The sequence below is a fragment of the Hemicordylus capensis genome, chromosome 1 (assembly GCF_027244095.1).
Source record: "Hemicordylus capensis ecotype Gifberg chromosome 1, rHemCap1.1.pri, whole genome shotgun sequence".
Taxonomy (NCBI): Eukaryota; Metazoa; Chordata; class Lepidosauria; order Squamata; family Cordylidae; genus Hemicordylus; species Hemicordylus capensis.
The window spans coordinates 249,010,411-249,153,800 of record NC_069657.1 but is presented as its reverse complement, the minus strand read 5'-3'; the positions used below and the strand labels follow the sequence as shown (position 1 = coordinate 249,153,800).

Below are 143,390 nucleotides of genomic sequence, written 5' to 3'. Positions count from 1 at the left end.
AGAGCCAAATTGAAAGAAAACTAGCCTCGCGCCTTCCCCATGCTGGGATACCTAAGTAGACTACCAAAGTTAACTCGCAACAGTTAACTCTCCATTCAAGGTCTCTCTGCATGATTGACCCTCCTTTGGTTTAACCTCCCCTCCACAGATGCCTCAAACCAGCTAAAAACCAATAACCTCAGTGGGAAGTCAGACAAAGCTCCGCAAATGCACATTCCCTCTTTAGGCTAGAGCGGGCAATAGGAACTCAGAGATATATCCATTAAAACGCTGATTAGTCAACTGGGTGTTTCCAAGCCAAAAGAGTTCCCATGTTTGCATACCCAATCGCTCCATTTGCATTAACCTATTCACACATTGAGGCGAGTCTCAGGATCTGTGAGACCCGCCGGAGGGGGTTCTGCGGGGAGAGTGGGTTTAGATCAAGGCAGCAGCCTGGGCAGCCAGATCGGCTGCCCACACGACTGCCAGCTCCATCATGGAGCCAGCGGGGGCTGCGAGGATCGGGGGCTGCACAGCCTCCAGAAGTTCCAGCAGCCCTGTGCGAGTACGAGGGGTATGCTGGAGACCCCTGAGCCCGGGAGGCTGCTTGCAGCCTCCCAACCAAGGATCTCCTTGTGTGTTGTAGCATGGACCTGCGCCGTGGCAATACACAATCAGGAAGCCTGAGTTAGCAGAGTACTCGCTCTGCTAACCTGGGCTAAGGGGAGGGCTACTTTGGCGGGCTAGCCACCAGGGAACCACCAAGCTCGCCTATGAGTCCACTGGTTCTCACGATGACTGGAAAGCGGGCTAAGCTCCCTTAGCCCACTTTCCAGTGATCGTGAGAACACCCTCATTATGTTGTAGCTCAGTACAACAGACAAACAATGGGATCTTTTGAGATCCCCCAGAACTGCCCTAGTCAAGAAAGAGAGTCAATTGGAATGTCCCCCCAGGACACGTTTTGGGTTTTATCTGCCCCTGGATTCTTGAGCCAGTGTGCTCCCCTTGGTCTCCAGTGGTACCCACTTGGTTACCATCTCATGGAGTCACCCGTTACTTGGACGCTGCAGCAGACACTTGCTATATCACTTAGCTGTGTTCTGCTCTGCAGATCACCCTTGCTTCCAGGACCTAGACTGACTCCCTTGTCAGATCCAATCTGCACAGCCCTCCTCGCTACCACCAGGAGCTGGCTTCACGAGAACAGACACCCCTTGGATTCATCACTGCTAACTCCCTTGATTCTTCACTCCTACTTGCTGCTCCCTGATCCATCCCCGAGAAAAGAGGTCCTTTGATCGCTCCCAAGCCATGAGGGTCCACCCATTACTGAAGGACGAAAAAAGGTTCTGTGATAACTGCTGCACCCTAACCTGAGCTCCCTCTATCCCTGCCTGTATGGCCCCAGGAGCCCCAATCTGGTGGGGTTCGTGGTTTATTTTGTATATATTTTTTAATATTTTAGCCTGTTTCAATGCAATGGATAGGAGTCCCTCCCCCATTCATAAGCAGAACAGTGTGTGACCTTACTTCACAGCAATTAAGGTCACACATTGTTCATTGTACTGAAACAGGCTAAAATATTTTTAAAAATAAACCATGAACTCCACTGGCTTAGGGCTCCCAGGGGGAGTTGTGGCCATACCTGCCCTGCACCAAAACCCACTTTGGTGCCCAGGCAGTGGGGCAGTTGGGGCATCCTCAAATCCCCATTATTCCATATAGGAAAAATGCAAAAAAAAGAAAAAAATATTCAAAAAATAATCTAAAATTGCAGGAGTGTCTGATTAGTTTGGGGTTTGGTGGGTGGTAGACAACCCTGGGTACCTACCACCCACCCCAGTTTTGTGCCCCTAGGTGCTCTGCATAGTGAATAATGGGTCAGTTTGAGTCTCCATTATACTCTATGTAGAACCTTTTAGAACTGGTTTGAGTTGGGTTCAGATTTGAACTGAACCAAGGGGCGGTTCGAGCAAAACCAAAACTGAACCTACCCACCCTGATTTGAATTGGGTTTGAATTAAAACCAAACAGGCCAAACCAGTTTTGTGCACATCCCTACAGCCATGTACCGATTTCCCCAACTGGCTTAGACTCTGCAGGATTCCTTCCAAAATATCTTTGCAGACTTGGGATTGTCTTTGCAGACATTATGACATTAACTGATAAAAGTGCTAAAAAGAGAGAGAGAGAGTTATATATACTGCCAATTCAATATTACTATAAACTGGAACAAACTGTTGTATTATATTGGCACATAGCAAGAGGATAAATGGCCAGGAGAGCTAACAAACTTCTCCTCATGAAAATGTACATAAGCCAAAAAATTCCTGGATAATATTGTAGATACTTGAAAAACACATAGTGTTGGCCTGTATGCCCAGCTACATTGGATAAGGATGTGTTTATAGTGTGATATTACATGTTATACACTGTGGGGTTTTGAGTTTGGTTTTTTAAATCCTTAATGGAGTCATGTTTTAATTTGTGCATACCGCTCTGGGGCCCTAGAACAAAAGGCCATGTTAAAATATATTTTTAAAAACCAAAGAAAAAGAAAGAAAGAAAGAAAGAAAGAAAGAAAGAAAGAAGAAAGAAAGAAAGAAAGAAAGAAAGAAAGAAAGAAAGAAAGGTGTGTCTCTGTTCACCTTCTTGTTCCTAACCTCAGATGTCTTCACTATGGGAGCTTCATCACACTAAAATGCCATGATTAAAAGTTTGCACCTTGCCCACAGTCCTGCCACTGGAACATCAGCAACTGGAAGGGCTGTGTAGGTTTCAACAAGTCATTGTCCTCCTGACTTTGCCCCCACCCCAGGTTACTGCTCATTAAATGAGGTGGAGGGAGAAGATGGATAACAAAGTCCATACATTCAATACCACCAGACACTGGCAATCAACCCCATGATGATAATAAGGAAAGTGTGGCTGGATGGGTTAAAGTGAACTGGGAAAAATAATGGGCAATCTGTGTCACATGTTTACCCTATTGAGACCCTTGGTTCATGTGTCAGTTACTCTGATTGGCCATAGATATGTATGGGACTTTTCCTGAGGGAAACTCTACCACTTTTGCAGGTCAGTGAACACAAAGGGGACAAAGTAAGAAGCAGTTTTGTACATGACTTGAATACTGTGCTTAATCAGTGTTTTGTATTCACAGTATATTGTCCATTGATGACACTTCAGGGTTTAAAGACATGCAACTTTAAAGAAACTGGCATTTATAAAAAGTAACTACTGATCAGTGTACCCTCTACCAGGGATTCCCAAGTGTTGTTGACTTCAACTCCCAAAAACCCCAGCTGCAATGGCTTTTGCTTGGGAATTATGGGAGTTGTAGTCAAAAACATCTGGGAATCCTCATTAGAGGGAACACTGCTACTGATAAAATTTTAATGTCTTACTAGCTGAAGGCCTATCAAATGTGTGGAATCATAAGTGATGAGTGGAATGACAAGGTACAGTTGCTGGTTTTGTGTCTCATCTTAGGCTTCTCCTCTCTATATATGTTGGATTCCTTTCACTTTCTTCCTCTCCCTGGTGAAGTCCTGTCTTCTTCCCCCTCTTCCAGTTATTTTTATTACAGGGAACCATTGTTGATTTTGTGTCACCTTTCTCTCTCTTTCTTTGGTTATGTTGGAGTCCTTCCCTTCCCTCCGTCCTTTATTTCTGTTTCTTTCTTTGTGCCTGAAGAAGTCACCCCTCCTCATCCTCCCTTCTTGTTTTTCTGGCCTTCCACTTCTTCTTTCTTTCTTTTCACTCCATCTCTTCCAGCACTTCTTTCCCCCAGAATTCCCCTTGGCTGTTGGTGACAGTTATTAATATTATATGTCATGGTTGTTGTTTTTTCCACCATTGTGTGGAGCTGTATTTTAAACTACAGATGGAGTTTCTTAGATGGTCAGCAGATGTTGCTGATGGACATGAGCATTGTGAAAAGGAAAGCAGGTGGTGACATGAAACATGAAACAAGTAGAACATAGCTGCCTGAATGGCTTTCCAGAGGCCTGTGCCTCCACTGAAAATAATGACATTTATTTTAAATGTAGTTAAAGGTAATTAAACTTCTATCATGGCTGCTCTTGTTAGGAAGATGGAATTCAGAGTCTGAATTTTCTAAATTTTTTAATGTCACAGAAGATAAAGGGAAGTATGGGTTTTGGAGCATGAACAACTAACTCATGTCAGATCCTTGGAGAATATATATATATATATATATATATATATATATATATATATATATTATTTTATTATTTTATTTTATTTTATTTTTTAACATTTTATATCCCGCTCTTCCTCCAAGGAGCCCAGAGCAGTGTACTACATACTTAGGCTTCTCCTCACAACAACCCTGTGAAGTAGGTTAGGCTGAGAGAGAAGTGACTGGCCCAGAGTCACACAGCAAGTATCATGGCTGAATGGGGATTTGAACTTGGGTCTCCCCGGTCCTAGTCCAGCACTCTAACCACTACACCACGCTGGCTCTCCACGCTGTTAATATGTTAGATTAACATTAATAAAATCAGAAAAAGAATCTTACTAATTTTAAGTAATAGTACTCTTTAATTTCTCTTACCTGCTGACTCCTTACTCCCAATTGCCCATCATATTTCCCCCACCCCGTGTTATGTTAGCATAATATATGGAAGATCTTCCATTGGATCATCTTTATTGGTGCAGTAGTGATGCCCATTAGAATCTGTATCATGTCATGATGAATACTGCATGGCTCAAAAGATTGTACAGTGCAATCTACAGTGTTTTTCTTCTTATTACTAGCAATTCTTCAAAGCTGCAATCTGGAATGAATATAATTTAATGTGGAATTGGTAATACTCTTTATCTGCCATATCAATTTTTTGAACAAAGTGGGTGGGCTTTTCCTCAGTGTATGCACCTCCTGACCCACTAGGCCCTAGCCTAGGAGAGCTGGTCTTGTGGTAGCAAACATGACTTGTCCCCATAGCTAAGCAGGGTCTGCCCTGGTTGCATATGAATGGGAGACTTGATGTGTGAGCACTGCAAGGTATTCCCCTCAGGGGATGAAGCCACTCTGGGAATTGCAGAAGGTTTCAAGTTCCCTCCCTGGCCCCTCCAAGATAGGGCTGAGCGAGATTCCTGCCTGCAGCCTTGGAGAAGCCACTGCCAGTCTGTGAAGACAATACTGAGCTAGATAGACCAATGGTCTGACTCAGTATATGGCAGGTTCCTATGTTCCTATGTTCCCTAACCCACCATTGCCTATTAGGCCCACCCCTGAGCCCACACAGATACTTGAGCCCATGAACATCCCTATTTTCATGTGTGAAATATTGTAGCATGTGCTGTAGTGTGTGATTCTTCTTCCTCTCTCCACTTTCCATAATGATTGGCATTTTACTGCTGCATAATAATAATTGCATTATAGGCAGACTGCACCTTAGAACAAACATTTCAGGCTCTCTTGAGACTCAGGCAGATTTGTCTGCACTGATTTACACACATATTCCATTGGAATAATTAAAAAACACACTGAGATTTTGGAACCAAAGCTGCCTGCAAGGAATGTTCCATTTAAGGGCTGATGTGGTAGTGGTGGCATTTAGGAACATTGGCACTGCTTTGTCAGTATATATCGTTCCTCTTTAGATATGAGGCTATCAACTCCGAGGGTTTTGTTGTTTTGTAAACCATCAGCTAGCTTGGTAACTTTCCATACTTTCCATGCAAAAGTGAAGTTAAGCAATAAAAGTTAAAATGAAAAGTAATAAACATTTTATTACTTTTATTAAGCAATAAAAGTTGAAATTAAGTGAAGTTAAAATAATAAAAGTTGAAATGCTGTGAGAGACGGAAGGAGTGTCTTTCAAGCATCCAAAGTGGCTTCCCTTCAATTCCATATTGTGTACAAGTTTTGTTATTTTCTAGTGTTACTAAGATTTTTACTAAAGACTCCAGCACTGGAACATTGTCTATGGTGTGAGCTGAACAGCAGCCATGTGAGGATCAGAACTATAGTTTGGGGAGAGACCCAAACCATAGCTCTCTTTGCTCCCATCATTCTCACAGTCTAGATTGCAACCCTTAACAGCTGCCATTTGCCTTGGGAGGGAACAGTGGTGTTGGGGGACAGGGAGCATGGGCCCCCAATATTTGGGGGGTGCCCCGGATCTCCCTCGCCTCGCTGCCACTTCAGTTGTGGCAGCAGAACTAAGCAGTGTACTGCACCGCTAGGTCTGTAAAAAGTGACAGAGGGCGTGCATGTGCCACTTTCCATTTGGCTTTTCGCACACCGGGCAGTGGCATACTGTTTAGTTCTGCCGACAAGTGGCAGTGAGATATGAGAGATCCAAGCATCAAGACAGCAGCAAGTGGCAACAGCGGCGAGTGGCAGCAAGGCAAGGCAGGAGAGATCTGGGCATCGAGGCGGTGGTGGCAAAGATGAAGCCCCCCCCCCCATGGCATTGCAGAAGCCCAGGTCTCAGAAGAATAAGGTACAAAAACCAAAATATGATATCGACCCAAGACCTGGATCCTTTACGGTGCGGGGGGAGGGTAGCGATGGCCCGGGAGGGAAGTTCCCAGTAGCGTGAATAGCAGTTTTGCTCCTGAGGTAAGCAGCTGCTGGGGATGCCCAATCCAGATTAGGATCAGGGCAGGAGCAAAGGGCCATGTGCTCTCCAAGCACATGGTCCTGAACCTGATCTCTCTCTCTCTCTCTCTCTCTCTCTCTCTCTCTCTCTCTCTCTCTCTCACACACACACACACACACACACACACACACACACAGACACTCTCCTGCTATTTAGGAAACCAACACCAAGCACGCAAGGATCAATAATGTGCTTAGCAATAGCACATAGTCTGACTCTTAGCTGCTGAGCTTAAACTCTACGTTTTCAAATATGACACTCTCTCCACCTGCTTTGTGTGGATTGTCTATGGTTTTGTCCTGCCCCAGCAGAGTGGACAGCATGGGCGTAATTAGGGTTGATCACTGAGTATTTGAAATGGTATAATATAACAGAATACATAGGCTTCAGCCATTCCACTGGTAAGCTGTGGGTTACGTGCAATTTATTTGGTTGCTTGGAGATTTCATTCAATGGCTGTTACATTGTACATTTTGCTGGGTGTGTTTGTTTGTTCCCTTTTGAAAATTATGATTGCCCTGAAACATAGAGCTGTATCAAGTCTAGCAGCTGCCTTGCATGCCAGCCAGTACTGTAGGACAAGCTAGGCGAGTACACTACAACACATGGAGGGGAATTTAGCCTCATGAGAAGTACATAATTGTGCAGCATTTAAGGAGTCAGACCTTAAAGAATCTGCTGTACTTTTTGCTGCATCATTTCGAAGAAAATGGGGTTGCCTGCCTGACTGCTAAAAGAGATACAACGGAAAGAATCACAGCTTTTGTTAAATAGTATAACTTGTAGAATGAGTTTTGACTACAGAGTGCTGGAAGTTGCCAACCCTGCTTTATGCAAGTACTTTCTGTTGGAAGTGAAGGACTATACGCTGTCTCTTGTCTCAATGACAGGAGTACAGACTAGTGAGTCAGAGGGCTAGAGGGTCAAGACATTGGTCATCCCTTCTCTGCTACTCTGACACTATCCCTTTGATATGTAGATTGCTATTCTCAGGGACTTCCTTCCTTCCTTCTTGCCCCTTCCACTTCCCTTCTCTTCCCTTCCTTCTCCCTTGCAACATGCAAGCTCCTCTCTCCCTGCACCATGTGTGGAGAGATGCAGAATCCATCTGCATCCAGCTAGATAGATAGATTAGAGATCCTATCTCTTCACTTTCCTATCTAGAATGGAGTTCTCTAATAAATACTCCCTTATATTGATTTGAAACTATGAACTGGCTCCAAGTTATTTTACTCTCAGCATACACGCATGCCTAACCAAATTCCGCTGTGTTGTTGCCTCTGTGCACTCGGCTATAATGAATAAGGGTTTCTCCCTACCAGAGAGAATTCCCATCACTTTCAAATACTACATGATGGGCAGCAACGTATCAGGTGCAGCTTTCTCCCCCACTGCATCTTCATGCTGGGTGTACCTGTTTAATCTATCAAGAGTTTTGGAATGGTTGAAGAACCCAGGGAGGACAATGGTGACAATCCCACATAGGAATATCTGACTTCCCACTACTCATTGTTGCTACTTCTGAGCTTTGTTAGCATTCTGCAGGGCCTTTGTGAATGTCGGAAAGCAACCTGGTTGCCTGTAGAGAGACAAGAGGGACATGGGTATGGGAATAGTGAATTGGGCTACTACGACGCTTCAGAGGCCAAATTGGAGTCCCAATTGAAGCAGGCTGATTCAGCCTAATTCAACCCAAACCACTTAGTTGTCCAGTTCAGGTAGATGCAGTGTGAATCAGACCCACTTTGACCTGTTTCATTTCAGCCCCAGTTTGTTAGCTTCCGGCCCACCCTTCCTCCCCCTGCCTTCTTACTTCCCTAACCCCTGATCTGGCACCAGTCAGGAGAAGTCAGGCTGAATTCCTTTTATTTTGCTCCTAGCAATGGGGAAGCAGGAGCTAGAGTTGCATTTCTTTCAAATGACTCTCAGAAGTGTGTGTGTATCCCCTGAAGTCATGGAAAGGCTTGGGCTTTCTTGGGAACTGATATTTCTTGGGGACTAAAGCCCCTGTAAAGACTATAGCGCTCTTCTCATGATCAGGGAGAAGAGCTCTGTGGTGGTCTGTGAGGAGAGCGGGTTTCACTTACCCTCCCTGCATATGATCTCCCGTCCATTTTTGGGCAGGCAGATCACCTACCCAGATAAGCCATGGCTCACCTGCAGCTCGCCCAGCAGCTCCGAGGGTCGGGGTTGCCGGGATGTGCCACTGCAAGTCGCCCCACTCTCTGAACCCCAATAATGCACCGCACAAGTGCACAGTGCATTACTAGGATTCTCTCTCCCACCCAAGTGTGGCAGCTGCAAGCCGTCTTGGCTGATACACAATCAGGAAAACGAGGGTAAGGAAGCACTTGCTCCCTTGACCTCATTTGACTGGGAGGCTTCACAGGCAGGTTTGCCGCTGTGTAGCCACTGGAATCAGGCCCAATCCCGGTTGGTTCACATGAGCACGCAAAACCGGGCTGGGCTCCAGTTTTGCACACTCATGTGAATTAGCTCTATAATTCCCAAGAAAGCCCTACACACTTCCCAAAACTGTGGGACTTAAAAGAAACCTGTTCCAGGAGTCATTTTAAAAGTTTAAACCGTGTCAGCTGCTTCTCCCTTATCACCAGAAGTGAAATAAAGGGGAAGTCAGCCTGTATCCTGTATGGCCTGTGCCTGGTCAGGGGAGCAAGGTATATTCCAAAGTTCCAATCCATTCCTTCAAATTGGCCCAAAGAGGATTGGACTAGCCCTCTGCAGCATTGGATCAAATGGGATCACCTCTAAAGTGCTAAGGCAGTCCTCAAATCAAAGTGGTGGTGGTGGTGGTGGTGCTGCTGCTGCTGATTTTATTACAAATATTTATACCCCACCCCTCCAGTACACTACTGCTTGGGGGTGGCTCAGAACAATAAAATAGATACAATGTAAAATAAAACTAACAAAATTCACCAGATTAAATAAGCAGGTTAAAAATACAGGCTAAAACCACAATCAGAATTAAGTTTCAAATTAAAAGTTATATAAAAGGCTAAAAATTAAGAATTATAAAAACTAAAAGCTAAAGAACTTACCATATATAACCAAAGATGGAGGGAGTGAAGATTTATTTATTTATTTGATTGACTGATTGATATAGAGCTAGCATGGTGAAGCTCTTCAGGGAGGGTGTTCCAAAGCCGAAGGGTTCAAACCTGAAAAGGCCCTGTCACATGACCATTGGGGGGTGGGGGGTGGGCTGGAGGTCAGAAGAGCTCCTACCCCATCAGCAGCACATGAGCAGCAATTCCGTTTGAGTCTGAAAACCCAGGAAAGAGACGAGCAAGGCAGCCATGGTGTGCATCATTGAAACCGGCCAGCTGCAAGCCTTGCCGTTCCATGGGAAGTTCTCCAAAGATGCCTCTGCCTTCCCAGTAAACTTCACAGTGACAGCAGAATGGAAACTCCCAGAGACTTAAGTATGATCGGGGTATAAATTAAATAAATATATAAATAAATAAATAAATAAATAAATAAATAATAAAAGCTTCATGACATCAGTGGCTGCCCTTTGGCCATGAAGGAGCAGGAAGTGGATGTAGCCTTGCTGAAGTGGCTCCAGCTTCAGGATCATAGAGTGTGCTGCTCTGCAGAGTGATACATCCATGGTGGATGGCAGCCGCTGTAGCCACAGATGTCTGTGGTTTCCCATGTGGAGGAAGGGCATGCTTCATGCTGGATAGAAGAGCCACATGAGTTCTCACAACCACAAAATCAAAGTTGGAGGTCTGTCCTCTCCTCTACCTTCAATTAAAAGCATAATTAAAAAGCTGGGTTACCCTGCTTTGAGCAAGCTGGCTGGAGGGATTTGTGTGGGGTTCTGACAATCATACAAATCAGGGTAGCCCAGCTCCTACTCTGATTTTAATGGCCATGTAAACCAGCCTTATAGGTAGCAGCTCCAACAGACAACTTTGACAACAGATAGGCCAATTACTCCCACTAACTGGGCCAAGAGGCACTTCTTAAGTGCTGGTTTTCCTATATTTAGCAAAGGGAAAACAATTGACCCTATTTATACTAGCACAGTGTCTTTTCCAGCAAAAAATACTGTTTGCTAGTATCTCCTTTTTTCCCCTAGTTTTTTTTCCTTTTTAGGTTGTAAAGTCATTTTGGTACAGGGTCCATTCTTTTATTTATTTTGCTGTGCAAACTACTTTGGAAACCTTAGTTTTCTTGAAAAGTGGTATATTAAAACAATTAAAACACATCTTTTTAAAGAGGCTTATTAATGTTTTATCTGCTGCTGCTATCTTGTAGGTTCTTTAGTTTTTATAGTCCTCAGTTTTTAGCTTTTTCTTAATATTTTTTAATTTGAAACCTTTTTAAATATGTTATTTTAAATGTGGTTTTAGCCTGGTCTTCTAACTTGTTTAATTTTATTAATCTTTTATTTTATATTGTATCTATTTTACTAATATTGTGAGCCTCAAAGTTGATGATTAATATCTTATTTTATATTGTATCTATTTTATTAATGTTGTGAGCCGCCTCAAGCAGTAGTGTATGCCTCAAGCAGTAGGAGGGACAGTGTATAAATATTTTAAATAAATAAATAAGTGTTCTTAATAGTACCTGTGTCTCCAGGTGCTCACTAAGAGTGTGTACAACTGAGAACAGACGTCATTATCCTGGTGCTTTTCCAATCCCTGTGACCCAACCAAACTTCCATTTCTCTCATTGAGTTAGCATCGCTGAGAAATCCTCCTGATACATACATTTGAGGATTTACCTGTTGGCACAGATGATGCTATTATTAAGACAAGACTCACACATTTTTCTGACAAAACATGCTAAGGATTGCACAATTCTGGGCTCATTGCTATCGGTTAGGGAGGAGAGGGAAAGAGAGTGAAGATCCTGAATTAGAAAGTAGAGGCTTTATGGGGACAACTTGGGAGCTCTGGGAGGTAGCTGCATGGTCCATTTCCTATGTACATGTGAACTTGCTATGGCATACACAACCTTCACAAAATGAAATAAAAGCCTTGGTACCGATTACTGTATGAGTGTAGCAAGGTCGGAGAGGGCCCTGGGACAGGAAGCAAAGATGGGCTACCCCCCACTGCCCTTCTCTCCCCCACCCATGTATTTGCTGCAGAACAGGGGCAGATCTACCGTTAGGCGACCATGTGCTCTGCATTCCCCTCTCCCCCTCCCCCCATTCAATTACAGCTACTCCCAGGGCCTCTGAGACCAGGTTCAGACTGCAGTGAAAGCAATATTAGGGGGCCCCACTGCAAGGCCACCACCACTGTGAGGCCTGCTGCCACCGCCCTGAGCCTCCCCCCCCCCCCGCTGCTGCTGCCGCCACTGCCACAAGGCCAAACCACCAGCCTTTAAAATAATTCTAGCCACCATGTGTGTGGCCGGGGAGTGGGAGGTGAGCCGAGCAACCCCCTGTGGCAGTGGGTGGAGCGGGAGTGACCGCTGAGCCTGACCGTCTGGCCCAGTGGCCCTTGAGAACTGAGAGGCACTCCAGCATTCCTGCAGAGTTTGAATAGAGCATATGTATGCTCAGACTGCATAGAGTGCCCAACTCCCCATTGCACTGCACTCATCGTGTGGTGCATTATGGGATTCCTGGTGGCTGGTAACCTGAGCCCCAACCAGGAGCAGCACAGATGGTGTGGGCATACGACGGTGCACTGAAGAATTCAGCAACTGTCATTTGTGGGGGACGAAGGTTCATCCCTGCCTGCCTGCCTGGTCCTGTGAATAGCCTTAATGTGTCTGTGTCACTTCTAACACTCTAAAGCATGACGTCAAATGCTACATATGATTTGTATTGCCATCATTATCATCACCTTCTTTTTCTTTTGGCTTTCAGGGTAAACTTGGAATCATATATGTGTGGTTAGCTTCTGGGTTCCTTTCTCATGGCCTCAGCTAGAGATCATCTCTAGGTCTAGCAAGGGTTCTTGTCATTTTTCAGGAACCTCTGACTCGAGTTCGGCTAAGCATGGGCTTCACTACTCCTTTGGCTTTGCATTTCTTATCCAGTTCCTGTACAGACTTTTTGGGTGGCAGGTGTTTGGCTTAACAATTCATATGGCATGCGCTAGAATTTTAGTGGGGAAATGGAGCAGAAGGGATGGGAAATTTAACAGCTTGTAAAGTTTTAAAAGTGGAATGTGGGGGGAAAGCACATTTTGTGTATTAAGAATGAATGAAGTATGCAATGTCACATTCTGAAGAATTTATAAGCTCAGGCAATGTCGTGAAATTAGAAAACAGACAAATAGAAAATAAAGTATGTTCACACCACTTGTGAATGGAAAACTTTTTACATGGCCAACAGGTTCCAGCTTTCTTCTTCTTTATATTTCAAACTAGGGAGATGAGAGCATTGATTTAGGACATGTGTAGTGAACAAATTCCCCTGGAAGAAACCTGAGACTTGTAGTTCTGTGAAGACTGTGTAAAAGAAAATTCATGGCATCCTCACAAATCCCTGTGTTCCTATTAAATTGTTTTAAAAACTGAATAGGTATGTGTTATAGATGTGCCCTACAAGTTTCTCAAGCCTCGCATATGGAAGTAGTATAGAATCCATAGTACAAAGCATAGGCTGGCTTAGAAAACAAATAAATTGTTAATAAGTACACAGAACAAATCATATGATAAAGACATTCCAAAATAACTAGGACTGAATCCTAGTTATCTCTCCTGGTTAAGTGCTGGTTAACCAGAGTGGTTTGACCAGGATTGCCTTAAAATTCTGCATTCTCACAATCAGCTGTTGTTAAGTTGTGATTGTGGGATCACTGTGATTGTGACAATTGTGACCATAATGAATGCCAGCAGAGATGAACACTAGTGATGCCAAAGATTTCCATATGAGGATAGCCTGAAAGTCAAATCTGGCAGTTTCATAATGCTCTTGTCCAATGTGACAAAAGCATTATGGCATTAAAAAAATTGCCCTTCAGCATAGATTAAAATCTGAACTGGGGAAGAATTTGAGGCTGCCTCTTACCATTCTCTGCTTCCAAGCCTCTCTTTCCCTGGTTTCCTTGCAAATGACTTCAGTGGTGACAGCAGCATGGAGATATGAAGATCATACACATGACTACAATACCTCCTGGGATGCAGGGCTGGCGGAGACCTGCCTCCTCACACATGATCTCTATCCCCTTCCAGGCTCTGCCACTCACCCAAAACACAGTAGTGAGCGGCAGAGAAGATAGCCAGAAGAGGAAATCCTCCTACATCCTTCAGTGTAGCACACCAGAAGTATACACCGCACCAGTAGCCCAAGCATACACACAACCCCAGAGCACTCATGCCCTTAACCCTGGATATAGGCCGGGATAAAAAGTAGGGTTAGGCAAGGTAGCAGTGCCGAGATTGGTCTCAATTCCAACGCTGCACACTAGCAGCATAACCCATGCTGGGTTGCCCTAGCCTGGGTTAGGCTGCTCATGAGAATAGCCTTACTGTATGTTAAGAACATAAGAAGAGCCCTGCTAGATCAGGCCCAAGGCCCATCTAGTCCAGCATCCTGTTTCACACAGTGGCCCACCAGATGCCGCTGGAAGCCTACAGACAGGACTTGGGGGCATGCCCTCTCTCCTGCTTTTACTCCCCTGCAACGGGTACTCAGAGGCATTCTGCCTCTGAGGCTGGAGGTGGCCTATAGTCCTCTGACTAGTAGCCGATGATAGACCTCTCCTCCATGAAGTCATCCAAACTCATCTTAAAGCCATCCAGGTTGTTGGCTGTCACTACATCTTGTTACAGTGAATTCCACAAGTTGATTATGCATTGCGTGAAAAAGTACTTCCGTTCGTTGGTCCTAAATTTCTTGGCAATCAATTTCATGGGATGACCTCTGGTTCTAGTGTTATGTGAGAGGGAGAAAAATTTCTCTCTATCCACTTTCTCCACACCATACATGATTTTATAGACCTCTATCATGTCTCCCCTCAGTCATCTTTTTTATAAGCTAAATAGCCCCAGGTGTTTGTAGCCTTGCCTTATAAGAAAGGTGCTCTAGGCCCTTGATCATTTTGGTTGCCCTCTTCTGCACTTTTTCCAGTTCTACGGTGTCTTTTTTTAGATGTGGTGACCAGTGCTCTTATTTATTACATTTCTATACCACCTTATCCAAAGGCTCTGAGTGGTGTACAACAACACAGTTCTTCCATCACTAATTAAAATTAGATTTAATGGCCTGCATAAGGAAAAAAGGTCTGGTGCTGAATACATTGAAATGTGTGTCAGATGAATCTCTCTGGGAAATTTGATCCTTAAAATAGGATATCATGACTGAAAAATAGGGTATCATGACTGTGACCAGTGTCTCTGGTCATTAATAGCGTCTCTGACCACTGACTACTTAAAACTCTGAAAGCAGGGGAACCCAGAGAAGGGCCTTTAAGAAGAACCTGCCCCACTTAATATAGGGGCAGGTTCTTGGGGAAGGCATTTCTTGAAATATCCATTATATGGGTGCTACTACAGCAAAAGTCCTGCCTCATTTCCCTTCTGTAAAAGGGACATGGATCAAGGTGCTATCAGTTGATCTAAGAAGATGGAGAGGTGTGTACAGGAAGGGATGCTTCTGAAGGACCCAAGAACACATATAGTTTGTGCATCACCAACATGATCGGGATTATATCAAGTCCTATTCCAATCAAGTGCATTGGGTTGACGTTCCATGGGGCGGGGATGACCTCATCTAACTGATCTGGAAGTGCAGGGTACAGCATATCAATTCAGTTAACTGGAAGTGGGGGGCTTACCTGACAGCAGCACAGTGGTTTCTCTTTCACTTTTAACTTAGAAACACTGCTGCCTCTGTAGGCGGTAGCAGTATGATTGTTAATACTTCACTTTCCTCCCTGGCAGCTGCCCTATAATATCCTGAGGAAGGAAGCAATAGCATGATGTTGTGTCCTTTCCCTGACACATTACTGGGGGAAACAATGGCCACCCCCTGTGAGTTGGGGTGGCCCACCCCCGAGTAATGCACCGGGGAAAGGATACATCATCAAGTTGCTTCCTTTCCAAAGGCATTAAGGGGCAGAACAGCATTTCTAATCTGAAACTGAGGAGATCTCATTGTGCTGACACCAGATAAGACTCCAACTCCCACTTAAGTAGGTCCAAAATGCTGCAGCTAGAGTGGTCTCTGGGGCTTCTTGGAGAGACCATATTATGCCTGTGTTAAAACAATTGATTTGGCTACCAATAGGTTTCCTGGTGAAATATGAAGTGCTGATAATTATCTTTAAAGCCCTAAATGGTTTAGGACTGGGTTACCTGGGAGAGTGTCTTCTTCTGCATGATCCCCACCATACATTAGGGTCATCGAGAGAGGTCCGTATCCATGTACTGCCTGCTCCTGGGCTGAGGAATGCACTCCCTTAGAAGACCCCTGAAGACACATTTTTTAGCCAGACTTTTAGTAATCTTGGAATCTTTTAAATTATTTTAACAGCTTGTTTTATTTTGTTTTTGTTGTATTTCTTTTTGTGAACCACGTAGAGCCTTTGAAGTGAGGTGGTATATTAATTAAGTAATCTAATCCAATCCAATATAATTCAGGGAGTATTGGATACCCTTGTATCTGATTTGATAAGATCCAGCCCTATCAGGCAATTTTTTCATTAGACATGATCCAATGAAAAATTCTCCAATAGAGCCCACATCAAATCAGGTCTGATTATCAGCCTAATTCAGTCCACTGCCCTAATGATATAACCACTTTGAACTAAACCTGGAAGCAAACTGGAAGTCAGTGAAAATGAACTAAAATTGGTATGATACATTTCTGTGTTCTTGTCATAGTTGGGCCACATGATTTTGCATTAGCATTATATTCTGAACCAGCTTCAGATTCAGCCTTTTTGCTGCAATCCAAATAGAAAACTTCTAAAGCACAGATGTTAATGGCAAGTGCCTAGACAGAAAGGAAGAATAATAGAAATCCACTGAAGCTGATAAAGTGCACTTTTCATCAGTATTAATACCTAGGAATTCATCAGATGCAGGAGTAGACCAAACTGTGGACATTTTTCCTGAAGGACCATGCAGTCTCAGTTAGAGGAGATAATCCCATGTCCCCAAATCATTATATCTGGCAATGAACACTTCAGTCTTATCTTGATTCATCTGCCCAAAGCAGCATCCAGGCAGTGACTCAAGGAACATATCACTGTTCCTGGGCTAAATGTAGAAGGAAATTAGAGTTGGGTATCATCTCCATACTGATATTCCAAGCTGTTGAACCATCTCTCCCAAAGGCTGAATGTACAGGGATTCTACAGGTTCTTTCCTGTACAGGGAGGAAAGGAGAGGGAGTCCTGGGACAGGAGTCAGCTAGTACTCCTCTCCCTTCAAAAAGGTAAAGTGGACTTTAAAATGAGATCACAGTGCAGTTTTATATGCAGAGGTGCACTTACCCCTGGACTTCCGGGCCGAAGTCCAGGGCCTCCACATCTTCTGGGGGCCCCCAAATCCTCTTTAGTCTGTCCAGGGTGGTGTGGTTGCCCAGCTGAGCATGATCATGCTTAATTTTCAGGGGAGGCAGGCCTCCAAAGGCCTTGCGGTCCAGGTCCTAGGTGCACTTCTGTTCACAAACTTTGTTTATTTATACCATTTCGACTGTCTTCCCATACAAAACACAAGCTTGAAGACTCTGCACTAGTACCAGTTCAGTGCTGTAGAATGCTGGCATGTGGCATCATGTTGTGTGAGCAGAAGCCTTGCAGAAATTTGCTAGCACATGCTAAAAAGTTTGGATTTGATTAATTAGGGAGCTGCAAGTTGTCTTGGCCTTTTGAAAAACATATGACAGCCACTGGCCCTTATTCAGGATCTATCCATCTGCCTTAGAATTTAATATGGCTCCGTGTCACCTTAAAAGTGACAGATCTGAAAGGTTCTTAAAGGGTTTGCTGCAAAACAGACGTTTCCTGTTTGTAGTTTTAAACACAGAAATGAGACTTCATTGGTAAATTTAAGAAGTCCTGGCTTAGAAAAGAGGAGGCAATTTTTCAGCAGGCTGGAGAGAAGGAGAGATGGGGCTCCCTGGCCTCATGCATGTGGATGGCAGCATGCTTCCTGCCCTTGTGTATATCCCTGTCTGTGATGGTTAGCTCTTTGAAGCTGGACTTCCTCCCAGCCTCATTTGGCTTTCGGGTAATAGCACATGCCCAGCTTCCCAGTAAGCAGTGCAGGCCAAGCTGGTCTTCATTACGGGGCCAAGTAGGAATTCTACACCCCAGCCCAAACTAGAGGGTCCACATTGTTTTGCTTAAGTATTCCCCGCCCCCACCTGCTCTGTACTGCTTCAGATAGGGCATGTTAGACTGCATTCTCATTATTTATTTATTTAAAATGTCTTGTATACTGCCTCCTCCAAAGACTCTAGGCGGTGAACAATAACAATGATTTTTTTAAAAAAATTAAAGGGCAAAAGCCTGGTGAAAAAGGTAGGAACATAGGAAGCTGCCATATACTGAGTCAGACCATTGGTCTATCTAGCTCAGTGTTGTCTTCACAGACTGGCAAAGGCTTCTCCAAGATTGCAGGCAGGAATCTCTCTCAGCCCTATCTTGGAGATGCTGCCAGGGAAGGAACTTGAAACCTTCTTCTTTTCCCAGAGTGGCTCCATCCCCTAAGGGGAATATCTTACAGTGCTCACACATCAAGTCTCCCATTCATATGCAACCAGGGCAGATCCTGCTTAGCTAAGGGGCAAGTCATGCTTGCCACCACAAGACCAGCTCTCCTAAGGAGGTCTTAAGAAGGGCCTTAAAAGCCACTAAGGAGGGGGCTGAACAAATACCTTTGTTAATGGTTGTAAATCTCATTTAAAAATTGAAATCTGTTGCCTTCATTCATCAAATTTCAGTCTCACCTCTTCATTTCTGTATCCAAGGGCAATGATGTCTGCACATTTACAGAACACACAAACACAGAACACATGATGGAAACAGAATACTTCTGTTGGTTTAAAAGAAATAGACATCCAGTGTTAGCAGTTAATGAAGTCAATAGTAATTTCTGCTAATGAGAAGTGCCTCTGTTGAACAGTAAGACTTTGCCCCCACCCCCTTCACTGACACCTGCAAGGAAGGTGATTGTTAAGGAAGCCAAGATGAGGCCTAGTAGTAGCAGTGTGCCAGCCTTGTGGAACTCTAGATTGGTGAATCTTGTGGGGTCTTGGGAGAAAAGCGTGAAGGGAGGGTTGGGGGCTAAACAAGAAGCACATCCCTCCCTTGGTTATGGAGTATTTCTAGACTGCAGCTGGGGTTCCCTTCATGGATCAAAACAGAATTGTTTGCTTCTGCTCCGATTGGCCATGAGCGGAAGCATTCTTGCTCCCTCAAGCCAACATTGATTAGCTTGATGCATTTTGTTGAATAACTGTTTGTCACAACTAGAAGGGCTCTCACGCTCCCCCCACAATCTCTCTCTCTCCTCTCAGCCCATAACTCTCTTGCTTGCTTCCCCCACAACTCTCCCCCATCTTTCTTTCATTTGCTCCCCCAACAACTCTATCTCTCGCTCCCCCACCCACTCCCTCTCTCCCTCCAAGAGCCAAGGAGGCAGTGGCGCTGTGGCAACTAGGAAAAAGAAGAAGGAACATTGAGCAGCAGCCTCCATTGCTCGTGTGCTCTTCCGCCTCGGCTGTCCTCTTCATGAGGAGACTCGGCAGGACGATGGAGGCCACTGCTCAATGTGTCTTCTTCTTTCTTCCTTGTTGCCACAGCACTGTCACCTCCTCAGCCCTCCCTCCCTCCTCCTCCTCCTCCTCCTCAGCTGCCCCTCTGTCTACCTCTCAGCCCTACTCTGTGCCTTCTCGCTTCTCTGGACAACTCTCTCAAGATGTGCCATGTAACACAGGATGTATGACATACATCCTAAGACTTTTAAGAATATAGATAATAATAATAAATGAGGATCCTGGACTACCTACTCTGGACCTGTCTCAGGCTGCACCTTGGTGGGCAGGGAAAATATGCTGAGGATCAGTCCATGCCAAGTTCATTATGAGATTTGTACATGCCACCCTGGTCCTCTGCAAAGCCTTATTGGTTTGCTCTCCTCACTTAATAAAGTTAAGGCCATTTAAATCCACAAGTTGGTGTCCACCTCCCTCTGTCATTAGCCACTACAAAGGCAAGACTGTGCAGTCCTTGTCATCATATCCTTTAACCTGAAATAAAATGGAGCCCTTTTTTAGACTGGTAGAATTGCCCCAGAAGACAAAGGAAAAAGTGCCTTTGGATATTGAAATAGCTTTCATTCTCAAGTCTAACAGTTAAAACATTTTAGAGTATGATCCAAGAGACTGCAAGAGAAGCAATGTAGAATAACATTTTAAATCACTATTTAGCCTAATAAAAGGTATCATTTCACTTCTTATTCTGAAGGACCAACACAAGTACTGAAGTGTTTGATGAAATAGTAGTTACACACTTGTTAACCCAACAGTATCCCAGTGTGTGTGTGTGTGTGTGTGTGTGTGTGTGTGTGTGTGTGTTGTGTGTTGTGTGTCATTTTGATATGCAGCAAATAAAAGCCATTGTTCGTCTCGGCTCTGATATTTTCAAAGACCCCTCTCCCAGCATGAAGACACCCAGAAACAGAGATGAAAATGACTACACATCACCACACTGAAATATTCACACCTCCTTGAGGAGCCAAATGGGGACAGTGATCTGTGAATTACTGAGCCGCTGTTGAACGCCATCTGTAAGAGAACTCTGCACAGTGACAAATGTCATCAACAGTCTGACAGTTTCTTACAGCATTTGAGTTGCGGTGGGTGGCGGGGAGTGGAATGGCTGTGGCATGAATGCTAGTGAATTGTCACCTGATATGCTATGTGCCAAAGTGTATCTTAGACGTTAAATATGGAGACCCAATTAGACTATCTAGGCCCCCCTGACTTAATCTGGATTGCATGGAGTCAGAGATGTGTTCCATGTAGCAATGGTTAATAGCTGATCAGAAGCATGACTTTATTTTGCTTCTTTTAACAACTTTAGTTCATCACAAATCTACGTTATTCTCTAATTATGGGGAAACTTACATTGATCTCAGACCTGTTTAATTGTCAGAGCTTTGCCCCCAAAGGATCCTAGGAATTGTAATGTGGTAGGAATCCTGAGAGCAGTATGGAATTATCTTATCCTAAACTTATACTTGCAAGATGGGACAGAACAACTCTTAAGTTATTGTCCACTGGTGGAGTGTATTTTGCCAACAAGAATAACACCAGCAGAGCGATACCCTTAAGACAGCAGGAGGCTGCTGTGGATGCAGCCACTATCTCTGGCAAAACATCACCAGTGGTACTGTGGTAAAAACAAAAAGGCTAAGTGGGGGTGTGGTGAGAGAGGAGCAGAGCTCAGAAAGAATCCGATGATCATTCATGAGTCAACTTTGTCCTCCTGCAATTGCATACAACTCATCTGTCAGGGTAATATGTCAGTTAAGACACACCCACTAAAGTCATTGGAGAGCTCTAAATAACTGCTTCTCACACCACTCTGACTTCATGCCTAGAGAACTCACTAGTGGGAGACTGGTGGTGGGCCACACTAGTTAAAGGCACTTTGGAAAAACTTGCCAGCTTTGGAGACCATTTTTGCAAACATTAATCTTCTCTGGACTTTTGTGACTCCAAATACTCAATTATTTGTGTTCTGTGTCATCCTTATGTTTTATTCAAGTCATACTTAACTTAGTTACCATAAGTTAAGTCCAACATGGAAGTGTAGAGGACACGTCTATCAGAGATAGGCTACAACTCATGAAACAAATATATGAAAAATATTTATATACTGCTTTTCAACAAAAATTCCCAAAGTGGTTTACATAGATATGAATATGACCTGATGATACAAGGATTGTTGCCAGGGGTGTAGCAAGGTTGGAATGGGCCTGGAGATGAGATTTTAAAATGGGTCCCTCACTGCTGATTAACATAGGAGACTTTCAACCATGCAATGAAATCCTATGTATGTTTTCTCATAAATCCTAACAAATTCAGTACAGTTTGCTTCCAGGTAAGTGTGTAGAGAATTGCAGCCTCAGGCAGCAAATCTAACCACATTTAGCTGGAAGTACATTTCACTGAAACCTAAAGGACTTTGTATTTTTTGTTACGAAACAAGCCACTTATAGAACTTATTTGATGGTTTTCTAATTTAAAAAATATTAAAATCCAACAATTTGTCCAATCCACTTCAATTTAAATATACATATTCCTCCCACATCTCTCTGCTCAAAACCAAAGCTAGAGCCAGCGTGGTGTAGTGGTTAGAGTGCTGGACTAGGACCAGGAGACCCAAGTACAAATCCCCATCCAGCCAAATACTTGCTGGGTGACTCTGGGCCAGTCACTTCTCTCTCAGCCTCAGCTACTTCACAGGGTTGTTGTGAGGAGAAACTTAAGTTTGTAGTACAGCACTTTGGGCTCCTTGGAGGAAGAGCAGAATATAAAATGTAATAAATAAATAAATAAATTCCAGGTGATCTAAAGGCTGGGGCTGAAATGGGGTTGTTGTTTTTATGAAGATAAAGGGCAGATTCTTCCATATTGGGGTGGAACTACTTTTTTAAAAATAGGTTTTTTTTAATTAAAAAAATATTTTAAACCAGCAAATTCCTCTATCTCTGAATTAAATATTCAGTGTCATTTCAATCTGCCCTCCAGCCCCCCACCACCTTATATTAAAGCTCGATGGCAAGCAGTCCCTAAATATCCAAGGTGGGGGATGACCACAAAAGGGAAATCACATCCTATCTCCATTACTAAGCCTGAGGAGTCAAAAGTTGGGCAGAGCTGTGGTGGGCAAGAACAGCCAGTGCTGGCCACCCTGCCTCCCTCCTTCCTTGTTTGCTTGCTGCCTGCCTGCCAGCACTCAAGTTCAAGCTTCAGGGAGACCTGCATGGAGATCTCTCTGGAAACCCTGCCCACCCGCTGAACAGCCGAGAGGCGGAGACTGAAGGGGCTGCAGCAGCTTGTAGGCTGCTTCCCTCCCCTGGCCAGAGCAGGAGGGCTAGCAGGAAAGGGGGCCAGCAGGCAAGGGGGCCAGCAGGCAAGGCAAGGGGGACTGGCTAAGGGGCCTTGGGGGGGCCTTCAGGCCCTGTGGACCTAGAGACATTTGTCTCCCCTTGCCCAATGGAACCTACGCCCCTGAGTGTTGCCAGTTAAATGTGATACTATCAAATAAGGCATCCATGTAGGCATCCTTAATTCAAATTGGAAATGGAATGAAAATTGATTTCATAGAGGTTATAAGCAACTCCTGTTATCAAATAAATTTTAAAATGTGCTTGCTGGGGACTTTTTAAAGTCTCCGCCCACCACCACATACTGTCATCCTGCTAACTGTGCAAAGAGGCACCTTTAAAAAGTGGTGACTCTCTTTATTTAGCAGGGGGAGAGCAACTAGCCCTATCCATCCCCAGCACAGGATCCCTCCAGTGGCTGTTGCTGCTGTCTATCTTATATTTATTTTTTAGATTGTGAGCCCTCTGGGGACAGGGAGCCATTTTATTTATCGATTTATATCTATGTAAACCGCTTTGGGAATTTTGTTGAAAGGCAGTATATAAATATTTGTCGAATTCATAGTTGTCATCAAGGATATCCTAATGTTTATCCTACTTTCTGAGCCAGGCACTTGTAGAAGTGGTTTCTTTTTGTCCTCTCTTTATCATTCTATGATTTGACTTAATCATTAGTGAATGTTAGTTTGCTTCTTATAGTTATTGGATCTTCAGGGTTAAATAATTGTTATACTTTACCCTTGTTGATTGGTCTTCCTCGTGTTTGTGTTGCTTTCAGTTTATTAGTAATAAGTTATTTATTGTATTTGCTTGTTGTCTGTGTAAGGATCTTGGGGTACCAATGATATGAGGTCAGATTAGCCACACCTGCTTTTGCTTTGCTCTAGGACTGTCATGAGTCAAGTAACTGACTCATCCACAAGTACAGGGGAGCACTGAGCAAGCACAGACCCTGTAGGTCAGATGGAAAGAAAAGATGGACTGGGGCATCAACAGTGTATTCCTGCCACCAACCAAAATCCAGATCCCTAGCCAATAATATATGATTGCATGCCAGATAAACTTGATTCTTAAACCATGGCTGTGACAGATTTCCATGTGATCTCCTCAATCCATAGTTCTCATAAGACTGATTAGTTTCAAAGAGGAATTAATAAATAGTTAAAAGGATGCTAAATAGTGATAATTGAAACTAATGGTAAAATTGCATGTTTTGATACTGAAGAAAAACTGGAATGTTTGTCACCCTAAGCTAATTGTTTTCTGTTAAGATGAAACACAATATTGAGGAATGCTACAAGTCACAAAATTACAAGTTCCTAACAAATGCAGTACTTTCAGAAACAAACATTTTCCTTCGTGGTGATGGTGATGGTGTGTGTGTGTGTGTGTGTGTGTGTGTGTGTGAGAGAGAGAGAGAGAGAGAGAGAGAGAGAGAGAGAGAGAGAGAGAGAGCTCCCATCTATCTATCTAATTTGTAGACCACCCCAAACTTCTGTCTCTGTGTGGTTTACAACAACATAAAACAAATTAAGAAAATGAAAACCTTAAAACAATTTAAAACCACAGTCAGATTTAAAAGCTTGGGTAAAAAAAAAAAGAGTCTTTAAGGACTTTTTAAAAGTTGTCCAAGATGGAGAGGCTCTTATTTCAGCAGGGAGCACATTCCAGAGTCTGGGGGCAGCAACAGAGAAGGCCCAAGATGAGTAAGCCTTCAGAGCTAACTCACCTTGTAGCTTCAGATATCAAGAAGTCATATGATAAATAACATCCTGCTATGATCTTCCATTCAATTATGCTGTGTAAGACATACAAAATATATTTTATATATTGTATAAACACAGACACACAATAACCCAAGAAATGCATGACTCTTTCAAAATAAAGTGTAAGCCATCCCCTTAATGGTGCCATTTTAGAAGCCTCATGCATTAAACATAATGGCAGGGAGTAGTACAGCTCCAGTTCAATATGTGACTTGTGAGCTATCACAGGGCCTCTGACTCAGTATTACTAAGAAATGTTCACTGACTGTCACTGCAAAGGTATGAGAGTGAGACTCTCTAAGGACCAATTAATGGGAATGGAAGAAAATTCTGGTGGATTGGATGCCAGTGGGGGGAAGGCAAGTGGAGAGTGGTGAAGAATAATGTATGTTTGCAATTTACTTATTAGTTCTATATATAAAGAGGAGGAGGAGGAGGAGGAGAAAAGTCACTCCTGCCAAATGAGAGCTAACAAAAGATCTTAGGAGCATTTGTAAATACCACTTTAATTATTTAAACAGTTTGTGAAGAGAAAGTCGTTTTCATTCGTTCTTTCCTTTTGCTTTCTTTCTTTAGGGCGTCCATTGCTAATGAACTCAGCGGCCGCCCCATGTGTCAGAAATCTGTAGCGTTCTGCCGCAGAGGAAGTTTATTGCCCCAGTTTCTTACCGCGTGTAGCCTTTAATCACAGCTGAAATAATGGCACCTTCAGTCAGAGATATTCATGTTGAGGTTTATTACGTTGCTGTTTTCTCTTCTTTAATAATAATTTTAAAAATGTGCTCCCGTAGCATTTTTCATTCTCTGAAGGTCTTGAAGCTCTTAACAAACACAAACTAATTACATTTGGTGACACCTTTGCAAAGACAGGGTTCTCCAAATGCAACTCACCTAGTGGTAAGTGGCTTTGGTTGAGTTTGACAGGAGATAATTTTGTACAAAATGAACACATGTGTATTTGTGTAGGGTTGGGTGTTTCTGCATATTTTGATCCTCACATTCATTGAAGCAGTTAGCATTGGTGCAAGGAATGGTTTAGCATATGTCCTTGACTGATATTTGTGTTCTATCTGGGGAAAATGTGCTCTGCTCAACTAATTATGTGCCTCAAATGAGGGTGGGAGAAGAGTTACGAATTTCCCTGGCTTATTTAACCCTGTGAGCATCTTCATTATATACACAGATCTCTTGGCTCCATCCTCCTCATGAATGAACCCATGTCTGGACCAATTGATACATCACACATGCCACTTCCAGAACAGGAAAGGAGAAATGTTTGTGGCTCTGAGGCTGGAGAATGGAGCATCTCTCACCCTAAGTGTTGTGTCCACATGCCTGTGCACTACTCTCTCATGCTCTGCTTTTTTCCTTTCTGCTTCCCAGCCCTACATCTGACTATTTGTATTCTTATCTCACCTTTCCATATAAATAATCAAGTTTCCAGTGCAGACATTAGATGTTGCCCTTTAAATCTCCAGTTCAAGTGATATGTTCCAAAATTATCCTAATTTCTCTCTCGATTTTAGAGTTCCAAATTACCTACTCTTCAAAAAGTGGAACCAATCAGATCATGGAGAATGGGGGGTTAGCCACCCTGAGCATTTCTGGGGGCCTCCAGAGGTTCTCAACCCACTGTTTGTACCCTCCAGAGGGTGACAAACCTATCTGTACACTTCCCCCCACCCCACTGCCCGTGGCCACTAGCAGAAAGAGCAGTCGCGTGGCCCCTCTGATGCTCCCAGCTGAGGCTTTGTCCAAATGCTGGCACTGCCCCCAGGAACAACTAAAATAGTGGGTTAAAACTACACTTCCTGGTTGCTTCAGTGAATGAGTATATTTTTACATATTCTCCCCTTCTTTCTGAGGGCAGTGCCAGGAGGAGCCACCTAGGAATCAAGACTGGCTAGAGCAACTTGAGTAGCAGCTATTCCAGCCAATAAGAGGAAAAGAGGAAGTTAGGGCAGAGGGACTGGAGGAAGCTCCTTGCAAGTCTGATTTTTTACTAGCTTGGTTTTTTTGGTGGGGCGGGATGCAATCCTGTCTTCTCCCTTCTCTCCCGCTTTCTGCCTTTTGCTTGTGCTTCCGCACCTGCTTTTTGCCCTAGCATTGTTGGGAGTTGCTAAAATTTTTTCTACCCCCCAATAGGTAGAGCACTAAGGAATGAGCACACACTCCAGTTACAAAGTAGGTAGCAGAGGATGGTTTAGTTGTTGCAGCTATTTAGAGAAAACACATGGAGATTCTTGTAGAACTTAACACTAAGTATTTATTGGTTAAATACACTTGGGTAGGAAAGACCTAAACCTAATCTAAAGGACTACATAATGAATAGGTAAGGAGGGAGAGAGATGTTTCCATCTTCTCTCTAAGAGGAAAGGAAGGATTGTGACTCAGCACAGGAAGTGCGGAAGAGTCAGTTCAGGGGTCATAGAGTAGAGACAGGGAGAACCGTTTGGGAGACCCTTACTCACTATGTCTACTCGCAGTGTTACTAGTGGTCATTAGGATAGTTGGTGCATAAGGTCGATGCACTGGGACTCCATCTCCAGCAGGCATTTTTGCTTTCTTCCTTCTCCTCCTCCCCGCCCTTTCCTTTTCTGCTTTCTGCCTTCTTCTCCTGCCACCAACTTTTCTGTTTCTTCCTTTTTGCCCCTGCTTTTCTGCTCCCCCTCCTTTCTGTTTCCCTCTATGCCGGCAGGCACAAATACATGTAAACGTTCATTCTCATTTTTCTCTATATTGAATTGGTGGGGCAGGGAGCAAACTCCTACTTTATCTAGGGTGCTAAAAACCCTTGGGCCAGTCTTGCCTATGTGGGCTTGCTGTGAGCTAACCTTTGCACCTGACTGCCTGAGAAACCAAGTGTTCCCCTTCACTAGCTTTGATCGTATGTCACAGACATTGATTTTGATACTGTGTCAGTACTTTGCTCTCTCTCCTTGCCCTTGCTTTGGCAATACCTCTGCAAAATCCTACCCAGGAGGAAGCCCTCTCTTTTGGCATTGCACATGAATCAGCAGATATGGACAGGTATTAAATTGCTCTTAATGCTCTCTCTCTCTCTTTTCTATCCCTTTCTCCTCCTCATCTCTCCTCTTTCCTCCATCCACAATCCAATATATGCTAACTGCTTCCTCATCCCTGCTTACATAGCCCCAGGAGCTTCCTTCACACCCTGCACAACTGCAATTGTATCAAGGTTGCCAAATACCTTTACATTGTATTATTATTATTTTATTATTATTTTTACACTTATATCCCACTCTTCCTTCAAGGAACCCAGAGCGGTGTACTGCATACTTGAGTTTCTCCTCACAACAACCCTGTGAAGTAGGCTAGGCTGAGAGAGAAGTGACTGGCCCAGAGTCACCGAGCTAGTCTCATGGCTGAATGGGGATTTGAACTCGGGTCTCCCCGGTCCTAGTCCAGCACTCTAACCACTACACCATGCTGGTTCCAATGTATTTACATTGTACTTCTACTTTATCAATAAATGTTATGTGTTTCTTTCAAAAGTCTCGTCTCTGAATCTGTTGGCCTTTTGGCATACTCTTGTTCACATTTGCCTGCACCCAGACTCTTGTTTGTTTGTTGTTCAATTTTTATGCCACCTTTCATAAGAAACCTTCCAAAGCATTTTAACTTTTGGTGCAAATGTTAAAATACATAAAACTCTATTAAAATCACATTTTGAACCTTGAAATCAATTAAACAGTAAAAGCCACACACACACACGACAAGCAGAAGCAGGAAAGCTGAGAGACCCTACAGCCCCTAAGGGGTAAAAGCCTGAATAAAAAGGTCTTTAGTAGTTTTTTTTTAAACAGCCACAGATGTTAAAGAGTGGACATTCACTGAGAGAACATTCCAGAGCCTGGGGGCAACAACAGAGAAGGCCGTGTCCCGCGTGCACAACAATTTAGCCTCTCTCAATGTTGGCGCACAGATCAAAAGCCTCCCTGATGACCTTGTTGGGTGGGCAGAAACCCTTGGGAGCAGGCAGCCCTTCAGCTATCCAGGACCCAAACCATTAAGGGCTTTAAAGGTAATAACCAGCACTTTGAATTGGATAAGGAAACAAATTGGCAGCCAGTGCATTTCTTTCAAAATCGGTAATCTGTAGTCCATTGGTTATCCACAAATTTGGTTTTGAATTAAATTCCCCAAGTCCAAAGGCATAGATATATACACATGTGCAGTATACACATGTGTGAGCAAGTGTGGTAACAGCTGACAGCACAGAGAGTTGGGGGGAGGAATATAAAGAACTGAATATTGCATCAACCTGCACATGTTGCAATTCCAGAATTCATTCTAGAAACCATCCTTGTTACAGCTGAATGAACAACACAGAACAAAATTTAAAAACAGTAATGGAAGAGAATGCAGGTAATCCTCTCATCCCTTACTCCATGGATGCTCTCACCCATTCCTTCTGTGGTCCTGTCATCTGCCCCCTCTCTCACCTGATTTCTGAATCACATCAGGGCACACACAGCAGGGAAGAGGATCATTGAGTGAATGAGTGGGAGGAGACCTTGAGGAACCTTGGAAGCTTTTCCTCCTGCTTTATGGAAGACTTAAAGGGCAGCGAAAGAGGCCCTTTAAATGTCTAAGAGGACTGCCGTTTCTGAACATGCTTTGATTTGGAATCAGATTCATGGCAATTAAACAGATCACCAGGATAGAATATTTCTTTGTTGAAGCTGAGCAGTCATATCTCAAAAGTCTCTGTTTCCTCAGATGACAACTCAAAATTTTAACAGGTGAACTATTCAAGCAGTTATTTGAATTAACATCAGATGGTTACCACAAAGTTGAACCAAGATGTCAGAAGAATACTTCTCAGAGCCCAGATGTCCACTACCATCCAATGGGTTGTATATCCAATGTGGCACATCCATTCAGTGTGGCTTTCAAGGAAATGAGAGAGACTCCTCAACAGTCTGCTATTATTTCTTTGCCGAACAAGCCAAATGCTGATGAAACCATTCACAACCCATTCAACTTGGACATCATTTGTAGTATCGTGCAAACACAGGATATTATAGGAGAGCCATCTGGTCACAGTTGTTTCACTGACTTTCAGTTACTACAGTCCAGATGCACACAGGGTACTTGATGGAGTGTGGCCTACCACATGTCTTGTCAAGCCTTTCATGGCTGATAACTGAAACCAGTTGGGTTTGGGAAGCAATTGGTACCTCAAAACCTGGCCTTGACCCACATTATTATAATAACTATCAACCAATCACAAACCTTCTCTTTCCGGGCAAGGTGTTGCACACGGACTGGTGGCACAATTTGAAATGCTATTGGATGGAACTGATTTTCTAGACATATCTCAGTCTAACATCAGGTAAAATTTTGAAATTGCCTTGGTCACCCTTTCCTGCACCCCACACCCCCAACACATATACATACCCATGAAGGGGAAATAATAGGTGCTGTGGGACCTTCTGGATCACCAGTCAAGGATGGGAATAAGGTGATGTGCATAATGATGTGCAAAAAAAAAGATGTGCAAAAAACAAAAGACAACAGTTTAATGTCTTCATTAGTTTATGTTGCTAAACGCCTTATTTATGTTTTTCATTCATCAGAATTGTTACATATCATCTCCAAATGCACCAGTTTTGGTTTCTCCAGTTCATCCATTAAATCCATTGCCTTCATATGGTGGTGGTGGAGTGACTCTCTCGATGCCTACCCAGGGACTTTCAAAGGCAAGTTTGCCAAGGGCCCCCTAAAACTTGGAGCTAGCCCTGTACAATTTTTTTAAAAGAGAAATCCTTCAGTCCCCTCTGAGGGCCTGATACAATAGGCCAATCACTTACTCAGAAGAGGTTTGCTGGCCAACTGTGTTCATGCAATGGTACATAGGAACATAGGAAACTGCCATATAATGAGTCAAACCATTGGTCTATCTAGCTCAGTATTGTCTTCACAGACTGGCAGCAGCTTCTCCAAGGTTGCGCCAATGGTGGTGGTAAGAAATCTACCTGCTCACATCATATTGCTAGTAGGGATGTGCATGAAGTTTCTTCGGCACCGGCGGGGGTAGTCCTTTAAGGGTGGGGGAGGGTGCACTCACCCCTCCCGCCGCATATCCCCCGCCAGCACTCTGTCAATTTTAAGCCCCTTGGGGTGGCAGCGTTCCTCCCTGCCGCCCCATTTTTGTCATCGGCCGGAAGTGGCCGGAAGAAGCAAGCGCACATGCACCCATCGTGCACCCGTGCCTGCATGGCAGATGGGCGCGTGCACACCCGCAACGAGCGCACGCGCACTTGCTTCTTCTGGCCACTTCCGGCCGATGACAAAAATGGGGCGGCAGGGAGGAACGCTGCCTCCCCGAGGGGCTTAAAAGTGACAGAGCGCCGGCGGGGGATATGCGGTGGGAGGGGTGAGTGCACCCTCCCCCGCCCATAAAGGACTACCCCCGCCGGTGCCGAAGCACTGAAACGGCCCCCAGAGCCGAAACGTTTCGGGCACAAGCCTAATTGCTAGGAAGAAGTCCCTCAAATGGATCCTGCCTGTGTTCATTTTCAAGGAAAGAAAGAAACTGGTCTTGTAAAATAAATAAATCATAATATAATATAATATAAATATAATATAATAATATAATATATATTATATTATATAAATATAATATATATAATTATTATGTAATATAATAAAATAATATTATATATATAAATATAAATATAATAATATAATATAATACTAATTTAATTAATTAGTTTAATGTATATACTGCCTGACTCCAAAGGCTCTAGGAGATTCACAAAGATGAATACTTTGTGAATCTCTTATTTTGCAATAAAAGCAAAATAAAAACAAGACATCAATGTAAAACATTCAAAGATTACTAAAAGCCAGGCTAAAAACATTGTCTTCAAGGCTCTTGTAAAGGCTGATAAAGATGTTAAACTGCGAATGTCTATAGGGAGTGTATTCCACAGCCCAGTTTCACCTACAGAGAAGGCCCACTCCCAAGCCGCCGGCAGCCGAGTTGGGGGCGTCCAGAAACAACTCTCTCGATCATCGATGACCTCAGTGTGCGGTGGGGATCATGCAGAAGTAGGCACTCTCCCAGGTAACTTGGTCCTAAGGCATTCGGGGCTTTAAAAGGTAATTACCAGCACTTTTTATTTTGCCCAGAAACCTATTGGTAGCCAATGAAGTTATTTTAAAACAGGCATAATATGCTCTCTCTGAGAAACCCCAGAGACTAATCTAGCCACTGCATTTTGGACCAACTGAAGTATGGTTCCATCAGATACTTTTCATCTGTGTTTTCTGGTGTGCAGAACACATGTGCGCATCAGTAAAACACTATAAGAAAGAATATTGACACAATTATACATGTCAAGATTTGTTGTTGTTTCCGTTTTTATCAATATTTTTCAATGTTCACATGTACCTTGCCAACACAAAGTGGAGGACTGATGCAAATGAACTGAGAGCTGTATCTAATGGCAGATGCTCCAGTTCCAGAAATCCTCTTAGTTAAACTGGAATGAAGGAGGGGTGGAATTCTACACATAGCAAAATTCCAAAACAATTCCCTTCCTGTTCGTTTACCCTTAAGCATTCCTTTCTCCTGTGTTAGAAAATCCATTGTAGGGCCGATTGCTTTCTGGCTGAACCTATGCTTTACTTATTCTTGCTGTAATAATTGCTGAAGTTAACTTCTTCTCAGAAACAAGGACGTGGCTAGAGAGGGGTGGAGGGGAAATCCACCCCGATAAGCCTCAAGGAGAAAAACCACAAACGGTCCTTTATCGGGAACACTACTGGAACGTCACTGGTTCTATTCTGTTCTGTTCTGTTCTTTGCTGATAATAACAACTGGTCTGAGTCGTGTTGTTTGTTCCTCTGTGTAAAACCCACTATCTTTCTTCTGTTCAGAGCCAAGCAATTTTTGGAGCTTCTCCTGCCCATATGCGCATATGTAACCAATAAAGCTTTGTATTTGGACCCACAGTGCCGCTGCTCTGTCATTTTCAGGACCACACTCTGGCCGAGCAACAAACAGGGTACTTTTTACTCACAACACTCCTCTCTCCACTAGAGATGTGCCAAAACACAATTCGGAAGCCCAATGATGGCACAACCCCTTTAAAATCGAGAGCTTACCCAGCCCCTTTAACACAGAGGAAAGCAGGTCCACCCATGCTCCTCCACTGCTTGCCGCCATTGCTGGACTGGCAGCACTCCCCCCAGCTATCCACACGTGCCAGCAGCACTCTCCACCAGCTGCCCCCACATGTTGTTAGCATGCACATGGCCCCCATGCGTGCATGGAGATTGCCTCCTCCATGTGCGCAGAGATGTCTTAGTTAACATGCAGGATTGTATGGGAGAAGGTGGTACTTTAGATACTGAAGTCCCAGATTGTTGGAGGGCCTTAAAAACAGAAGCTTTGTCTTCCACATTGTTTGTCTTCCATGTTTCCATATTCATACATTTAGCCTTACTATGCTATTGGAACACAAAAAGCTGTTCACAGTGTTGCACATTCCATAAAACATGTTCGTTGCTCAACAATCTGCTTGCTTTTCTTAAAAATGTATTTCCCTGACAAACAATCATTAAATCATCCTCACATCTGCCAAGTTCAAATAAATGAAACCAGTGATGATATTACCATTTGGCTGACACATTTGTTTTGACATTGTAAAAGATTTGCCTGTATTTTTTCCCTCCACTATAAAACTCTGCCTTTTTTTCCTCCTCTGAAACAATAATGTGTTGCTGCAAATTCTGCAAAAGATCAAAAGCTGTTCAGATCATATTTACAGTACTAAAAGCACAATGAGTGTCCCTGTAAATGACATGCAAATTACCAAGCAATGATTTAACTTCAGTCAGGTTTTACAGATGAATTGAAGGACCTTAATTCCACGTTAGCTGAGAGATCTGATTATTCTGCTGCTTGTAAGAAATCAGCTTTAATCCTTTTTAAAATGTCATTCAACAGGTTCTTACTGCTCAAAAGATGCAAATGGATTTTCCTTTACAATAGCTTTTCTCTTTCGTTTTTCTTCCACAGGACATACTTAGAAATAATTTAGATCTGGAGTATCAAAATGATAGCTATTCTGGATTAGACAGGTTAAAGGAAATTCTAAGAAATATCTCTGTTAGTATTTTAGACACTTCTGCTGAGCTCAGGTATGACTAACGCTTTAAGTTCCTTTTCTCTATGGGTGGTCCAGAATGGTGGATTATGAACTCTCGGTTCTGTGACCAGAAATCTCCAATTCTGTGATCACACAATGCAAATCAGCTACACTTTCTACTATTGCTTAAAAGTCGTTGATGGTCCTTTCCCTTCCCCTCTCAGTGGTAGTCCTCAAAGATCCATACCCTGCTCTGCCCACTGACTCCAGCCTCTCTCAGATGCCCCCACTCCAACTTCATCTACCATTCTGTTTGCAAGAACGTAACTTAGTGTCCACCATGAGCCATATATGGGGGAAGTGCTAAATGTGTCCAAACCAAATCTCAGATGGTTTGCAAAAAACACAACAAAAAGACCCTTCTTCATACAGTGAGGGCATTCACTCAAACATGAGGGAGTGGGCTGGGGGAAAGGCAGGAGCATACCAGCCTTCTCCCAGATGACCATTTGCCGATCAGGGCTCTGCTGCCTGCACAACCACACAAGCAGGGCAGTGGTGAGCCCAGAAGCAATTGGGATGAAGAAAACTGTGGTTGTCATAAGGACAGTCCTGCTGGATCAGGCCCAAGCCAGCATCCTGTTTCCAGCATCCTGTTTCACACAGTGGCCCACCAGATGCCTCTGGGGAGCCCACAGGCAAGATGTATGTGCATACCCTCTCTCTTGCCGTTGTTCCCCTGCAAGTGGTATTTAGAGACGTCTTGCCTCTGAGCCTAGAGGTGGCCTAAAGCCGCCAGACTAGTAGCCACTGATAGACCTGTCCTTCATGAATTTGTCTAAGCCCCTTTTAGAGCCATCCAAGCTAGTGGCCATCTCCACATCCCATGGCAGAGAATTCCATAGTTTACTTACGTGATGTGTGAAAAAGTACATCCTTTAGTTGGTCCTAATTTCCTGGTCTTCATTTTCATGGGGTGACCCCTGGTTCTAGTGTTGTGAGAGAGGGAGAAAAAAATGATCTCTGTCCACTCTCTCCACTCCTTGCATAATTTTATAGACCTCTATCATGTCTCCCCTATCATGTCACTTCCTCAAACTAAAAAGCCCCAGATACTGTACTCTTGCCTCATAAGGCAGGTGCTCCAGGCCCCTGGTCATCTTGGTTGCCCTCTTCTGCACCTTTTCCAGTTCTACAATGTTCTTCTTATGATATGGTTAAGATATGTATGCAAATGTGGCCAGACCTTAGATTTGTATAAGGGTATTATAATATTAGCATTTTTATTATCATCCCCCTTCTAATGATCCCTAGCATGGAATTTGCCTTTTTCACCGCCGCAGCACACTGAGTTGACACTTTCAACGAGCTGTCCATCATGACCCCCAAGTAGGGATGTGCACGGAACCAGGTAAGGGTGGTTTGAAGTGGGGGGGCGTGTCAGATTTTAAGGGCAGGGGAGGGTAGACTTTCCCCTCCCTCTGTTCCCCCCCACTGGTGCTCTGTTATGCAAGGCTCCTTTGGGGTGGCAGCATACCTCCCTGCCACCCTGTCCCCTCTTTGGCCAGAAGTGGTAGGAAATACCTGGTGTGCATGTGCGCACATGTTGGGTGGGCATGCGCGAGCACAACATGTGTGCGCATGGGTCTGGTGCATGCACATGCACCAGGTACTTCTGGCCACCTCCAGCCGAAGAGGAGACTGGGCAGCAGGGAGGTATGCTGCCACCTTGAAGAAGCCTTGCATAACCGAGCACCAGTTGGGGGAAAGCGGAGAGAGGGGTAAGTGTACCCTCCACCACTGTTGAAGTCCGACACACACACCGCTGAGCTTTCGAACCTCTCAGTGTTCAAACCTGTTCAGAGGGCTGTAAAAGGGCCTCTGAACAGGTTCATGTACATCCCTGACCCCAAGATCTCTCTCCTGGCCAGTCACTGACAGGTCATACCTGTGGGGTGCCAGGCATCCCACAATGCACTGCGCAAACAGCATGGTTCATTGGGAAAACTCCGCACTGCCTGGTCACTCCTTCCCCCAACTCTATCATAAAGATGGCTACTGGCATCCCAGGAGCAGCTGCTAGCAGTACAGAGCCCCTGATGAGCAGAGAGTGCAATAGAACTTCTCCTCCTATCTCACTTTAAACCTGGGTAGCTGATCAGGGCCACACAGGGAAGGAGTGGCAGAATTGGGAGCAATCCTAGGACCTCAGATGATCAGCACTACCTGGGCTAGCCCCAGGGGCAGAGCTATAATTGGGCGAACAGGTTCAAAGAACCCGGGCCGTGCCCAGTCAGGAGCCGCCATTCGCGGCCCTGACACGCCCCCTGCATCTGCCGTCAGACGCGGGGGTGGTAGTTTAGCTCCCGAGCAGGGGCTACACGGCCCCTTCAGGAGCTAAGACTGGTGCTGTGTTCGCAACGCAGCCCAGAAGCAGCTCTTCAGGGAACAGCCGCTCCTGGGCTGCGCTGCGAACGCAGCACCAGCCTTTGTCTAACTGCCAAAGGGGCTGCGCAGCCCCTTCAGCAGTTAAGCTGCTTCTCCTAAATGGAGCCTCAAGGCTCCGTTCGGGAGCCAGACCACGCCCCTCCCCACATCTGACGTCAGACGCGGGGGGCATGGCTATCCCCTGCGCCTGACATCAGATGCAGGGGGCGGGACTATCAGGGCACCCACTGTGGCCGCACGTGGGCCACCGGCGGGCTAGCTACGCCCCTGGCTAGCCCTGCCCTACCCAGGTAGGGCTGGTTATGAGAATGGGCTTAGTATTTTACCTTTGGGCATTATACTGCTGACACTGTTTAGTATGGAAACATAGAATTATTCTTTGATTTTTTTTCCCCTCCCAGAGACTTGGAAAGAGAACTGGACACACAGATATTTCTGGTGGCAGTAATATGTGCAGAAACAAAGCAACTAGCAACAGTGAAGATGGTGAATAACAAAGTCCCTCTCTCCGAGTATGCCTAAACTGTGTTGCTAACCATTTTGCAGTAACTACAGACATGGTTTCAAGGAAGGAAAGTAGGCAGGCAGGCAGGCAGGCAGGTGGGCAAATATATGTATGTGTATTTCTAGATCCTCTCATTATTGACCTCTGTTACAGGTACCATACTCCCACCTCTGCCTGCAGTTACAAAGGAATACAGTGGCAATCATGCAAAGCAGCACAGAGGAAGGCACCCTGTTCTGCTGATCACACACCTACAATAGCTAAAAGGATGACAATGTCAGTCAGGAGAGCTCGATGCCTTACATGCCGACACGACTGCAGCAGAGACACCAGGGTTACACAGTGGGTTTTTGCAGCAGAGGTGGAAAGTATTAGTATTATTATTAAACAAACAGCAGCAAAATACTTGTATAACACTGATGTACAGTATCCTCAGCGACTGTATTTGCTGCATAGGGTGTAAAATTACTTCGACTGTGCTGAAATACTTTATATTATTTATCTATAAGTGGAAATATAGCTCAGAGTGGGAAATGCTACTCCTCTGTCATCGGAACAGCTATTGCAGAGACATTTTAAAGATGCACAGCACTGAAGAGAGTAGACACATGATTTGTAGTCTTTCAATCATTCTGCTGTGTCAGTCCTGGTCTGGAGGCTGTCCTCTCCAGCAGGTTAAACATCATGATCAATCCAGTCCTGTCCCTCGCTTCCTTTTTTCTTTTCTTTTTTAAGATTGTGACCAGTTCATGCAATTACTTTCAGATAGTCAGGTAACTAAATCTTAAAACAAAATGACAATAATCGTACAAGGACTTCCGTTGAGAAGTGTGAGCAAGCAATGGCACAACTCTACCATGCTAACACCTCAAGTGACTTCTGCGCATGCACAGAGGCCACGTGAGCAGTGAGGTGGGGCAGCCTCCCTGCAGGAGGTTGGATTTAGCCTTATAATTACATCCCCAACAGCACAAATCCATTTGCACTAGACTAAAGTTGACTTGTTTATAGAACAAGGAGACAACTTCCAGTACACATTACTGGTTTGGTTAGGTCTAAGTTTTTCATTGCACCTATGCACTGGAAATGAATGGGATGCACTATCCAGAAAGGAAAGTTTGCAAGTCATGTCTTCATGACATGTTTTCTTGTTCCATGTGTAAAAGGGTTCCCATGTTCCTATACGCCCAGAGCCAAGCTCCCTGGCCAAAGCTCAGAACAGGGCTTCATGTCAAATATATATAAAGTCTGTTCTCACAAGCAGCCTAACTCAGGATAGGGCAGCCCAACCTGGATTAAGCTGCTCGTGTGCAGTGCTGGGATCCATGCAGATCCTGGTGCTGCCCACCCGCCTGACGCAGCTTTTAACCCCAACCTTTTAACAAGGTTAAGGGCACAAGCACACCCTTAACACTGGTTAGCAGACACAGAGATGGGTGCCTAGAGGGTCCATCACATAGAGGTATCCCCAAATGCACAGTGCTTGTCATGTGGTGCATTGTGGGATACATGGAGGCTGGGACACATCATCCCGGCCTCCAGAGATCCGTGCTGTGTGAAGCAGTCCAGATCGTGCCGGAGTGCAGTCCGCACTTCCTATCACCATTCTCTGATTGTCTGTGGTGGGGTGGGGAGGTAAGTTTAGTGCAGCTTTTCCCCCCACCCGCCCTACCTCCAGTCATGTGCATACCATTATAATTTCATTTCATTTCCTTATCCCATCTCTGCTTTCTTGCATATGTGTCTATGTATGTATAGATAGATGATAGGTGTGCGTGTGTACACACACACACCCCTATGTACACACACACACACACACACACACACACACACACACACAGAGTATATATCCACCCCAGTCTCTTGCTGCTCAAAATCCTTGGCACTTGTCCATGTGCATCAGCACCAACAGAGTGTTTAGGCTGAGCACTCTGGTATTTGTGCCAGAAACTGCCACCTACTGTTATGCTTGCCTTTAAGGAGAATGCTGTTCTTTTGATGGCTAACAGGTTCCCCACTCTGTCAATATTAAGAGACCGTGGCATACTTACTACACTGGGCTCTCTGCCTAAGTTCCAAAATCTGCCCGTGTTAAATCAGGTGACCTCATTACTTGTTATGTGAATAAGACCAAGCTTATCAATATGCTTTTGTGAGTATTCTTTGCATTAATCTTTCCATCTGACCTATTTATCTAAGTACATCCTGTTAGTTCGGAAACTTCAGAATGCGGCAGCCAGATTGGTCTCTGGGGTAACCCGGAGAGACCATATTACACCTATTTTGAAACAATTGCACTGGCTGCCGACATGTTTCCGAGCAAAATACAAAGTGCTGGTTATTACCTTTAAAGCCCTGAACAGCTTAGGCCCGAGTTACCTTAGAGAGTGCCTTCTTCTGCATGATCCCCACTGCACGTTCAGGTCATCTGAGGAGGTTCATCTCCAGTTACCACCAGCTTGTCCGGTGGCGACTCAGAGGCGGGCCTTCTCTATAGCTGCTCCGGGGCTGTGTGCTCCCTGCGAAAATCCACAATTTGAATTCTCTATTAGCCTTCAGGAGAGCCCTTAAAACGTATTTGTTTGGCCTGGCTTTCCAGGGTTTTAAAATCGGTTTTAATATTCTAACCTGATTTGGGGGCTTTTAATCACTGTAATTGTTTAATTGTTGTTTTAAAATGTTTTTAAATTCTTAATTCTTGTTGTATTGTTTTTAATTTTTTTAGCTCTTTACTGTTTTAGTGGTTTGTTTTAATTGTAAACTGCCCTGAGCCATTTTGGAAGGGTGATATACAAATCAAATAAATAATAATAATAAAAAATAATAATAGCTACAGTCTCATTTATGAAAATCAAATCTACAAAACAAGATCATACTCTTGAGGCTGCAGTGATTGTTAGCAGGGGCAGATCTTATCTATGGGTAAAGTGGGCAGTGCTCACCTTAAATTTCTTAGTCAGCCATGTTGTCCCTGCCTCCATTTTGTGTGCCTACCACCTCCCTCTGTTGTTCCCTGCTGCTCTTGCCTTCAGCCTGCTGCTCCTTTAAGAGTTGTCAGGTGGGCGATAGTAGCACCAGCCTCAAAGAACAAATGAAAACCCCCAGATCTTTTAAAATATTAATATTCATAAGGTAGGAGCCAATAAGCATGCTCACTTTTTGCAAAGTGTGCTGTTCTAGGACTGCCCTATAACCCAAGCAGAGAGGGACTAGGCTGATTGACTCCTCAGGCAGCCAATCAGAGTGCCCAGAGGGTTGGGAAGTCTTTTTCTTTTAGCTACTCAGAAGAATCCAAATGTCATTTTAGTTAGAGAGCAGGTAGGCTCGCTAGCTTTTGGTAAGTCTGATCTTTTGCTGGCTTCTTTGTTTGGGTTTGTTTGGAGGAGAGGAATGCAATATCTGCTTTCTCTCTCTTGTTCTCTGAAGTGATCTGTATGCAAAGCATTATGTCCCATTTCCAAAATGACATGCCATAAAACATTGGAAGAAACAGCAAACTGTAAGACTGGACTAATTAGATTAGAAACTGACATAAGAAGCCAGTAAGTCCTTTTAGGGCATATGCATGGATTTCTGAGTCCAAATTGCTTTTCAAATAATTGCAGAAGTGGCTTTCGCTGTGGATGTGGTATAGGGAAGAAATGGATTCTGTTGGAAGGAAAATAATTTTAAACAACCAGAGAACAACCAGAGAACAACTGGTTAGCTCTCTGCATAGCAAATGAATAATTTGCTATGCAGAGAGCTAACCAGTTGTTCTCTGGATGTTCTCTGGTTGTTCTCTGGATTGTGGCCAATATCTTTAACATTAATATGTCATCTGGGGGTTATGGTTCACCGGGCAAGGTTTAAGGAAGTGGTCTCTATGAAAAGCATTTGTTGCTTACTAGGATGAACACCCAGGCTAAGTGGGCACGCAAGGTGGACAGAAAGTGGCACCCAGCTGTTCAGCAGGCATAGAGCAGGGAGAGGGTGTCCCCATGCATCTTTGCTTCCCTAGGTGTCCTCTAAGTTATAGGAAATGGTTCATAGCTGCAACAAGCATCATTGAAAAACCTGTAGTTTTTAAATTTGTATATGCATCTTTGAAATAGGTAGGCTGAGCTGCCCCTGTAACTTCAGAATGCATTTGTTCTCCACTTTTGTAGCTGGTATCTGCTTTACCTGTGGCTTATTTAGATTTATTTGCTGTTACATGTATAGCCTGTGCCTCCTCCAAGAAGTCCAGAGTGTGCACATAGTTACATTTATCCTTCCAACAGCCCTATGAGGAAGGTTATGCTGAGAGATAAGTGACTGTCCCAGAATCACCCAGTGAGGTTCATGGCTGAATGGGGATTTGAACTTGGGTTTCCCCAGTCAAGATCAGGACACTAAACACTGTACCACTCTGGCTCAGAGTTATTTCTTCTTGTTATTTATTAGTAGTAGTATTGATTTATTAAATAATCAGGGAGACAGTAGGGGTGTGCACGAACCAGCATTTGATCTGGTTCAGAGATGGGGAGGGGGTTTCAATAAGGCACAGGAAGGGTGTCCTTACCTCACCCACTGCACTTCCCCCACCAGCACTGCTGTCAAAATCACTGCTGTGGGGCAGCTGTATACCTTCTTGCCGCCCCGTCAGTGTAATACTGAAAGTGGCCAGTGTGCATGGGTGACACACGCATGCACACTGACCACTTCCGGTATTACATTGACCAGGGTGGCAAGAAGGTATAGAACCACCCCATGCCAGCGATTTTGACAGCAGTGTGAGCGGGGGAAACGTGGTGGGGGAGGTAAGGACACCCTCCCCACACCTTAAAGCAACCACCCCACCCTCCCGGGAGTGCACAAAACCAGTTCTGTGCACATCCCTAGCAGGCAGAGCTGCCATGGTGACTTCAGAATGCATTTACAGGTGGACCTATACATGATTTTAAAGGGGTTAAAACCATGTATCCGTGGTTCCTAGGTGACCATAAATGACCTCTGAGGTCATTTCCAGTCACCCTTTTGTGGCACAGAAAAATTGAAGCATTTTAGCTTTTGCTGGGCAGCTGGAGACCCACAGGGAATGGAATGGCTCCTACTTTCTCTTATTTCTTCAGTATTTGCTGATTTTAGCCATTTTTTTTTAGTCTCTTGGAACCTAATCCCTGATTCCCATTGCCTCAGTGCCTCAGTATCAATTCTTTTGTTATCCACAGCTTCAGTCAAGAATGGAACCCCCACAGATAACAAGGTCCACCTGTACTCTCCACAGAAACAGCCTTTTGTAGCTGGTCTGTGCTTTACTTGTGGCTTGTACATTTCTTTTCCTGTGTATATGTGCTTGAGTTTTGATCCTGCCATGTTCGATACAAATCTACACACTACTGTAGTCCTGTTGTTAAGCACTATAAAGCAACCGATGTTTTCCATATTTCTCTCTCTATCTCTGCTGATGAGCAATTGAGATTTGTGTGCTTGAGTGTGTGTTTGTATTTTGATCCTAAAGTTGAGTCAGTGTCGACTCCTGGTGACCACAAATCCCTATGGTTTTCCTTTGGTAGAATACAGGAGAGGTTTACCATTGCCATCTCCCGCGCAGTATGAGATGATGCCTTTCAGCATCTTCCTATATCACTGCTGCCCATTATAGGTGTTTTCCATAGTCTGGTAAACATACCAGCGGGGATTCGAACTGGCAACCTTCTGCTTGATCCTGCTCATCTACAAACCTGCACTTTGCCATTTATTGCTAAGGCAGCCACCTAGTCCTGGCTCCACCTTTGCTGCTGCCCACAATTGGCTCCGCCTCTCACTATCTGTGGCTCCACCTCCCACCTGCCCTGCCTAGCCCCACCCCTGTCCCAGGAACCACCAGCCTCCACTGAGCGAATAGGATTGTAGCTCAGGCTTCTCCCTAACATGCCAGTGTTTTATGTTCAAAGCATGTTATATGAAAAAGTATTCATGCAGGGATGCAGATACCCCCCACAAGCATTTGAGGAGTTCCCCCCTTATTTTACTGAACAGCCCCTCACCAAACCCAATAACCTGTATCTCAAATCCCCAAAACATATTTTTCTCCCCCCAGAACTCTTTCCTCTCTCTGTCAAAAAAATAAATAAATAAAAAATTAAGTGAGGAATTGCTCCTCAAGCTTTTGCTCAGCCTGCACCCCTGCATTCATGAAGTGCTACAGCCCAGACATAGGTTTCCCACCTCAGAGAACTAGGCCTAACTCTCAAAAAGTGATTGACATAATTGGGGGCAAAAAACAGATCCAAGGAGGGAAACGTGTAAAACATGGCATGGAAATAAAAACACATCCTTCTTGCAAATGCCTTCATTGCTTCTGCTTCCTTTTTCTTAAATTTCAAGATGAGCCTGAAAAATTTAAAATGACTGTGTACAACTCTTATTAGCCAAGCCTGTATTTGGCCTGATGCTTTCAGTTTGATATGATGTGACCCGAATTTCTGCCCTAATGTAACTCTCTTATCTAGTCCTCATCCAAGTGCTCCCATGGGCAGCAGGGCGTAACGCTTTGAATATGAGAAAAAAGTCTCCGGCTTTTGAGAAGGGAAGAAAAGCACAACAGTGTGATTGAAAAAGCTTTCTGTGTGGTGCAGAGTTTATTCCTGCATTCTCAAATAATACTGAACATGGGAACAACATCTAAGAGGCAGAGCGCTCCCCTCTCCAGATAACAGATATGTGGAAATAAATCTAGTCGATTAAATGCAGCAGATATAAAATGAAAAGTATGGTCTGCAATCAACTAAAGCAAAGGCTTTTCAAATGAAACAACCCTGGATTTTCTCTTTGCTCATGCTGGCCCCAACCCAACACCTGTAACAGGATAACCTTATAACAGAGCAGGCTAGCCTTCTGCTGGGGACAAAGTTTCAGGGCTGGCCCAACCCTTAGGCAGGGTGGTGTGAGCTGCTTTGGGCAGCAAATTTTGAGGCATCATTTTTTTAAAAAAACAGCAAATTCTCAGGGTGTTTGGTTGGTTGGCTGATTTGTAAATAGATCATCTGGCATGGATAAGGCAATGAAGGAACTTCCATATTTCATATTCCATATGAGAGCCAGCGTGGTGTAGTGGTTAGAGTGCTGGACTAGGACCGGGGAGACCCGAGTTCAAATCCCCATTCAGCCATGATACTAGCTGGGTGACTCTGGGCCAGTCACTTCTCTCTCAGCCTAACCTACTTCACAGGGTTGTTGTGAGGAGAAACTTAAGTATGTAGTACACCACTCTGGGCTCCTTGGAGAAAGAGCAGGATATAAAATGTAAAATAAAATAAATAAAAATAAGTAAAATATTGCAGTCAACTCATACTGTATCACTCTTGCATTCCTCTGCTTCCTTCTATTATAGAACTGGAAGGAACATCATGGGTCATGTAGCTCAGGAGGGTGGGGAAGCGAGAGATGTAGTTTCAAGTTCTTACCGGCCCAGCATGGCTGCCAGCACTGCTACTCCCCCCACCCTGGCGCAGCCCAATGGGATGCAGCAATCCCCCTTCAGCAGCGGCGTGGTTCAGGCCTCCATGGATGCACAGAAGCCACACAAATGGCCTCTGCGTATCCATGGAGGACAGAACTGTGCCACCACTGCATGGGTGGCTTGCCGAACAGGGATTGCCACATGTTTGGTATGCACCAGGGGAGCGAGTGGCAGCGCTGGCAGCCACGCCAGGCCAGTAAGGACTTGAAACTGCATTTCTTGCTGCCCGTCCCCCCACCCCCAGCCACCCTTTCAAAGCCAAACCGATCCACCCTAACTGGCTCTACTGTGGTTTGCAATTGAGCCACTGATTCACCTGATTCGAGTGAGCTGGTAAGGCATTGAATGGTCCATGCACACTGCTAGCCCCAACTCCATTGCAAACAGGTGGGTGCATACTAGTGTGCATGCCCAAACCACATCCCCTGCATTAGCATCAGATGTAGGGGGCATGGCTGGTACCAGAATAGGGGCTGCTCAGCCTCACTCCCAGTTCTCCCAGGTCAGTGCTTCGTTCAAGTGCTGACTGGGAGCTCCTTTCTCTGCCCCCAACCAGCCAGCACTTGAATACAGAGCTAGCTGGACAGGAGAGGGACTCGCTTCACATTCCCCAGCACTTCCTTCACCAGCTAGGTGTGGGAGGGGGCAAGGGGGTGCCCTGGGGGAGGGGCAAGGGGTGCCATGATGCCCCCCTCAGACTCTAGTGGCCCAAGAACATCTGTACCCCCTTGTCCAGTGGTAGCTCTGCCCCTGGGTACATGAGACCTGTCCTCTTTTCCATATAGCAGCCCTAAAATTAGAGCATGAGTTTTTGTGGGCAATAGCCCATTTCATCAGATGCAATGCAGGATCTGCTTGAAGCACAGCAGAAAGGTCATGTAGAATAATATACCATAATATATGTTAAGTAGATCATCATAGTGTAACAGGAAAGCATAATCTCTGTTAAGTACAAGGTTAACAGTCTCTTTCTTTTTTTTTAATGAACTCCTGTTCAGCTGATTCCATGTGTCCACCAGGACTGATCTTTTTAAGAGCAATTACTCTTGGACCTGTGAAGCTGTGTCTTGGTAGAGTGAAATTATCCCTGTCTGACTTCTTGGTGTTGTTGCTCTTGATATCAAATGAGTGACCATTTAGTTGTTGGCTTAAGGACATGCCTCTTGGTCTTTATATATGACCTATACATAGCTATGCCTTCTAATTAAAAAGGTAACACCATGTGTGGAATCAGTGGAGCCATCAACCAAAAACATGGCATCTATAGCTCCTTATCCACCAATGTGCTGTACTCGTATAATTCACCAAATTCTCTTAGCCATTTATATATGGCTACAAAGAAGATCAGCCAATGGGAGCAATATTAAGATGGGATGATTGGCAACAGTTACTCTCCCATTTAGCTCTCCCATCTTTTCCCATTTAGCCAACAGGGCAAGAGGTTGTATCCCTATCAACACTATGAAGAGACAATTTATTCTATCATGTTGCGTCTCTACCATCACTTGCTTCTTAGGGTATAAGCAAGACCCAAGTATGTAATTTATTTATTTATTTATTTTTAATAAGACAATACATAAACATGAATAGTAAAACTGATGCATAATGACATCCATTAACCATCCTTCCAGATATATAAATAATTAGATCGAGGAGAATGACTAAAATTATCTTCATTTGTGAACAGAATAAAATCTGACTGTATCATGAAAAAATCATTTGAATTAGCTTGACCCGCTCAAAGACGAATAATATGGGTCAATTTTTCAGATATGGCAATATGCCACATGGACTGATACCAAGATGTCAGAGACATGGTTTTATGCTTCCAGTATTGTGCAATGGATAAGCTAGCCGCAGTTAACATGAAAACTATAAGATCCTTAGACAATAATGCCAAATTAGCTTTTGAAAATACATTTAATAGAGCCAACTCTGGTCTCATATCTAACCTCTGTTGTGTAATTTTACCCATTTCTAAAAATACCTCTGTCCAAAAGAAGAAAATACTGGGACAAGACCACCATAGATGGAAGTATGTTTCCCTATTTCCACAGCCATTCCAGCATAGTGGGGACAAACTCTTATTAACGTGAAATAATCTAGAAGGGGTCAAATACCACCTGTGAAAGAGCTTAACAAAATTCTCTCTAATTCGGGAAGAGGTAGAAAACACCGGCTTCCATTTCAGTATTCCATTCCATTGTGAGTTGCTAATAGTTTGTTGTAGGTCATTTTCCTAGGCCAACTTAAGGCCAATTAATGGATAAGATGTTTGCATTATTAGAATCTCGTATAATCTAGAAATAAATCCCTTAGAAACTTCTGAAGCCTTTAATATTAATTCTTCAAACATAGTCAAACTCCTATTAGCCTGCTTAACTATATCAGGATGTAAAATAAAGGACTGAAACTGAAGAAAATTTAACCAAGAGAAATGCTTATTCATAAACTTCTCCCAAATTGGTTCTAAATCAATTGGCTTATGCAAATAATAAAAATCCTTTAAACTATTTGCAACACCTCCAAAGACACCAAGTAATCGAGAGGGTGAGTCTAAATCTGGAAATTTAGGATGACTACAAATGGATAACAAGGGGGGATATGGGGGGGGGCAAAAAAATTATGCCATTTCCCCCAGATCTTAAAAGTGGTTCTTAAAAATAGATTTATAACAGATTAAAAACTCTTAATAAATTCAAATATCAATACTAAGTTAATATTACCGAGATGTTCTTCAGAAGACCCAAGTATGTAATAACAAAATTATTAACAATTTGTCCTATCAGTATGTATTAAGTCACAGAAAATGTACCTGGGGAGGGGTATAATCCAGCCACATTTCAGAAAAATCCGTTTGAAAAAAGACTACATTTCAGCAATTTAAAACCTTGGCTTCTCTCAGTTTGCAACTAGAGTTTCTTCAGACCAAACAATACAATAATTCCTCTTTGTCTTTTCCCTGTTTTGATTATGTCAAATATTCAGCCAACTTGCAGGGACCTCCTCCTCCACTGGGCCGGTGAACCTCCATCGTGTATTTTCCAAGGTATGGGGTTTCAAAGTTATTTTAGCTAGAAGCCGTTCTAAATTTCTGTCCTGCTGGCCATACACTACAGCACAGTTTCCTTGGATGTGTGAACAAAAACAGGCCGACCAGAAATCCTGGCAAACCCAGGCAATGAATGGCCAATAGATTCTTCCAAGGTGGAGCATTCTTCCAGGAATAACATGGCTGCAGGCTGCCTCGTGTTACCGCTTCAGCTCAAGCACTCTAAGAATACCCCAGGTGTATGTTGTGGGGAGCTGCATTTCAGTTTGTTACTTTGTCCATTTGTTTGTTGGGAGAGAGGAAAGGAAGGCTGTTCCTTTTCTGGGTGCTTTGTGGCTGAGTAGGAAAGAAGGAAGGAAGGAGGGAAGGAAGGCAGGAAGGAAGAAGATGGAGGAAGAGAAGAGAGACAGGTTGTGGTGGTTGTGGTGTGTGTGTGAGAGAGAGAGAGAGAGAGAGAGTTGACATTCTTAAAGTAAACTTTGTTTCTTTCTGTATAATGTATAATTTTGTCTCATATTCTTAATTGTTGGAATGTACAGCCCATGTTGTCACTTTAATTGTAGTGTGGGGGTTTCATTAAGTTTGTTCGACAGTCTCTGCATGTGCTTTCTTCAATTGATTCTCTTCATATCCCTTCTACCGTGACTGCATTCCAGGTTTTTTTTAAACTGCTCAGTCTCAATCAGAGCAATAAAGAGATAACAATAGACTACCTTCTGTTTATAACATATATTACTGAATTATTAGAAAGACTGAACATAATAATAAAAATAGGAATAGTAATCAAATGACCTACCTTGCAGCTTTAATGTAAAGATGATTGAGATAATATATGTGAACTGGTTTCAGTATTTTAAAAATGTTGGCCAATATCTAGTCTACAGGTGAAACTCGGAAAATTAGAATATCGTGCAAAAGTCCATTAATTTCAGTAATGCAAATTAAAAGGTGAAACTGATATATGAGACAGACGCATTACATGCAAAGCGAGATAAGTCAAGCCTTAATTTGTTATAATTGTGATGATCATGGCGTACAGCTCATGAAAACCCCAAATCCACAATCTCAGAAAATTAGAATATTACATGGAACCAAGAAGACAAGGATTGTAGAATAGAACAATATCGGACCTCTGAAAAGTATAAGCATGCATATGTATTCAGTACTTGGTTTGGGCCCCTTTTGCAGCAATTACTGCCTCAATGCAGCGTGGCATGGATGCTATCAGCCTGTGGCACTGCTGAGGTGTTATGGAACACCAGGATGCTTCATTAGCGGCCTTCAGCAATTCTGCATTGTTTGGTCTCATGTCTCTCATCCTTCTCTTGGCAATGCCCCATAGATTCTCTATGGGGTCAGGTCAGGTGAGTTTGCTGGCCAATCAAGCACAGTACACTGTATACTTTTCAGAGGTCCGATATTGTTCTATTCTTCAGTCCTTGTCTTCTTGGTTCCATGTAATATTCTAATTTTCTGAGATTGTGGATTTGGGGTTTTCATGAGCTGTACGCCATGATCATCACAATTATAACAAATTAAGGCTTGACTTATCTCGCTTTGCATGTAATGCGTCTGTCTCATATATCAGTTTCACCTTTTAATTTGCATTACTGAAATTAATGGACTTTTGCGCGATATTCTAATTTTCCGAGTTTCACCTGTATATATGGTTCTGGAGTTACAGGGGAGAGGCAATTTTTGTCGATCTCCCCTTCACCCTGAAAATATGTTCCCAGGGTATATTTTCAAGTGGAACAGTTCACTTCAGGGGGAAGGGGAGAGCAGCACCAGCGCTTTGTTAGTCTGGATGTCAACTACTGTGCTACATCAGGTACCTATTATAGACCTCCAATGACATCAAGTGTTCCTGCCCTTTGATTATTCACTAAAATTTAGTGAATGTCCTTTTCAAAAAACAAGAGATAGTAATAATTTTTAAAAAAATAACTTCAAAGACTTAAGGTGCTTGCAAATTCACTTATGCACCAGAAACCATGGAAATTTTAAGTTAAGTCAGCTAACTTCCATGTTCTATAAGCAGTAGACATGTTATTCAGAATCAAATATAGGGGTATGCATGGAACCAGCTGGTCTGGTTTGGTTCTAGTCCAAATTGGACCCGGACCAGACCGGGCCAGTTTGGTCCAGCACCCTCTCAAACCCTCCCCCAGTCCAGTTCAAACATTTTTAATTTATTTATTTTATTTTATTTAAAAAAGCCCCCCCTCCCCGTCTTCCAAGGTGGGAGGGTCTGTAGAGGTTCCCCCTCCCGCCGCTTGCCTCCCTTCTGTTCAAAACTGGCTGGTTTGGCTGTTCTTCAGCCTGGTTGGGCCTTTCCCCCTGGCACGGTGGCCGTTTTGGAGGCTGCCACACCTACACAATGGGCCTCTGCATGGCAGGTGCAGTAGCCTCCAAAATGGCCACTGTGCCGGGGGGGAGGCCTGAACCGGCCAAAGAGCAGCCGAATGGGCCAATTTTGAACAGAAGGGGGGAGGGGGGAACTTCTGCAGACCCCACCACCATCTCGCAAAACACCCCCAGAGGGAGTAAGATTTAAAATAAAATAAAATAAATAAACTTGTGAAACCCCCAAATGGGCCAGGGTCAGTCAGTCTGGGATCAAACCAAACAGGGGGTGGTTCAGTTCAACCCCAAACCATTGAACTGAACACGTTCAACATCGAACTTGTTTGCACATTCTTACTCATACTAGCTGAGTAAGGTGCACAGAGCATCTGTGCAGTTGTGTACTGAGCCTGTGACATCCCCGCAGCTCACTCTACCCCCGCCGCTCGCTCGCTCGGTCTCCCCCGCCGCTCGCTTGCTCTCCCCACCGCTCGCTCACTCTCCCTCCCGCCGCTCGCTCTCCCCCTGCTGCTCGCTCACTCTCCCCCCACCACTCGCTCGCTCTCCCCTGCCGCTTGCTCGCTTTCCCCCTCTGCTCGCTCGCTCGCTCTCCCCCTGCCGCTCGCTCACTCACTCTCCCCCCACCGCTCACTCACTCGCTCTCCCCCCGCCGCTCACTCGTCTCCCCCCCACACTCACTCACTTGCTCCCCCCCCCAGCTCTCCCCATTGGGTGGGCCAGGGCCAGGCCATCCCACCACCACCTCCCACCTTCTCCTCCCGGCTGGTAGGGCTTTGCCCGCCGTCTGCTCACCTCCTCACCACCGCCATCATTTCTCCCTGCCACCGCCTCCTCTTCCTGGCCGGCGAGGCTTCGCCCGCCGTCCACCCACCTCTTCTGGCCGGAAGGGCTTTGCCTGCCAGCCCTCAACCTCTGCATCCTGACCACAGCCATTATTTCTCTCCGCTTCAATGCTGGAACTCTTGCATGCTCTAGAGCATCTGCGCGTTAGTACCTGATTGCTCCCCTCACCTCAGAGATCTTCCCACCCTCACCTGAGCTGCACTCCTGCTCCTCCTCCATCCTGTTGCTTCCATCCTCCTCACCCTTCTTCGTCGTGGCTGCAGCATTGCTGCTGCCTATTGGCCAAGCTGCAGCCCCCTATGCCCAGAGACCTCCCCACCCTCACCCGAGCCCGCTCCTGCTCCTCCCTTCAGGAGCAGCAACAGTGGTTGACCGGGCTGTTCCTCGCTGCCGCCGCCACCATAGCCACTCGTTCCCCTCAGGCTGCTGGCAGGCCCAGGCCCATCCCTTGCCTGACTGCCTCCCTCTGACAATGATCTCGGTAGCCCCAAACAGCAGCAGTGGTTGCCTGGGCCCTTCCTTGCTGCCAGTGCCGCCATGGCCACTCATTCCCCTGTCAGGCTGCTGACAGGCCCAGGCCCATCCCTTGCCCTTCCTTCTGTCTCTCTTTCCCCTCCCTTCTTTTTCTCTTTCTCTTTCCTCCACTCGCTCTTCTCCACTCTTTCTTCCCCCTTCCTTCATGTTTTTTCTCCCTCCCTCCCTGAGTTAACAGATTTTGTTCATTTACACAACGGCATCCTCATTCTCCTGAAGGGGCTCTTTCCTCCCTCAGGACCTGTCTTTTTGCAGACCTGCCTGCTATCCTTTTATATCCAGAACATCTTCCGACCAGTAACAGCTGCATTCCAACTGACCTTAACCATCACAGGCCCCTCCTCCTTATCTGCATAGGGAATCCCCACTGCCCAATCACCATGGTGCTTCTGCTCTCACAGGCTCCTTCTCCCTATCTGCATATGGAATCCCCACTGCCCAATCAGGTGCTTCTGCTTGCAAACTCGGACAATCACCTCCTTCCCACCACGTTGCCATGCATGGCCCCGTCTTGGAGAACAGCCAATCGCCTCCTTCCTACCATGTTGCCACGCATGGCCCGTCTTGGAGAAATAATAATATGGATATTGTGCTTGCTCCATGAACCCATTTTCCCTTGATCTACTCACAATATATGAGTAGGAATGTGCAAACAGGTTCGATCATCTTCCTCTCAGTCTTCCCAGGCTTTGTGATATATCAGTCATTAGGCTGGTTCTCATTATCCCGGTGATGCTGGGGAATCGGGAGATTCACCAACATGTGTGCTCCCAATTCTCAATCGTAAGAATCTGGAAATTTTTGTTGGGATCAAGAACCCTAGATCAAATCTTAGATTATTTCTGTATCCTCCAAATGGCATTAAGGGGAAATATGATACACATCAAATATCTGAAGGGCTATCACATAGAAGAAGAAGCAAAGTTGTTCTCTGTTGCTACTGAGTGTGAGACTGGAACCAGTAAGTTGACATTAGAAATTAGCAGATTCAGGCTAGAGATTAGGATAATTTTACTAACTGTGAGGGCTGTTCAACAGTGAAACAGTCAGATGATGGCGAGCTCTCTTTCATCATAGGTTTTTTGACTGAGGCAAGACAGCCATCCATCAGATTTGCATAGGGTCGGACTAGAAGAACTCCAAGGTCCCTTCCAACTCTAAAAAGCAATGGTTTTGTCATTCTGTACAGACATTTCTATAGTGCCTGCCTCCATCAAATTTCTGTTTCTCTCAAACTATATGGGAAAACCAGAGAGTCAGTGACTCTATGGTTTTCTTCTTTGGTTTGAGAGGAATGGCATTAAGAATGCATTGTCCTAAGCATGAATGTAATTTCCAGGTTCCAGAGAAAGATGATTGGGATTGAAAGTAGGGTTGTGCAGAATGTTTAGACCTCAACATGTTTTGACTGGAAATGGGCCATTTGGAGTGCATCAAGCATAAAAACAGAACACCTTTTAAATAAAGGGCATGTTTCGAGCTTGGAGCAGAACAACCCCGTTTCAATTGGAACATTTTGATGTTTCAAGTACCATTTTGGTAGCCTGTTTTTTCCTTGTTGATTGGTTTTCTGGCACTGGCTTCTGATTGGCTTGCGATCTCCTTGCTTCTTGGTTGGCTTGTTGTCATACAAATCAAGTGTTGCCATGGGCAACTGTGCGCCTATTGGCTGTGGGGAGGAAGGAGGCAGGGGGAACACAAAAGGAGGGAATTACAAAATGTATCCAAAGGGACTGTGAGGCAGACAGAGCCCTTAGAGAGGAAAGGAACAAGGTAGGTTTGATTTTGTGGTCTTCTTTTCTCTGCATTGAGTATAATATGCTGTGTATAATGTAATACTTCTCTGCACTGAGTATAATATATTATTGCTGCTATAACTATCTAGTTTTGCTGGATCTCAGATTGACAACAGCAGAACTTGGGTGCCTGCCTTTCTTGAGTTGAGGTTTTGTTTTGTTTGTGAAATAGTGTTGTGGTGAGAGATGGACAGTGGCAGCTCTCTCTCTCTCTCGCTCTCGTTCTCATATTTCTTGATGATTGCTGTGATGAGCTCCATGTCTGCATTGAGTTAAACCAGTGCTTCACTCAATTGTTAAAAAATTTTAAACAAATTTTTAAACTTTCCTCAAAACACCCCATTGTTCCCCATTTATAGCTCCTAGGGACACCAAAGTGGGTTGGATGGTAGGGCATGATTGATGCTACCTACCACCCAACCCACAAAAGAAATGGGCAAGTGGGTGATTCTTAACAAATTTTCGCCTTTCCCCCAAACCCCATATGATCTATGGTTGGGAGAAAGGTTTAAAAATGTTTAAAATAGCCTGCTTGCCCATTTTTTGTGTGGGTTGGATGGTAAGTAGCACCCACCATGCCCTACCACCCAACCCACTTTGGTATCCCTAGGAGCTACCCACGAGGTGTTTTGAGTTTCCCCACTGTTCCCTATGGCCAGGGTTGGCTGCTGTTTTGATGAAGCATTTCAGCTATCTGCAACCCTTTTCAAGCTTGAAACAGGTTGCAACATTTGTTTCATACACATTCCTAGTTGAAAAACCAGAGAAAGTTTTGAGAACTTACATTTAAATTTTAAGTGAGCACAATACATGAAACTGTAATGCAAGTAGACTTAACTTACATTTTCCATGGGTTTTGGTGCATGAGTGAATTCGTAAGCACCTTAACTGTTGTCTTAAACTGAAGATTTTTAATGATTAAATATACCTTTGGTCTGATCCAGCAGGGGTCGTCTTGTGTTCTTATTTAACAGTTGTGGAAGGAAGAGCTAAGACCAGAAGAAAAGAAAATGACCTGCACCAAGAAATTCAGACAGTAGAACACAATCCATATCTCCTGCTCTACCCATTTAGCTGCATTGTCTCCCTGAGCAACCAATACAGCATCCCTATCGTCAGTAAGAGTCAGGCTGCTATAGGGAACACCTGATTCCCATTAATGCTTTTTGTTTTACTTGAAAAGGCCCTTTGATATTTCTATGACATCAGTCAGCAACCAGCTCATTTTTTTTAACCTCCTCCCTCTGGACACATGGGATATTAATATGATCCCTGTAACAAGCAGCAGAAGAAATAAAACATCTAGGTAAATACTGCAAATGAGATTAAAACTCTTAGCTTTCTGATGTAACCCTGTGACACAGAGTTTCTAGCAAATTAAACCAAATGTACAAGTATTTAATGACTAATCCTTTTAAGTATTTTAATGCCCAAATGAAGATTTCTTGTGGGGAGAGGGAAAGCATATGTGGTTTCCGTTAGAGCTTGCCTGCAGGCGTAGGATTGAACAGATTGCCTCTCTCTCTCTCACTCTCCCCCTCTCTCTCTGTTTAATTAATATTTCACTTCTTTTGTTTTTTCGCGGGCAGGCACCACGTGGCTGACTGGTCCTGAATGGACAGCTCCCTGTAGCACTGTTGAAAGACAAGAGACCTTGCTGTTGCAACGGGCCATGATGTTTGATAAACCACCAACTCTTTGGAGGGAGGTGGGGAAATCACATGGGGGGGGTGAGGGTGTGGGATTAGTCTAACTCACAGGCTGTTCCTGTTGCAGAAAATAAAAGAAAGGGATGGCAGGCAGGCTTGCACCTCTTTTCATACTCCCTTGGTTTATTGCAGACACTCAGTCCAGTTCAGGAACTGTTTCAAGATACTCAGAGAGGGTAACTTCCAGGTTTTGGAAATGCCCTACAAGAAAACAAGTGTAACTATAATGATCTGTAGGCACACTGACATGGAATGTATAGTTTAGCATTTAAAGCAAGAAAATGGATATTTGGGGCAAGTGGTTTGCAGTGTTTCATCCGACAATGACGACGACAACAAGAATGATGATAATGGTGCTAATGATGGTGATGATATGATGTGCATGATGCTTCACAGAGTAAAATAAGACTAAAGGACAGGTCTCTGCCGCAAAGAGCTTGCAATCAAAATTTGAACTGAGCAGGGGACAAAAAGGGGAATAGATAGGAGGGAAGCCTATGCGCACATTCTATTCACACATACTTAGACTTGGTTTCAGTAGAGAATGAAGACTATGGGATTGAGCCAAAGGACTCCCAGAAGTTCATTTTGAGGAGGGACTTCAAAGAAAAAAGCAAGAATAGAAAAGATAACTTCTCCTCCAAATAATCCAAGAGGATTATTTCATCATATTTTCCCAATTCATTATATATACTAAAATCATTCTTGTCTGCAACAAGGACTCATTCCTAATTAGCTCGGTGGGTTCAAACATATATCACAATATTCAGAATACATTCCTGGAAGTAAATTCCACTGGAATTTTCTTATGCAAATTGCCTCTGCCTGATTTCTGGCAAACCACCCCTGCATTCCCTACACCTCAATGCACCCCATGCCTAAGGGCCCCTAGCCCCCAGGAGTGGCTTTTGGGGTGTGTGGAGAGTAGCTATGGTGGGCAGAAGGCAGGGAAATTTCCTAGCATGAGTTTCCTTCCACCTGCACAAAGACTGGATACAACCACCACCACCACCACCACAATAATAATTAATTAATTAATTAATAATGATTTTAATAATAATAAATTGTTCTCTGGGCAACTTACAACACAACATTAAAACATGAGATAAAAACACACAACACATTAAATCATAACAAACAAACAAAAAGCAAGAAGTGGGAGGAAGAAAATACAAAATACAGTACAAAACAATTTTAAAGACAATTTTAAAAATCAGATCAAAATTAAAAATTTTAATGGCCTGAGTTGAACAAAAAACCTGGCATCTAAAAGAACAAAGTAATGGAGCAGGTGAAACACAATGAGAAGCCTATTTCATAAATGGAGTAAAGGTAAAGTGTGCCATCAAGTTGATTTTGACTCCTAGTGCCCACAGAGCCCTGTGGTTGTCTTTGGTAGAATACAGGAGGGGTTTACCATTACCTCCTCTCGTGCAGTATGAGATGATGCCTTTCAGCATCTTCCTATATCACTACTGCCTCATATAGTAGCAGCAGGGATTAGAACCAGAAACCTTCTGCTTGTTAGTCAAGCATTTCCCTGTTGCACCACTTAAGGTGGCTTAAATGGGTTGCAACAACCCCTCCCTAGTAGCCACCCACCTCACTTCATTGGGTAGGGGGACTCAGAGGAGGGTGCCTCTTGAATTAAATGCCTCTTGAATTCCATACAACTCAGTGGTATTGGTGTGTACTCAAATGTACCAGGATCCAAGGATTATAATTGCATTTATCTAACAATGGAGAACTATGGGCATTTGGTGTTGATGGAGATATGTTGGCAGTCCACTGAGAAAGTTGTTGTTTTGAGGAGTGGATGGTAGGAGTGTTCCTACCATCTGATATGCATATTACTGATTAGCATATCAGTAATATGCTACTGATTTTCAATGTTAAAGCTCCTGTTTCTTTCATCATTCCCCTGCAGCTGTTTTTTCCTATTACTAATTGTTCTTCCAAGTTGCCTTTAGATCTATCTATCTATCTATCTATCTATCTATCTGTCTGTCTGTCTGTCTGTCTGTCTGTCTGTCTATCTATCTGTCTGTCTGTCTGTCTGTCTATCTAAGGGCCATTGGAGTATCATTGCACATGTGTGTGAGGTGTAGTTTAGCCCTCACTTTATCACAAACCCAAGGTTAGCTCTGTGTGAAGTGTGAAATGACCCTCCAATTATTTATTTCCTTCCTTCCTTCCTTCCTTCCTTCCTTCCTTCCTTCCTTCCTTCCTTCCATTTTGGAACTGAAGACAACCTACATGGGACCGCCCAGACATTCTCTCTTCCAGCCACTGACATAAACTTGCTTCACTTCAACAAGGTGGCTGTATCATTTGTCCCCAGATCATGCCTGGGGACCAAAGAATTTTTAAAAATCCATTCTCTAGTGATCTTGAACCATTGCTTTCCATTCCCTCTTTTGTTCTTTCATTTTTAACTCAGTGAAAATACAAATACTTGTTTAGAGTCTCATTTCAAGCCACTAAAGTCAACTGAAGAGTCACTTTGCCTTGAAATGAACTCTTGGCCAAACTCTTCGTGCCTCCGAGTTTCAAAGTTATAAGGCTTTGACCCTTCAACTTTCACTCGAGCCAGTAGCCCCAAGAGGTTCAGCCGGACAACTGGCTTAAGCAGGGATTACTGAGTTGCAGAACTGAACTCATAGTTTGTACTATCAGCATGCCCATTGTGAATCTCTATGGGTAATTGTCAAGAGGTTATAAATAGCCCCTCTCTTTTCTGTGTAAAAAAAGGGGGAAACACTCATTTCCAAATCAAACCTTGTTGATATATGATTTCATTTCCAGATTGCTGAAGACATGTTTTTCTTTTCCATACCATTTTTAATTGTTAATTTTAAAGTGATAATTCTGGAAGGGGGGAAAAACCCTTGATTTTATTCATGAGCTGTTATGATCAATAGGGAAATTAAAATATGTTTTTAAAACCTAAATACATATTCCCTGATGGACTCCCCGTCTCTGAAGTAGCTAGCTTCAGTCTGGGGGATGCAGCATATGCATTTTAATAGCAGAAAGGCATGAATTCTGAATCAGTCAGGGAAAAATACATGCAATGGTTCCTTTGCAACGATCCTGGATTCTTGGGTCAATAAAAGCCTCATGTTTCAAACCCATGAATAAATATGTGTTCAATTTGTGGGGCGGGGGACACCTTAATTATTTTTTAAAAACCTGATTTATTCAAGCTGTTCATACTCCTGAGAAAAAGGTGGATTAAAAATATTAATAGCAGTACATTTAAGCATAAGGAATGCATGGTAATGCATAGGCCTATGAGAACAGGAACAACAAAAATAATCCAACTATTTATTGATAGATGTTACAGTTAATGTCCAAAATTTAATGAACGACAATCCTAGATGAATTTTGTGAATGTTAGCATTTCTCAGTAGGTTTCCTCACTTGTTGGACTTATCCTACTGAATGCTGACAATTTCGTTTAGGCGACTGTCAACATTCATGGGTCTACCTCTAAGATTATGGATGTTTAGAAAATTCAAGGGGATACGTTTTAATATGATGAATGGAAAATGGAACCAAATTCTTTCTTTTAAAAACATTGCTCTTAAAATATAGAAGAAATGTCACAGTTCCTCCCAGAGGCTCTCTCCAGGCACCACTATGTTTTTCTCCCCACAATGTTCCAGACCAATATAAAGTCCAAGGCATTGCAGTGGGCAGGGTGGGCGGGGGGAACACATGGTGGTTGCCAAGTTGGCACTCGGGTTCTCCATTCTCACACTGAGAACCTGTTTTAGAAAAGAAAAGAAGACCGACATTCTGCCACAGGACAACTTAAGCCCATCTCCATCTCCCCTTTCATCATGTATAGGGATGGGGGAATGAAAACAGGAGAAGTTTATCTGTGTCCGGAACTCTTCCCCAATGCCCAGCAGGGTGAGGCACTCACCTGACTGGGCAGCTAGCAGATCAACAGCCAGGGCTTGCTGGCGGCACATGAAGCCAACTGCAACCATGCTGGGAGGTGGGGGAGGGGGAGGAAGCTGGGAGGACGGCCGCTCTTGACTGGACCAGGATGACCTGACAAGCCATTGCCTGGCGGCAGCAAAGGATATAAACACAACCAGTTCTGTGCACTCCTGGAAGGGAGGAGGGTCACTTTAAAGGGCAGGGAAGGTGCTGCCTACCTGCCAGCCCCCACCCCAATGCTTTCCCCCCACCAGTGTTCTTCCTAAAAGTGGGTGCACAGGGCTGCAATGCACCTCCTTGCAGCTGAGAGAGGTTTCGCCACGCAAATATCTGATGTGCATCCGCTTCGGGCATTTGTGTGGTGATGCTTCCCCCAGCTGCAAGGGAGTACACTGCAGCCCTGCACACCTGCTTTTTGGAAGAGCGTCGGCGGGGGGAGCATTGAGGTGGGGCTGGCAGGTAGACAGCACCTTCACTGCCCCTGAAGGTGACCTCCGCCCCCTCCGAACTGGTTCGACCGCCAGTTTCTGGAACCGGTTCGGCACTCCTATTCCGTGTACATCCCTAGCTGCAGCCAGGAGCTAGCAGGTCCCTTCCTTCTGCAGATACCCTGGGGATTGATGTAGGGAGAGGAAATGGTCCTGTAAGGCAGCCCCTTTAAGGGCTAACTGGCAGGATACCGGAGGGTGGGAATGAAAGGCAGGGGAGGGGCTAAGAGGGATGGTGGCTGAGCCTGGGAACATACACAATGAGTTTGAATCCAGTGATGAGGAAGCCAGTGGAAATGGAGGGTGCCTGCCTGCCTGGGCTCCCAGGGAGGAGCAAGGCATTCCCTCTCCCTGGCAGGTGGAGGAGCAACAAGGTGCTTAGAACCCCCTCCCCCTCCTTCTGAGGCCTGTATGCCCAGGGCTTGTGAGGCTTGTGCAGAGGAAATGCCACATTCTGATATTAATTTGATTTTAACCAAGGCTGAAACAAATGGGGACTTAAACAACAAAAGTGAATAGAACACCAAACAGTTAAGAATGTTCTTGCACGCCTCAACGAAATTCACCTGGGACTGCCAATTTTCATGTGCAAATGTCAATGTTCACCACGTTTCTGCCACTGTGAAGGGGAAAGGCATCAAGATATGACTTGAGCTAGTGACCGAAATGTCAAGCTTATCTTTGAATGAATTCTTTCTAAATATGTGCCTCACTCTTAATGTTATTCAAATGTATCATGATGCTTTGTATTTAATTAGAGAAGGAAATGCTTGCTATTACTAGCAGTGCATAAATATATGAGCACAGTAGATGATCCTCAGTAATCTAAAGAACCTGACACTGTATTATTTATTGGAATGTCTACATCAATTATGGATGATCCTAATATAAGGTACATCTTTAATACATCATAGTCTACAGATGTTTTCATTCTCTACTACCAGAGAGAAGTTTAATGACTGGATACTGCCTCAAATAGTGAAGTGCATCTTGAAAACAATGTTTGTCTCTGTGTTGTTGTTGTTGTTATTATTTTACAGAGCAGCAGCTTGTCACCTGGTCTAGTATTTTCTGAGCCAGGATACTTGACATGGAAAAGTATGGTCAGAACATATTTGGTAATGTGAAAGAGTTTGTGCAAAAGAGCCCTTAATCTGTTACCATGACCCATTTTACACCTTTGAGTAGTTGACTGATCGCTTCTTTCTTAGACTTTTAAGCAAGTGGAGCAGAATATATGTCAGTTGCTCCCAAAACATTTGAAGGTGTTTTTAGATGAAGATGAGAATCGGATGCAATGGGTCACCATGCCAACACCCACAAGCCAATCCCCTTGAAGAACATGGAGAGCAATAGGCCACCTCCAACCTCAAAGGCAGGATGCCTCTGAGTACAAGTTGCAAGGGGGTAACAGCAGGATGGAGTACATGCCCTCAACTCCTGCCTGTAAGCTTCCAGCGGCATCTGGTGGGCCACTGTGCGAAACAGGATGCTGGACTAGATGGGCCTTGGGCCTGATCCAGCAGGGCTGTTCTTATGTTCTAACACTATTAGTCCTATCTGACTAGCATAAATAAAGGGAGGAGAACTCATCTTATGGTAGCAAACATGAATTGTCCCCTTTGCTATGCAGGGTTCACCCTGGTTTGCATTTGAATGGGAGACTACATGTGTGAGCACTGTAAGATATTCCCCTCAGGGCATGTGGCTGCTCTAGGAAGAGCACCTGCCTGCTTGCATGCAGAAGGTTCCAAGTTCCCTCCCTGGTATCTCCAAGATAGGGCTGAGAGAGACCTATCAGCCTGCAACCTTGGAGAAGCCACCGCCAGTCTGTGTAGACAATTCTGAGCTAGCTGGACCAATGGCCTGACTTGGTAAAAGGCAGCTTCCTATGTTCCTAAAGACAGGGTTATAGCACAATAGCAATAGCACTAGCAATAGCACTTACATTTATATACCGCTCTATAGCCAGAGCTCTCTAAGCGGTTTACAATGATTTAGCATATTGCCCCCAACATTCTGGGTACTCATTTTACCGACCTCGGAAGGATGGAAGGCTGAGTCAACCTTGAGCCCCTGGTCAGGATCGAACTTTTAACCTTCTGGTTACAGGGTGGCAGTTTTACCACTGCGCCACCAGGGGCTCATTGCTACCAAAAACCTGTGGTAGTGCCAAACTCTTGTGATAGTTGGTACTTTCTGTGTGAGATCCTCTTCTCCATCATGCTTCCATTTAGCACTTTCACTTCCTAGAACATATGTGCATGATAGTTTTGAGCCAGCGTGGTGTAGTGGTTAGAGTGCTGCTGGACTAGGACCGGGGAGACCCGAGTTCAAATCCCCATTCAGCCATGAAACTAGCTGTGTGACTCTGGGCCAGTCACTTCTCTCTCAGCCTAACCTACTTCACAGGGTTGTTGTGAGGAGGAACTTAAGTATGTAGTACACTGCTCTGGGCTCCTTGGAGGAAGAGCGGGATATAAAATGTAAAATAAATAAATAAGAAGAAATGTATTGAATGCACACACATATACAGTATATATATATCCCATGCATATACACATCTACTACTTTCAACAACCCTACTTTGGATAAGAGATTGGTCTCCTATATCTCTCCACCAGTCCAGATCATAGCAGGCTTTTTTTTTTGAAGACTGCATGAGCCTAGCAACTGCACAGGAGAGACTGCATTCTGAGTCTTTAAAAAAAAAAAAAGATTTCCTGTTTTTCAAGATGCCTACACTGCTCTTTTTCAGATCTCCTGCTTAGTGCATACCTGCCAAACTAGGAACATGGAAGGTGCCATCTGTATGCACCCTAAGGGTACCTGCCAATGAATATTGTCATTTTATTGTTGTTGTTGTTGTTTGTTGTTATTTAGTACATTTTCCATTTTGGAAAGTTGGAATTGAGCACTTTCCTGAATTTGAGCAGTCCTGGTATTTAGTGCTTCTAAACACATATGGGCTTGCTGTCTTAGTTCACAGAGGCTGGAAACCTCTCTCTTTCACATGGATGCCTATTGCAAAGTAGATTTTCTTCACTGGATGTTCTAACATCCAGCAATACTCTGCCAAGTTTTCCCACAACTATGTATTCTCAGCTTATCATTTGAAGACCAATTCATCTAAGGAATTGGAATCCAAAGGGTGTGACCCAGAGTTTCTTGAGTTGGTATGAAGATCACTTTACCATTTGACAAGATAAACAATTGCAATCAGACCCATTCCTGTTACTCTATCATAGCATTCAGTGTTACTAGGCAAGACTTAGATCTTCACTTTGTTTTTTACGATCAAGAACACTTCCCACCATACTTTCTGTGATGGGATTATCATGCAACTAAACTGTGGCAGTAATACAGGTATGGGAACTTAATATCAATTATTCTGGGAACCGACACACTGGAGTGCCTTTTCCCAGAGTTGTTGCATGTAATTCCCTGATCTATACAATTCCCAAAGTGCCCTGTTAATAGGAATCATAATGGAAGTTCTCTTAAGATGCAGAAAATATAATGTGCAAATAAATGAATCTGCCCAATAAAGAGAAATTCAGTTTCTTGACAGCAAAAATCATGTTCAGATCATAAGATAGACATGTGTTGGATATAAACAAGCGTGCAAAAACAAAATATGTTAAAATGTGGTTTGGCTCTCATAAGTAGTAAAACAGACACAAGCAAGAAAATATTTGTTGTAACCAAGCCCAATTGGAAGCAATGGTGTTAATCATCATTAAGTTTCCAATTAATTTCACTGGAACTTAGACATGGTCTACACAAACACTAGATCATATGGGGAAAGAGTTCCTGGATTGTGTTAGTTCAGACTGCAGGAGGGAGATAGCATGTTGAAACATTTCTCCTCTAAAAATTAGATCTTTACACATGGAAACTGATCATGTCAGAAAATAAGCCAGATTAAGATCTTTTTATAGAATGGGTGTTGTTACTTCTACCTCCTGCTGAATTGTGATCAATGAACTAACCTTTCCAAAATGTAAAAGAAGAATGTTTAAACACACACACATACACACACCCCTGTTATGTGGTTGCAGGGATGGCGGTCTAAAATTCAGAAATACATAATTCTGTTGTACAAAAGAGAGTGTGTAATCAAAACATATATTCTTAGATAAGGAAATTAGATGACAACCTAAGTGTGTAGTACACGTCTCTGGGCTCCTTGGAGGAAGAGCGGGATAGAAATGTAATAAATAAATAAATAAATAAATAAATAAATAAATAAATAAATAACATTGGAGTGAATGTGGTTTAATTAAATGCAGTCCATTTAACATACATCTGCTTAGTAAACAGGGGCATCCTAAAATATTCCAAAGAAACTTGGGTGTGTGCTTGTGCATGCACACACACACAACTACAAATGGGTTTGAATAAGAGGAAGGTTCACTCCTCAAAAACTTCAAAAAGTTTCCAAGGACAGAAAGATGATAGGTTTTAGACTGAGAAGCAATCTTTTATTTTCCCATCCCAGTGCAATGAAAAATGCTTTCTTGATTAATGATGGCCTTAAAACTTGCTTTGGAAAGCTAATCAGCTATAGATTTAAAGGAAATTTCTAAACCACTGAAGTCTGGAAGTAAATGTGGCAGAACAATAGAAACACCTGACAGTGTCACCATTGTCAATCAGGGCAATCATGTTTACTGTGACTGAGGTGAACTTTCTTAGCAAAGGCAAGAGGTGCTTCCTAGGTGGAGGCAAAATCTCTTATTAAAAATCTTGGGAAAGTTCCCAAAGGCAGCAGGATCTGGCCTAATGAAAGACTGGAAATGACTGTGCTGGGGGGGGGGGAGTGTTCCTTGACACCAGAAGTCATTGACAAGATGAAACCACATATAGTGGCGTGCACCTCAGTTGCATAGAGAAACAATTATAGTGGACTGTGGGATCAACCAGTTCAAGATAATTATACATTAAGTTCTGCCCATAAAGCAATAGACAAAGGTATCTCCATGAATTAATAATAATAATAATAATTTATTATTGTTGTTGTTATTATTAAGAATTATTAATTAATTAAATTAATAAACTTTATTTGTTAGCTGCCCCATAACAAATTGTTCCCTGGGCAGCTCACAACAGGCGAAACCGCCCAGAGACGAACGTTTGGGTGGTGTACAAATTTGATAAATAAATAAATAGATAAACATGACATTAAACATCCAATAAAAACAAATTAAACACATCGTATCACAACGCACCAAAATATATATATAATACAAAATTTAAAAACTTTTTTTTAAAAAAAAAATCAGTTTTAAAAATCCTGCATGAACAGGCTACATCTGGTGTCTAAAAGAACAAAGTAAAGAACAAACCTCACTGAGGAGGCTATTCCATAAGCAGGGTGACACCACTGAAAAGGCCCTCTTCCTAATAGCTACCCACCTCACCTCCTTTGGCAGGGGCACTCAGAGCAGGGCCTCCAAAGAAGATCTTAAGATCTAAGTTAGGACATAATGGGGCAAGGTAACCATTTAGGACTTTAAAGCCAAGGTTAAGACTAATTGAGGCCATTTATGACTTTAAAGGTTAGGCCATTTAGAGCTTTAAAGGTTAAAACCAGCACTTTGAATTGGGCCCAGAAATGTACTGGGAGCCAGTGCAGCTGATAAAGCAGTGGCACAGTATGATCAAAACATCCAGTCCCAGTTAATCTTGCTGCGCTGTCTTGTACCAGCTGCATGTAGTGGTCAGAAAATAAGGGTGTCTGGGCCAAAAAGGTAGTGGGAAAAGATGAAGAAACACACAGGAAATTGATGCTTCTTTTATTTTCAGAGATAGATATGCTTTGAAATCTGTCTATCCTTTTCTTTCGATCCACTCACAATATTTATTACCTAGAAGCAATATTTCATAGTATCATTGGAGAGTACTGCTTGTGAGGTGTGGAGAAATACTGTGCAACCTCACGCTTGGTCCTTAACAGCTGCAATTGTTTGTAATTGTTGTTGTTGTTATTTTGATTTCTATGCCGCCCTTCCAAAAACAGCTCAGGGCGGTTTACACAGAGAAATAATAAATAAATAAGATGGCTCCCTGTCCTAAAACGAAACATAAGATAGACACCAGCAACAGTCACTGGAGGTACTGTGCTGGAGGTGGATAGGGCCAGTTACTCTCCCCCTGCTAAATAAAGAGAATCACCACGTTAAAAGATGCCTCTTTGCCCAGTTAGCAGGGGTTGCAAATAAATAGCTCTGTTAAGTAGCTGTCCAGAAATCTCCATGGGATAAAATGGTATGATTTTCAAAGAAATTTTTCAAAGAAAAAATTACAAGAAACACACCAGTTAGCCCTTTTAATTTTTCAGTCTCTTAACTGCTTGCAAATATGTATTATCTGAACCATTACGTTGCCTCTGAGCTTCAAGACTTCACATGCATAATGTCACATGATTCATGTAGCAAAATGCATATACCCTCCATATAAACCATCAGGTATGACACATGGATGGGTGTGTGTGTGTGTGTGTGTGTGTGTGTGTGTGTGTGTGTGTGTGTACAATCCATAGAAACTGCCACCTTTTGGGAGCTCTGATGCATGCAAATGTAGCTAAATGGATACCTATACATTTTAATATATGATGACACACACACAAGTTTTATAATTTTTATTACTATATGGAAATGATGTATGTGTAGGGCTTGTTCACATATGCTTATCTCTTGACAACTGCAAAATCTCATGATGAATTGCACTGTGTGAATGGATTTTCACAAATATATGTCATGGAATGACTTTAATATTATCTCACATCCCCTCCAGTGTGACAGATGCTTCCAGTGGTGGCAGTTCATGTATTTAGTTCAGCTGCCCATCATGTGATGCTTGTGTTTTTCCATGAACCAGACCATAGCATGAACCAGGCCATTCTGCATGTATCAGTGGGATGCACATGTTACTAGGAAACTAGAAGTGCTCACTCAGACATACCTAAAAGAAGGCTAGTATAGGATGCTAATGAATGCACACCAAAGGATTGCACAAGGAGTCTGTACTGGCTTGGACATGAAAACTGGGAAGAATTCTCCCCCTCCCCGCCCCTACCATTCTTGAAAGGGGTGGGGAACCACTTGGTAGAAAGTGGGATGTTCCATAAACAATGATTAAGTAACATATTTGAGAAGCTAATATTTAAAAGTTCACTATTTCCCCTTCTCCTTTCTTTAGCTACATATAAGAGGAAGGGAAAGTATAACTCCCTTGGCCAAGAGAGCTGCCACTCTATACTGTGGTTGTCTCTATGCTCCTGCTGCTACTATAGCATCAGCACCATTCATCAGGGGGCATGACAACAACTTCAAGGTCAGACTCCTTCTCCCTTATACTTAGGAGGAGTGCAGGAAAGATGGGGTCGATTTCATCCCTCCAGCACTGTCCATCAAGGAGTTAGTGAATGCTAAACAGATGGACCTCTTCCCACCCTAAAGGCAGAAACAAAGTATGGCGAAGTACCTGTGGATGGGGTGGTCTGTGCTGTGCACACGCGTAAAAAGAATTTGGCTGAACACTTATCTGGTTCATTATCGGGTTAACTTAACTAAGACGTGTCACCGTCTGGTCCGAATGCTAGAAGGAAATTGATGGTATCTCTTGAAGAGTGTTGGTCATCTGAAGCGATATATGAAGTTTCAACCAATGCATACCCCCGAGTCAACAAATCAGTCTGGAAGGCGGCGTGGGGAATGCTCTGAAATTGGAGTTGCTCGTCCAGGCTTTCGAAGAGTTTCGGGCCAAGGCGACGCTGTCTGAGAGAGAAAGCCAAGTGGCGTAAATGCTTGCCAGGGATGACCTTCGGAGAGCAGAAGATCTGACAAAGATGAGTCAGGAAGGCTTATTTTCCGATCTCCGAATAACTGAAACCTTTATAGACGCGACATCAGCTTCTGTTACCGTCCACAGTGGGTACTGGCCAAGAGGGCAAAGTCCCTCCCTGAAGAGCTAATCACAATTTTTCCCATTCGATTTCTACTTGCAGTCGTTTCTATAAAAAAATTTTGGCGTATAAAAGAAACGGTCAAAGATACAGGCATCTTTGGCATGGCAAAAGATGCAGGCAGGCAGGAAGGGGGACCCGTGTGGGTGTTTTGTTTTGTTTTTTTGTTCCGCCCCCCGCAGTTAGACTGTTATGACATCCTCTCTCTGTGGAGTTTCTTATGACAGAAAAGCAGGTCGTGGGAATCGGTTAGTATTTTAAAATTAACCAATCAGTACTTCCACCAAGGAAGTTCTCCACAAGCAGAGGCTGTTTCGCGCAAGTTACCTTCGAAGCCCTCCATCTTTCACACCCAGTCCCCAAACGGGAAGAAAACTTGGGGAGATGATGCCCTCGAAAAGTCAATGGCAATGTTCTCTTATGGCGAGGGATGGGGAGGGAGTGACAGAAAGAAAGCCATTCGGCATCTTGGAGCGCGGGCAGATCTTTCGGGAGCACCGTCGCTCTTCGGCTTGAAGTCGGTTTGCGAATCGGACAGTGGGAGTGGTCAACCCCTGTTCTGCAAGCGTTTCTATCCAGGACATAAGTAAACCCGGCCATTACAAGAGTGGGCGTGACCGCTGGTGGGGTCGGCTACTAATACTTTAAACCAGGGCTGTTCAACTTCGGCCCCCCTCCTGCAGATGTTGGCCTACAATTCCATAATCCCTGGCTATTAGCCACTGTTGCAGGGGATTATGGGAGTTGTAGTCCAAAAACAGATAGCGGGCCTAAATTAAGCTCCAGTCACTGTTTTTGTTGTCGTTAACGTTTGATCCTCGGTGGCGGAGTGGGAGGGGGGCTTGTGGTTGCGCATTGTTGCTTTCTTCTGGGAAGGGAGGAGTTAATGTCTTCTCTTGAGAAGTTGTTGCTTTGTTGAGGAAGTTCTTTCTGTGCCTAATAATAACTCGTCGGTCTCCTTTCAAAGTGTCTCACTCGCCTTGTTGGGGCTGTAGGAAAGTGGGGAAACAGCCAATCAGATTATACACGGGAAAGTAAGATACACACATACAAACTTTCTTTCCATTTGGCAGTGAAGGCTACTGTGTGTTTCCTCTACTCCCTTCTGGCAGAGCTGGGTTGAAACTTTATGTTAAGATGGTGCAAATGCGTTTTTTGATCGTAACCCTAGTCCAGACATTATCTTCAAGGTTGTTGCGCAATTGTCATCTCCAACCACAACTCAAGACTAATCTCTCTCTCTCTCTCTCTCTCTCTCTCTCTCTCACACACACACACACACACGCACGCACACACCATATCTATACTAACATACTTATGATTTCAGTGGAACTGTAGGCGAAGTTAAGGTTCTGAATGCCAGATTGAGAGGCTTTCTGTTCCACTGAAATCAGCGGGATTAACCTTCCTTCCAGGAGAGGTGGAAGTATTGATAATTGCGGTGTAAGGACGCGATCTTAAGGACATTTTCTTGGAAACTGAACCATTTGGGGCTTAAATGCGAAGTTTAGGATTAAGGTGTACTTTTGCATAAACACATTGACGTTTGGCTGCTGGATTCTAAACAGAACGCCCCGTTTCTTCGAATATATAGAATTTCATCGTTTTGTTGTTGTTTTGGACAGCTCTGTTTCATTTCCATGCTCCATAATTCTCTCTTTAACGTGCCCTGCTAAATCGAGCGACAATCCAAGGTACATAAACCAGAATCTCGTTCCTATGTGTTACTGATGGTTGTAAAACCAGGGCGTCATGAATAAACTGGATTATTCAAGGAGACTGATTACTCTTCTTGTCTGGTGGGCGAGTCAGCTCCTTGAAGATCATTCGAGGGCTGTCACTGCTACTTTCTGAAGGCGCTTCCTCTTTTGGTGTGGAGAGGAGGACGGCTCCTCATTAATGCTGGGAATGTGGTCACTGGACACACAGCCACCAGGTTCCTCAGGATTTTCAGGGGGATTTACTTCACTGACTTACTGGCTGGTTAGAAGTCCATCATCTTGACTACCAACAACTTGGAATATGACCAAACATTGAGAAAAGAAACATTAGAGATTTCAATAATTAATGGTGTTTCGTATTTAATATGTAAGGATCGAGTCTTTCTTTCTTTCTTTCTTTCTTTCTTTCTTTCTTTCTTTCTTTCTGTTCTAGAAGTACAACTCTGCTTAATCACGATCTGGCTGAGGAGAGTGTTGGAGAGGCAAATAGTGTTTGCTGCTGACCCCTGTGCCCGTCTGGATAATCGCACTTTTCCATTTCAGACAATGCATTTCCATTCTAGTCGTGTGCCTTTGTCCATTTGTATAAAGCAAAGAGGGCTGAATGACAGCTCCTGTTAGCCTGCATGAACAGATACCAATAAACCCTCCCCAAACCTGGACCTTAAAAAAGAGCCACATGTCTGTTTGCCTGCGGCTTATTATGAAGACACCTTCGCGGTTTAAACACTTAAAAGCAAACCAAATTAAATGGCAATTAAAAGCGAGTTATACCCGCGTCTATCTCCAAGGCTTGTAATTTAAGCCAGCCATCAGCAGAGACGCTCAGTGACTGCACGAAGCGCCACGAGGACCCGTCGTTCCAGTTCTTTCAACACGCAACTTCGCTGCGACCCTTCGTGTGCGAATACCTCTCTAAGTGTTTTTTTTTTTAAAAAACTGCTTTTAAATATATATATTTAATAGATGAATAGATATATACATTCATATACATATTCTATAATACAGATCCGCCCTCGAATATTAGCTCCTGGGATCCTTGTTGTAAATAAATATGGTTTTAAGCACCGCAGCATTCCCCTCAACCCTAATTAGACAGCTACAACATTAATGAATTAAATAAATCGCTCTTAAAATAGACTTTTCCAGCTGAAAAAGTTCAAAGTCTTTCTCACCTTTTGTTTCTTATATCCCCAGCCTTCATTTTTTATTTTCTCTATACCCAGTATCATTGGATAGATGCCTGTATGTATGTTTGTATACACACAGACACACAAAGTCGCCATATCGTCTCGTCCTATATGTGTACATATATAAAATGCCTCAGAGTGACACTTAACAGGTTCCGTGTATGTTATTTCTTTGAAATGCTGTTTTAAAACCATGTGTGATTTCAACTAGGTTGCCCCACAATAAAAGAGTGAGGTAGGGGGATGGACTTAAATTCGATCTATTGTTATTCTTTTAAAGAAATTTAAACGCACAGCTTTAATTCGGGGGGGGGGATCCGATTGCATACACCCCAATCCTCTGTTTTGGTCAATACTACAGAAAAATACTACAGCCAGCAAGAAGGAACACTTACCTATTGAAAAGGATGGTTTGTATAAATCTAAATTGTGTTGTGTATTAGATCTAGGTCTTCTCAATAACATTTGTCTAAAAGGGCCCCTTTCGATGAGATTAGGTCCCACATTAGCCTAGGTAAGGGGGCACAAGCGTTCTAAAAGAGTGAAGGAAAAATGTATAAAAACGTTGAAAGAACCTACAATTCCTTATTAGGCGAAGATACAATATTTATTCCTTGTCTCATGGGATGAAGCTGCTCTATCTATTGTCCTCCCAGTTCTCAGTGCTGATGCTTAATTTTCAAAACTTCTATATTACCAAGGGACCTACGACATCAGCCAAAGAAATACCCAGCAAGTACAAAATCTGATCCGGGGAGCTGCTTTTGTGCAGAGGGAAAAATGGTTCCTACAGGTTTTTAAAAGGGTGTATGGAGGAAAAAAAGCTGGAGATCTATGCAGGCACACTGCAAAGCCTCTTTGTGTTTAGATAGGAATATTCTATATATGTCTATATCTATAAATTTTTGTTCAGATCTGGGGAAACGGGAGATGGCAGCATTTTTTTGATTTTTTAAAAATTATTGTTGGTTTGGTGCTTTGTTTTGGTTCTTTCCTTTCCTTTTCAATTTGGAGAAGGAGTTTAATCCTGAGCCTCTTTCGGAGAACCCAAAATGTCAACTACCTTTCCAGGACTCGTCCACGATGCGGAGGTATTTTGTGTGTGTGTGCGTGTGTGTGCCTATGCATATGTGTGTGTGTGTGTGTGTGGGGATGTGTGTGTGCGTGCGTGTGTGTGTATGGTAGAGTGTGCCTGTATGTGGTTGTTTCCATTTTTTTGTTAATCCACATTGGACCGTTACATTTAATTATAATCCGGCTTCAGAGAGAACTTCGAGAAGTAAAGGGCGAAAATTCGTTATGACATCTGTCGCCAGGAAAGGGGCAAACCCATTGCTACGTTCAAATGGTAGCCGGAACGAAAACAGACTAGTCCCCCCAATAATATCGTGAAATGGAAGGTGGCAAATAATATTAGGAATAGCCAGAGAAAGAGAGAGGGGGAGAGAGGGAGAGATGGAAAGCTGGGGGCCAAGAAGTGATCGACTCCAACTCGGGTTCTCGGAGGGGGAGATGTTTGGACTCCGCTCTGTTACCAAGAAGGGTTAAAGGCGTGTAGGGAGCCAGCCTCCGACGCACCGAGAGGTGCGCTGCCCGTTCTCGAAAGAGGTGTGCGGATAGCGAGAGAGCTAGGAAGGCTCGCGGGAGGATTTGGCCAGACCTTCTGCCTTTGAGACGAATATGGAGTTTTACAGTGCTTGTGTTGGGCGACTTCTGTATCATCGACCACGCGTCCAGCCGCGATGATCACAGCGAAGTAGCAACTTTATTTCGAGACTGTGTGGATTACTCGCTTCCATATGTAGGGCTCTCTCTCTCTCGCTCTCTCTCCTTGACTCTCTGTAAATCTCTCCTCTCTCTCTCTCTCTCTCTCTCTCTCTCTCCTCTTCAAAAAAAACACCAAAAAACAAAAACCCACCTAGTATTACAGACCTGCATGGCACCAGCCCAAGGTGTTTGGGGAAGAGTCGATGGAGAGTGTTAAGCTAGCGAGGCGTTGACTAGGGGGGAGAGCGATGAGGGAAAGGGTGCTTCGGAGCGACGCTCTTTTCAATGACAAACTTGCAGTATTGGGGTTACCTTTTCCCTTCTTCTTTTCAGATACGTCATGATGGATCAAACAGTTACCGTTTGATGCAGCTGGGATGCCTGGAGTCCGTGGCCAACTCCACCGTCGCCTATTCCTCCTCCTCGCCACTCACTTACTCCGCCACCGGCACTGAGTTCGCCTCCCCCTATTTCTCCACCAACCACCAGTACACCCCCCTGCACCACCAGTCCTTCCACTACGAGTTCCAACACAGCCACCCGGCCGTCAACCCCGACGCCTACTCCTTGAACTCGCTCCACCACTCGCAGCAGTACTACCAGCAGATCCACCATGGAGAACCCACCGACTTTATTAACCTGCACAACGCCCGGGCGCTCAAGTCCTCTTGCTTGGACGAGCAGAGGAGGGAACTTGGCTGCCTAGACGCTTACCGGCGCCACGACCTGTCTCTTATGAGCCATGGCTCCCAGTATGGGATGCATCCAGATCAAAGACTCCTGCCAGGACCAAGCCTTGGGCTTGCCGCCTCGGGAGCAGACGATTTGCAGGTAAATCGCATGCACTTCCAGAAGGGAGAGGAATCGGCCCCAAAGCGCCTCCGCCTCCGCTTCACCGGCTCCTGTTCCCCAGCTTCCAGCCACTGGGCCACGCTCCCCCACCCAGCCCCGACTATCTAGAGAAAGCGCAGCAGCACCCTCGGCCAGCGCCAGGCGTGAAGTCCTGCATATGGACGAATCGCTTTTCACCTGGGACCTTTTGAGCTCCCTCGTCTCTGGCTGAGAGGTGACTGGAGCGTAAAGGTAACCCCGAGGCTTGAGAGTGTGCGAGAGACCAAGGTAGCTTTCCGAAAGGCAAGAGCTCCCCTCAAACAACCCATTACACTCTGCAAAACTTACATGAAGACAGAGAGACCTGCCCATTAGCCCTTGGAAAGAGGCAATTGCAAAACAGTTGTGAAGAAAATTAGAATAGAATAGTATGCATGTTATCACAGTCATGTAGCCGGGAGCAGCAGCAATAAAGGGTGTGTGTCTCTCTGCGTGTGTGTGTGTGTGTGTGTGTGTGTGTGTGTGTGTGTGTGTGTGTGTGAGAGAGAGAGAGAGAGAGAGAGAGAGAGAGAGATCTGCAACTCCTTCGCAGCTTTACTCCCTGGCTCTTTTTTATATATAACTCTCTCTCTCTCTCTCCCCCCCCCAATCTGTTTATTTCCGTTGTCACACCCACACGCACCATCTCCTTCTAGTTCTGTAAAATTCGAGTTGTTCTTCGTTAATACACCTTGCGCATCAAGCTTACTAATTTTTAGAAAGGGAACATGAAATTCTATCAAGCAGATTCGGGCTTATAATTTCTGGCGGCAGGTGGGATGAAGTGAGCTTGTCTGTCATTCCTGTCCCTGTCCTTTCAGCGAGTCCTTCCGTTTCAGTTCGGTTTGTTGGGGTTCTTCCCTCCCCAAAATATCTAGGTTCAGACGCTCTTTTTAAAAATAAAAATCCAAGTTTAGTGAATCTGCTCCTGAGACAAATTATTTTCCCCACTCTCTTTTAAGGAGAGAACATGTATTTTATACCAAGTGACACACACGCAGCGTACACTAACAGGAAGGCCTAGCTCACGTTCTAGTGTACAAAAGAAGAAAATAATTTGGGCCCGTGAAAAACAGCTCCCTAAAACCTGACTTTCTGCATTGAAATTCACTCAATAATTTTCTACGCTTCTGTCGTGTTTTCCCCCCCCTTCTATTTTCAACAAGGGCTTCCCTTATGTTCTTCCTCATCACTCCTTCTACCAAATCTGCCATTCACTATTTAGCTTCGCTAAGACCTATTTACTCCCTTTTTTTATAACCACGTCTGCTGCTGATTTTTTTTTTTAGCTGTACTTTTTTTTTCTATGCCAAGGACAAAGCCTTGTATTTTTTTTTTTCCAAAAGGAGGGATTAGAGACGTTTGCAAGACAGCACACAATGCCTAAATCCTGTGCAAAAAAAAAGCACCATAGTTTATCCAATTTTCGACTTAGTGCCATTCAACTGGTCACTTATGCAATGTCATCCGACCAAACGACATGTTTTCCTTCGACCCTCCCTCCCTCCTTCGACCCTCCCCAAGAGTGAGATGGTAGATTCATTTTTAGGAACTCGTTTTTAAAGATAATTCTTTTAAAAATGCAAAAGGGGTGGCTGTGGGGGGGGGAGAGAATAACCTGGTCATCTTTATTTCTTGAGGTTTTTTTGCTGGCGTGGTTGGGTGTTTTTCGTTTGTTTTTTCAAATACAGAAAAGCCAAACTAAGCAAAGCACTTCTAGGATTTTTAATGATATCTGATAACTTCACTTGTTTTGCATCATTCGAAATCAAGGCCCTTTTCTTTTTCTTACAGCTCCCTTTGCAACAACAAAATGGGAAGTATAGTGAGTTGGGGGGAAGCGGTTTACACCTATCCCTGAATTTGCGTTGATTTGCTTCGCCCTTTCTTACCGAGGCTTGAAAAGCTTGTTAAGTTCCCCTCTAGGTTTTAGATGGAGGCTTTTTAGTGGTAAGATAGAACAGACAAGGTTGGAGGAACAACTCCAACAGAGGGCTACTAACAAGTCTTTCAGTCTTTTCCTTTCCTTTCCTACCCCCCCCCCCTTTCTGCATCAACATATGCCTCATTTCCAATGCAACAAATGTAAATATACTTTCCCCTGCTCAGAATGTTAAGTGAAAGTCCAATAGTTTTGAAGGCTGTTTAAGTCAGCCTAACAGATGCAAGGAGTCTTGGAACTGGAGTGAGCATCTTTGAGTCCCCTAAAAAGATTTTCCATGGGCAACAAAGAAAACTGTCACACCTTTTCCCGTCACCGCTTTAATTTATGCTCAGTCGCCCAGTTTTTGTCCATATTGATTTCATAATCACTTTAAGGCAGAACACTTAAACTCAAAAGAAGCCTTGAAAAGGGGGTTTTCTAGGCCAGCGTCAATATGGCGAAAACGGGCCCGGGTGGGGGGTGGGGGGCCGGGACTGTAAAGGTTGTTTTTGTAAAGTGGGGTTTTTTATTATGCACCGACTCTTTCTCCGCATGTACTTAACTCTTCACGGGCTGTTGAATAGGTTAACACCCTTAAAGGCCTCTTTCATGTCCAATACCTCGTTTGTTTGTAAAGGAAAATGCGTCTTTAACGGGGCAAAAGGATTCGAGGGTAGTATTGGACGGAATTTCTCTGTATATAGCACCCGGGAAGGGGGAGAAATCGATTTTTAGCATTATTATCCCAACATGTATGAAAGTAAGAATGTGCTGGTAACTTCTTAGAAAGTGGCAGGGACGTTTTGATGCGTGTATCCTATGGAGTGTGTAGGTGCTGCAATCTTCAGCTGATTAAGTTAATAGCAACATTCTTTTTAAAAAAACAAAACAAAACACGTTCCGTATGCAGTTTAGTCCAGAGCTATATCGCTGCAAAACACTCAGTGTGTGATCGTATATGCATTCTGTAATTCCATCTCTAGGTCTGTCTGCCTGTCGTATTACTTATCTGTCTCTGCAAACTGACAGTAAGTCTGTGACATGAACGGCACACTTACATAACACGTTAGAAATTCGTAGTAGTACACCGTGGATGAATGGATTTGTATGCCCACAGATATATCGTCACTTCCATTTTTGATTATTTTCCCCACAACAAGATATCCCCTTAGAAAGTTTTTTTTCTGTCCGTACTCACTCTCTTCCTCTTTGTCTGCCTGCCAATCAATCATCCAGACAAAAGATCATCATATCTGGGAACAGTGAAGGGATTATTTGTTCTGCGAGGGAGCTGTCCTCTCCTATGGTTCTGAAATATACAAAGCCCCATTTTAGCGATTTTGTACCAGAACTGTGATATGGGTTGGAATCTGAACGCAGTCTTTTCTAAAACAAATACCGTTGAATACATCAAGCCTCACCTGTTCGAGTCTATATCTGATTTTGTTTTATTCTCTTTGTTCAAGGGCTCAGTGGAGGCCCAGTGTGGGCTAGTGTTGAACGGCCAAGGTGGGGTGATAAGGAGAGGTAAGCAAGTTGCAAAATCTGTGCTTATTTTTTAAAATTCATATTTTAACAGTGGATTAAATATTTCTCCCATCACTCTAAAAATTTCCTTCACGATAATCAATCAGACCAAAAACCCCAAAAAAATGCATTTATAATAGTATGTTGGCATTTCCTGTACGATTTTGGTTTTTTTGGTTCTTCCCCGCTCTGTGGATTTTTCTAAGAATCTACTCTATCTTAGAATCCAATCTAAAATTGTGCTTTCGGAAGGTTCTCTGCGGGTCCTTATTGCCTTTCAGTGTATATTGGGATGTTGAGAAATGAAAGAAATGAAATGAAATGTCTGCTTGCTTGTGATGCTATTTTCCCCATCTAAATTCTCTATTACATTTTAAAGGAGGTTTTGTAGTCTTTTCAGGCTTAGTTTGCAGTAAAACTATTCCTACAGGAAAGGCAAAAGGTTTTCCGGGATCACTTGTGAGGGAGATAATTTTAAGATAGAAACATGGCTTTTGTTAAAATAAAATGAAAAAGTGTGTGTGTGTGTGTGTGTGTGTGTGTGTGTGTGTGTGCGCGCGGTGGTCTTCAGTCCTGCTTGCTTGTGAAAATATCGGAAGCCCGAATTATTGAGGTTGGAGGGCGGAGAAATATCAGGTCAGCAGTAAGTGTACATTCTGATCCTAAACACATTAGGTGAATAATGGAGACGGGGAATGCATGAATGTGGATCAAAACTATTTTATAGTTTAGAGATAAATATCGGCTTTTTAGAAGGATACTTTAAAAAGAATCAAACAGAATTGTTTGTAACCTAAATGTAGATCGGGAGATTTATATATACAATAGTTCGTTTTCCCGAAGTGTCTACCAATGAAGTATTTTCAACACGATTTCCTGCATATATATTTCGGACGACAAAACTTTCAATATATTCATTTAGATAAAGAGATATTTTTATTCGGTGGATCTATGGGTAATCTCATATCCATATAATTTCTAATCCAAAACACAATGGAAATGCACTTGGAAGTAAACCGAACTGAAATTAATGGAGCTATTGCCATTCCGGAGTTTACTTCGAAGAAAACTTATGCTGACCGTTGGACCCCAGTTTATACAATGTAGACTGTTTTCGAATTGGTTATTTGGACGGTAATTTGGGGTTCTGCTTTTTGACTAGTTTTATTTGAGCATGTCTTCAGGGAAGCGTGAGCTAAAATTACTAAAGTGGTCTATATTATATAACTGAAAGTGATTTGAGCAATAAAACTCGGACTGAATCACGAATAGGTTGGTGTTGAAATGTCGTTAGACTGCAGACGTTCTTAAGGTATTGGTAATTCAAGAGGCGGATACAGTGTGCCGGGTGCTGAACTGGACAGCTCCTTACTAATAGGTTTTCTCAAGCGGCAACCACGCTACCCATTTAGTGCCTGGGGTTGCTTTCTTATAGTCCGACCCACAAAGCCTGAATAGAGAGGTATATTTGTATCACTTTAGGCTACAATCTTTATTGACAAACAGAAAACTATATAGGACTTCCTTCCAAATAAACGGATGGATTATTTTTTAATAGTAATAACCCCTCGATCGGAGGTCAGTGGAATTTACTTCTAGGTAAAAGTGTAATGTCAAGTGTAGAAAGCCTTACATCCAATTTTCTCTGTTTCATTTGATAGCAAATCGAGTTGTTCCCTTTTATATTCGATTGTAGCTTTTGCTTTTGTAGATTCCCCCCCCCCCACGCTTTTTGTATGTGGTGTTGTTTTAAAAATGAGCAAAGAGTACAATACAGATAAACGGAGTGAGGCCTACGAAAACAAAAGGAAACTAATTTTAAGTCGTTGGTTGCAAGGCTCAGTCGAAAGCACGGCCTCTTGTTCTAGAATAGGTCATATAAATTATATTCATAACGCCTGGTGCCTTCCCATTCAAATACTGCTCCCAACCCCACCCCGTGGAACAGGAATGTATATGTTGGTTTCTTGGAATTCAGTTGATATAAATCACAATCGAATGCTTTCCTCTTTGTGCTGGATCATTATTGTAGAGACAGGGAAAGGCTGAATTCCCATCAACTGGGACGTTGTGTCTGTACTGCTTGACTGGACTCTAATCTCCCATCTGAAGGAGATTTTCTTATCGAGTCTTTCTTCTCGTGTTCATGCAATTTCTCCAAGCTCTTTCCTGGTAAGCAGCTTCCAATTACCTGAGCGGCTGATTGTAGTTAAGAAAGATTGCTGCGTCCCTCCCTCCCCACCCGCTCCGTGTTTCAAAAGGCTATCGAATAATTCAAGGATTTAAAGACTGATAGCAAAAGAACTCCAGAATGAAAATGTAAGGTTGGTTCTCTACTGATCTGAAGAGCTGAAGGCTCCGGCACCCTCAGCGATGTCGGTGAAGTCAGGGAGATATATCAAAGATGAACCTATAAGTTTCAAATGTATATTCAAAATACATAAATATCTTGTCCGACTTAAAAATAAATGTTAGCAATAATCAAAACATCGCACCTAAGCGCTATGGAGTCTCCCATTTAATCCATCAGACTTTAAAAAAAAATCCCCTAGTGCTGCGTCAATAAAAGCATATGGGCCATATTAAGCGAATATTTTAAACGTCTCATAATATGAATTGAGGGAGAAAAGAAATTATTTCTCAAAATATATGAAAGAGAGAAATAAGAAGGAAACAGGAAAAGGGCTAACAGAAGGAAAGAGGGGGAAGTGTATAATTTCATGAAAGCAAAGACGGATTTCACTCCAGAGCTTTAAGAAGAGGAAGGAAGGAAGGAAGGAAGGAAGGAAGGAAGGAAGGAAGGAAGGAAGGAAGGAAGGAAGGATTGATTAAAACTAAAGAATCTAAGGAGACTGTGTGAAAAATATATAGAAAGGAAGTAAAATAGAGGGGCGGGGAGTAAACATTTCAGAACTGTACCTCTGACCCTACAAGCAAGATTAGTCTATTGTTCTCAGAAAACAAATAAACACACACACACCCTTCCTCCCAGCTGAACACATTCCTTGATCCAAACCCGCATTCTCCCCAGAAAGCCGCCCTTGGCTCATCTCTTCCCGTGACTTCGCCCATCCCAGCTGAGAGTTTGGTACCCTGATTTTGTGCGCGTTTGCTGTTTAACGAGACTCGAGAAAGAATCGCCTTTTCTTTTGTGTGTGTCCGGGGACAGGGGTGTTGGAGGGGGGGAGAGAAAGCAGGACTTCGGTGTTGGCGAGCTAATTACCAGCTAGAGCCAATATTTGCTACTGATTCGGTGGCCGAGCTCCCACCGCTATCACTTCCAGTTAATGGTGTGCAGGATTTCGCCCGGAGCTCCGCTCCTCGCACCATCACAACCAATAATCTTTACTTTACCTACTGCGAGCGTATCGATAGCTTCTCTAGCCGCAGGCACTTGCTTTGATATGGTAATCTTTCTGAGGACCCAAATTCTGCAGAGATCATATTAATGTTGTACATACAGACTAGTGCAGCTTTGCCTTAAAAGTTGAATATTCAGATCGCCTGTTTCAAAAGAAAGCGCTAGCGAAGAAACGAACCTCTATTTAGCGGAGTCTTCTGCGTTTTTTAATCATAACGCCCCCCCAAAAAAACAACCCAAATCCACCCTCCTCCCTCTTCAATCACCCCCCCTTCCACCTCCACCATGTTCTTCCCCAGCTTTCTCCCCCAGGGTTTCTTAGAGATTGCTTTTCTCTGTTAAGAATGCCTCTCTAAACTACATTTATCAATCTGAAACCTGCCTGATTAGGGTTTTGTTTTTGTTTTTAAACACTTTTACTTGTCATCTTTTATTTGCGTGAATTACCTGCAAGCTTACCCAGGAAAGGGCAAGCGACTGGCCTGGACTAGAGGCTAAATATTTTTGGAGGCTTTAAAAAAAAAGAAAGAAAGACAACATGGCGACACTTGGCCCTCCTGTGTCGTTTTATGAAATGGCAAACTTAAAAAAAAAGAAAGAAAAAGACTCTTGTTTCGCTTTGTGATCATCCATCTTTCCCTGCCCCAGGCTAATTTCAGAAGCTTAAATACTGCTATCGCCTCTGGGCCAGGAAGAGAAAAAGAGGGCCCGGGCTATCGGCAATCTCTCTTTCCCGATTGCCCTTGGCAACGTAAAATACAAACTACTTTGAATCAAAACATTTTTGGAGAATTAATATGATCTGAACTCTTCCCGTTTTAAGAGATCTTGAGTTTGTCAAATCGCTTAGAGGTGACTGACATGAGAAAGCTGAGGCATTAATGCCGAGCTAGGAACATTGTCAGATCTTATTTGATTAAAAAATAAAAATAAAAAAAAACATTTTAAAAGGCTCTTAAAAGCCTCAGCATCAGTCACCAAAAACCAGCCTACCCAATAAAGCGCCGCGATAGACGTCCCCCTTCTCTGCCTTATGCCTTTTATGCGTTTACTTAAGGCGCTGCCTATCACTTGCAAAAGGAAACTCCAGGGTTTGATCGTGGGGCTTTGATCTGCAATTTTAATTTGAGGCATTTAATGATGAAACCAGCCTAATGACTCATTCATCTGATGCAGGGGTGGTGGTGGAGGAAAGAGAGTTTTTAAACAGGGGGTGGGGCGAGGCTCCAGGAGGGATTCTCTCCGACCAAACATTATTTTTAAGCAAGTGATATGCTACATTCTGATAGAAGAGACCACAACGCATATGCCGTGAGAGAAGACACTCTGTCCATACCCGGCGAATCAAATAGGAACTTAGGAAGAGAACCAGATGGCCCAGGAATGGGACTACAGCTCCGTTTTACTGGAACCGCCTAAACAGAAATAAAACCCCAAGGGAATTTGTAAGTATTTGTGGCAGAACATCCTCCCAATCAGCGCGCGTCGAGATAAGATACAATAGATAAGAACAGTTCGGCAGGTTTTCTTTATCTGTTCTTATCTATTATATTTCATCTTGACACGCGCTGCATGGGAGACTATTCCACCACAAATACTCACCAATTCCTCTATCCTGGCCATCCAGTATAATTATATAGAGGCCGTGCAATCCAACCAAAGGAGAGCCTTTAGTTGGGCGTATGCCTCATTGAACTCAGTAGGCCTTACTTCGAAGTATCAATCCCCTTGCAATGAATGGTCTGAGAGGATAGCTGGATGGTGCTTTCCCTCGCAGCGCAGCGCCTCCCGGAGTTCAGCAATCTTACCTCACAACAACCCCGCAAGGCAGGCAGGTGTTGCGATCCCCATCTTTAGGGCGGAGGAGACGGGACGGGAGAGAGAGCATTTTGCCGAAAGCCACCCTGAGAGTTCCTAGAGGACTGTTGAGCCTATCCCATGCACATAGTTTACTCTCGGAAAAAAGTACCAGCCTGATCTACTTCTTTGTAAGTAAGGAACAATTTTATAGGCACTCCCCGGGTTACAGCTTCTTACCCGTTGCACCGACTGAAGGCCAACTCTCGATTCCCCCCCCCCGATATTTCCATTTCTTTTTGTTCTGAAAAGGGATTTTATTTCAACCACCACCCTCATATTTCAGACCCATACTTATTATTCTACAAAAGCAATACAGATACATAATGAGAGCAACTATCCATTTACTCCTACGACGACGACAAATATGTTCTCTCTCTCCCCCCCCCCCACTCTTGTGCCTCCCGTTATCTCTGCCCCCCTCCTGGACACAGTTGCTTTTCTCCCCGTCTAGAGACCCAGCAGCCGGTCTCTCTTAAGTTTCGGCCACCTTTCCTGAAAATCTTCCGCCTCGGGAAGGAGTTCCGAGGGGTTTGTTTTCCAAATCCGTGCGCTTGACTCCAGGCCTCTTAAAGACCGGAGTCTTCCGAAGCCAACGCACCCCCTTCAAATACCACACAGCAAGTCTATGGGGGTTAGAAGCGCCCAACTCTGGAGTGGGCTGGGGTAAGAAGGAGAGGCGGGGAGCCCCAGGCCAGTCCCTGTATTTTGGAGCTCCTGCAAGGCGACCTGGCCTCTCCAGTCTTTCTCCGGCCCCTCATATGGCAATTCCCTCCCCACTCTTCAGCTCTTATCTGCCCAGATCTTGATAATCCTATAATACGTATAATTTGCCCTTAATGTATTGTCATTAACGCGGCTGTCTCTTTTTTCAGGAAGCAATTTGAGTCCCATTAAGTGCCCCTAATGCGCTTGTTTAATTAATCGCTCCAGCCGAGCTGATTTCAGATGGAGTCCCAACAATAAAGGGGAGGAGGGGGGCAGAGAGATGGAGGGAGCGGAGCGAGCCAGCCAGCCAGAGCGCTGGTTCCGGAAGGGAGCGGAGAGCAGCAACACACGCGAAGGGAGCGGCTCTAATCCGCTCTAGGCGCCGCTCGGGGTGAATGAAGAGAATGCAGCAGCGCAGCTTGGGAAAGCGGCGAGCTGGCTTGGCTGCAAGATTAAGGGAAGAAGAGAGGCTGTGCTTGGGACACGCCGGTCACGTGGCCGCCTCGGGAACATAAGGCACTCCCATTCATTTCCCACGAACCGCCATTCTCTGCCAGAAAAGGCCACTGGAAGAAATCAAGGGGCAGAAGTTAGTCTCCAGTCGACGAAGCCCAGTCTGTCGTTTCCGATGGGAAATGCAGCCCGATCCCATGCATGCAGCTGGACCACCTTATTATTAGCCCTCACTTCTTGCCTGCAGGCTTCCCGGAGGCGTCTGGTGGGCCACTGTGTGAAACAGGATGCTGGGCTAGATGGGGCTTGGGCCTGTTCTGGCAGGGCTATGCTTATGAGCTTATTTGTTTTCTTTTTCTATGGAAACTGCTTTGAAAACCTTATCGGAAAAGCAGTATATAAATAATAGTAGTCCTAGGAAGGGGAAAAAAAGTTCCTCAAGCGGTGTACATATGTAAATAAATAAAATGGCTCCCTGCCCCCAAAGGGCTCAGTGTGTTCAGTTGCAGTGTGCTCACAAGCACACTGAATGACTGTCCCTGCCTTTGTTGTAAAAGTGAACTTGGGTACAGGGCCCTTGAAATGCTGGTGAGAGATAGTAAGTGCATTGCTGTATGTGCACTCAGCAGAATGTGTGTGAATAACGGTACATTCATAAATAGCCATGCATATACTGTATACAGATTGTATGTGTGTTGAACATACAAGTGTGGATAAGGCTAGACTTGTGCCCAAAACAGCGCTTTGAGGAGTACAGCTTAACTTCTGTTAGATTACACTCATTTTCAAATGAATGCCTGGCAGTGATATACAGATTGGCTGAATCCCAATCTTTGGAGTAAGACAAGAGCCCTATTCAGACATTATGTCATTCATGTGCACAGGTGTCTGTACACATGTACATGTTTCATGAATGGTTGTACATCCATTCACTTTAAAAGTGAACCTGGGTCCCTCAAGTGCATGATGGTACAGATAGGAAGTGTACTAATATTAGGGTGTTGGGCATAATGTGTGAATACAACTTAGGTTGTAGTTGGTCTAAGGACTGTAATAAATTTACTTACTTACTTACTTACTGTATGGATTCTACTGTTTTCCTTCTCCAGAATATTAAGCAATCAACAAGCTGCAATTTCAAGCAAAATTAAATGCTGTTGCTATCCTAAAAACGGGAAGGTGTCCAAAGATAGTTGGCCATACTAAACCCCACTGAAGTCTGAACTCAGTGGAACCTATATTTTTAACAAAACACATGCAGCCCAATCCTATCTATGTTTTCTCAGAAATAAGTTCAAACTTCTTCCCCAAGTGCTCATTTCTAATCTCATTGACCTCCAGAGGGCTTAGGTGCATCTTATTTTTCCTCTGAATTGGGCCTATTGTGTGGAATTAAGGCCCCTGGAAATCTCTGGGATGTAACTGACAATAACTACGACAAGAGAGCTTACTTAGAGTTACAATCCGATGAACTGTAATGCACGTTTGATCAACTTCATAAATGCAGTGAGAACTGCAAAGCACATGACATTCTGAAAGTGCTAGGAACAATTCGCTGAGCTCAACTGAAACAAATGGGAGGTACTTGAAAGTCGATGTAACATCTTCTTAAACAGTGTAAAGTGGCTTAAAACTAAACATTTTTTAAATCTTCACACAGGCCTTTTGATCACATTGAAGTGAAAGCAATAGTTTTCCTCCAAGCTGTGAGCTAAGTCATGTTAAATGGCAGAATAAACTTTCTTCTGTTTATTCGATTTTTGATCGGGAGCTGTGGCCAGTCACTCAAGTGGTTGAACCAGGGATGCTTCTGCAGTTCAGCTAGTCAGAATTTCTCTGTGGATAATGGAGTTACGCATTTCCTGGACTTGCTTTTGAAGCAGAAGCATTGCTTTTGGAATCCTCCATTGTTCTATTTCTCTTTTCTCAATTCTGTCCAGAGCACGGTGCTTGCTGCAGGATTCAGGTCCTTGTTCGTTCATCTCTTTCATCCCCCTGTGCATTGCCAGTGCATGTGTGTGAACTTATGAAATTCATTAAAAAGTAAACTTTATGTGATTGTATGTTCAGCTGTGTCAAGCTTCTTGTCATGTGGTGTTTTACCCATGCCCAGCAGCACATGTATGCATCAGTCGAATGAATCTTAACATGATCATGCTAATTGTATGATTACACATACAATTGTAATAATTGTTATGATTACAACATATCATATTGTATATGGCATGTTATATCATATATATATATGTATAAAGCGGAACTGAAAGCTGAAGCACCTGGTGTACTGTGTGCTCCAATTTCAGATGTACATAATTCAAGGACAGCCCTTTCATGAGGCAAGTTGAGGTGGCTGCCTCAGGTGGCAGATTTGGGGGGTGTCAGTCAGATGCCTCCCGCTGCTGCCATCAGAGCACCTCTTGGGGCCTAATCTGCCCATTGCAAGCTTTGCAGGTAGTGCCTCTTCTCACACTCTCTGCAAAGTTTGCAAGAAGCATGAGGAGAGAAAAGGAGACTGCTGACAACCTTCCTTTCTCCATGCACCTTATAAAGGTTGTCTATCTATCTATCAAATTTGTAGACTGCCCCAAACTTCCATCTCTGGCGGTTTGCAAGGATTGGTTTTGAAAAGGAGCTGCTTCCCACTAGAGGTGTGGGGCAAGGCAGCACTGGGCACCTCACCTCAGGTGCTGTAATATCTTAGCTAATCCCAAACTTCATTGTAGGCACTTTCCTAGTTAAACTGGAATTCCAGTGGGGTGGAGTAGAATGCAGGACAAAGTAAACCCACAACACAATAAAGAACAAGAATGGGGCAGGGGAAAATCCATTCATCCCTAGATTTGTAGAATACACACAACTTAATAAGTGTCCACTCCCCCCCCCCACCACCACCATAGTGTTAGGACTGTGAAACAGTCTCTCTCAGGATGCTTTTCAGCCAGATCTTCATGAAAGTCTGTCTATAGAAGAGTAAAGGTAAAGTGTGCTGTCAAGTCGATTTTAACTCGTGGCTCCCACAGAGCCCTGTGGTTGTCTTTGGTAGAATACAGGAGGGGTTTACCATTGCCTCCACCTGCACAGTATGAGATGATGCCTTTCAGCATCTTCCTATATTGCTGCTGCCCAATATAGTACCAGCGGGGATTCGAACCGGCAACCTTCTCCTTGTTAGTCAAGCATTTCACTGCTGCACCACTTAAGGTGACATAGAAGAGTAGAACCCATGAATACTGTTCAGCAGGGAAGGCACACATTCTAAATCTAGCTTTCATTTAATTTTCTGTACATGCTCTTTCAAGGGGCAATCTCCCACCACCCCCAATATACCGAGGCTTTTCACATGACCATGCAAAACTGGGTGAAGGGAGCCCAGCCCGGTTTTGCAAGCTGGTATGAACCATCAGGATCGCACCTGATCCCGGTGGCTACACAGCGGCAAACCCACCGATGTAGCCTCTAAATGAGGTTAAGGGAATGGGTGCTCCCTTAACTGAATTTAATTGATCATGTGTCTGTTGCGCTTGCGAGCAGCCACTGTGGGCACACTCGGGGGGGGGGGGTCCTAGTAATGCACCGCACACTCACAGGGTGCATTATTTGGTCTCTGGAGGGGTGGGGCGCCACGCAGCAGTGCTTCCCTGCACCCAGCTCCCAGAGTTGCTGGGTGAGCTGCAGGTGGACCACAGGAGAGCCACCACTTGTCTGGGCAAGCGATCCGCCGGGTGAGTGATCGTCTGTGGGGAGGGTTGGGTAAACCCACTCTCCCCGCAGACCTTGGAGGAGCTCTTCTCACTGGTCATGAGAAGAGCCCCACTGTTTATTATCTTTGAAAATCTTAAAGCAAACAAATCTGAAACACAATTATTATGGACAGCACTTGCAAACTAAAAACAATAAAACACCCAGTACTAGTAACCTGTGTTCCCTGTAACAGGGATTCCCAGATGTTGTTGACTACATCTTCATTTATTTATTATGGTCCATGACTAGCCAGCAATTACAATAATCAACACTTACAGGCAATATAACTTAAAATACTCTGATACTAAATAATAATGAATAATACTGAATAATACTACCAACCCACCACCAGAATAACACATGTACTTTACATAACATTTGTTAACCATTAGTTTCCTGATATTGTTCATTCATTCATTCATTCATTCATTCATCTATCATATTTTTATACCACCTGATATGTATATCTCTAGGGTTTTGCCGTGGTGCAAAACTTGGTAGGTGATCTTGACATCGGAGTCAGAAAAGAGGAGAGTTACATAAAAGTTGTCCAGCCTGCCTGGATAGTGTAACAAAAGTGGACCAATAAGAAGAGAATGTATATCTCTATAAAATACACAATAAAATAATACATGCGCCACTGACCTGATCATGCCTGAGCAGCAGGGGCAGAGCCATTGGGAATATGGCGTACGGTGAAATCTACCCACCAAAACATCCGAAGGTAGCACATTTAAATGGGCCAAAGTAAAGGCATGACTGAACTTAGGGAGAGTAGGTTTGTATGAGTAATTAGCTGGGGATAAGATTTGTCTAGGTTTTCCTACAAACACTGTAGTTCACGCACTGTCCTTCTGAAGCACACTAACCCCAAGGCACTGGTGAATTGATTCTTTGGCCTTAAGAAGGCCTATGAGGCCTTAAGAAGGCCTCCACTAGCCTGATTTCTGCAATTGTGTGAATCACCGGGCTCAGCTGCGAGCCCGGTGGTTCTAGAGCGGGTAACCTGCTCAAGTACCCCTCCCCTAAAACTGGGTTTGCGGAGCGAGTGCTCCGCAAACCCTTTTTTTACCGTGAGTAGCCACGGTGCAGCTCCACGCTGCGGCTACGCATGAGGAGACCCCCAGAGAGGAGGCAAAAAGCTGCCTCTCTATGCCCTGCGCACTTGCACAGGGCATGATGGAGCTTCCGGGGCCCAATCGTTCCCTGCTCCCCCCAGCCCCCGCCAGCTCCATCACGGAGCCCGCAATCATGTGGGCGGCTGATCCGTCCGCCCAGGGCTCTCGCTGTGATTGTCTGCAGGGAGAGCAGGCTTAGCCCGCTCTCCTCGCTCAGCTCACCAAAACGGGTCTCACTGATTGTGAGACCCCGCTCTATATGAGCAAGATCTAAAAACGGGCTTGACTACAATTTCCATCCTCCCCAGCCAAAGACCATTGTAGCTGGGGTGATGGGAGTTGTAGTCAGCAACATTTGGCTATTACAGGGTCCCACCAAATAGAGGTGCATCTAAATACAAGTTGAGGAGGCTGCTATAAACAGCAGGTTCTGGAGGTGAGTGGCACAGTGGGAGACAGACAGATCTAAGCACAAATACATCAGAAAGTGGTCCTGCATAGGGCCCATTCAATGGAATGAGCTCTTACACAGCAGCTGCCATTCATTTCAATAAGGTTTCTGCAAGAGAACTTCCATGGTGAATTTATCCCTTGTTAATATAGTGGCACTCAAATTTTTGGCATCAGGCAGCACCAAAGTGATTTTGGCCATCCCTGAACACAATCACACAAGCTTGGCTACTATACAAAAGACTAACGACAATTTCCAGTCACAAGCAATGGAGTCTAATCTGTCTCGGTTTGCTTCCTTCACACATCTATTGATTTCAGTAGAATTTCCAAATAACAACACAATCCAAATTATCTCAGAAGTTCCATTGGTTTCTGTTACCTCCAGTGTCTGTAAGCTGCCCAGGGCTCCTTGTGGGCAGAAAGGCTGTTCACAAACATGTTTTTAAAAAGGAATATGTTGGGCATTCAAATAAGGCAGAAAACTGGATAGGTAGGTACATGTACATTTTGCAGTACATTGAAGAGAGCTCTTGGTATTGGAATCCCTGCTGGTATGTTTCCCAGACTATGGGAAACACCTTTATTGGGCGGCAGCAATATAGGAAGATGCTGAAAGGCATCATCTCATACTGCGCTGGAGATAGCAATGGCAAACCCCATCTGTAGTCTACCAAAGACAACCACAGGGCTCTGTGGTCACCAGGAGTCAACACCGACTCAATGGCACAACAACCACAACCACATGTACATTTTGTAGTACATTGAAAAGAACTCTTGGTATTGGGGCAGAGGCTAACAAATATTAAGGAATTTTCTGTAGCAGCACATAATGCTTAATAACAATGGCACATACCACAATTATGCTTATAATTGTATAAACCAGCTGGTCTCTCCCCTGCTTACATCCCACTACACACACACACACACACACACACACACACACACACACACACACACACACAGAGGGAATGAAGAGGGCAGAATTATTTTCAGCCTCAGATCACTGGAACTTGCAATCATATCACAAAATTGTAATGGACTGAATCAAAGGAAAGATTGCTTTTTGCAACACCAGTCACATATTGCACCAGATCACAGTGTCCCTGCCTTGCACCCAGTTCCTAGAAGCCTTCAGGGAACGACTTGCACTGGGTAGAAGATTTCAGTGGCCAGGCAGGGTTGCATGGATGGGAGCAAGAGAGGCTCTCTCTTTGTTGGTGTAGTTTCAGTTGTGTCTTTCCCTGTTTCTGCGTATGGGCGTTGGTGGAGGAGAAAGGGTGGTTTATACAGGTCAGAAGTGGTGGTGACTGAGTGAGGCAACAGTGCCACTTCTAGAGCAATGTAGGTGCTCTCTTTAAAGGGGATGGCAGCAGGGGTGCTCTTTTAAAATATTTACATTTTTGCTTGCTCTTTGGAATGCTTCTTCTCACCTCTTTTGCCTTAATGTCTTCTGATCCAATACGTACTTAGGTGGGAAGAAGGCCCAAAGAGTTCAGTGGCTTAAGTGTCCATGGACTCGCATCCTCAGATTCCACCAGTAATCATGCCTATATTTTCCCATAGATCATACCAAAGAAGCTCACTCTAAAATGTTCTACAAACACTCACTTTCCTTTAAAAAAACAACAACTCATTAATGTATGTTTTAAATTTATGGTAATTTTAATGTTTTTACATGATTTTTACATTTTTGTTGTTTGGTTGAGCTGTAAACTGCCCTGAGATTTTATATAGGGTGGTATAAAAATACAATCAACCAATCAAACAAACAAACAATCAGTCAAGTATTCCAGGAAAGCTGTGAAATCTAGTTGTAAATAAAACTCATTCTAAACTTTTCCAGCTGGATAGGTTCATATAAGATATATATCTCAGTTCAGTCTGATTATTTGAGCCCGTAAAGCATGATAGAAATCACTGAGTTATATTCTTGTGCTTTAAAGTTAGATATTGAAGATGGTTGATAAATCCAGCTAGCAATGGCGTAGCTAGTGATATCCAAAGGTGTCCAATGAACACAGGCTGCCACACTCGCAGGGGCCCTGACACTTGCTCCTCCTCACCCCTTCCAACTCACCCCTTCCTCCTCACCACTCCCATGTTTGTCTCCTGCTCTGCCACCCCTTGTCCCCATTGTTGGCCTCCTGCCCTGCTGCTCCTCACCGCCACTGCTGCTCGCCCCCACTGCTTTTCACCTCACCACTCAATAGTGGGTTCATGAAGCAGTGAGGAGGTGTTCTATGGCTTCCCTCCTCATTCAAACAAGGAGAGAAGCCATAGAGTCCATCAGTGCTGTGCGAACATATGAAAGGCGCCTCAGGCACCCTGACACCTAATCCAGAGACATGCCTGCCTTCCATCTTGTAGCTGGTTGCACAGTATTAAGGGGTTCTATGGCTTCTCTTCTCATTCAGGAGAGGAGAGAAGCCATGGAGCTAGTTACTAAGTGGTGGGAAAGGAGTAGAAGGGCAGGAGGAGGAGGGGTGGCAGAAGTGGCAGTAGGTTAAAGAAAGAAAGAAAGAAAGAAAGAAAGAAAGAAAGAAAGAAAGAAAGGAAGGAAGGAAGAAAGAAAATATGTTCCGTGGCACTGCTGGCACCATGAAAAAAATTAAAAAGCACCCCCCCACACTTGATTTTCATTTATTGACTCAGGGCACTGCTGACCTTGCTACGCCCCTGCCAGCTAGGACAAAAATTAAACACATGTTTACCTGCTTTATTGGGTAAGTCAGAGTACATGGCAAATTGTTGGATTGATTCCTTCAGGCAGTGCTGTTTTTCTCATGTTTAGAGTTTAGCTAACAAAATTCTCATTAGCCGTGAATCATGTGTGATTATATGAGAGTACCGAATTCAGTTTTCTAATATTAGGTAGTTCTAGTTCTCATAATTAGGGGGTGAAATAGAAATCTAAGTACCCAAAGTATTAGAAGTCAAGGGTGGGGAAATCCGTTACTTGGTACATGAAGGTGCAAGTTTACATTGTAGTTTTAAATAGATTATACACATGACATGGGGGGGGGAGGGAGGCAGGATTTGCCACTAGAATACTGATCCACATGGTGAATATGAGTCCCAATTCTCTCTCCAGTCTTGTGCTAATTATGCTATAACAATGTGCACTGTTTGGCCAAGACCTTACTCTGTAGCTTGTTTAGTCTAATAGTTAATTCCAACTTTGTGGGTGACGATTCAACTGTATGATGCTGGAGTGAGACATTTTCCCACCTGAATCATAAAGTCCGTCAACGTACACCCCATGAGCAGAATACGGACTTGTCTTTTAGAAGCAAACATAGATAGAGATTGGAAGCAGGAAGATGGCATCCCTTCTGGAAAGTGTTGCTTTGCTTCCAGGTACAGCATGGTAAGGTCATGCAGTGTCTTGTTTGAGGTTTTGGGCTGGTCAGCCCATCCTCCCCTCATGAAGGTAATTTTGTGTCAAACAACCTACTACTACTACTACTACTACTACTACCACCACTACTACTACTAGGATGACAGATACATTTATATACTGCTCTTCAACCAAAGTTCTCAAAGCGGTTTATATAGAAAAATAAATAATACATAAATAATATGGTCCCCTGCAGTGTTCCCTCTAACAGGGATTCCCAGATGTTGTTGACTACAACTCCCAGAATCCCCAGCTATAATGGCTTTTGCTTGGGGATTCTGGAAGTTGTATTCAACAACATCTGGGAATCCCTGCTAGATGGAACACTGGTCCCCTGTCCCCAAAGTGCTCACAATCTAAACAGAAACATAAGGCAGATGCCAGCAAGAGCCACTGGAGGGATGCTGTGCTGGGGTTGGATAGGGCCAGTTGCTCTCTCCCTGCTAAACCTGAGGGAAGGGGAGTATCCATGAAGCAAACAGTGTTTATTTGTATAGGTACAGGCAGCAGTTCTGTTCCACCTCACTGTTATCTACAAGTTGTCCTCTCACAATCCCCTTTCTGTCTCATTCAGTACCTTTGCTGGCTGGCTAAAAGTGGCACTAATCCTCTCCTGATTAGGTTTTCCTTCCATTTCTGCACTACTGCTGGGCAGTGTCCTGCTGCAGGGCATAGCCCTCCTCCTTCACCCTAGGTTGCTCTATTGGCCTCCTTAAGGCATGCAGAGGGTGCAGCTTAGGCCAAGCCTACCCACCAGCACCAGGTGAGGTGTGGCTCAGCTGGGATATCACCATCCTCCAGGGCAGGGCTTCTCAACGTGTGGGTCCCCAGATGTTATTGGACTTCAGCTCCCATAATCCCCAGCCCCAGTGGCCTTTGGTTGGGAATTATGGGAGTTGAAGTCTAATTACATCTGAAGACCCACAGGTTGAGAAGCCCTGCTCCAGGGCCTCTCACTCATTGGTTCTCAGATGCCACTTCAGCAGGGTTCCCCTTAGCTCCTCCTCCCCACTGGTGGGCACCAATCTCTCCAGGGATGGCTCACATGGCTATGGAAGTTCAGACCGTGGGTAGGGCACAATGGCCTGTTTAAGAAATTGCTCATATGCAAGAGTTTTGGAGGTTGGAAACCTTCACAGGCATAATTATTGGGAAATGAGACATGCAATTCTCCACTTAGGCTTCTGCTGCGGTGTAAACATGGCTCTTGCAACCCATATAAAGTTGCTTGTAAAGAGGAAGGTAAAATGGGGAATAGAACATTAATTTTCTCCATACTTTATCTGAAAATCCCATACTGAGGCTGGGGATAAATGATAGTTGATTATCAGAAAGCTGAACTTGGTATGATACTGCCACTATTGCTCATGGTGTGTCCATTTATATTTTCTGTCCTACAATTGATTCTGGCAAACAGGTTCTGCATTTATGCAGTGCTTCAAAACACCATAAAACCTGTTTGACCAGACATGACACTGGAACATGAAAAAAGTTGAATGTGAACATCATGAGCAGCAATGTTTAGTCAATACTGCCTTCCATGATTCAAATAAGTATTGGTTGTCTGCATTATATACAGATGTTGTCAAGCTGAAAAATGCTACAACTGCCAAGCCAACTTAGCAGGTTAGCATGGGACGTGTTCCACTCCAGCCTTGGTGACCAGGTTCTTCCCTGTCTAAAAATATAGCATTACCTTCTGGTAGTAGCTAGTATTTGCCAGGAGAAATGACAGCGCTATGTAGGTCCTGATCATCACCTGAATCTGTTTCTTGCACACTGTGCAAGGTGATTGTCCCCCTTTAAAAACATTTTTCCAAATGGCAAGCCATGAGATGAGCTGTTCTTCCATGCTCCAATGCCCACCAGCCGCTACTGCTTGGAACACAGCAGTACTGGGGATGCCCAAGAGCTGGCTGCTTGCCATTCCCTCCAGGGTCAGGTGTTCCCTTTCTTCAGTTGGTTGGCATTCCCAGTGAGGGCTGCCCAGTAGGCTTAAGTCATAGGTTCAGATCTCATGTGGAACCTCAGTTAGAGCTGGGCCCTGTGCAACATCCTGAGCCTCAGGAACACATATTATCCTACCCTACCCACATTTCTACTTCCTATCGAGGTTAAGATTAGCTGAGAATGATCATGACATGCTAACCCACCAATCTCGGTATATTCTAACCTACTTGCTTCAAATAATCTGAGAGATCACATCGGTACTGCTCTCAAGTTATTTGAGGCAACTAGGTTAGAAGAAGCTGAGATTAGTGGGTTCATATGGCATTTCATCATATTTTAACCCTAGTTAGGAACTAGATGCTCACACGGGGATGGGAAGGGGAATGTGCATTTCTGAGTCTCAGAATTGTCACATGAAGCCTTGCTCTAACCAAGGTTCTGTGTGACACTTGAACCAGCCCACAGAAAACAATTGGGTAACCCTGTCTCATCTCCTTTATGTTATAAAGGTTCAGGTATATAAATCAAATAAATAAATAAATAAATAACAATAATAAATGCTCAGTTGGGAAGGTCTACCATTATGTATGTATGTTTGTATGTTTGTTTGATTTCTATACCATCCTTCCAAGAATGGCTCAGGGCAGTTTACACAGAGAAATAACAAATAAATAAGTTGGATCCCTGTCCCCAAAGGGCTCACAATCTAAAAAGAAACATAAGATAGACACCAGCAGCAGTCACTGGAGATACTGTGCTGGGGGTGAATAGGGCCAGTTACTCTCCCGCTGCTCAATAGAGAGAATCACCAAGTTAAAAGGTGCCTCTTTGCCAAGTTAGCAGAGGTTTACACGCCAGTGAACAGGTCGTACCATTTACTGGTGAATACTGATACCCTCTGTATTTTCCCCTTCTTTCCTCCTCATTTTCTAGGAGCAGTTTCAGTTTCAACCATTAATATAGTGTTTAAGGTAGGGATGTGCCAAACATTTTGACGCTGTAGCGTTTCAACAGGAAATGAGCCGTTTCAAGTGTCTCAGACTTGAAACAAATTCCATTTAAATAAAGGGCCTGTTTCAAGCTCGGAACAAAAAAGCCCCAATTTGATTTAAAGTGTTTCAGCGTTTTGAGTGCCATTTTGGAGGCCTGTTTCCCCCTAGCTGATTGGTTTTGCTGGCACTTGCTTCCGACTGGCTTGCAATCTCCTTACTCCTTGGTTGGCTTATCATACAAATAAAGTGTTGTCCTGGGCAATTGTGCCCCCATTGGCTGGGGGAAGGGAGGAGGGTGGGAAGAGTCCAAATTGAAATGCAAAATTTGTGTGCATGCGCTCTATGAGTGCAGCTTGTTCCAGCCATAGGGAGCAATGGGGAAACATGAAATACCCCATTGTTCCCCATAGGTAACTCCTAAGGGACACCAAAGTGGGTTGTGTAGTAGGGCATATGGGTGCTACCTACCATCCAACCCTTTGTGCATAGTTTCGCTCCATAAGTGTTTGTGCTTTTAAAGTTAAATGAAATCAGGATTGGGATTCTTTCAAATGCAGTCAGTTTTGGAATCCCTCTCTTTATTGAACAGGGGGAGAGCAACTGGCCCTATCCAACCCCAGCACAGCATCCCTCCAGTGGCTGTTGCTGGTGTCTATGTTATGTTTCTTTCTAGATTGTGAGCCCTTTGGGGCCAGGGATCAATCCTTATTTATTTGTTTGTTTATATTTATCTATGTAAACTGCTTTGGGAACTTTTGTGGAAAAGCGGTATATAAGTAGTCATAGTTGTAGTCGTAGTTGTAGTTTTGTGCCATGGTCCCAACAAAAATTGTGCCCCTGTAATCCTCACCAGGGAAACTTCAGCTGGAGATCATGGAAGATTTCCTCCCAAAACTAATAGTAGCTTCTGGGCTGCAACTTTTGTTGGGACATCCGCAACACAAGCATAGAAATCGGTATAGAAATTGAATTAATAATAATAATAACTAATAGCAAGAGGAAGGAATTCAATATTCTTTCCCATGCACTCTGGTCCCAGCCCTGATTGTCCTCTGCAGCTGCTGTTTAACTACAAGATAGATAGATAGATAGATAGATAGATAGATAGACAATCAAACAAACACGCAGAGCCAGACTACACATTTAATGGTAGTTTGGCCCTGTATGATAAAACCTGCACTGAAAAATATAAAGCAGGTGGGAACAAAATGTTTTCCTATTAAAGAAGCAATTATTTATTCAGCACAAATTGTTTGTGCACATATGGGTTGGATTTTAAAAGAGAAATATTAATATTTCATTGCTGCATTGCCTCATTGTATGTGATATGTAGGCTTAATTTGTCTCTTGCATTGCAGTTTAGAGATCTGTGACTGCAGGTAAATTCTCTACCTGCCTACAGATAAACATAACAACTGAAATGAATAGCAACTTCCAATATAATTAACCTCACTTACACATTATCTAGTTAACCGAAATCGGGAGAAGCAGAAGTAGTATTTGCCTAGGATTATATATATTTGAAATGTATGGGACATGAATTTGGAAAAACAGATAACTGCATTTTTGTGGAAGATAGACTCATGCTGCATGTAAAAAATAAAAATCACAGTGCTTTATCAAATATTCACATGTATTTATTCAAATCTACTGAGAAGAAAAAAAACCTTTTTTTAAAAAATATGGCCAATCTTTGATTGTTGGTGAAAATCATTTAATTCAAGGAGCACACATTTTTATTCTCTGGCTGACATTTTATAAATGGCAGTTTCTATTTTGTCTGTTCAGTACTCATTGATGTAACTGTTGATTATTCTATATGTCGACTACTTACAGTTTTTGCATTATTTTTTTAACTACCATTGACTAGCATTATATTCATACTAGTGAAACACCCATGATCATGACAGGGTGGTTGAGAAACAGGGATTGCAGGGACCAATCAGTGGAAATGCCACATGAGTGAAAAGGGACACTAGTGGTGGGGAACCAGTTTTGACCACCTGTAACCAGTGCTCCCTCTAACAGGGATTCCCAGATGTTGTTGACTACAACTCCCAGCATCCCCAGCTGCAATCGCCTTTGCTTGGGGATTATGGGAGCTGTAGTCAACAACATCTGGGAATCCCTGTCTGGGGGAACCCTGCCTGTAACTGTGCCTCAGATTGCAACCTCTTTCCTATGTCTCCTAGGTGAACTGCTGACAACTAGGCTTGTCCCTGTTTGCACAACTTGGCCCTAGAACCAGGGTTTTGGTCCTTAAAAAGAGATGGATCTCAGAAGCCAGCTTTTGCATATATATCTGACAAAATGTTCATCATAACAATAGGTGATGTGCATGTGTGGAGGGACACAACATTGCTTGCATCACTGGCTGGAGAGCTGGGCGGGCCAGAGGGCAGATTTTGCCCTCATTGCAAGAGCGTCTCAAGTACTTGACTCCTAGAGGAAATAGCATCCATTCATCAATTCTTTGTACGAATTAATATTTCGATATATATGAGCAAAATAAATGAGCCAAATGGGCCAAATGAGGCTATGCTTCTGCTGCAAACACTGCCAAGATCCACTCAAATTTAACCCACAATTCAGACTGCAGTTTGGGGAAGGCTCATACGAGCTGTGGTCTCTACACTGTTTTAGAGAGGCTATTCATATATCTATGTATGTCACAGAGCTGTCTCACCTGTTACTTGAGCGTGAGGATTTCCTCATAGCATCAGACCCTCATGTGAGAAGGTATCCGAGTTTGTTGCCAAAGAGTATTTGTCCAGGCAGTGCTTGCTGCTAGAACTGTAGGGAAGAAAGAGCTTGCAGATATTTGCAACCAAGAGCTGCAATACATCTTAGTGGAGACATTTGCTGCATCTTTAGTTTATCCCACAGTGGAATATAACTAGTTTCCTCATTCTTGTTCCAAAATCTAAGTAAGCATCACGGTAGGTTCTTAAATGTGGGATTTTGAAGCCTCCCTTCTGTAATGGCAGCCACAACTTTTTAGAGCTCTCTGAGGAAGTTGCTTACACCCCAGAAAAAGGTGTGAAATTTTTAATAAGAATTATGCTGATGAATGAGTAATGATAGACTTCTGAGTACACAGATCAATCTAGGTATTGTGTAAGATTCCAGGGTATCCCCCATAGGCTAAAACCAAGTTGTCCCACCTTTTAATGTCTACTTCAATCACGGCTAGCAAAGGATCCATATTTAATTCCATCACTCTCCTTTGATCTTTGCAGAGTAGGAAGCCTAAATATTTAAGGTTCGTCTCTTGCCATTTAATACTTCAGCTATCAAACCCAGAGTTCCTGGGTAAAGTTCACAACCATACAGCCTCCAACTTGGTTCAGTTTATTTTCTATCTAGAAAGTTCACCATAATTGTTAATTAAGGATAGTAACTGGGCAAAGGATTTTTGAGGCTCGGAGAGAAAAACCATCATGTAATCAGCACAAAGAGTGTAAAGGGCTGAACTTGGGGGACACCACTAGTCTGGGGGCAATTCTGGTCTCTTCAAGAGGTCCTGAATACCAAGTCTTTGAGGGAAAACCTACAGGACTTCCTTGGCATATTACAGTGTGAAGGAAAATTGCCCATTTGGCTTTTTATGAAAAATGTAAATATCTGTTTGGATACTCACAGTATAAATAGAGAAATGAATGAACATTGTGAAAGCCAAATGTATAAAGGAGAAATGGAAAGTTATCTCACGAACTGCAATGTTCAAAAACAGTCTGATACTCCCTCTGGGAACATGATGTAAATATTTCTATGCCTTGTCAATTAAAATGTGTGGCTTTTATTGTGTGGTTTCATGGCATATGCTGATTATGAAAAAAACAGCTTCAAATAATAATCCCTGCTATATATATAGTAAAAAGCAGAGTGATACAACCACTGAGAGATAATTTTTTGTGGAATGTTTCTGGTCTGCAACTGTCCCACAGGTACCCTTTGGGAAACTGTTTGGATATAAATAGAACTTTTCTTCATCTGAACACAGTCATTGTATGTAGACCAGGGCTGCTCAACTCCAGCCCACTTGAAGATGTTGGCCTACAACTCCCATAATCCCTGGCTATTGGCCACTGTGGCTGGGGATTATGGGAGTTGTAGTCCAAAATCTGCTGGGAGGCCAAAGTTGAGCAGGCCTGATGTAGATGAATACAGAACAGGGGTTCCCAAGTTTGGGTCCCCAGATGCTGTTGGAATAATGGCAAAAGACCATCGCGGCTGGAAATGATGGGAATTGTGTTCCCAACAGCATCTAATACAAAGAGATATTTTGCATCCATTTTGATAGAATCTGCTATGGCAAAACTTTGTCTATACAAATAGCAGATAATGTGGTAATACTATCCCACTTCAGACTGTGGGTGAAGGATTGGATGCTTGAAATATTCCTGGGGGTGATGGGCAGAAGGAACACACAGAAAGGAAACTCAAAAATTATAATGTTTCTCCCTGCATCTATTGTTCTTTGTGCTGGGAATATTTTATATGAGGAAGCACTGAGTTGTGCAAACCCCTGTGCATGTTCAGAAAATTCGGATTCAAAGTCAGCCTGATCTAACTTGGACAGTGTTGGATTCAGATTCTATGGGCTCTGGCAATTTCAGGTACTGGATCGGATTTGGAATCCGAATCCTAATTCCAACTTAAATTCAGAATTTTCTCCGTAGCAGTTAATGGGGAAATTGAAATAAAAATCACCCCAAACCAGCAGGCAAAGAGCATTGCAACTTTTCACACATATGGGGAAGGAGGTTAGGTCTCAGTGTCATGAAATTGAAGAGAATCGGTCAATGTCCTGATTTTTAGTGAATTTTGGAACAAAAATATGGGGTGATGGCTAAATATGGAGAAATCTGGCTTGTTTCAAGCCAGAACTTTACAAAAACTTCGGAAACAGAAGGCCCTCATTCGGCCATTATTCCTCCAGCATGTGGCGGAATCTGCCCTCTGCCTTCATGAAAAGGGTTAACATCATGCCTCCTCTCCCCCCCGCCCCCTTTATATTTCTGGAATGGATGGGTATACATTTATGAAATTTGGCACACATGAAGTCTACATTGGCAGAACTCTGCTGTTTTTCAAAGCTATGGGTAACTCCTCTGATTTGGGGGGTGGGATTTGGGGGGAAATAGAAATAGAAAAAAGGGCTAAGACTGACTTGTTTCAAACCAGAATTTCACAAAAGGTTCTGGATCTGAAACCTTCCTGACGATAATCATTCTACCCCCATGTGGAGGGGAAATGACATTCTTTTGATTTTATATTAATTTTTTTCTTCCCCATTACAAAAAAAGGGAAATGTTAAAAGGGATTAAAAGGACTTCACACCTTTTAATCCCTTAATGGCTAGAAGGGAAAGTGAGAAATTCTTTCTAAAGCAGAAGCATTCAAGATAATTTCACTTTTAACGACTATGTGTTTTTGCAATGGGGAAGACAAAAATTAATATAAAATCAAAGGAACGTCCTTTTTCCTCCAGAATGCATGGAGTGTATTTAAAATCACAATAATATAAGCCCAGTTAAAAAAGGAGGAAAGGCACCAACAAGTCCAGAAGAATGCCAGCATGGCTAACAAGTAAAGTCAAAGAAACTATAAAGGGGAAGAAGAATTCCCACATAAATTGGAAGGCCTGCCCAAAAGAAGAGAACAGAACGGAACACAAACTCTGGCAAAATTAATGCAAGGAGACAATAAGTAAGGTGAAGACAGAGTCTGAGGAACTTTTATGTAAAAGCAATCAAGGGGAAAAACAAAAACTTCTTAAAAACTAAAATAAAATAAAAATGCTAATATTATAATGCCCATATACAAATCTATGGTGAAGCCACATTTTGAGTACTGCATGCAGTTCTGGACACTGTATCTTAAGAAGGACATTGTAGATGTCATAGTAGAAGGACGTTTTGGAAAAAGTGCATAAGGCAACCCGAGATGATCAGGGACCTGGAGCACCTTCCTTATCCCCATAAGGAAAGCTAAAGCATCTGGGCCTTTTTAGTGGGGGGGAAAGGGGGACTGAAGGGGCATATTTGGAGGCTGGCAGGGGGAGGGGGTACCTCCAGAGACCATAAACACACACCCCACCACCATGGCACAGCCCCCAAGCCAAACTGAGTGGGTTCGGGGGGTGCCAAAACCTGTCCGGACCCGAACCAAACCGGGCAACCTGGTTTTATGCACACCCCTAGTGCGTGTGTGTGTGTGTGTGTGTGTGTGTGTGAATTGTACAAGTTCTGTGGGCCTGAAAAATCCATAAGGTTCCAATAAAGATGCCAGAAAGCAATTTACTCTTTCCCCTCCACCCAATACTTCATTCCTAACCTGGTAGCTTAATTGGTCTAGCAATATTGTTGTCAGGGAGGGAGAGACAGCAACCAATGCAAGATCAAGTGTGGTGGTTCCAGGATCCTATTGTCCAGTCCTTTGTATTGGTGTGGGTGTGTGTGTGTGTGTGTGTGTGTGTGTGTGTGTGTGTGTGTGTGTGTGTGTGTGTGTGAGAGAGAGAGAGAGAGAGAGAGAGAGAGAGAGAGAGAGAGAGAGAGAGAGAGAGAAAACAGTCTGTGGTGCTGTATTCTCCCAAGTCAAGATATTTGAGGGCCAGACAACCCCATCAATGATGTCATTGCCCAGTTTCAGCAGTTTGGCCATTGAAATCAGCCCCTGCCAAATGAATGATCTGCTCCTATGAGGCCAAAAAGATCAAGCAAGAGTTGTGCACTGTTTCTCTGCTGCCACCAAATACCCCTCCCACTGGGCAACAGGGCAGCCCACCAGGTGTGCCTGCAGAGGACTTCAGGGCAATCTCCCCAAGGAAGGGGCACTAAAGAAGCATATCATTTGCGGCTTCTGAACCAAATTGTCTCATCTTCAAGCTCAAGAAAGCAATCTAGCGGTCTCAGAAGCAGCATCCAAAGCTAAAAGCAGCACAAGCAACCTATGCTGTAATTCCTCCCTTGTCACCAAGGAGGGCCAAGGGAGCCAGAGAAATCAACATCCAGAGCTGGATATGGCTCATAGAACACCAGCGGTCTGCCCCTCACATTAGAATCTTTCCTGTTTTCTCATCTCTGTGGATGAAACCTTTGACAAAATATATCTGTGTTTACATTTATTAATGCTATAATTACATGCCCTTTCCCAGGCTATAATTTGTTGGAAGGAGGAAAAGCCCTCCAAAATCAAAATGTAAGAAAGAGGCGAACAGAGAAAGCATCAGATGCTGTTGGTGTAGCGTTTATCACTTTGTAAGAAATTGAATATCTCCTTTACACTGTATTTATCACTTTGGCTGCAAAAACCTGTTTGTTTATTACCGGTTTTGATACAATAAACTGTTTCCAGTCCCTATAACCTCATCATTTGGTGAACAGTTTTTGTATTTTCAAAGCCATTTCCCACTATTTTCAACGGGACAACACTGACAAAGAGATAAACATTCCTTCCAATGTGTTCCGAAAGCATTTTAAGCCAGAACATTTGACTTCATCTCTCTAATGTATGATGTTTGTGTTCTGTTTTTTAAAAGGTGGTACATGTGTAGTCAATCCCACGGATCTCTTTTGCTCAGTTCCTGGCCGCTTATCTCTGCTCAGCTCCACTTCCAAATACAAAGTGACCATTGCAGAAGTGAAGAGGCGCTTGTCTCCACCAGAATGCCTCAATGCCTCTCTCTTGGGAGGGATTTTAAGAAGGTAAGACCTCATCTCTGTGAGCGATTATGTGTGATTGGGGCTTTATTGGCCTTTCCATTGCCTTTGCTCAGCTGGAACAGGTAGAAAAGATTATTATTTTTGCACTTGAAATGAAAAATCACAATGACATCCATATCATGCACTCCCTTCAAAAATTGCCCATTGAGACTGTGGGTCAGAAGTAGAAAAATGGCAACTCCCCTGGAACCTCCTTTCTGAAGTGATTGCTTCACATGGCTTCATGGTGGGTTGATTAGTGTATCTATGAGCTGGTTTATTTTTCATAGTAGTGGGGTGTTTTTTTACCCACACTGCCTTGGGAAGACCAGGGCAGTGATGGATATGCAAGATGGCACCCACCAAGAGGTGGCTGCACATTGCAGTTCCTGCTGCTGCTGACACAGGTTGTGGTGAAAAACAAATAAAGGCAAGGTTTTTCTCCTTCAAAATAAAAACGAAATGATGACTGAAGATTGAATGGGGTTCCAAAAATAATCCCCATTCATACCACTCTGTGAACTGTCATGATTCCAGAACAAATGTAACTCAAACAGAAAATACTTCCTTCTGTTTCTAACCATTCTGAAAATAAATGAACTCTCTCCGTACTCCCCACCTAGAACATCCCAAGGTTAAACATTTGTTTTCATTTACACCAAGGAAGCTTGAACTGACCTAAGGAGTATATGTATTATATATTTTTGTAGTAATTAAAATGATGTATATTCCATCCTTCTGTCTCACAGCAGATCACAACATAATCACTAACAAATACAATATATATCAGGCCTATGCGAATTCGGATTCAAAAATTTGGATTTTATCTGAAATTGCCCACAATTGGTAAAAACTGGTAAAATCCAAAATGCTATTTTCCCCCCAAAATTGGATCAGTACAGTCGGAATAAATTCTGAAATATCAAAAATTGTGAAATAGTACAGAATAGCAGAATTTGCAAAATGGCACACACACACCCCGAAGTGAATGGGGAAATCGGGGGAGGGGGGATCACCAAAAATGATGTTGGTCCTAGAACCTTGAAACCTCCCCATTGCAGAAATGCACAAAGTGGAAGTACTGTTTTTACTTTTGTAATGTTCTGCCTCGAAACATTTTAAAATATCTTTCCCAAAAATTTACCAATAATCAGAGGAGTGACTCATAGCTTTGAAAAAACAACAGAGTCATTCAAATGTGGCATGCTGTTATCCCTTTTCACGAATGCAAAGGGCAGATTCCCCCACATGCTGATGGAATGATGATCCAAGGAGGGTCTTCAATTTCTGAAGTTTTTATAAAGTTCTGGCTTGGAACAAACCAGATTTCACCATTTTAATCCATTTCCTCCAAAAAAAATTCAAAAATGCACCAAAAATCAGGTAATTGTCTAATTCTCCAAATTCTCTAAAGGGGGCCCTGACCACCTTCCCCACATGTGTGGAAAGTTTTCTCAACCTAACTGCTGGTTTTTGGTGATTTTTATTTCAATTTTCTCATTGACCACTATGGGTAAAAATCATGCTCTGGATTTTTAAGAAACAATTGAAAATTCAACTTTTTCGAGTGGCCTTTTTTGTTTTTATTCTTTTATTTTATTGTTTTGTTATCTTTGTGAGCTGCCCCGAGCACTAACAAACCACAGGCGCAGGATATAAAATACTTTTAAAAATAAAATATTTGTTCTACTTCTTTAAGACTAAAGATTGAGTATACTGTAGCTTCCAAAGGTGTATTCATTTGGCCAATGTGACTGCCTCCAAGAAAAGATCCAACCTACTGTAACTGATGATGTAATAAATGAAAAATCATTTCAGCAAATCTGTATTAACTTCTTTGTATGCTCATGAGTAACCCCTCCTTCAACCTAAATTAAGGTAGTGTTTCTTTCTACTGGAAGAATCCTCCATGAAGCACTGAAAGACAACTGTTGTTCTACAGGTTATTTCTGTAAGAGACAGGCCCAAGAGAAGAAGGAGCTTGTTTGTGAAATGCTACATTTTGTTCAATATAAGACAGACTATCTAGTACGCACCTCAGATGCTAGCACTACTAGCATTTCCTGTTTGCTTTTCTCAACAACCTTGCCATTCTCATTTTGAAGCTCTGATAATTTCTGTCAACTTCTGCCAAGTAATGTGGGAATATGCATCTCTTAGGTGGGCATTTGAGGTAGGGGTGTGTGTGTGTGTGTGTGTGTTTAAAGAAACAGGAGATAGAGATGAAACATTGTTCTCCCCCACCACTCTCTCATTACAGAGCAAAATCCAAGAATGGAGGCCGTTGCTTGAGAGAAAAATTGGACAGACTGGGCCTCAATCTGCCTGCAGGGAGGAGGAAAGCAGCAAACGTCACCCTCCTAACATCCTTGGTAGAAGGTAAGATTTGTAAGGTTGTGATGTAATGCCTTCTCAGCACCTTCTTTGTTTTTGACCCAAGGCTTTAAAGACCTTTTATCTAACTTGGTTCAAAAGATAAACTTGTGAGATGTTATATAGAAAACCATTGGTAAACATGAGAACCAAAATACAAGTGATATGACTCTCTAAGGTTTACAATACTTCTGGAATAACTGTTTCTCTACTTTCTTTTTTTGTCCCAGAGAGGGGTGGGTGGCGAAAAACTGAAAATGAGTGTTCTGGATCATTAGCAAAATGCAATCAATCACAGAAATCTATAGCTTAAAATTGTTTGTTAAATGTTTCAGTTCCTGCCTTCATCCATAACACAGAGCTCTCTAGATAGAAAGATAGACAGATAGTTGGTTTTTTAAAAAAATCTATTTAAAAAATTACTCGGAAGCTTTGATTCATTGAATCCTGAAGCTGGCTTAAAAACAATAGTGGCCAACATGATGTGCCGCCCTCTGGCAACAGAATGAGGGCTGCGGGTCTGCAAGAAGCATTGGACTGGGTGCAAATGGGAATGTTTTTTGTGCAGTGGACCAGGTGCAGAAGGGAGTAATTTTTGAGTCTTCTCCTTGCTCCCCAAAAGCCCTTTCCACTTGTATAAATATGTTCCTGATGACATACGGCATGAGCCGCAGTTCTCTGCAGCACGCATTCTGTTGCCAGAGGGCTATGGATCATGTTGACCAACAACAACAAAATAGAATATTAAAAATAATAATGCCAAAGCACAGAGTAAAAGCAGTCAACATCCATAAAATGAAGACCAAGAAATAAATCAAATGATCAGTAGAAACCAGCCAAGCAAAATAGAGAAACTAACAACTGAAGAACAACACAATCAGAGAGCCCTTAAAACCCTCTGAAAATAACCCTGTCTTTGCTGCACACCTAAAAGCCACCAGAAAGACAGCCAGGTTAACCTGCTCTGGAGGGAGTTCTATGATTTTATTTAATATATTTAAATATATATTTAAATAATATATAATATATTTATATTTATATTTATATTTATATTTATATCCTTCTCTTCCTCCAAGGAGCCCAGGTTATGTTTCTCCTCACAACTTCCCTGTGAGGTAGATTAGGCTGAGAGATACGTGAATGGCCCAGAGTCACCCAGTGAGTTTCATGGCTGAATGAGGATTTGAACTCAGTCTCCCTGGTCCTAGTCCAACACTCTAACCACTACACCACACTAGCTTTTAGATTTGGGTGCCATACTGAGGACAGCCATGTATATAATGAATTTCTGATAGCAAGAGCAGCCTGAACATGACCTCCAAGGAGACTCTTCTTGTGCAGGGAGATTCCTATGGGAGAAAGCAATCCTTCAAATATCCTGGGCGCAGTGTATTTAGAGCTTTAAGATCAATGACCAGCACTGTATAGATATCCACATACAGGACACAAACACTGGCTGACATTCCTGATAATGCAGCATGGACATGCCAGGAAGACACATCTGCACAGTGAAGAACTTCCCCACTACTGCTGTGTCGATCCATGCAGTGGGCTGGGTGAGAGAGTGAATTTCAGTGATTTGTCCTGCCTCTGGAAATACCTTGTGCCACCCAAAATATGTGCCTGGGAGCTCTGCAACCTTCTGGTGGTGCAGGCACTTCTAAGGCCGAGCAGAGAGTCAAAATTCACTCCCCATTCCCAGTGTGTGCCTGATGCTAGGGATGTGCAAAACGATTCGGGTACAAAATAATTTGTATCCAAATCTGGCCACAGTGGCGGAGCCTGACCGCCAGAGGCCTGTGTGCGGCCGTGGTGGCGGCCCCACTCACTCTGCCCCCTGTGTCTGACGATAGACGTGGGGTGTGTGGCCTGGCTCCCGAACGGAGCCCTGCAGCTCCGTTCGGGAGCGAGTCAGGTCAGTATAGGGCTGGCCATTTAACTCCCAAAGGGGCCACACAGCCCCTTTGGGAGCTAGACTCAGGCTGGCACTGCATTTGCTGTGTGGCCCAGAGCGGCTCTTCCCTGCAGGGAAGATCCACTCTGGGAGGCGCTGTGAATGCAGTGCCGGCCATGTAACTCCCGAAGGGAGTTAAACTTCTGCTGGAGCTGCATTCTTAGTGCAGCCAGGAGCAGCTCTTCCCTGCAGGGAAGAGCCGCTCCTGGCCACGCCATGAACACAGCAGCCATGAACACAGCTGCATGGCCCCCGCTCGGGAGCTAAACCAGCACCCCCACATGTGAAATCAGATGCTGGGGGCGTGTCCGGGCTGCAAAGCGTGGCCCCTGATTGGGCGCAGCCTGGGTTCTTTGAACCCGTTGGCCCAATGGTGGCTCCACCCCTGTCTGGCCAATTCGGATGATATGTAGACCTTGTCCTCAATTGCCCAGATTCGGGTACAAAACAAATCACCCCCAATTTGGATCTGAAAAATTCAGAGGTTTGGACCTCCATTTTTTGGCCAAAGAGGGTTGGGTGGTAGTGCCCAATGGGTGGAAGCTACCAGCTAGATTTCAAAGAAATTGGGCAAAGGGGTGGTTTTTAAAGAATTTTTGAAGTTTACACGTCTTTAAGTTTTTCCCCACGGGGAATAATGGGGATTTTGGCAAACTTATAGCTCCACATGGGGGGCACCAGGGTGGCCCAGAGTGGGTTGTGGTGGGTGATAGCACCCAATGCATTCAAGGAAGCTACCACCCAGATTTCAAAGAAATTGGGCAAAGGGGTGATTTTTAAAATGATTTTTGAAGTTTATGCATCTTTAAGCTTTTTCTTAAAGTACTGGGTTTTGTTGTTCTTGAGGTGTTCTGAGAAGAGATTCTTTGATAGCAAATGAGAGTGGATTCAATGTTTGTTATTGAAAATTGTCATCTATATATATAATTCTCTAAGGCGTACTCGTGGCTAATCCCATGTGTGGCAGCTCTCGTGAGGGTTTGTGAGCAGAAGCACCTGATTGGGCAGTGGGGAATCCATATGCAAATAGTGAGGAGGAGCCTGTAGCACTGTGTTGATTGGGCAGAGGGATTCCATATGCAATGGAATCAGGAGAGGAGCCTGTGATGATTAAGGTCAGTTGGCAGGGGTCTGTGAAGAGAGGGGTCATGAGGGAGGAAAGAGCCCCTTCAGGAGAAGGAGGCTGCCATTGTGTGAATTAGATGAGGAAACAAAATGAACAAGGTCTGTTAACTCAGGAAGGGGGGGGAGAGAGAGGAGGGGGGAAAGACAGAGGGAAAGAGAAAGAGAGGAAGGGAAGAGAGAAAGAAGGAAGGGCGAGGGATAGGCACGAGCCTGTCAGCGGCCTGAGGGGAATGAGAGGCCATGGTGGTAGCAGCGGCAACAAGGAATGGTCCAGTCAACCACTGCGGCTGTTTGGGGCTACTGAGGCCATTGTCAGAGGGAGGCAGGCAGGCAAGAGATGGGCCCAGGCCTGTCAGCAGCCTGAGGGGAACAAGCAGCCATGGTGGTGGCAGTGGCAGCGAGGAAGGGCCCAGTCAACTGCTGCTGCTGCTGCTGCTGCTGCTGCTCCTGTGGGGAGCAGCAGAAGAGGGGCTTGGGTGAGGGTGGGGAGATCTCTAGGGATAGGGGGCTGCAGCTTAGCTAATAGGTGCCAGCTACGATGCAGGCACAAACAAGAGGGGTGAGGGGGATGGAAGCAACAGGATGATGATGGAGGAGGAGGAGGAGGAGGAGGAGGAGGAGGAGGAGGAGGAGGAGGAGGAGGGCAGCTCAGGTGAGGGTGGAGAGATCTCTGAGGTGAGGGGGGCTGTACCAGAGAGTGAGGGGAGCAATCAAGTACTAGCGCGCAGATGCTCTGCGTGGGTTAAGCTAGTTGCCAATATTTGTCATTGCCCCCAAAACCTCCTTTCTGCCCCGAATCTGCCCCAAAGACATGTCAACTTCAAAAATCATTTAAAAATCATCCCATTGCCCAATTCCATTGAAATCTGGGTGGTAGCTTCCTTGCACCCATTGGGCACTACCACCCACCACAACCCTCTCTGGGTCACCCTGGTGCCACCCCACCCCAGGAAGTTATAACAAAGGCTCCTGAAATCCCTATTATTCCCTATAGAGTAAAGCTTAAAGAAGCATAAACTTCAAAAATCATTTGAAAATTACCCCTGATGGTATTTTGTTCATTACAACTCCCAGCATTCCCAGATGCAATGGCCTTTGTGTGGGAATCCCTGTTAGAGGGAACACTGGTGGGGTCCCCTAGGATCTGTACTGGGATCTGTGTTCTTTAACTTGCTCATAAATTATCTAGAAGTTGGGGTAACCAGAGAAGTGGCCAGATTTGCAGATGACACCAAACTATTTAGGGCAGTGAAATCCAAAACAGATTGTGAGGAGCTCTAGAAGGATCTCTCCAAACTGGGGGAGTGGGCGACAAAATGGAAAATGCAGTTCAGTACTGGCAAGTGCAACATATACATTGATGGGGTCTGAGCTGTCAGTGATGACCAGTAGAGAGATCTTGGGGTTGTGATAGACAGCTTGTTGAAAATATTGACTCAGTGTGAGGTAGTTGTCAAAAAGGCAAATTCCATGCTAGGAATCATTAGGAAGGGGATTGAAAATAAAAATGCTAATATTATAACACCCTTATACAAATATGACAAATACGAATATGATGAATATTTATATACAGCTTTTCAACAGAAGTTCCCAAACCCGGTTGGGACCATGTTGCTGGGAGCAGTTCAAGAGTTCATAGTGGCCATGACAGTTGTGGGCCTTTCCCAATTGGTCTCTGGACCAACACATGATGCAGGTCACACACTCGATTTGGTCTTTTGCTCTGATTAGGGTGGTGTTCCACGGGTGGGGACTCCTGTCCTCTCCCCAATGTCATGGATGGATCACCATCTGGTTAAGCTAGAGCTTAAAGCCACAACAAACCTCTGCGGGGTGAGGGACCTATTAGATTGGTGCACCCAGTGAGGTGATTGGATCCAATAGGATTCCAAGAAGCCTTGGAAGGGTTTAGGGTTGTTACTTCTAATGATTCTGTCAATGCTCTGGTACAAAGATGGAATAATGAACTCACTAGAGCAGTGGACACAATTGCTCCTAAGCGTCCTCTCCAACTTGCTTTAAAGATAGCCCTGTGGTATTCGGATGAACTACGAGAGCTGAAGTGGCGAAGTAGACAACATGAAGATGCAAATGGAGGAAGACTCGGCATGAGTCTGATCAGGCACAACACAGAGGAAGATATGAAGATCTATGCTCTGGCAGTGTGGGTGGCAAATAAGCAGTTCTTTCTGCCCGCACTGCTTCTGCATATTCATGTCCAGCTGAGTTGTCTAGGGTTGTGAGGGGATCAGTATGTACCCCCTCCCCCTTGAATTTAAACTTGGAACCATTGGTCACTCACAGTGGCCTTTTTATTTATATTTTGCATATAAAATCTCTCACATTCAAGCCAAATTGGATTCCACAGTTACTGCAGAGTCTACTGTGGAGGTGTCTAGCAACTCCTCTTAATGGAATCATTTTCAGTCTGTGATTCCTGAGGAAGTGGACAAACTGCTTAGGACTGTGCACCCTACAATCTGCTCTCTTGACCATTGCCTAACTTGGCTTATCTCATCTGATAATCATATTATCAGAGAGGGTCTGGTAAATATTATAAATGCTTCTCTGAGGGAGGGTAGGATACCTCCTTGTCTTAAGGAGGCTATTATTAGACCATTTTTGAAGAAAGTTGCACTGGATCCCTCGGAGTTAGCTAATTACAGATCTATTTTTAATCTTCCATGGTTGGGTAAGGTGACTGAGTGGGTGTTGGCCTCTCAGTTCCAGACAGTTTTGGATTATGCAGGTTATCTAGACCCGTTTCAAACTGGCATTTGTGTGGGCTATGGGGTTGAGACTGCCTTGGTCGGCCTGATGGATGATCTCCAACTGGCTATCAACAGACGAAGTGTGAATCTGCTGATCCTTTTCGATCTCTCTGCAGTTTTCGATACCATCGAACTTGGTATCCTTCTAGACCACCTGAAGGAGGTGGGATTGGGTGGGGCTGTTTTACAGTGGGTTCCATTCCAACCTCTCTGGTAGATTCCAGATGGTGTGGCTTGGAGACTGTTGTGCTGCAAAGCTAGAACTGAAGTGTGGAGTTCCACAAGGCCCCATACTGTCTCCAATGCTCTTTAACATCTACATGAAATCGCTAGGAGAGATCATCAGGAGGTTTGGTGCTGGGTGTTATCAATATGCTGATGACACCCAGACCTCATCAGGAAATGGTACATCTTCCCTAAATGCCTGCCTGAAGATAGTAATGGACTTTATGAGGGATAACAAACTGAAGTTGAATCCAAATAAGATGGAGGTACCGACTGTGGGGTGTCGGGACCTGAGAGATGGTTTAGATCTGCCTGTTCTGCATGGGGTTTCACTCCCCCTGAAAGATCAGGTATGTTCCTTGGGAATGCTCCTGGACCCATAGCTCTCCCTAGTTTCTCAGTTTGAGGCAGTGGCCAGGACCACAGCTTCAGCTGATACATCAGCTACATCCATTTCTAGAGGTAAATGACCTTAAAACAGTGATACATAAGCTGGTAACCTCCAGGCTTGGTTACTGTAATGCTCTCTGTGTGGGACTGCCTTTGTACATAGTCCGGAAACGACAATTAGTACAGAATGCAGCAGCCAGATTGATCTCTGGGCCAACATGAAGGGACCACATAACACCGGTTTTGAAAGTACTGCACTGGCTGTTGATATATTTCCGAGTGAAATACAAAGTGCTGGTTATTATCTATAAAGCCCTTAATGGCTTGTGTCCAGGCAGTTTAAGAGAGCTCCTCCATTGTCATGAACCCTTCCGCCTGTTACGATCTTCTGGAGAAGTCTGTTTATGGTTGCCGGCACCAACTCGTCTGGAGGCAACTTGGGAGTGAGCTTTCTCTGTGGCTGCCCCGGGGCTTTGGAATATGCTCCCTGCTGAAATAAGAGCATCTCCTTCTCTGTTTTCAGCAAGACCCTCAAGACTCACCTGTTCCCACAGGTTTTTAATTAGAATTAATTTTAATAATTTTAATAATTTGTTTTAATAACTGTTTTATATTATTTTTATTGTGTCTTTTGTGTTCTAATCTGTGTTAACTTTTAAATAGTATTTTAAATTTTGTACACTGCCTAGAGATGTACATATCAGGTGGTATAAAAATATGATTTTTTTTTTAAAAAAAGATAGCAACAGCCACTGACTGGAGGGATGCTATGTTGTGGATAGATATCTATGGTGCAGCCACATTTGGAATACTGCGTTCAGTTCTGGTCACTGTATCTTAAGAGGATACAGTGTAGGATACATTGTAGGACTGGAAAATAGGGATGTGCGGACCGGTCCGGTGGTCCAGTCAGGGGGTTCGGGGTTGAATCGAACCCCCCCCCCCAGTTCCATCGGACTGGAACTGGACCACCGGTTCCGGTCCGGCTGGTCCGTGAATTGTTTGGTTGTTGTTTTTATTAAGTAGATAATAAGTACCTTTAGCCCCTTCGAGGGGCTTGCTGAAGCCGCGGGAGGGGTTCTGCGCGGGTTCCTTCTCTCCCAGCCAGCCTTCCTCATCACCGCCGCGGCCCACAGCAGCCGGGTAACTGAGCATTTTCGGCCCTTTCGGGCCTCCGTACGATGCCATGGCCTCGCAGAGGGCATTTGCGCATGTGCAGCAGTCGCCAAAATGGCGGCCGTGCACTTGTACCGAGGCCCGAAAGGGCCAAAAATGCTCAGTTACCCGGCCGCTGCGGGCCGCAGTGGTGATGAGGAAGGCTGGTGGGGGGAGAGGGAACCCACGTGCCCCCCCCACGGCTTTAGCAAGCCTCCCAAAGGGGTTAAAGGTACTTATTTTCTGCTTAATTTTTAAAACAAACAAACAAAAAAAAAAATTCGCAAACTGGTCTGGGACCGGACTGGACCAGAACGGGGGGTAGATTCGATGGGGGGCTGGACCAAACTGGCCCGGTTCCATTCAAGGCCAGTCCAGCCTTGAACCGAACTGGTCCAGACGGTTCCATGCACACCCCTATTGGAAAAGGTGCAGAAGAGGGCAACCAAGATGATCTGGGGGCTGGAACACCTTCCTTATGAGGAGGTGACTCTGGGGAGCCATGGTTGAGGTGTATAAAGTTATGCATGGAGTAGAGAGATTGAACAGAGAAAAAATTCTCTCACACACAACACTAGAACCAAGGCTCATCCCATGAAACTGAAGGCCAAGAAATTTAGGAGCAACAAAAGGAAGTACTTTTTCATACAGTGCATAATTAATCCATGGAATTCACCACAGGATGTAGTGATTGCCACTAGCTTGGAAGGCTTTAAAAGGGGCTTAGACAACTTCATGGAGGTCAGGTCTATCAGTAGCTACTAGTCTGGAGGTAGTTATAAGCCACCTCCAGCCTCAGAGGCAGGATGTCTCTGAATACCAGTTGCAGGGGAGCAACAGCAGGAGAGAGGGCATGCCCTCACCTCTTGCTTGTGGGCTTTTCAGAGGTATCTGGTGGGCCACTGTGTGAAACAGGATGGACCTTGGGCCTGATTCAGCAGGGCTGTTCTTATGTTTTTGTCTTCTTTCATGTGGTGGCTCTCCTATATTGAGCAGGGGGAGAGAAAAGCCCTTTGGGAACAGGGACCCATATTATTATTATTATTAGTAGTAGTAGTAGTAGTAGTAATAGTAGTATTAACCACTTGAGATTTTGTTGTTTTTGTTGTTTAAAAGTGGTATATAAAAATTCCTAAATAAATAAAATTGATTAATTGGTTACTTGTTTATAATTTTAAATTTTTTTTATATGAGTGGCCACAGCCCTACTTATTCTTTCAGAAGATGCACAAGCTCAAGTTTTGATGAGCTGTTTGTTGCCAGTACAGACCATCAGTGTAACTGACAGTAGGAGGAGAAATGGCCCAGTGATGGACTTCAGGATAACAAAGTGTGCCTTCTATTCTGTTGACAGCCACACAACAGTATCCGACACACCCCAGCGACTTTGTCCCGAGTGCCCCACGTGCTTTGCTCAGCCAGCCATGGTGCCTCGCCCATTGTTTTTCTTCCAGTCCAAGACACAGGCTGCCTTGTTTGCTGCTAGAGCTGATACTGAACAAGCCAAACTTTCCAGTATTGTTTGACAATTGACCAGGGCGTTTTGCGTGATTGAAAAAGACAGTTGCTGGGGCTGAGCTGAGGCGGAGAGCTCTGGAAGGCCCCACTGGAGGGACCAGGCTGTGTACCTTGACAGGCTTCTGCCAGCAGGTGCAAGGAGCAGCCTGAAGCTCTCCTGGGCCTATCCGAGACTGAGGGCTCTTCCTATCAGGAGTGAAAGCCAGAAGTGGGTCTCCTAGGAGCAAACTTAGCTGTGGATCGCCTGCCATTTCCTCTGTGGTTCTACCTGCATAATGTTCAGCACTCCTGCAGGATGTCAGCAAGGGCAGGGAGCAAGGCTTGGCTTGGCTTTGGCGGGGAGGATGGAGGATGTGAAAACAAAGGCTGGAAAACTGGATGAAGGAGAGGGCGTGATGGCCCCCATTAAGCAAACAAAGGAGCAATTTTATTTTTTTATTTTTTATTTTTTTTGCGGGGCTGACCTTTGTTGTAGGTAACAACATTTGGACTTTTAAGAGAGGAGGAATAAAAAGGGGAAATGATCTGCAAAATTAATTTATGATACATGATCCAATAGAAAGTGTTCTGATGTATTAACTCCATCCACAGCACATACTTTGAGTTTTCTGTCTAAAGTGGAAAGGCAGGATATAAATACTTACAACACACACACACACACACACACACTGGTGTGCCACTGAGACCAGGGGAAGAATGGCCCGGAACATTTCCTAAGAAATTTATATTTTAAAACAAACAAAAACAAATTAAAATTATGAAAAATACAAAGCCTTGGACATTTCATTCTGCATAGGGTTGTCAGAGTTTATAGATTAGAGTTGGTTTTAACATATATTCAATGAATTAATGTGTTAGGTTTAAATATGTTTATATACTTCGGTGCAAATTTCAGCCAATGGACAAACAGCTTACCAACCATTTTCCATTTTTAAAAAAGGACTCGTCTGTAAATCTAATTAAAATTAATGCTGAAACAAAGATTTGTATTCAGATTCTATCAAGGAATTGATTGGATTTAAATTATAGCAAAATATGAAAACAGATTCCTCCCCTCCTCTACCCCATAAACAGACTTGGGTTTCACAAGCTCATTTTTAGTTTCATACATTTTCTTCTTTTCCAAAGTGTGAAGTGTTGTGGAAAGTTAAGTTGCACTTCCTGGCATTTCTTTCTTTCCTCCTTTCCTTCCTTACTTTCTGTATTATTATTTGCTGTTGTGTGTGTGTGTACACACACACAATATCTAGATCTAGATCTAGATCTATCAGACTTTTCATCCAAGATTGGCTTCTAAAGCAGCGTACAATTAAAATTCAATCAAAAGGTGCAATACCTTAAGAATAAACAGGTGGCCCTCATTATTCATGGTGGTTCCATTCAGGCCTACAACCGCGAAAATGTGTAATAGTAACCATGTTAAAGCAGAGGATAATAAAACCATGAATAATGAAACCTTAAATCAATGGGAATTGGTGGGTTCAATTCCGGAGCTGAGGAAAATAACTGAAAAATCACTGAAAAGACAGGGTAAAAGCAGAAATAAGGATGGAGCACAGGACTGTACTTTGGCCACCTCAGGTCTCCCACTCTCCCTTTCTCTAGCTCCTCCAGCAATGCCCTTCCGCTCTTCCAGTAATCATGAAGTTACCTCATGATCATGAAGTTACCTCACCCTGCAGCTGTCCAGCACAAGCCCCTGGCCTGTTTGGGTAGTAGGTTGGCCAAAGAGGCAGCACAAAATTAAATCCGTTTCAAGTAAACACATACAGAGGAGTGTGTGAGAACCAAGGAGTGAGAGAATTGATTTTCAATGGATTATTAAAATCAATTTTTAATATTTAATTTAAATTGAATTTTTAATTGCAAATTAAATTAAATAATACAGTACTGTAATTATCAGAATTAAACTTAATGTTTAATTTGAAATTTTAATTAAAAATAAAATGTCATCAAAATTAAAATGACATTTATAAAAGTGATAATTAGCATCTTACGAGGGCTGCACAATACTGAAAGAGGCTCCAGGAAATGGCTCCACGAATCTCCACAGGAATGGCTCCAGAAAGACTCCTAAAGTCTCCCTTATTTACCAAAGGCTACCAAAGGCTACTCAAAATGGCTTTTAGAAGCACAATACATTTTAAACATGCAGACCAAAGCACTCCACCATCCTCCTCCAAACTCCTCTCTCAACCCATGAGTCCATGCAGCAAAAGCATATGAATACAAATACAATGAATATTTATATACCGCTTTTCAACCAAAGTTACCAAAGTAGTTTACATAGATATAAATAAATAAATAGATAGATAAATAAATAAATAAAACTAGCTTGGCCGGGTGCAGGGCATCTGTGCCTCTGCTGGCCTGCTCTGCCTACTTCTCCCGCTGCCCCCGCCCGGCTGCGGTTTCTGGCCGGCTTTCAAGCCGGCCCGTCCCCTCCTCCTCCCCACCGCCACCTGCTCCCAGCAGCCAGCCTGCCGGCGCCTCCTCATCCCGGCGGCCGGATCAGGCCCACCACCGCCACCACCACCTCCTCATCCCAGTTTGGCCCACTGCCGCCTCCTCATCCCGGCGGCCATTTTCTCCCCATCCCTGTCACTAGTCCGGCAGCTGCTCGCAAACACTCGCAAGAGCTGCCACACATGGGATTAGCAACAGTTTTGCCTAGAAGAAATGACTGTGTATCTGGCTCCCTGTCCCCAAAGGGCTCACAATCTAAAAAAGAAATATAAGACAGAAACCAGGAACAGCCACTGGAGGGCATGGCTATGTATGGTCAGAACGGCGCTGCCAAAAACGGTGGATATGTGAAGCCATGTGCCACAGATAGTGAGGTTGGGCATATATTGCCTGACCACAGATACGAAAAACTACAAGTGCCGAAACTTCGGATAACAAGTGCCACCTGTATGGAGTATTTATGTCTGTCTCTTTTTTCTTGGTGGTCTGTGATGTCATCCAGGTTCCAGACTTTTCCTGGCAGAAGGAACGAGTCTTGCTAGCTATATACTTCCATCGGGATCAGAAGTGGAATGCACCTGGACACTAGGGTTGTACAGGGAGAGTAGGCTTGACCCACTCTCCCTGCAGATGAGCAGGGAGCTTGCCCTGGGCGGCCATATCGGCCACCCACATGATTACTGGCTCTGTCAAGGAGCCAGTTGAGTGGGTGGGGATTAGGAATGTGCACGGAACCAGGCGTGGGTAGCTCAGTGGCGTGGGTGTCTCACTTTAAGGGCGGGGAAGAGTACACTTACCCCTCCTTCCGCTTCCTCCCTGCTGTTACCCGGTATTTTACAAGTCCTATGGGGCATCAGTGTACGTCCCTGCTGCTGCATTTGCTCTTTGGCCTGAAGTGGCTGGAAATAGCTGGCGCACAAGCGCACACGTTGCAAGCACCCTTACACCGGCCCGACATACACAAGCGCAAGTCCGGCAGGTACACATTTACCAGCTACTTCCAGCCACTTCTGGCCGAAGAGCAAATGCGACAGCAGGGAAGTACCCTGCCGCCCTGTAAAATACTGGGTACCAGTGGGTGGAAAGTGGAGGGAAGGGTAAGTGCACCCTCCCCCGCCATTAAAGCGAGACACACATACCCTGCCTTCGAACTTTGAACCCCCCCCGTGTTCGAACCTGTTCAGAGGCCCGTAAAAGGGCCTCCGAACAGGTTTGTGCACATCCCTAGTGGGGATCAGGGGCGGCCCAGCCTCCAGAAGTCCCAGAATGCTCCACGCAAGTGCGCAGGACATTCTGGGGAGCCCCCCGATGCTGGGAGGCTTGTTGTAGCCTTCTGGTCAGAGGTCTCCTCGTGAGTCGCCATGGCACGGTGCCATGCCGTGACAACTCACAATCACAAAAACAGGGTTAGCGGAGGTATTTTAGAGGGCTGGCCACCGGGAGTTGCACGGCTCCTGTGGTGGCACTCGGCCTGCCAAAACAGGGCTGGGCTCCCTTAGCCTGGTTTTGGCTGGTCGTGGGAATAGCTTCATTGTGTACTTACAAGAATCAGTGATGGCCCACTTGCTTTGAAACAGTCATTCCAAACAGTAATTCCTATTCATATGAATTTTCCCATTCATACGATTACCCCAGTAATATTTGCTGGTCCCTTCACTGCTCACCATTAAACAGTGGAATCCCACACAACCAGTGAGCATGGGAAAGGAAAGAGGCAGATGAGGTGAGGATCACTGCACAGGCAGAAAATACTTGAGTCATCAAACATGAGGGATTCCTTAGTAGGGAAGCAATGGTGAACTCATTTAAACCGTGAGTTCTTGCCCTGGTATACGTACCATGATATGATCTGAAGGCATGTATTTGCTGCAGCTAAGCAGGTCTGGCTGGGTCTAGTCAGGGATTGGATGAGAGACTGTACAGGCATTTGGTTCCATCATGGCAGAAAGGTGGGATATAAATAAAATGAGTTATTGTTAGTTTCAAGGCTGTGTACAGGTTATTGTTTATTAGACTCTTGGAGAAGGTGCTGAAAGCATGATGCTGGCACTGCCTGTAGTGTGTGTGTGTGTGTGTGCTGCCATAATCTCATTCTCAGGCTGGCCAAGCTGAGGCTCTCTGACTATTTTGGGACTACAACTTCCATCACCCCAACCGCAATTTATTGTGGCTGGGGATTAGGGGAGTTGTAGTCCAGCAGCTGCTGGAGAGCCTCAGCTTGGCCACCCTGGGTTAAACCAGTTTGCCGGTTTTTTCCATCAAACTTTAAAGCTGCAGCTGGAAAAACTGAAATCATGTGGTCATTTTGGTGTGACCGTGGCTCTTACTTAGTGGATAGCCTCCTATGAGCACTCTCTCCCTCCCTCCCTCTCTCTCTCTCCCTCCCTCCCTCTCTCTCTCTCTCTCTCTCACACACACACACACACACACCCCACCCCAGAACACTTGGAGGACTGATTTTAAGCTCTTGTAAAAAACAAATATAGTGTGTGAAAGAATGGGTGAATTGTACATAGAGCTCCTTAAAAGGAAAAAAAAGAAGTGCCAAGTTTCCCTTAGGAGGGAAATGAACTACACCAGTAAGCAATTGTCATCTGGTTTAGACAGTTTTGCTTTTCCTTTGCATTTGTAGGAGACTAGGAGAAGCAACTACAATTGAGAATTAGGGAAGCAGAGCAAACATGGTTCCCCCCTGCTGTGAATCCCCCTATCTCTCCATTACATGTGTAAAGTTATGAAGGAAATGTTACTGTAAGAATCAACCCTGACTGTGAAGTGAGGATTGCATAGCGCAGGAGTTAGTTAATCAAGGATGATCATCATGTTCCCCTGTGGAGAAGCTGGCCCACAGAGTATGCACGGAGTGTTTTGTTTACCACGAGTCCCCTATTATAAGCAAAGCTGTCGTTCTTTCCGCTGCTTTGGTGCGCAGCCTCCTTATCTCATGGAGCATCACAGTATTCCTTGGAGGCAGCAAGAGTTCGGCTGAGAGGCAGTGATGCCCAAGGCCACCTAGGAAGCTTCTCAGCTGAACAGGGAACTGAAGCTGCCACCAGAACTAGCGCTCAATCCACTGTACCACACTGACCCCTCCTTTGTTTTCTCCAAACAACTTGGGAATTCTCCAGGTGAATATTTGCCCAAATCATTTGAATATCGACGAATGTAAAATTTCCCCTTGCTAAGCATTGCAGCAGAAGGAAGGAAGGAAGGAAGGAAGAAAGATTTATAGAAGGAATTCCCCTACTTGATTCCCAAAATTTAGCTTCCAGGTTATAAGGCCTGATAAATAAAATTACCATAGGATAGGTTAATCCACAAAAGCTAGTGTGACTCATTAAACCACTTGGTAGATTTGGTTTATGGTTCTTAAAGGGCAGCCTTTCATTCACATCTCATTCTCATGTGGATGATTTTAGACAAGACCCTCTCATATATTTGGCACCCTATTGACAAATGGGTGAGATCTCAAAAGACATGGAAAAGAGATCACATGTGCTTTGTTCTGACATGTACCACCAATTGTAATGTTTGTGGATAAGGCAAGACAATGATGAAACAGAAAAAGCAGGTCCACAGCATTCTCCAAGCTCTTTGATGGAGGGCCTATAGACTGCAGTAGTGTGGACAATAAAGAGTTAACTTTCCCCAACCTCTGAATGTTGGAGGCATGGGCCAAGGTAATGAGGACTTACATGGTCTGTCTGTATGGTACTGACTGGGTGATACAGAATGGACTGGGGGTGGGAGGGTTGTACAAAAGCTATTCTGTAGGAGGAGTTCTGGAGGTACCTGCTCATCTTAGGAAAGCTTGCCTCATCACCTGGGAATTATCTATTTTTGGCAAAATAGCCAGTATAGGCAGCTATTCCTGTATGTTCTAAGACAAGTGCCTGAGGTTGCATATCAAATGACCCTGTTGTTTTTGTCTGCTCATAGGAGAAGCTTTACATTTAGCCAGGGATTTTGGCTACACCTGTGAAACAGAATTCCCAGCCAAGGCAGTTGGGGAACATCTTGCCAGACAGCACATGGAACAGAAGGAACAGACAGCACGGAAAAAAATGATCCTAGCAACAAAGTAAGCGAGAACTGCTCTGAAAAACTGACTTCAAATCACCCCAACGACAATACTTAGTTTCACGTTATGTGAATTCATTTGACACTGAGAGTCAGTTCTGATGATATGCCGGCAGTCGATTTACACACACTAATGGTTTACTCATGTGAACTACGGATGTGCAAATCGATTCAGATCAATTTGACTTGAATCTAGGTGATTTGCATGATTTGAATTTGAATCAAATCACCCCTTAAAAAGGCAATTTGATTCAAATTTGAATCAAATTTTTGAAATTCAATTTGAGAGCTGTTTGGCACCTTTTATAAACCATTCAGGCCCTCTGGTTAGTTAAAAGGGCACCCAAACAGGGTCAAATCGAATCAAATTCCATTCAAATTCAAATTGAATTTTCAGACCAGATTCAAATTTGAAATGAATTTTTGGAATTCGATTTGATTTCAAAATGAATCCAAAAATTCATTTTGTGCACATCTCTAATGTGAACAGTGCTATGCTGGAGCTCCAAAACTGCATAAACTCTTATTATTCTCAGTATTCCTTTTTTGCTTTTGCAATGATTTCTTATTCGCAAGCTGGGGTTTTTCTTTTCACAGAGAGGCTGCAGTCTCACACAAGTTCAGCGTTTCACTGCTCACACAAGTAGGCCAGGAGCAGGAGCACTGTGTGGGGAAGTTCACACAACCTGGTAAAGCTAGTAGACTGTGTGAACTCCTGGGACATTTACACAACTATCACAGAAGAATCCACTCTCTGATGGGTGACAACCAGAAGATGAGCTCATGGCTGCTTTCTTTTATGTTACTACTGCCCTCTACTGGTCTGAATTAGAAGTGCTCAGCTGCATATCATACCAGTATGCCCTGCTGGAGGACTGAGAGTGATGATTTTCATTTAGCTCAAGGGCTTAAACATGATCCTTCTGGATTTTTTTTTAACATCCTCAATTATTTTGGGGGAGTTTATTCAGATAACACACTTTACAGACAAGAAGTTCCCACAACTCTATACATGTGCTTGTTCAAATGCCTTGTAGACATCCCTTGCTTCTTAATGATGCTGTGAATGCCATGTGGATTGTAGATGACTGTGGCAGACAGGTAATTGGGGAACACGTCATATATATGAGCCAGTCCTATACCACACTTGCATTTGTATCTCAGCATGAGAACTGTTTGCTGAAATTTGTGGGCATCATATTGTTCAAATTGACACAAAGTTCAGTGTTGTGAACACATCACAATATAGCAATTGATCTTTTTACCCCTGCTAACTGGGCAGAGAGGCACCTTTCAAATTAGTGACTGTCTTATATCTAGCAGAAGGAGAACAACTGTTCCTATTCAACCCCAGCACATCTTCTCTCCAGACAGTGGCTGCTGCTTCTCTCTCTCTCTCTCTCTCTTTTTAAACTGTCCTGTTCTCAGGGAACCATTTTATCATACCTTTTGCTATGTTAACCGCTTTCTTTTGTTGCAAAGCAGTGTATAAATATTTTATCATCAACAATGATAATAATAATAGCAACAACAATCATGCAACTTCATATTCACATTCTTGAACTGTGCAAAAATGTGCTAGATTTTTTAAAAATACGTTCAAAAAGAAAGTAGCCTTGCATGCATGCTTCAGAGCAAGACAGATACATGGCTTTGCAGGTGAGAGTGAAAATTGCCTGTTGGGTGCCCTAACAGTGGATCTGACACAGTTCTCTTATTTTTGAACTTGTGATGAAATCTGAAAAAGTAAAGAAAATTCTTTGTTGAAAATGTGTTACGAATTCACAAACATCAATTTTTAAAATACTCAAAAGCTATAGTTGAAGAAAAACTCTCGTGCATGTTGATAAAAACCACAGCCACAACCACACAAACTTATTTATTTATTTATTTTTAATTTATTATTAAAATTTTTATACCACCCTTCCAAAAGGCTCAGGGCGGTTTACGTTAAAACACCATTATCAATTAACAATTAAAATAGAAATTATAAAACTGCAAAAAATAATAATTAACAGTTAAAACATCATAAAACACCAATTAAATAGCCAAAACAATTTTTAAAAAAGTTTTTAAAAGCTGAGAAAGCTTGGTTGAAGAGATGTGTTTTCAGAAGTTCCTTAAAAATTGCCAGAGATGCCAGAACTTGGAGGTCACATCCACTTATTTGTTTTTTGTTAAGCTTGATAGTAATATAGTAAGAATGTCAGTTTATACAAATTATTGATTGATTGATTGATTGATTGATTTTACATTTTATATCGTGCTCTTCCTCCAAGGAGCCCAAAGTGGTGTACTACATACTTAAGTTTCTCCTCACAACAACCCTGTGAAGTAGGTTAGGCTGAGAGAGAAGTGACTGCCCCAGAGTCACCCAGCAAGTCTCATGGCTGAATGGGGATTTGAACTCGGGTCTCCCTGGTCCTTGTCCAGCACTCTAACCACTACACCACATTGGCTCTCTTCAGTGGGATTTCATTCTCTGTAATCCTGCATAGGATCAGGCTGCATGCTGCTAAGGGGAACCTCTAAGGCCACTTTTGCATTTCCTTCCTTCCTTCCTTCCTTCCTGAAGCTCACGATGGTATATGTGACATCATGTCATTTCCTCCTCATTGCAGTCCTATGAGGGAGATTAGTGACTGGTCTTAACGCAGGGAGTGTTACAGCTGATTGAAATCCAGGTCCCTCCAGACCAAGACTGTAGTCAGAGCACACACTGATTCTCATCTTTGCTAACGTAGTTGCACTGAGAGTCTCCTGGGAATTCTGAATCCACACAATTGCAACTGGTTCCAGTGAACACAATAAGGCCAATGGGGCTGCTCCTGAATAAGGACATCATGGACTGCAGCATTACATTGCTGTGGAACACACAAGTTCAAGTCCAGGATATAAGCTGGTGCCATCCTGCTGGTTTTGATGAGACTAAGCAGGGCTTAATCAAAGTATGCCAGCCTGTCCAGTCTGTACTACGGACAGCCTCATCCATAACCAGCAATCCTAGGAATTAATCCATCTCTGAGGAGAGGGAGCAGATCTTTTCAGTCTATAAAGATTCCATTTCTGATGCCTTCCTGACATTCTCAGCGACCATGACGTGAAGCCTGATGACAAGATACAGGTGACCGCAAATCACTTAGACAGTATCAAAGGCATCCATGAAAGTAGCACGCTTTCTGTTTCCTTGGAAAGGGAGCCTCTTTCCTACTTGATGTATAACCCCTCTTCAAAGAATCCCCTTTGGCTATACCAGCATGCAGTGGTCCAAAATATCACATCACTGACTTGAAATGGAAGGAAACAAGCCACCACTTTTATTAGGCCACACACCGTCCCAGCAATCAGAAGTTCTGAAATGCACAAACATACCAGAGGCAAATAGGCCTCATGAAGCCCTTTATCTTCCACAAGGAGCCATAAAAAAACAATTACTTTGCCAGTTTTAAAGACCAAACAGAATCTTGAAACATTTGCCTAAGCCTAATGCAGACCAACTCACACCTTTACGTGCACATCGATGTGCCATTTGAAAGGGACTCCCCTCCTGCGAGCAGCCATCTCTGAAGAAACAAGGCCGGATAAAAATTACTCGAGGCTTATTCACTCTAGTGATTTTCATTATAGCTTTTGGAGCTATGCTTTGAGTGAAATAATAAAAACTAATATTCTCTGCTTTCATTTGAAAGCAGTTTCTGCTCTGCATGGCCTGATTTTTTTAAAAATCCTATATAAAGGCCCATATATTAAGCAGCCAAGAAAAGCACTCCACTCCAGTTTGCATCACATGGACCTACGGGATGAAGGGCTTCTCATTATCCTTTGTGAGAAAAGAAGCTCTGGCACACACTGGGGAATGCCCTGTGCATGGAATTCCATTAGGCTTTCCACAGAACCATGGGGATGCAGCCATGATATGTTAGACCAGGCCTGCTCAACTTCAGCCCTCTTTCAAACGTTGCCCTACAACTCCCATAATCCCTGGCTATTGGCCACTGTATCTGGGGATTATGGTAGTCCGAAAACACCTGGGTGGGCAAAGTGGAGCAGTCTTGCGCTAGATGGTTTTGGAGATCTGTGTCTTCTAGATCCCAGCCTTTGAACAATTGCAGTGAATGGTCATGGGAGTCCTCCTTTGCATTCCATAGTGCTGTTCAGTCACTAGTGATCTTGGATGTGGTGGGCATTGTTCCCTGTAAGAAGGCTTCCCATATGTTGTTGGCTACAGCTCCCAGCATTCCCAGCTGCAGTGACCTTTGGCTGGGGATTATAGGAGTTGTAGTCAACAACATCTGGGTCACTATTGGTCTTGGAGGGGTTGGTTCAAGGCACCATTTACTGGCTGCACAGCAGCTCTTGGGATCCACAGGCACATCCCAGGAGTGTGCAGTAGTAGAGGAATATTGCACATACACCCATGCAACATGAAACATGCAGGAAGCAGAAACTATTCTACTTCCTGCATTTCTCTTTTAGCTCTCCAGGTCTGAACTGGCAAGAAGTTCACATGTGGGGCACACTCTTAATGCACTTAATTTGACTTGCTAAAATAATTAGCATGGAGAACAGGCCTGTCTATGAACAGGCAAATCTAGCTATTTTCCACCATGATCAGTAAAAATGGAACTTCACTATTCAATGGCAGTACATCTCTGTTTATGACAGATAGATAGATAGATAGATAGATAGATAGATTCCTTTATTACAGTCAGTTGACCAGCTGAATAAACACCGTACAGAAATTACCATCCATGACAATTGAGAAAAGAGGGTACTTACATCTTTACGAGTTCTACATGCTACAAAAATAAGTTTTGCCACATTTAGGTTAATTAAATCATTATAATCAGATAACAAATACTGAAGATAAAACATAGTGGTATGGCCAGGATAATTTAAAAGTGGAGAGATAGAACTCTTACGAATATCCTTATAAAACAGGCAATAAAGTAAAACGTGCAGTTGTCTCGATGGCCCCGGTACCACAGGGGCATAACCAAGCTATGTAAGGAATTGTCTTGTATTTCCCCTCCAACACTGCTGTAGGGAGCACATTGAATCGGGCAATGTGCTCCCCATTCAAGACTCTTCTAAATTTTGCTGTCGTTAATTGACTTAAATCAATAGTTTGCAGGTTTTAAAGGGAGTTTGATAGAGAGAAACACATCTCGTAGAAGTCTTGTAAGGTCGGTTTGGTACAAAATGTGATATGAGCAATATTTTTTTCTCAACATTACTTCTTGATTAGAGCATTAATGCAACGTGAATGCATCCATTCTGATTTTAGGCAAATATGTAAAGAATTCCAGGACCTGCTGAGCCAAGACAGATCACCCTTAGGATCCTCAAGACCGACTCCAATATTAGACCTGGATATCCAGAGACATTTAACACATTTCAGGTAGGACCTCTGAAGTCCATTTGTGGGATTACTGAAGTGAAGAGAACTGCAATTCTAGAGATGCTGGTGAACATAATCGTGTCACTGGGCTTCCTCTACAGAAGCTTGGAGGAAGGTTATTTATCCTAGAAAGTTCTAGATTAGTCCCAGGAACTGTTAGAACCAGGGGCCAGGGTGGGGCAGGGCTGTGATTGGCCTTCACGGGGCTTATGTGGGGCATCCAAATGGAGCCTGTCCTGAGCTTTTGCTATGTAGATCAGGGAAATTTTTCGGAACTTGGTCAGTGTGGACCCCCTAAGAGTCTGCACAGCTTGCAGATGTAGGAGCTTACTGGAGTTTGGCCCTTCTTGTCCAACTTGCTCCATACAGCCTTCAAAAGAGTCTCCTTAGAGATTCCCCAGAGCCTTTTTAAAAAGTATTGAGGTTTGTTTGTTTTTTAAGGCCTTTCCTATTCAGGACCTGGGACAAAAAATAATGAGCCCATTTCAATGTTTGCAGAATTTTCCTGACTGCTCAGTGATCCTGTCGAATGTGCAAGATCTTGACACAAACTCTAAATTCACGAGTACTGAATGCTTCAAGCCCACAAAAGCTAGCATGCAGTAGGGACAAACTGTAAACTGGTCGTCTGAATCAGCCCTTCAATTCTACGGTGCTGCTGCGCTGAACATAGGCACAAAGTGCCCTCTAGTGGTCCTAGAAAGAAGCAGAAGTTTCTCTTCTGCTTCTCTGCTAGGCAGTTGAACAAAGGAAGCAGAACACGAGTGTATTGCAGCATATGGAAGCAGTAGAAATGGGAGTGTTACATTACATTTTCTCTATTGTGCCTCAATAGACCTTTGACTAAAGCTGACTGAAAATAAATAAATAAATAAATAAATAAATAAATAAATAAATAAATAAATAAATGAATAAATAAAAGCCACAGGTTTGTTTATACAAAGACAGCACGAGATTCATTGCTTAGAATTTTCCTAGTATCAAAGCTCTAAATATGGATGAACAGGACAGTAGCTGAGGATGCAGCAAATATGTCTTACACTTCATAGGATTGCTATTGAAGAACTGGGCTATTTTCATATGCTAATTTCTGAATCGTCTAATCATGATTCTCTGATCTGATAAGTAGTACAGATATACTTTTATTCTCGTGTGCTATTATTATGGCATATCAGATCTTTCCCAATTGCTATAATTCTGATTCAAAACAAAAATAAAACCACCAGTAGCACTATCGCAGAATATTTCAGAACATGCTCAGTCTGTTTCTGGGCTCTATTCAAAGTGCTGGTTTTAAACTTTAAAGCCCTGAACAGCTATGGACCAGGTTAACTGAGACAGCACCTTTTCAAAAATTTATTTATCATATTTTTATACCTCCTGCTATCTCTAGGCAGTGTACAAATTTAATATTAAAAATCATAGATTAAAATACATAAAGCACAATAAAAACAATATACAACAAATTATTAAAATTAATTCTAATTAAAAAATTGCGAGAACAGAGCCACTCTGGGAAGAGCAGAAGGTTTCAAGATCCCTCCCTGGCTTCTCCAAGATAGGGCTGAGAGAGATTCCTGCCTGCAACCTTGGAGAAGCCGCTGCCAGTCTGTGAAGACAATACTGAGCTAGATAGACCAATGGTCTGACTCAGTATATGGCAGTTTCCTATGTTCCTATGTTCCTATGAGGGTCTTCCTGAAAACAAACAGAGAAGGAGATGCCCTTATTTCAGCAGGGAGCATATTCCAAAGCCCTGTAGCAGCCACAGAGTAAACCTGGTCCTGAGTCACCACCAGACGAGCTGGTGGCAACCATAACCAGACCTCTCCAGAAGATCGTAAAAGGCGGGAGGGTTCATGACAGAGGAGGTGCTCTCTTAAATAGCCTGGATCCAAGCCATTAAAGGCTTTATAGATAATACAGCACTTTGTATTTCACCCGGAAACATATCAACATCCAGTGCAGTTCTTTCAAAACTGGTGTTATGTGGTTTCTTCATAAGAGACCAATCTGGCTGCCACATTCTGTACCAATTGTAGTTTCTGGACTACGTACAAAGGCAGCCCCATGTAGAGAGCATTACAGTAGGGAAGTCTGGAGGTTACCAGCACATGTACCACTGTTTTAAGGTCATTTACCTCTAGAAATGGATGTAGCTGACGTATCAGCCAAAGCTGATAAAAAGTGCTCCTGGCCACTGCCTCAACCTGAGAAACCAGGGAGAGCTCAGAGCTTTAGGTCCAGGAGCATTCCCAAGTTATGTACCTGATATTTTAGAGGAGTGTAACGCCATCCATAACAGGCAGATCTAAACCATCTCTCGGGTCCTGACCCCCCACAGTTAGTACCTCCATCTTATTTGGATTCAACTACAATTTGTTATCCCTCATCTAGTCCATTACTGCCTCCAGGCAGGCATTTAGGGAAGTTATGCCATTTCCTGATGAGGTCAATATGGAGAAGCAAATCTGGGTGTCATCAGCATATTGATAACACCCAGCACCAAACCTCCTGATGATCTCTCCTAGCGATTTCATGTAGATGTTAAAGAGCATTGGAGACAGTATGGGGCCTTGTGGAACTCCACACTTCAGTTCTAGCTTTGCAGAGCAACAGTCTCCAAGCCACACCATCTGGAATCTACCAGAGAGGTTGGAGTGGAACCCACTGTAAAACAGTCCCACCCAATCCCACCTCCTTCAGGTGGTCCAGAAGGATACCATGTTTGATGGTATCGAAAACCGCAGAGAGATCCAAAAGCATCAGCAGATTCACACTCCGTCTCTTGATAGCCAGTTGGAGATCATCCATCAGGCCGACCAAGGCAGTCTCAACCCCATAGCCCACACAAATGCCAGTTTGAAATGGGTTTAGGTAACCTGCATAATCCAAAACTGTCTAGAACTGAGAGGCCACCACCCACTCAGTCACCTTACCCAACCATGGAAGATTAGAAATAGATCTGTAATTAGCTAACTCCGAGGGATCCAGTGCAACTTTCTTCAAAAATGGTCTAATAATAGCCTCCTTAAGACAAGGAGGTATCCTACCCTCCCTCAGAGAAGCATTTATAATATTTACCAGACCCTCTCTGATAATATGATTATCAGATGAGGTAAGCCAAGTTGGGCAATGGTCAAAGGAGCAGATTGTAGGGCGCACAGTCCGAAGCAGTTTGTCCACTTCCTCAGGAATCACAAACTGAAAATGATTCCATAAGAGGAGTTGCTGGACACCTCCACAGTTGACACTGCAGTAACTGTGGAATCCAATTCGGCTTGAATGTGAGAGATTTTATATGCAATAAATAAATAAAAAGGTCCCTGTGAGTGACCAATGGTTCCAAGTTTAAATTCAAGGGGGAGGGGTACATACTAATCCCCTCACAACCCTAGACAACTCAGCTGGACATGAATATGCAGAAGCAGTGCGGGCAGAAAGAACTGCTTATTTGCCACCCACACTGCCAGAGCATAGATCGTCATATCTTTCTCTGTGTTGTGCCCTGATCAGACTCACACCAAGTCTTCCTCCACTTGCACTCTAGTTGTCTACCTTGCCACTTCAGCTCCTATAGTTCATCCAAATACCATGGCGCTGTCTTTAAAGCAAGTTGGAGAGGGCGCTTAGGAGCAATTGTGTCTACTGCTCTAGTGAGTTCATTATTCCATGTTTGCACCAGAGCATCAACAGAATTACTAGCAGATTGGGAAAACCTTGCCCCTTGTGTCCCAACCTGGACCTTAAGATCTTTGAAGGCCCTACTCCAAGTGCCCCTGCCAAATGAGGTGAGGTAGGTGGCTTCTAGGGAGAGGGCCTTTTTGGTGGTGGCACCCCATCTATGGAATAGCTTCCCTAGTGGTGTTGCCGCTTTGTTCTTTTGGATACTAGGTGAAGACATTTCTGTTTATTCAGGCTTTTTAAAATTGGTTTTAAAATTTTTTAAATGTGTTGAATTCTATTTTGTATTGTGATTTATTTCTTTTGTGTTATGTTTTTTAATTAGATGTTTTTATTGTTGTGTTGTTGTGCGCTGCCCAGGAAACAATTTGTTATGGGGCAGCTAACAAATAAAGTTATCATTATCGTCATCGTCATCATCATCATCATCATTCCTGTGGCATCTTGTATGTATGGTTTTGAATATACAGGTAGCACAGAAGACATTGTGGATTATGTTATAGGTCCCAAATTCCCCCTGATACATGTTCCTCCTCCCAGCTACATTTTAAAATATCAACATAATTTTTAAAGCAGTTTGTCTGTGGGCTGAGTGAACATTGATGCAAATACAATGCAAATTGATATTTGGAATTAGAATGTTTCAGTGGAACTGCACATTTCCCCAAAGACTTAAAAATCAAACAATGCCATGTGTGAAAGAACAACTGGGAGCAGAAGGAAAGAGCAAAAGGTGAAAGTTAAAATGACAGTTTTCCGGTGGTTATTATATATTAATATTGCTCAGTATATTACTGAGCAACACCATTCTGCTCATTTTATCACGAGTAAAATACAGGTAAAGTGAGCCGTCAAGTCGATTTCGACTCCTGGCACCGACAGAGCCCTGTGGTTTTCTTTTGGTAAAATACAGGAGGGGTTTACAGGAGGGCAGGAGGGCAAGAGAGGTACCTTGAAAAAGTGATTGTGGTGGTAATGTTGGCACCTGCAAGCCGCCGCATTTATGGTGGTGCTGTTGACACCCCACCCAGTATTCCGCGTGGCAGCTGCTGTGGATGCAGCACTCACCTGGTCTCTGCACATGTGCAGAGGCCATTTGCATGGTCAACAACACCATGCAGACCATGCAAGTGGCCTCTGCACATGCAAAGAAGCCAGGTGAGTGCTGGAGCCACGGCAGCCACCATGCAGGATGCCGGGTGGGGTGCTGCTGCTCATGGCGGCTTTCTGGTGCCAGCAGTACCTCTTGCCGCCCCCCCTAGCACCACCCTCACCATCCACCACTGGTGCCCATAACAGCCATTCTGGGGTAGGCTAACCCTCTTGCTCATACAAGGAAGGCACAAACCCTTGGTATCAGAAGTTAAAAATTAAGGGTGTGTTCCCTGTAACAGGAATGCTGCTGACTACCATTCTTGTAGTCCCCAGTCACAGGCCATTGCAGCTGGAGATTATGGGAGTTGTAGTCAACAACATCTGGGAATTGCTGTTACAGGGAATATCCCACCATGCAGCAGGAGGCTGTGCTGATACAGCTTGTAGCTGCTCTGCTGACAGCCACTTGCCCATGTGTCCATGACTGAAAACCTCCACAACTGAAAACCAGCAAGGGTATGATTCTTGAACAAGGGGGTTGCATCCAAGGAAGATGGTGCTCCACTTCCTTTGCCAAAAGGGCCTGTCTGTCAAGTACCTAATGGCTTGCTGTTAAGTCTTGGTGCTATGAGTCATGATGAGTGGCAAGCAGCACCTTGAACAATGTGTAGGCTGACCATGGAAGTTCTTTGTAAACAAAAGATGCCAAGGTTACCGGTCTTCCCTTTGAGGTCATCTGGGTCGCCCGTAGGGTAAGATGCTTTCCCTAATGAGCAGGGCACTGAAGAATCTGTCTCTCTTTGAGCATCATCAGTCAGTCACAGCATGCTCTAAATATTTGATAGCAACTTCTGCTGCTAGAAATATCCAGACTTGGCCAGGGTTGGAAACTAGGGATAGACAGATGGTGGCTTCCTCTTCTTCTTCTCTCTCTCCTCCCAGAGAGAATGAAGATATTTCCTTTGCAATAAGACTGAGCTCTGTCAGCCTGGGGGTGGAAGGGTGGGGTGGGTGCGAGAGACCTTGTGGTTGCTGCCAATGGAGAGTCCAAGTCTTGGGGCCTATTTGGCTGGATTCATGTATATGAAAGGATATCATTAAAACATGACAGAGATTTCCCTCCCATAAAGCTTCTAGGCATGGCTGCATCTGCTAACCTGCATAATGACTAAAAACATTGGCATATATACCACCACCCGCTCTATACTGTAGATCCCAGAGCATTCTTTACACATATGAAGGGATTTTCGATTCTCACAATACTCTTGACCAGCGTTATCATCCCGATTTTTTTCATGGACTGAATGCCACATTCTAACTGAGAGAGGCTGCCACTCAGAGAGGGCAAAAGAGACATTCCAACCCACCTCATCTTTCTTTCTTTCTGTCTTTCTGTCTTTCTTCTTTGCATTTTAAATCCACCTCATGTTTCTGATCACTTTTGATCAGATCTCAGGATCATCTACTCTTCTGACCCCTTGCTGGTTTTCCACACTGAGCGCCTATTGGTCTAAGCCAAGGGGTTCCCAACTTTGGGTCGCCAGATATTGCTGGACTACAACTCCCACATGCCCTGATGCAGTGGTTGAAGGCCACTGTGGCTGGGGATGATGGGAGTTGTAGTCCAGCAACATCCAAGGTTGGGAACCCCTGGCCTAAGCCATTCACCTGAGCTTGTGTCCCAGCTGCATATCTTTTGCTTAACAAAAGGGCAACACTTTGACATGCATTGATAATGTTGCTATAGTTATTACAAGGTATACAACTAGTTCCCACAATAAATGCTCTTCGAACAAAGGTTTAGAGTTGTTTTGTTTGTTTTGCAATTGATCTTGAATATATGCCCAATGGGGCTGTAGCTCAGTGGTGGAGCATCTGCTCTGATGCAGGAAGTCCCAGGTTCGGACCCCAGCATCTCCAGGTAGGGCTGGGAAAGGCTCCTGCCTGACACCATGAGAGTTGCTGCCAGCCAGTATAGACAATGCTGAGCTAGATGGACCAATGGCCTGATTCAGTCTAAGCTAACCTTCCTAATCTTCTGTTTGGAAGAAGCAAGTGAGTTTGCTTCATCAAGGATTTAGAGTTGTTTTGTTTTCACTAAACTTTGCAGAAATTATAGAGCCATCGTTCTGTAAGACCTGTTTCGGTCTCTATGGAGCACATTTACTGTTGTAAATGAAGGTGATTGCTCTTCTTAAGATTTATCTTGAGATTTGTCCACCCTGAGTTTTTCTCCACTTGATGTATAATGCTAATCACTTTGATGAAGAAATCAAAAATGTTGTTCAGCGCTACACATCCTGGCTCCTATTCTGGTTTTTAATTCAACATTACATAATTCATCTTTCTTATGAAAGTTGTATGGTTACCATTTAATATGGTATAACTTACTTTTTTCATGAAGGTTGTATATGGGCATTTTCATTGTAGTTATTATGTTTATGATATTGTCAGGAATTTTTTTTCATATTCTTCATACATTATTAGTACTCTTTACTTTCTTTCTCTCAGTTTTATTGTGAGTACTACCCCCTTTCTGTGTCTACTGATTCATTCTAAGGCAGCTTCCTATGTTCCTATGATCCTATAGGCCTTTAAACCAGACTGAGAATTTTGCCTTCTTTAATGAAATCTCTTCCTGCCTCCTTCAAAGTCTGAAATGACATCCTTGCTGCAAAGTAGCATTTGAAGGAAGTATTTGGGCTGATGAATAACTCGATAACCCCAGACCATCTCTCCGCAGAAAAACTGGATCAGTTTCTGCACACTGTAGTTAATTTGCAACCTACTCTGCAGAATTTGAATTGGGTGGGTGGGAGGGGCTTCAGTGTAGTCCCATTTATTTGGTCCTTTGTCGGCTGATCCAGGCCACCGATGAAGAAGGCAGCACCGGTCTTTCCAGAGGAGGAAGATAAGTTTATTCGGTCATTGACCAGATAGATCAGCAACCGGTCAGGCCCATTCCCAGTATGACCTTTGCTAACTTCTCTCCTGAAGGTCCGGCTGCCATATTGACCCACATATTAGAGCCAGTGTGGTGTAATGGTTAGAGTGCTGGACTAGGACCGGGGAGACCTGAGTTCAAATCCCCATTCGGCCATGAAACTAGCTGGGTGACTCTGGGCCAGTCACTTCTCTCTCAGCCTAACCGACTTCACAGGGTTGTTGTGAAAGAGAAACTCAAGTATGTAGTACACTGCTCTGGGCTCCTTGGAGGAAGAGCGGGATATAAATGTAATAATAAAAATAAAAATACTGTAGAAATAGCCTCCATAGCTACACAAAGATGGGGGTGCCCTTTATGGCAATTTAATGTAAAAGATACCATCATGTTTGTGTACCTGTGGCAGTCATTGATCACACAGGCATCTTTATTACTTGGGCTGCAACCTGAAGAAGGACTACTGTGATTTAAAAGGATAGTTCCCTGGCCACTACAATGATGGATATTGAATCTCCTACCCACCACTTCCAAGTAACAATGAAGGGGTTGACTGAGGAAATGATAGAGAGGCTCTCCACACGAGCAGTGTGGAGAGCCATAAGTGGTTCAGTGGGGAGAGCGGGTCAATCCCGCACTCCCCGCTCATGAGCATCTGCCTAGCCCTGGGCAGCCGGATTGTCCACCCCACAATTACTAGCTCCTTCACGGAGGTGGTTGGGGTGGTGGGGATCAGAGGCCGCCCAGCCCCCAGAAGTCCCAGAATGCCCCACACAAGTGTGGGGGGCATTCTGGGGAGACCCCAAAGGCCGGGAGGCTTGCTGTTGCCTCCTGGTGGGGGGGTCTCCTCATGAATTGCTGTGGAGCAGCACCGCAGTGACTCACAATCAAAAGAATGGGATTAGCGGAGCACTCACTCTGCTAACCTCGTTTTTGGGGATGGGTACATTGGAGGGCTAGCAGCCGGGAGCCACATGGCTCCCGGTGCTGCACATGAGCTCCCCAAACCAGGCTAGGCTCCCTTAGCCAGTTTGGGGAGATCGTGAGAATAGCCTCAGAGAAGACTCTGCTCTGGTGCTGCAGCTCAGTGGTAGAGCAGATGCTTTGCATGCAGAAGGACCCAGGTCCAGTTCCTGGCATCTCCAATTCCTGGCATCTCCAGCTTCAGGAGAGGGGGATTTAGCGCATCAGAGAAATGGCAGTAGGGGGGCATGCTTAACCCTTTCCTCTCCCGCTGGTTCTGGGGTCCAAATCCCACCCCCAGGAGCTTTTCCCCCTAAAGAGTTCATATATATATATATATATATATATATATATATATATATATATATACATATACATATGAATGAATGGTGATGCTCTCTGGCCAATAATAATAATATAAATAATAAAGAAAGAAAGATAGATAGATTTGATTTTATTTTATCTTATTTTATTTTATTTTATTTTATTTTATTTTATTTTATTTTATTTTTGGCTGGAGAGCATCAGAATTCCAAATACCACAATGGGCAGGAAGTAATACAGGAGAAGAGAGCTGGCTGGGGCAGCGGTTTCAGTATGGGAAATTCAGAAGTGTTCAACCCTCTTTAGAAACTAAGGATTGCCGATCCCGGCCCCCACCCCCTGCAGGAGGATTCCTGTGCATAACCTGCAGAAAAACAACATGTGACACTGTCCCCATCACTGAATCACTATCCCAGGAAAAGCTTCATTGCTGAGTTGTGCCTGTTTTACATCTGTTAAAGGTACTTGAGCCCTGCCAAATAAAAGTTGCTAACTCTAAATTCAATTCACACTAAAGACAGCTCCACACATCACGACTGCGGTGGAAAACATTGTTGTTCACTTGTGTTTCCTGCAGCAAACATGGAAGTGGTGGGCAGCCTACACATTATTTTTAAGTAGCCCTGTAGATGTGTCTGATTGGGCCAAGTGTCTCAAATGGGTGAAACACTGATGTTATACCCCACCCCACCCCAATTCCCACAGCAATTGTAGTGTGCACAGAACTGCCCTGGTTTTGGAGCTGTTCATTCCTTTGTGCTGGTAGACAATCCTGTGGGGACTCACACAGTATTGTTTTAGGACATTTAGGCTGCTTTTTACACCAGTGGAATTTAGGATATCCCTGATGAAGTGAATGGAGTTACCCCAACTGAAGATCTGGTCTCTTGATGGTTTAGACCGAACGCTCCAACCAGAAAATCAATCTTTGAAATTGTATCTGGCTTGGATTCTTTTCTTTTCTTTTCTTTTCTTGGTCTTCTTTACTCCCCTCTCAAAAGTGATAAATATTTTAGCGGGCAAGTCTTGAATTTCAGCATAATGAAAATCTGCGTACAGTAAACTCTTAAATATTTCTCTCTCTTTCTCCCCGCTTTGCAGTTTGATCACTCATGGCTTTGGAACTCCTGCGATATGTGCTGCCCTAAGCACTTTCCAAACTGTTCTCAGTGAAATGCTGAACTACTTGGAAAAACACACGGCACACAAAAATGGCGGAGCAGCAGAATCCAGCCAAGGACACGCCAACTCAGAGAAAACCCCCCTGCGGAAAACTTCAGAGGCTGCTGTGAAAGAGGGCAAAACAGAAAAGACAGACTAGCTACATCAAACAGAATCTATTTCCAGAGAACCTTGCTGCTGATATTTTTTTTAAAACATATATCTATCTATATATATCTATATCTATATCTCTCATTGAGGGTGATTTAGCTCCAGTGGACCAAACCGAATGGGGGGGGGGGGGGAAGCGAAAACAAAAAGAAAACAAAAACAAAGCCACCAACCCTACTGACCCTAGGAACAGCAATGTACAGTAACCGTGTGATGAAATTGTCACTTTTAAAAAATGTTGCTCTAAACTGCTTTGTGTGTGGGTGTGGGTGAGGATGTGTGCGCACGTACATTTGATCATTCCAAATGATACACTGAGACCATTTTTTCCTTAGTGCTTCCAGACTTGGGAGAAGCAGCACAGCGCTACTTGTTACAGGCTAGGCCTGAAACGCTTTTCTGGCTGGACAGTGTAATTGGAGACAAAGCAAAAACAGCAGCCTGGGATGAGCAGCCCTCGGGGGAACTTGGGTCATGCCACCCATTCAATGGATGGAGTGCCTCTTCCCATTGCCCCATGAAAGACAATTTGGAAGAAGACCTGGAATGGGAAATGGAAGACCTTGTCAATCCTGGAAATAAGGAATGCTGCATGAATGGGACTGAATATCTGGGTCTGGGAGTTGATGGTAAATCCACACAGGAGATATGCCAAAGCCTGCCAAGGATCAGCCATTCTATTTCAAGGAGATGTCTTGGTGCCATGGGAGGGTGTCACAAATTCCGAAGAATGAGCCCCAGCCGTTGAAGCTGGAGCCTTCTTCCCTCTAGTTAGAAGAGACCAGACTGAATAAACTAGAGCTTCTGACCCTCCTTCTTACCTGCCTTTAATCACTGCAGCTGAATATCATCTTTGCAGGGGTCGATGTTGGTGACTGGAGAGGCCTTTTGTGTTGCCTTGATGTGATGGTGTGTCTCTCTTCCCTTTCTGTTCATTTGCTTGTTTAATAATTTGACTATGATTCAACACCACTATTCAGATGTTCCCAGAACAGGCCTTGGAAGGAGAGCAGGATGGCATCTGCTCACACTCATTGCCCTCCCCCCAAATATCTATTTGACACAGTGTTTGAGACAGCCTACACATGTACAGACTGCACATATGTGGCTGTCCAGCTGTAATTGGACTACAACTCCCATCATCCTACACTGTAGTCCATTATGGCAGAGGATGATGGGAGCTGTAGACCAGCAGCAACTGGAGAGAGTTGGCTACCCCTGGTCTCAGCTATCAGGGATCCTTGAATAGGCAGGGCCCTCAATCATGCTAGTAGAGCCTACGTACATACATACATACATACTGTATGTTAGTGCAAAGGCTCTTTCAGACATTATGTCAAATGTGGGTAGGGGTGGAACCAAGGACTGTAGGTTCCAGTGGGAATAATCCCACTCCCTTACTCTATGAGCATTCAGAGAAAGTCTGGACAGTGCCAGTGTTTCCCCAGAATGCACACTCAAAAACGGAAGACCAGCAAGATGACTGCATTCATGTTCAGAGCAGAAGGGGAAATCTGTCAAGACCATGTCCCAGATAGCCCAAGGCTTCAAGTGTCTAACAAAATGCTTGATGGTCTATCCCATGACAGTCTAAACTAATATTCCTTGTTCCGTGCTTATGATGCTTCAAACCTTGCCCCACTTATTCTGTTTGCTCTGCTTTGGGTAAGAACAAGCCACTCAAGGAATGGAAGAACCTCACTTGTTCTGCTGTGGAATAAATTTGAATGTATGCATCATCTTACCAGGCATCTGTTGGAAGTTCTGGTTGATTATCTTGAAATCAGATTGTTTTGATAGTCTCTGGTGTGTGCTGACATCATCAACACAAGCCAGGACTTTCAGGCCTCTGGATGTGCTGTGCTCAAATTCTCTTTCCTTGGCTCCTTGTGGTCGTTCTGGTTCCCTCATTACAGTAACTCAGGGGTTCTCAAACTTGGGTACCCATATGCTGTTGGACTACAGCTCCCATCATCCTCAGCCACAATGGCCAGAGGTCATCGAATAGGTGACAGCCTTGACCTAAGAGTTAATCCTCTTTCCTCCTCCTCCTTAAAATAATATAGTGCTTCTTCTGACACGCCATACTCGCACAACCCTCCAAAACCTCAGAGGAAAATCAACTTTTCATTAAAGTGTGGTGAAAAACATTCAGAATAATATAGGGTTGCCAACTTATCATCCAGGTTTTGTAGCTGTGCTTTAAACAGTGGCTTGATCTATACAAATTAACAGGTGAAGCTTTGGCTAACTGCTGCAGGTCTATCCGCTATTAAATGTACAGCTACAAGTATCAGCTGGACATTTGGCAACTTTATATGTATCAAATATTGCCCTGTGATGGTTTCCATCACCCACTTCCCTCCGGTCACTGGGAACCCACAGATTTGGTTTTGAAAATACTTTAGCACTTGACTTGAAAAGGAAACACATACACGTGAGTAGTCCCCATGTGTGAGCTATGTAGCATTGCAGCCATGAATTCACCTGAGATTATGGTTCTTGACTTTGCAGTGGAAAACAGCATGTTGTGATTTTCCAATTTATGGTAGAGAAGGGATGCTCTTCCATGAGCCTGTGACTTGTGATACTGGTGGCCCTCATGACCTGCGATCCTGGCACCCACAGTTCCACATATCAGTGTTTGGGACCTAGGAACCCAATTTATTTGCAGAGCGAAAATAGGGTTGTTTTCACCTATCTGAGGTTCTTGAAGAGCTGGAGATGACTTCTGATTTCCTGCCGCCATTTTGTAGTGCTGAGCCATTTTGCGGCTCTTTTCTGCAAAAACAACAACAACAAAACAACCTCAAAAAGGAACAAAAATCAGAGGATTTTGAGGTTTAAGGGGCATCGCTGGAGAGCCGAAGAGCAAGGTACTGTGCTTATTTCTGTTGCCCCCACTTCTTCTTGTGATTTCCACACACACACTTCAGTGTGCTTAGGAACCTAATCTCCCCATCCCCATAGGGTTAAGGTCTCTTTATCCACGACAGTTGGCGGTAACAGAACCCCCGCGGATAACAAGGGCCACCTATACTCAGGCGAGTGGAGTGCTCACATAAGCATGGTCAGCTTTTGTTTGTTATACAAGTCAGTTGCTGGCTTATTGTCAAAGCCACCTCTCAAAATAAGCACCGTATGTGCAGTGGCCTATGGCACAGTTGGTTAATCCATTGGAGCCTGTTGGTATGCCTACATTAAGCATTTATGTGCCATGAATGAGGGAGCTCTGAAGGCCAGTCTGTTGCTGCAGTAGTAGCATGTGTTTGAAAAAGAAAACAGATGGGTGTAAACATGGTTCCATCAAAGTCAATGGCACTGCAACAGACTCTCCACACTTAAAAACCAGTTAACTGAATCTCCCAGCCCTTCATATTCATGTACCCCATGTCAATGTAGGTTCATTAAAATAGTGCTAACCCTTATGATTGTGTAAATGTTGTCGATGCCCTTCAGGCCATTTGGACAAATGATTTGTATTGTAGTACCTTTGGGTTTGGAATTCACCCACAGATCAACAGTCATCCTTTCTTGTTGGATTTGGTGGTAATATTCTGTGTGGAGCAAGGGGAGCAGGTATCTGGCCCTCTGTGGCCACCATTTGTAACATGCTTGCTGTGGTCAATCAGCGTGCATGATTATGATTGCTGTTACCGAAAGGTAACTTTGTCTCTTCAAAAGAAAACTGTAGACCCCTGCTAACTGGGCAAAGAGGCACCTTTTACCATGGCGATTCTCTTTATTTAGCAGGGGGAGAGTAACTGGCCCTATCCACCCCCAGCACAGTATCCAGTGACTGTTGCTGGTGTCTATCTTATGTTTCTTTTTAGAATGTGAGCCCTTACGGGACAGAGTTCCGTCTTATTTGTTTGTTATTCTCTGTGTAAACCACCCTGAGCCATTTTGGAAGGGCGGTATAGAAATTGAATTAATAATAATAATAATAATAATAATAATAATAATAATAATAATACTCCTTAAGATCAAAGGTGGACGAATATTTGGGATTGTATTGTCAACCAATGGAGAGAGGCCCAAGGTACACGGATAATTACATTTTCTGGTGGTACAATAAAAAAGCTTTCCTTCGTTTTGATACACTGGAGAACTCCTGAGTGCAGCTCTGGAACAGTTTTTTCTCCTCTTCATATTCAGTAATCTCACTGGCGTAAACTATTCAGTCCTCCTTAGAAATCTTTTGGTTGCTCTTGTGGTTGATTTATAAATAAACCCATTCACAAAAATTGCCATCTCCTTTCTCTAACCAGACAGACATTTGTACTTCAGGCCTCTTCACCTGGGCCTTTTTAAGGCTCTGAAAGGCCCAGGGGAAGAATGTTCATTTGAGTCCCACCTGACTTTTCTCTGGCTGACTTACTGTGCAATATTACTCACGTGGTAGAATGGAATGTTTTCACAGTAGTGCAAGAGCACTGCTGCACAAGAGCAAAAAGTGCATAAATGGAGTTGTGCAACAGTTCAACCACTACATATAATGGCCACACTATTGCACAACTCTATGTGTGTGCGTGTGTGCGCGCGCGTGCGCATGCGCATGCGCATGCATGCTTCGCTGTTGTAGAACTGTGCAAACATTATGTTCCACCATGTGTGTTTCATTGCATCCGATGTTCAATGTAAGAAGCCCAAATACTGAAATAACTCTTGGTTCTGGGGTGGTTGTTGTTTGATTATTTATTATTATTTATTTAATTTCTATACCACCCTTCCAAAAATGGCTCAGGGAGGTTTACACAGAGAAATAATAAACAAATAAGAAGGATCCCTCTCCCCAAAGGGCTCACAATCTAAAAGGAAACATAAGGTAGACACCAGCAACAGTCACTGGAGATGTGCTGGGGATGAATAGGGGGGCAGTTACTCTCCCCCTGCTCAATAAAGAGAATCACCATGTTAAAAGGTGCCTCTTTGCCAAGTTAGCAGGGGAGTTATATATTAACGGAATAGTTTTACAGCCTCTACTGAAAAGGGTCGATCAGATCATTTCAAATACTGAACCATATTTGGAAGGGGCCCTCTATTTGTGAGGGGCAATTACCCACTTGCTCCCCCTGCCCTCTAGGGCCCTGCTGTTCACATATTATACTGTATTTTTTTTTCTAACGTAGAACTAAAACGAGTGGATGTGACAAATAGGGAACACAACAATGTGTATTTCAGACAAATACACTTGTCCAAGAGTTGGGCTGGGCTGTAGCTGGAACTGGCTTGAAGGCCAGTTGGGTGGACATGTGGTGACAAGCATGCGTTGGCCTGTAATGAGTGAAATGACCCCTCACTTTTCAGTCCATGTTCTCCAGAATACAGCAACCAGGTTCCGTGTACAGCCTTCTCAACCCTCGATGTAAATACCACCCACTGCTCATATCATGTTTTTGCAATTTCCTCACAGGCATGGTTGTTTCCTAGAAGCACTAACATGGCGACATCCTGGTTTTGTTTGCAGTCCTGAAGCACACACCCCTCCATGTAGCCCCGAGTGATTTTTCCTGAACAGACCTTAAAACTTTTCTCACTCTGGGAATGAGAGAATCAGAAAGGGCTGCTGATTCATCCAGATGCATTTGAATTCCTCTTAGCCTTCAGAGAGGTAATGTTGCTGCTCCAATAGAATTATATGGGAAGTGTAGTTTCTGACCCTCCTGGCTGCATCACAGACTCTGTAGAAAAGCAGATTGAGAGACTAGGGAGATGAGGGCATTTTCCTGCATCAGATAACAGTCACATTTCCGTTTCTTTAAATGATATTAATTTTTTTTATATAAAAAATAATCCTTTTGTAAGATGGATTCTGTTCTGTACAGCAGTTGTTGTGATTGTACTTAAATGTGAGTGAGCACTTGGTCACAAGAAAGGCAAATATTATTGTTTCTTCCCTGTTCCCCTCTCCCCACCCCATTTTAATGCGATGATTTATAATTTGGTGGTGAAATGCATACTCCTTTATATTTCTGTTCCCTCTATGACTTGCCCATTTGACATGACTCTATGGAGATGATGACCACATTTAATTAAACATTTCACGGCAATAAAATCTATGTTGATTTATGCACTCGGAATCATGTTTGTCTCTGAGATTTCTCAACAGGAATGGAAGACAGTTAGGACTGCCGCCTTTTCTCCTTCCCCCACCCCACCAAAGCCTCGTACCTTCAACAGTCATAGCCAGAAATTCACTTGGTACAGCTTTCCCTTCATTGCATCTCCATAATACATTGGCTCACATCCAGACTAACACTGCCCTAGTGCAATGGAGAAAGATACATCCATGGAAGGAGGTCACATAGCTGAATAGATGCTCAACGTTGTGCAATCTCTTTCAGTCTCAGTCCGCATGGAGATCACAGAAACCTCCTTCTCAAATCTGTTATTTTTTAAGCCATGGAGATAGGGATGGATAGATACAGTAGGGGTATTTCTTCCCCAGCCACCGAATGGTGCTGCGGGGAAATAGCTTGCCTAGGGAGCAAGAGGTTGCTGGTTTGAATCCTCACTGGTATGTTTCCCAGACTATGAGAAACACCTATATCGGGCAGCAACAATAGAGGAAGATGCGGAAAGGCATCATCTCATACTTACACGGGAGATGGCAATGGTAAACCCCCTCCTGTATTCTACCAAAGACAACCACAGGGCTCTGTGGGCGCCAGGAGTCGACACCAACTCAACGGCACAACTTTACCTTTACTTCTTCCCCACCTTTGCAGCTAACCGCAGACTCAAGACCACTTAGATCAGGGAAACAGTGTTGGGGTGAAGGGATAAATCTTCTCCCACTGCTTTTCATCCCTGAGTTGAATCTGCCACCCCCTAGAGCTGCTTTTAAGCAAAGAAAAAAGGCTTGTGAGTAGGGACCTGGCTTGCCACATCTCCTTTGGACCTCATGCCTGTTGTTATGAAAGAGCATGATGGAAGAGATCATCCACTGCTGGGAAGGTGTCCTGGAGTAAACCGAGGCAGATATGAGATCTCCTAAGATGCACTGTAGAACCATGAAAGGCCAATTAAGGCTGCTGCTGTTCGGATAAGTAGATCCAAAGGAAGGCACGATTATTTCAAAGCTCTGTAGAAGAAACAAGGGCGGCTCCAGGTGGGGGGCAGGGCAAATGTGGGCAAGTGCCCCCTCAGAAAAGTTGCCCCCCCCAAGCTCCCCCCACATTTCTGTTTCAGAAATCTTGCATGTGGGACACAGCTCACCCACCCAGAAATGTACTTTGCCTCTTCTGTGCCCCCCTTGTCCCTCTTGCATAACAATCTGCATCTAATAATAGGGGGTGGGGAATCCTCTCTTCTGCAGAACTAATAAGCCATAGGAGCTCCATCCTGCTCTGCATCTGCTCTCCCTAGCTGTCTCCTTCCCTAGAGGCAAAATGATGCACTACTAGCTCTATCCTATAGCTGTGCACAGAAATGTGGGGAAGGGTATTATTCCATTCATCATTCATTCCTTCAAATTCGATTCATTTTAGATGAAACTGTGATCTGTTTGTCATCACCCTGTTCATTTTCATAAGGGAGGTGTACCTTGCAGCATGACAGAGAGGTGAACCTTTCATCTATTTTTAAACTTGAAAACATAAACTTAACTTTGAAAGAGAGCATCAGGGCTTTTCCCAGCGGCTCCATCTGGAAGATCACCATTCCCCTGTCCCCACCCCACAATGTCAACATTCCATTTTCTGCAGCTTTGACAGAGGGAGTGGAAACAAGCAGAGGTGCACCTAGGTAATTTTGGAGCCTAGCCTTTGGAGTCCCCACTACCCCGCTGCAAGTTAAGCATCATCATCCCCCCCGCCACACACACACATATACTGTGACACACACACACAGTATTTTTAACATGTGGGTTCTGTCTAGGGGTGGCGTCACACATTTAATTACTGACTCAAATTATATTTTTGCCATCAGGGCCCGGCCCCCTGGTACTGAAAGACAAGTTCCATTCTAATTCGTGTAAGAGCCTTTGTGATAAATTGGGCACAATATCTACTTTCATTGGGACATGATGCCACAAAGAAATTAATAAACAACATATTGTGGATATGGAGAAGCAATTCTGATTTAAGTCTTGTTAACCTTAGTAGCATTCCAGGTGGCTTCTCATACTACCCTC

At 43.8% G+C, this 143,390-nt stretch overlaps 1 protein-coding gene and 1 long non-coding RNA gene across 4 annotated transcripts; both read left to right on the top strand.

The window, feature by feature from the left end:
* Positions 1-39,828: 39,828 nt before the first annotated feature.
* Positions 39,829-47,059, top strand: LOC128340863 (uncharacterized). Its single transcript, XR_008314040.1, has 3 exons — positions 39,829-39,863; positions 45,439-45,546; positions 47,001-47,059. It is a non-coding gene; the product is annotated as an uncharacterized LOC128340863 (long non-coding RNA).
* A 23,457-nt stretch (positions 47,060-70,516) lies between these two features.
* TFAP2D (transcription factor AP-2 delta) lies at positions 70,517-141,336 on the top strand. 3 transcript variants are annotated; one of them, XM_053287424.1, is made up of 8 exons: positions 70,517-70,723; positions 71,733-72,230; positions 75,660-75,720; positions 101,294-101,459; positions 103,717-103,835; positions 119,373-119,514; positions 124,801-124,914; positions 135,023-141,336. In XM_053287424.1, the coding sequence occupies exons 1-8, from the start codon at positions 70,685-70,687 to the stop codon at positions 135,240-135,242; spliced, it is 1,359 nt and encodes a 452-aa protein (XP_053143399.1). In that variant the 5' UTR covers positions 70,517-70,684; the 3' UTR covers positions 135,243-141,336. The 3 variants fall into 3 exon arrangements, with proteins under 3 accessions (XP_053143399.1, XP_053143400.1, XP_053143398.1); XM_053287425.1 differs by lacking the exon at positions 70,517-70,723 and adding an exon at positions 71,109-71,433; XM_053287423.1 differs by lacking the exon at positions 70,517-70,723 and having other exon boundaries at positions 71,588-72,230.
* Positions 141,337-143,390: the final 2,054 nt, after the last annotated feature.

Bases quoted from the DNA above. Each gene is read 5' to 3' on its own strand.
- TFAP2D (XM_053287423.1), top strand. From the start codon at position 71,685: ATGACAAACTTGCAGTATTGGGGTTACCTTTTCCCTTCTTCTTTTCAG. The intron at 75,721-101,293 runs GTAAGCAAGTTG...GTTTTTTAAAAG, and splicing joins AGGTGGGGTGATAAGGAGAG to GTGGTACATGTGTAGTCAAT. The intron at 101,460-103,716 runs GTAAGACCTCAT...CTCTCATTACAG, and splicing joins TTGGGAGGGATTTTAAGAAG to AGCAAAATCCAAGAATGGAG.